The 131763-nt window shown below is 33.2% G+C and overlaps 4 protein-coding genes and 1 long non-coding RNA gene across 6 annotated transcripts; 3 read left to right on the top strand and 2 right to left on the bottom strand.

The window, feature by feature from the left end:
• Window positions 1–15076: 15076 nt before the first annotated feature.
• LOC132755414 (sulfotransferase 1E1-like) lies at window positions 15077–24872 on the bottom strand. The gene is made up of 8 exons (XM_060746281.1): window positions 24808–24872; window positions 20804–20921; window positions 20340–20386; window positions 19741–19937; window positions 18335–18655; window positions 17455–17555; window positions 16807–16972; window positions 15077–15753 (listed from the first exon to the last, which is right to left on the bottom strand). The coding sequence occupies exons 4-8, from the start codon at window positions 19925–19927 to the stop codon at window positions 15620–15622; spliced, it is 909 nt and encodes a 302-aa protein (XP_060602264.1). The 5' UTR covers window positions 19928–19937; window positions 20340–20386; window positions 20804–20921; window positions 24808–24872; the 3' UTR covers window positions 15077–15619.
• Window positions 24873–33234: 8362 nt separating this feature from the next.
• Window positions 33235–34426, top strand: LOC132755413 (uncharacterized). Its single transcript, XR_009629206.1, has 3 exons — window positions 33235–33322; window positions 33452–33490; window positions 34290–34426. It is a non-coding gene; the product is annotated as an uncharacterized LOC132755413 (long non-coding RNA).
• A 21925-nt stretch (window positions 34427–56351) lies between these two features.
• Window positions 56352–64468, top strand: LOC132755415 (transcription intermediary factor 1-beta-like). Its single transcript, XM_060746282.1, has 2 exons — window positions 56352–56488; window positions 63799–64468. Exon 2 carries the CDS (start codon window positions 63806–63808, stop codon window positions 64466–64468), a length of 663 nt encoding a protein of 220 aa, XP_060602265.1. The 5' UTR covers window positions 56352–56488; window positions 63799–63805.
• Window positions 64469–67054: 2586 nt separating this feature from the next.
• On the bottom strand, window positions 67055–111948 carry LOC132755412 (uncharacterized). Of its 2 annotated transcripts, none has more exons than XM_060746280.1 (5): window positions 111782–111948; window positions 98934–99184; window positions 86492–86628; window positions 77447–77541; window positions 67055–75864 (listed from the first exon to the last, which is right to left on the bottom strand). In XM_060746280.1, exons 2-5 carry the CDS (start codon window positions 99115–99117, stop codon window positions 75537–75539), a joined length of 744 nt encoding a protein of 247 aa, XP_060602263.1. In that variant the 5' UTR covers window positions 99118–99184; window positions 111782–111948; the 3' UTR covers window positions 67055–75536. The 2 variants fall into 2 exon arrangements, with proteins under 2 accessions (XP_060602263.1, XP_060602262.1); XM_060746279.1 differs by having other exon boundaries at window positions 67057–75864; window positions 77435–77541; window positions 111782–111940.
• A 117-nt stretch (window positions 111949–112065) lies between these two features.
• LOC132755411 (mitochondrial import inner membrane translocase subunit TIM50-C-like) lies at window positions 112066–127551 on the top strand. The gene is made up of 10 exons (XM_060746278.1): window positions 112066–112470; window positions 115473–115504; window positions 116451–116472; window positions 117442–117500; window positions 118653–118772; window positions 119479–119586; window positions 120898–120996; window positions 121903–122059; window positions 123138–123241; window positions 126507–127551. Exons 1-10 carry the CDS (start codon window positions 112098–112100, stop codon window positions 126588–126590), a joined length of 1158 nt encoding a protein of 385 aa, XP_060602261.1. The 5' UTR covers window positions 112066–112097; the 3' UTR covers window positions 126591–127551.
• The last annotated feature ends 4212 nt before the right edge of the window (window positions 127552–131763 follow it).

Raw genomic sequence — 131763 nt, 5'->3', positions numbered from 1 at the left:
GTAAAAAAATTATATCCCTTATGGCCAAGAAAAGAGTACATAATTTTTACCGGCAAATAAATCTTTACAAAACATTTTCAGAAATGAAGCTTTAAACAAACTTTCATTATGATACTATATTCAATATATATAATAAATTCTATTTTGTAAAATAATAATAATTTGTAACTACTCATTGTGTCTTTTCTCAAATATTTTCGAATTAAACAAATCTTCCACAGCAGCAAAAAGACCTCTCGCATGCTTCTTTTTAAAGAAGCAAACTTGTTTGTATTTTTGGGTCCTTTCTGACTATTTTTATTTGACTGATATTGATTTTTAGCAGAGTCAAATTGAGCACAAGATAGAAGTTGGGACTGAAAGTGATATTACTTATAGTTGCACAGTGACAGTTAAAATAAAAAAAAAACATACATTTACGTTCTTTTAAAAATCTGTCTAAATTGTAAGATGGCAGGTTTTCACAAACACTATCAACAGTTATGTCTCATTCGTTATTGGCGTTAACTTAACTATGCAATCTAGTAAGCTATAATGATGGATATTGAGGGAACTTTTCACAAAATACAGATTTACTCATTGACAACTTTGAATATTTTATTTTAGACTAAAATCTAACTACCATTGGATACCTTTAATTTTATGCCGGTAGCTCAACATAGAAAACATCTCCTCATCAATCAATTTTATCTAACACTTAATTATTACTTCCTTATCCACAAAACAATTTTTATAATCATCTGTCATAATTATAATGAGAAAATTGTGGGTTTCCATTAACATTTTTAGAATGTGTATGTTGTTATAATTCGGGTGGGTAAAATTATGTTCCTTAAATATCTAATGCAAAAAGTCATGAAATTGACAATAGATATTAGTTGATAAATTCGATTGTCAAGACGGATAAATATGATCATAAGGGGGGAATATTCCAGTACACGTTGAGCTAAACTTTGAATATTAAGTTCAAATTGAAAGATTGCATTTTAAAGCACAATTTCATGAGTTTTGTCTTGCAAATATGAATTTTTACAAGCATAATAATGTACACGTTCAGATATCAGATTTATTTAGACCCCATAATAAATTTGGGCAGATTCTTTTATCATTTTATTTTTAAAAAGATGGTTCAACAATGAATCTAAAATGTGATGGGATAAGCTGAATAACAAATTCACAAAATACGCTATCCAAAAAAAACCACCTTGCAATCAAATATTTTTCAACATTATAAATAGTAAACTGAATTCATGAAATTCACAACACATATCGAATCAAATCAAATGTCCTTTGAGAAAATAATATTCCTACCAATATGGAACAGAATTAATGCATTTATTCCATCTTGCTTTATGATATCGGAACTTACATTATGATTGCTTCTATACTTCTTTATGACAATGAAAACCTGCGTTTTGCTGAATTCAATCATGCCTTATGATTACTGAATGCACTTTCATGTAATTTCAACCTTGTGTGTTCCCTACTAAACCATCAAACTCACATATTTTAATATGCTATATGTTTAATTGCATCTTTTTTTAAGGACAACGTATTATGTTTGGTGTTTAAGATAACATTCTTTATAACTATATGTAACATGGTAGTTGTATCTTTAATTCGCTATAAATCTGCCACTTATATTGTCGACATTATGTCAAAATAAACTATTCATTTTGATCAATCATTGGCGAATTTGATGTGTCTTAGCATTCATATGCTTCAATATATTCACTGATTACAAATATAATGCAATACATGATCACTGCGCATCGACAACAAAGATGACAACGATAGCGATATTATAGTCGCATGTGACAGTACGCACTAAGCAGTTGGCAGTAAGCATAATCAGTGTGGCAATACCACGTGACATTGACGTCATTTTCGGTATCATTTCCAAGACAAATGTTGCTCGATTCGGAAAAGAAAATAGCTGTAAATATTTTATTTCTGTACCAATTTCTTTGGGATATGCACCAGTCTACGGGGAAAAATATAAGCTTTCCATAGAATATTGGATCTTCGTCAGTTTATAAGCCGTTTTATCAAACACTTTGCATAACCTTGGAAGTTGCTTGTATTAGAGCTGGCTTCAGTTGCAAGCTATTTCGTTTTCTGGCGTTATCTGGTCTACGCCATGATTAAAAAGTCAGGTTTACATCAACCGGGAGTACGGAAGGCAAAACTCTACCTAAATATTTTCATATTTTTATTATGAATGACGTAAATCTTACATTTTTCTTCAATTCTGTCAATTCTGGCACCAGTTCCAAGTCGAAAAAAAGGACTACAGTTTAAAGCAGATTTTAGAATCCGTTGCAAATGCAAAGCAACATGCCTACCGTTCTCTTTCTACAATTGAGTTTTTCATTGTTGATCTTCCACAGAGAGATTGTGAAAAAAACTGATTGTTCCTTAAAGCAACAACACTTACTTGTATCGCAAAAGTGCGCGTCAAATCATGTAGATTTAGTCCTGTCGGAAAATAATATTTTGGCTTCGTTTTGAAGATGTTTAAAGTATTGCTCATCTTATCCTATGTAGTAAAATGTGTTTTATTCTATTTCACAATGGCGAAATTGATAAGAAATATATGTGCTCTCAGTGAGAGAAAGAGTTAAAATAAAAAAAAAACACTTTTGTATGCTATGGAAAGGGTTACACTTTAACGCGAGTGTTGTAAAGCTAAAGGTATTTTTTCAGTTTTTTTTTAAAGAGTAACTGACAAACACTGACACTCGTGAATGTGACGAATAGGTTCTTCTGTCCTCAAAAGAGAGACTTTTAAAAGGTATATATTTTTCTGGAATTGTTGTATAATAAAGTTCTATAGAGTTTGATAAACTAAATCACAATTTGAACTTGGAACCTTGCCGTGTAAATCTGATAGTATTGTTACTTAGTTGCATTACTTATGATTCTCTATTTATCAAAAATACCCAAAATAGCCATGAATAAGAACGAGAATGGACGCCATGTGGAGTAAACAAAGTAGAAATTAGTAAACAGATAAATGATTTTACAATCCAACAGCCATCGATCACAGTCAAATTTCTTGAAACAAAACATTCAAAAAGAAGGAAATGATAATGATTATCAATAATTATATAAATATTTACATTAACATCTGTAATAGCAACATCGGCAAGATCTATGACTGGGGTCCATATGCCACTGATGCGTCCATTGAATAATTGATAGCTATCATAAGCTTAGTAAAATTACGATTACATTTGAAGAGTATATTGAATTTTAATTTATCCTTCAAAAGTGAAATGACTTACTTCTTTATTTACATATCAGATAATTCACTTATTTAGTATATGCGTCATGTTTATCATGTTTTAGATTTTAATGTGTGGTCCTTTTTAAATCTTAAAATGCTACAAAAATCCTGTTGAGGACATCTACAGGTCATACCGCGTGCAATAATCCATGCATTTACAGCCAATGACCACATGGATAAGAAATAGTCCCAAATAGCCCTATCGTTTTTATTCGGTTGAAAGAGACATTATTGTTAAAAAGTTCTACTCGATTTAAATGTTTTCAAACCATAAATATTCCGTTCCCTTCCTATCTTTACAATGTATATTGGTGAGCTCTCTGATAAAGCTGAGTTGACTCATATAATTAACTAAGATATGCAGTTTATCAACAGAAATAAATGCAATTATAAAATAGATAGTGTTTCATAGTGTTCGTAAGTTAACGAAGTTATATCCAGTTCACGAAAAACGTTTACCTCGGGTATGAAAACAGGATGTAAAAATATTTTTTATCAACGAGTGCCACTGTGTTAAAAAGCTTAATCTATCATACTAAAAGATTGCTATAGTTATACATATACATAGCTTTTTACAAAAAAATAACCTTTGACTTTAAAATTGCCGCGTTGAGTCGTATCCCTTTTCACAGCATACAAATCTGTGCACGTTCATTGGACAGGCTAGCTAAGTAAATCAGAGCCTGAAACATTTTCAATTTTGCCGTTTTTGGCGATATTTAGGGTTTCTGTTTTCTATTCCACGTTTAGTATTGCTACATGACACAAATAGATTTTTCAAAATCATTACCGTGAAAGAACAATGATTAAAAAGCAAGTGAAAGAACAATGATTAAAGAGCAAATCAATTTCTTTACAAATACAGACAACAATTTTACGACTTTAAAATCACTTATAGCGCAGCTAGTAAAAATCATTTAAATATTCATTTGTGTTTATGTAAAGCGTATAGTAAATAAAATGCTTAACATAATTATAGAAAGAGAACGGTAGGCATGTTGCTTTGCATTTGCAATGGATTCTAAAATCTGCTTTAAACTGTAGTCCTTTTTTTCGACTTGGAACTGGTGCCAGAATTGACAATTGAAGAAAAATGTAAAATTTACGTCATTCATAATAAAATATGAAAATATTTAGGTAGAGTTTTGCCTTCCGTACTCCCGGTTGATGTAAACCTGATTTTTTAATCATTGCGTAGACAAGATAACGCCAGAAAACGAAATAGCTTGCAACTGAAGCCAGCTCTAATACAAGCAACTTCCAAGGTTATGCAAAGTGTTTGATAAAACGGCTTATAAACTGACAAAGATCCAATATTCTATGGAAAGCTTATATTATTCCCCGTAGAATGGTGCATATCCCAAAGAAATTGGTACAGAAATAAAATATTTACGGCTATTTTCTTTTCCGAACCGAGCAACATTTGTCTTGGAAATGATGCCGAAAATGACGCCAATGTCACGTGGTATTGCCACACTGATAATGCGAGTTGCAATAATTTGTGTTCATATTATGACAGCAGGTGTCGCTTTGTCGGTACATCCCGTTATTTTCCGGATGATCCCGTATTTTGGCACGTGGAGTAAACAAAGTTACGTCCACTTTATATAGGGGCGTATACAGAACAGTGTTAGTTGGGGACTGACATGTAAATTTACTGAAAAACAAGAGAACACGATGCGACAGACGAAAAGTGCGTGTTTGAAGATTCCGCCAGCATGTGGAAAAAAAGTTATATATGTCTCTAATAACTCATCCTACAAGTGGCAACTCACCTCTTATACAATTGTTTACACTTCTTTTTGAGCGTGTGTGAAAAGTGAAATTGAATTTTATCAAACTTAAGGTGGCACAAAGGTGACATGTGTGTGTTTTTATTTATCTCGTGCGCACGAGATACTGTGTCGTGGCCACGGGTTACTAAGTCGTGGCCACGAGATAGTTAAGTCGTGGGAACGAGATACTATATGTTGTGGCCACGAGTTACTAAGTCGTGGCCACGAGATAATTAAGTCGTGGGAACGAGATAGCTAAGTCGTGGCCACGAGTTACTAAGTCGTGGCCACGAGATAAATAAGTCGTTGGAACAAGTTACTATGTCGTGGCCACGAGAAAGTTTAGTCGTGGCCACGAGAAAGTTAATTCGTTCGAACGAGATAAATAACCAATCAAATTACACTATTTATATGAATTTTCCTAACAAGGATGCCCCTACTTCACTTGCCCGTAAAATTGCCATTTATACAAGTTATTGATTGGTTAAAGATTTAGCGTCATTGTGACCCTGATTTCTGACCAAATTGCCTAAACATTATTAGGTGAGATGACTGATCTTTTTAGGTTATATAAACTACGGCTTATTCTTTCTAAATCATTCATCAGACAAGGATTTTACATGAAGTGTCATGTTTATCTGACCTGTGACCTCAAACATACTTATAGGATATCTACTGTCCCTTCCCAATAAAATAAACCAGGACCAGACCTGGGGTAATCATCAATTGTAATCATTGATTTTGTAATTGATTACATGATTACACTGTAATCATCATGTAATTGATTACCTTGTCCAAAATTGATTAATTTAATTGTAATTAATCAATTACAGCTTAAATTCAGACAGTAATTATGATTACATTTTGATTGACATTGATTACTTTCAGATTTAACAGAAAACTATTTAAATTTAAAGGATGTCTTTATTTTACATGATACAGTTTAATTTTTGTTTTACATTTATACTGTAAAAATCCTCAATTAAGACCACCATTCAGACTGAATCAAAGTGAATATTCTAAACATTGCTTACATACTTTAAGACCATGGTCTACTTTAGTCATTTTGTATGAATGAACAATATGTATATTTACATGTACCTACAAATACATTATAAAAGACTCTATCAAAAAATGCTTTGATATTTAATCTGATAAAAAGAAAACATATTTCTGAAGAAATTTAACTTTAATTTTACAGTATCACTTATTATATGATGTACATAAATCAAATGAAAATTTAATTTTTCAAAAAATAAATGTGCTGAAAGCAACAATGTACCACTCTAAAATTGACCTTCTCACCTAATTTCATACAATAACAGTTTTTCACACCTTTTGAAATCAGAGCTTTCAAGCAGATCATAGCAACAAATTTAAGATCTTGATAGGTGTTGACTTTAACATAAGTGGTCTCATTAGTCACATTAAAATAAAAACAAAAATTTGGACTGAATATGGTGGTCTTAGAAGTGAATAAGCAGGTGGTTAAATCTGGATCATGAAACCATTGGCATAAAGAACCTTTTTAAAAATGGTCCTAAATGCGGGGTGATCTTAATTATGGGGTGGTCTAATGTACATTCAATGTAATCAATTATCAATCAATTACTCTCTTAAAGTAATTGTAATTCAATTGATTACAGAGGCAAGTGTGAGTAATCAATCTTAATCAATTACTATAAAATCTGAAAGTAATTGTAATTTAATCAATTACTGATCAACGTAATCATCCCCAGGTCTGACCAGGACTAAGTCCCTCTCAAGTTATGGTATGAACAATGTTAACAGGCCTTTGTACGTACAAAATGACCAATTCTATCATAGAATTGTCCCAACAAAGGGCTATAACTTAGTCAAAATTAATGTCTGATTTATGGGCCTTATGATCCTAAAGACATGTATTAAGTTCAAAGTGAACACTTCAGTATTTTCAAAGATTAATGTTGCACGTAAATCTTTAAACAGAAATTTTCTAAGTTTAAAAAATCATGGTGTAATCTTATTTAATTATCTCGTCTGCACGACTTAGTTATCTCGTTCCCACGACTTAAACGACTTAGTAACTCGTGGCCGTTACATACACATGTAGTATTTCGTGGCTACGATATAGTATCTCGTTCCCACGACTTAACTATCTCGTGGCCACGACTTAGTAACTCGTGGCCACGACACAGTATCTCGTGCGCACGAGATAAATAAAAACACACACATGTCACTTAGTAACTCGTGGCCACGACTTAGTACAGTACAAACTTGATTTTTTTTGTAAAATAAAATAAATATAATTTGGCTTCACACAAACATTGTGCTTTAAATCCTTTACACTGTAAGTGGGCAGTATAATATTCATGTATAGTGTTATTACAAAAATATATATGGAAGTTTACTTTACTTTACTTGACCCGTAATAAGGAAAGCAGATTCCTATACATTATGTGTATGTGCTTTTATTTAAATAAAACATATTTAGTAAGAATTTTATAGACTTCAATAAATTTCTGTGATAAAAATATATTACTGAAAGATGTGCATAGTACATTTGTATATCTTTTAGCACAAATGTATGTGAATGTGGTGGTGTGTGCGGGATGTCTGATCTATAATATAACATTTATAATTGACTATGAACATGTCACAAAAATAAACAACGTCCTTCTTTCCTTATTATACATGTATATTTTAATGTGTTACATACCTATTCGCCACTATTAGTGACTCTGAGACATTTATTAAGTTAAAATGCCAATTTATAACTTTTGCTTTTAATGTCCAAGTCATTAGATAAAGACCTTCGCAATCGCAATATCTTAGCAGGTGCTTAACAACTGGATGACAGCATTATATGTTTTGATAAGGGAATACACTATGACCACTATTGCATGAAACTTACACGTATATATTCCATCCAAGCTCATCAACGTATCTTTGGGGGTAGGTGCAGCCCTTAAGCCAAGGCCTGAATCCGCCACTGTACGTATAACTGCCCCATTGAATAACTGTTTACGAGCATATTTTTTCTATTAGACTGTATACATATACATGTATAAAATTATATTTCATAATCCTTACTACTTGTTTTTATATTCTTTCCACTGCAATTTATATATTAAGCGCTTGGTACGTATTTATAGCATTGTCGCCCTCTGTATTTTAACGTATAACCACGATGACCCTAACGGTATTCCGTAATATATATATGTACGGAAATTTCCGATGATAGGCGAATCATGGATCCGTTGATATCGATAACAGAGTTCTCGCCCCTTAACAGTTCACAAATCGCTAGACATTGTTTAAATTGTTTATCATAATGTAAGATGATCAAACATAATCCACAAAGCCTCAGACACCGAGCTTTATTAAGCATAAACACTGAATAATGGATATAAGCGAAAGCTAATAGTAATCACGCCATGCGAGCTGTAAATCAAATAAGTCACATTTTAACAAAATCCATCAGGGAACAAAAAATAGTCAATTTTAAATGACTTCTACATAAAAGTAATACAAGAAAAACTAAACCGTAAATAGTTTGAAGAAAGGTAGCTTATACATAACGGTATATGACGTTAACATTTTAGTATTCCAAATGGCTCGTTCCAGTTTTAATAGTTATCACTCAATGAAAGCATTGGTCACTACGAAATGTTTGAATGAAATAATGAAAAATGGAATCCAGAATAATGCAACGTTTAAATATCATAAAGCAAGATGGAATCAATCATAATGCAAGTTCTAATGTCGTGTAGCAAGATGGAATTAAGCATAATGCAAGTTCCAATGTCATCAAGCAAGATGGAATCAAGCATAATGCAAGTTCCAATGTCATCAAGCAAGATGGAATTTAGCATAATGCAAGTTCCAATGTCATCAAGCAAGATAGAATAAATGCATTAATTCTGTTCCATATACCAAAAAGATGATTTTTTTTCAAACATGGGTTAAAAGTAGGTAAAAATAAATGAGTGAAACACAATAAATATATTTTAGTCTCATTTCTATACCAATTTATTTAGAATAATAATACTGACTTAAATAAAACAACAACATTTTGGTATATAAAGTCCATTTTTAGTGTTAAAGAAATTCTTTTTTCAAATAAAGTACATGAGTAAATTCATTTGAATCTATTGTAGCAGGTGTAGCATTATGCTACTCACTATCTGGCTTTGTATGTTTTCTTCCCTACTTGTATACCACTTTTACATATACACAAACCTGGCTTTGACTCAGTTTTTTCTTCTGTCTCTATTTGTTTTACCATGTAAAATCAACATAAACAATACGGCAAGATTATTTTCAATTCATTCAATTGAATAAAATATATATATTCATTGTAGACAATTTACGCTTGTGATAAATCAGAGCTGAAAGACAACTTCTGCATATGAATTAAATATGCACACATTGCATCATGAATAGCAGAGAAATATCTGTTTTCTTATTTCCTCATTATATATACGAAACTTAAGTATATGGTAACACAAAAACATGTACCACTAAAGTTTGGTAAAAAATACTAGCAAACGAAAACGTGGAACGTGGAATACAGTCGATCGAACGCAGGAATTTTATTTCAGTTTCATTCACCAGTCTAACAACAAGTTCTTTTATATTCAAACCACTTTAATTTATAAAAGTCTTATTTTGTTGAAATATATCTCTTTTGTTTCTGATATGTTACATAGTTGAACCATATTTATCATAGATATTGTCATCCTCCTCTTCTTAAAGTTCTTTTTTCCTTAACGATTTTGGTATGAATGTCATTTTAGCGGGTGTGTATTTGAGTTTGTTGTCCATATGGGCGAATGGGCGAGCATTAGTCATTTTAGATTTTGGGGGATAGTGCTAGATACGGATATAGAAAGATGCCCGAGTTCCTGAAGATTCTCCAGGTATTTGGAGCACCCATACAGGGAACCACGATTTAAAGTCTCATCCGAAATACTGAATAGTCATTTTAGTTGGCCAGCCCAGAAAAGTTGAGATTACAGGTCTCGCGCTCTAACCGAGTGAGCTATGCGAGCTTAAAAACTTTAAATAGTTGGTTGGCCGGCTGGTTTGTTGATTGGTTGGCTTATTTATACGTGTGTACACGTGTCATTTTAGTACTTTTTTTTACAGAAACTTATAAGGCATTCTTTTCACAATTGCTTTCACTTAATCAATGCCGTTCATGGATAATCGCTATTGTGTCTTATACGTTTGACTTATACGTTTACATTTCTTTCAAACGTCTACAGTTATAATCACGTTTAATTAATATTTACTTTAGACACGTTACACTTTACGTCTAACACGTATAAGTATATGTAGAATATCAGCGTGTGTATATAAAAGTGTATATATGCTAAATTATCAGAAACAAAGTTATAATGTGACATCAAAAGAATTAGGTATAATAAATTTGGATAATGCCATGAAAACTTTCGCCTCTTTTTAATAATAACATCGACAGCCATTCATCGGCAAGAATGAATAACGCTGAAAGCTGTTCAACGAATTTATTTTCAGCGCTTTTGTGCTACAGTAACTAGGAAAGAGTTAAACTTTTTTGTTCATTTAAAATATTACTTTATTCCTGTTACTTTCTAATAGAAGTCATGCTTACGAAACCCATCTACTCTTTAAAAATTTCTAAATTTTCCACCATAATAAATGATTTATTTTACAGGAGGTAAATTAATTCAAAGTATGAGTATTAGTAAGTTAGTTAGTTAGTTAGTTAGTTAGTTACTTAGTTAGTTAGTTAGTTAGTAAGTTAGTAAGTTAGTTAGTTAGTTAGTTAGTTAGTTAGTTAGTAAGTTAGTTAGTTAGTTAGTTAGTTAGTTAGTTAGTTAGTTAGTTAGTTAGTTAGTTAGTTAGTTAGTTAGTTAGTTAGTTAGTAAGTTAGTTAGTTAGTTAGTTAGTTAGTTAGTTAGTTAGTTAGTTAGTTAGTTAGTTAGTTAGTTAGTTAGTTAGTTAGTTAGTTAGTTAGTTAGTTAGTTAGTGTGTGTGTGTGTTCCTGAGTTCTGTTGACGGGCTATTATTTGTTGTATCTTAGCTGAGAGACCTTTATGTCCATTTACCGCACTGTATTTCAATATAAAAAAGGTAGCAAGATCTATAAATATGTTTCTGAAATGTTTAATTCAAATTAGGTAAAGGCAAATTTAACGCTTAATACGAATATTCAGTCTTATAAATGAAGGCATCCATCAAGTGTTATTATAAATAATGGCATATGGTGGACATGTCCAATGCAGTGAATGGCTGTGTAATCCGAGAAATGAAAGTGCATGGATAAATAATGCGGAGCCATGTTTGCATTCTCGCAGAGTGGTTACATGCATACATACATACATACATACATACATACAATACATACATACATACATACATACATACATACATACATACATACATACATACATACATACATACATACATACATACATACATACATACATATATACATACATACATACTTACATACATAGATACATAGATACATAGATACATACATACATACATACATACATACATACATACATACATACATACATACATACATACATACATACATACATACATACATACATACATACATACATACATACATACATACATACATACATTGAATACGGAAAAATATCTCGTTTATAGTGTGACCTTGACCTTTGAGGTAGAGACGTAATTCTTGGACGCGACACATCGTCTTTATGTGGTAGACATGTATGCCTAATTATTTTAAAATCATTCAATGCATGACAAAGTTACAGTCCGGACACGAATGTGTGTACCTATTTACTCTTATTGCGAAATGATAGTGTGACCGTGACCTTTGAGGTAGAGACGTAATTCTTGGACGCGACACATTGTCTTAATGTGGTAGACAGTTATGCCTAGTTATTTTAAAATCATTCGATGCATGACAAAGTAACAGTCCGGACACGAATGTGTGTACCTATTTACTCTAATTGCGATAATGTGAAACTTCAAAATGATAGTGTGACCTTGGCCTTTGAGGTAGGGACGTGGTTCTTGGACGCGACACATCGTCTTGATGTGGTAGACATATGTGCCAAGTTATTTCAAAATCCCTCAATGTATGACAAAGTTACAGTCCGGACACGAATTAAGTGGGGACGCACAGACGGACAGACGAACGGACAGACGGTGCGATTATATTATGCCTCCCTTCAAAGGCATAAAAATAGTTGAATGACTTCTACAAAAGGAGTAATACAAAAAGGAACTAAACTGTAAATAGTTTGTATAGAGCATGAAGAAAGGAAGCTTATACATAGGGGTATATGACGTTAACTTTTAAATATTACAAAACAGTACGATAAGTTGTTTGTTCAAGTTCAATAGCTATCACTCAATGAAGAATTGGTCACTACGCAAGTTTGAATAAAATAATGCAAAATGGACTCGAGCATAATGCACAGTTTAATTATCATAAAGCAAGATGGAAGCAAGCATAATGCAAATTCCAATATCATCAATCAAGATAGAATAAATGCATTAGTTATGTTTCATAGATCTCGATAGCTTTAAATTCGAAGGGCACGCATGGTTTCTAAACAAACTGTGCACGTCTCCCAAAAGATTAGAGGAAAGCATTGATGCAAAGCGCATCCAATGCGACGTTCAAATATATTTGATCAAGACTTGCACCTTAATAACTAACTAAGTAACTAACTTACTAACTAACAAACTTACTCATACTTTAAATTAATTTACATCCTATTAAATAAGTCATTTATTATGGTGGAAAATTTAGAAATTATTGAAGAGTAGATGGATTTCGTAAGCATGACTTCTATAAGAAAGTATCATGAATAAAGTAATATTTTTAATTAACCAATTTTTTTTACTCTTTCCTAGTTACTGTAGCACAAAAGCGCTGAAAATTGTTTCCTTGAACAGCTTTCAGCGTTATTCATTCTTGACGATGAATGGCTGTCGATGTTATTATTAAAAAGAGGTGAACAGCTGATGACGTTACTAAAATTTTGATAACACTCAAACTTAAATACCATATAACTTTAAAAGAAAAGCACTTTTGAAGGTATGGTTTGGAATATTTAAGACGGAATGTTGACGTTTACGATTTGTATAATCAAAGGATTTATTATCATGAGAAAATATGTTTTTGTGACTTAAAATTGAAAATGCCGCATCTCATCGGATAGTGTGGTTATTTCAGTCAAAATTCACATGAAGCAAAGCTTGCACAGGACCAGAAATTTGTTAGTTTGCTTCTTTGGATGTTGAATACGAATCCATAACATTGTTTACTTGAACACAGTTGGGATATGTTAAAATCGATGAATACTTACCGTCCGTCAATTGTGTTTCCTGCGCCGACATCTATATACTGGTACAGCTGTCGACGTTTGAACTGCTGTCTGCCCATTTGATTGTACGGTGTGTAGTTATAGTATATCGTTATCAAGCTGTTTTGTTTGGTTTTACGGCGCACCAATACAATTTAGGTCATAGGGCGCCGAAAAAGGAAAGATGATTTTGGCTAAACTCGGGTGTACAAACCACTAGGGGTCAAAACCACATTCCTGTCGGATCAAAGAGGTGCATAGTCTTCAATCATTCGAACCAATTAAATCGCCTCTAACGATCACGCAGGGATCAACGGTGGCTTCAATTCTGATGCCTCAACCCTAAAAGGCAACCCATTAGACACAAGGGGTGGGGGTAGACAATACAGCCACATCATTGTTATGATGTTTCAAATCGTGTCCAATGTGCAGCAGAGAAGTTGCATCTTCTACCCATTTTTGCGTACATACGGCACCAATACCCTTCAGTGTGCACAATGCAAAGAACATAAATAATGATAAAAAATATATATAAATATTTCACATGGCAAGTCAACCACAAACAACAGAAGGGGCATTTATAACAAGAAATAATTTGCCTGCATGGTGACTAGAAAATACTTCTAAAACAATTTTAATGTTTGCAAAATTACTCTGTTAATGTCATACCAAATGCAAATAGATACTTATGCATGTGTTCGTGTTTTTGTTATTATGTTATTTCTAGACCAAATGGGTGTAGACGAATAAAATAATTATGTCCTACGACATAATGTTTTACATAATATATGTAATCAAAAGCATGCTATTATATTGAGCCAATTAATGCTCATCGTATAAGGATTGAGGAAAAGAAAAAATAAGAATCATGCTCTATATACATTTATCTTGATAGTTTCCGTCAAGTGTTATTGGAAGGACTGATTTATTTTACTAAACATATGAAAACTGTAACCTGAATTCTAAAGAAAAATTTAAACTCTGGTAAAGTGGCTGCGAATATTGCTATTGTGTTGACCTTTATCATTTCGGCTTTGACATTATCTTGATATACAATGGGATTTTGTGACAATTACAATAAAGAACGTCAAATTTTATTCATCGATATATGTTATTTTTGTTTTTGTTCTATTATTATTATTATTATTATTATTATTATTATTATTATTTTTTGTTGGTCATTATTGTAGAGTGACGTTAATTTGCATTGGAAGTTACATAATAACAATATCAATGGTTAATATATAACGTTATTTTAAGTGTGTAATTTAGTTAGCTCTAGTGAACAGCTTAAATAAAAAAATATACCCAATTCATGGCCAAACTTTGAAAATTTCATTTGAGACTCAAATCTCACATTAGTTGGATTCCTTTAATGCTAAGCGGTTAACTCTATAAAACGTGAAAAATGAAAATATCCCCTCACAACTTAAATTTTATCTTTATATACTTTCTTCCTTGTCCTCAAATTAAAATGATAAATTGAAAGTTTCTATTGACATTCTTAGATTGTGTATTTGTTGTTACGGGTAAAATAACATGAAAATAAAAATTGAAAAGAAAGAACATGACAATTTGGTAACCTCGGGCTGTCCAAGTAAAACGCCGGGACTGGTTAATATGTCTATAACGGAAGATAATACGAGTGCTTGTGAACATAAAATTCGAATATAAATTATCAGCCAATCACACCAATGCATATATTTCATTCTGAAAGCAAAGCTTGTATATCTGAAATTTAACTAAAAAACACCATTTAAGGTCCATTTTCTTCAAGTAAATGACTGTTTTTAATATATGCGCATGCGCAGTAAATAAGCCTTTCGTTCCTTATGTTCTTACACTAAATTTACACCATATATGTGCACAAGAATCTTCCGACTGAACTGCTCGTTCTCACCGTGACACAGGGAATAGTGGGTAAAGGCTACGGTGACCTGATCATGGCTTAAACATATAAAACACCGTCATTTGTATTGGACCTTTAAGCAGAGAAAGAAATGAAGCCCGTCATTTCTATTCAATGCTAGGTAAATTACTGACAAACAGTATCACAAACAAAATCATGTGTTCTTGTGTGTAGTGGCTGGTAAAACATCTTGAAGTCGTTTGTTGCGCCCACATTGTTCTTGAATAATTACAAATTACAAATGTTTTCATCAAATCGAAATATCTGTAACAAAGCTTTGTCTTCTTTTGTCGATACCTTTAGTTAGCACAAGAAACTATTTCTTATCCTCAATATTAGAAGGTTCAAATCTAAATTTGAGTGAAGATGTTTTCATTTTCTCTTTATATATTCTGTCAAAATTTTCACTTTCAGCTACTGTAAAATGATTCTTCCAGTCCCCGATGATACCTGAAAGAAAATATACGAGATATTTTAGAAACTTGTGTCATCAATTATATATAATATATATTGAACTACATATCAAGGAGATAGTTTCGGTATTACACATACTAGTATATGGTCATGAGCACGAATTTAATACTTTCTTTAAGATTTATTCATAAAACGTTCAGTAGACAATATTTCAATTACTTTTGATTTTGGTCTTTTGATTTGTAAATTACAAGTTATTATTTACCCATTGAATACTAATAGATTTGTATGTGTTATTTGTTTAGAGTGGATTGATCTAGAATAGAAGGTCTGTATTACAATAAATTATTACGTTGATGGTAATTAGTGTCATACATAAACACAAACCACGAAAATATTATACTAGTACATGGATGCTGTTGGGCAAGTGTGGGATACATGATCTGTTATTACATTACGTTATTCATATAGCTGATAATAAATTCATCTTGAACAAAATATTGTTATTCATCATAAAACTGAAAATAATGAAACAACTTTATTAACATTTTTTTTTCTTTTAAGCAATATTTTATAAGAATATCAAAATGTGATATTTCTATAGTTTTTATCAATATTTGAAACATTTATGGATATTAATATCAGTTTATAATCTACAAAAGCAGCATGACTTTGCAGAGGGTGACTACTGCAGGTTCGGTTTATGTTCATGAGAGGCAATTCAATATTCAACCTATGTCATATCCTCTAACACCGACTGATGCAGTATTCAATTTTTAGCTCACTTATGTATTAGTCTGAGAAGTGACAGGAAAATGTAACAACATTCGGTTGAAGCACGGAGAAAACTTTTTACATGTGCTACCACAGCACTTGATACCTGCAGATATGAAAATAAAAATCTGGAAACGGAGATTCCTCGTGAACATTTCAGCAGGTGAAAAATGCAGACTCGATTTGATTGAGTCTGTTCAAGGGAGATAATTTTCAGGTGCAACATCTCTCAAGCCCCCAAGCACCGGCTTTAACTGTAGTACAATGTTGACACAGAACATTAAAGATAACAAATACACATTAATGTAAACTTACCTTTACGGAAAAATGAGAAGTTATTTTTTACTCTGTCTCTAGGCATATCTGCCTTCTCTGCTGCCAGGGATTTAAAAGAGCATTTCTCATTTATTGCACTAAGAAGTTCGTCGTCAGCATCAACTCCCAAGAAAGTCGCCAACCTTTTTAATTCTGCAACACCATTCTTTTTAACGAAAGGAGAAAAAGCAAATTAGATAATTGCTTATAATGGTCATTGACAGATTTTTTAAAATAACAGGAGTTTTTGAATTCTGTATTTCAAGCAGTGATAAATAAAAGAAGCGATTTTAATTTTTGGTTTCTGGGTTTGATCTAAAATTATATGCAGTGATAGGAGTAAGTACTCCGAAAGAACATTTTTGAAAATATAATAAGCGATTGTTTCCGAAATAACTTTTTTGTCCAACCCTTTGCATACAAATCAGCTGATGTACATTGTAATTATGTTTCAGCTAATGATGTTAAATTGAGTTATATAGCATGTACAATCATACAATTATATGTTATTAAAATAAAATAGGCAATATAAAGTGAAAGGGGTAAAAATATAATTGAGTTTTATGATATAATCTGAATAAAACGTATGGGAAAATGTATACATTCATTGAACATATTTGTTGAATCAAGAGACAAAATGTTTTGTACCTCTTTTATATCCTCAAAGTACACTAAATGAATTTTGTCTGGTTCTGCTAACATTGCCTTTTCAAGATCTAGTGTATACTCAAACCAACTTTGATAAGGTACTGCAAAAAACAAAGACAACAAATGAACCGCGCCATGACAAAACCAACATAATGGGTTTGCGACCAGCATGGATCCAGACCAGCCTGCGCTTCCGCGCAGTCTGATCAGGACCCATGCTGTTCGCTTACAAACCCTATTACAAGTAGGGAAACTGATAGCGAACAGCATGGATCCTGATTAGACTGCGCGGATGCGCAGGCTGGTCTGGATCCATGCTGGTCGCAAACCCACTATGTTGGTTTTGTCATGTCGCAGCTCAAATAATGTTTAAAACGATATCATAAATCTGTTGAATCGAGAATTTCAGAAATGTATTCCTGATTTTTAACATGTATTTTCTTACACTTAAAACGGGTATGTGTTTTTACATTATCCTTGTGTTTCTCCTTCGGTGTTTTTGAAACATGAATGTCATAAGACGCCTAAACGTGTAAAACTGGTGTCTTACTTTTCAATTTGACCCCAATAAACCTAAATACAACATCTTTTTAATTTGTGACGACACACTGAAAATTGCGCTGCAATAAATTTGAAAGCAACCTTTTGTCATCAAATTATTGCAATTTATAGAATTTAATTGATTTAAAGTGTAATATTTCCCATTTTATCGAATTTTATCCGCTCCTTATAGCGCCACACTCCTTAATAATAATATACATTTTATATGCTACAATTTAACATGGAAAACATAAGAAAATCTAAACTTTCGTCAGATTTTTTTTTCTTTTTTGTTTCTTTTTTACATCGTCAAAATCACAATATTTTCCAATATACTTACATTTATTTTCCAGAAAGAGCGTAAGAAAGTCAGCAAATTTGCCATTGTACTGAAACATTTTCATTCCTGCAATGTGATAATAGAGTGAGACTATCGCATCTTTCGGATTTCTAGCGATCCATATAATCTTTGTGTTCTTCTCTTTCATCTGTCTCGGTAGCATCGCAATTGGTAGATGACTGTTTAAAACTCTTGGAGATGGTTGCTCGTCCAGCTCGGCTTCAGTTCTGGCTTCTAACATGAGGCAAACTTTCATATTTGGACTTATCTCAGCTTTTCTATTCAGTAGCATTGAAAGTATTTCATAACCCCAATTAGTTCCTGAAAGATTTTTATATACGTCTATTAGTATTCGATACTGTATCAAAATACGGTATAAGTCTATAAGCTTCAAATGACCCTATAAGTGACATTGTATATCAATAGAAAAAATAGCATGAGCCGTATGTCAGACAAATGTACTGTGATTTATTGTAAAAAAATTGTTTTGCAAAATTAAGAAAAACACTTTACAACCGTCTGAAGATTAGTCAAAATCTCATGCATAAAATAAGATAGTTGTAAGATTTGAGTTTATTTTTATTTATTTTTTGTCAATACATGACAGGCGAATAAAATAATCTAAATAGATTAGACTTTAACTTAAAAAATACATTCTAAAGTAACTTTATACAGAGCTTCCTTGTACAAAGAGAAAAAATAACACAAAATAAATTAATTACCATAGTTTAATGAAATCACAAATGCCCTTGAGGATGAAAATAACGAAATAGGCCTAAAGATACCAAACAATGACGGAATTTTTGAAAAATAAACTAGTTTATAGTTGAATTAGCAAATTAGCAACGTATCGATTTTAACCACTTTTTCCTTTGTTTTACGTCATACCAACACAGTATAGGTCAGATGGCGGATTTTCAGTTTTTACTGGTGAAGGATGACCACAGATGCACGTGCATTATTTCAGGTACGAAAAGACAATTGAGTAGAATCACCGATGTTCCGTAAGCTAGCTGGATAGCTTCCTCACATGAACCAACAGCTATAAGGGACAAGTGGTTTGAAGTCAACGACCTTAACCACTCGGTCAAGGACGCCCCTTTAAACACATTGGTTCAAACTTTAAAGTGCTGGCAGACAATGGGTTTATTGTCTATGCTTTCTCACAGTTGATAAACCAGTCTATTCGCGAGAAAAGTACAAGTTTAAACATATAGGCATACTAGAAAGGAAGTAGCACGTTCTTGTAACCGGAAGACACATTTAATTTTATAGGCACGCAATACATGGTGCATTAATTACGCTTATATCCACTGTGTTTCTGTTAACAACCATTTACATTTGAAATTGTCTGGTACAAAAGATAACAAAACGTGCCTCTGCCTATGATTTGAGTAAAGTTGTACCTGATTTTGGAAATGTAGCCAACATGACGTCATCGTCACGTACTTTGATATTCGGAACATTTCTGACAATGGCGGCGGCTTCATCCGGAGGTTTCATGAACGTTGGCATTTGAAGGTCATCAACCATATACTGTTCACACATAGTACAGCCAGAGGCATCTACTACAGCAAATGTTTTGGTCGCCATCTCTCTTCACCTATTTTTAATAAGATAACCATGCTTGTTCAAGATTGTCAACAGAGGTTGAGATGTCATAAGTATATGTGATGGACATTTTCAGAGTATGAAATTGCCAAAATGATGAAAAGTAAATTCAAGTTATTTTTACCTGATGTTTGTTTACACCTAATGATGCGCAAATTGCAAATCTTTTTCAACTGTAACTATCTAAGTCTTCAGTGGAAATGATTACTAGTTTAACAGTGCTTATAGTCAATATAGGTCCCAGATCAAATACAGTACAATGTATTTTAAAAACTTTTGAGTAAAAATAAAATCGGAAAATGGGCATAACTTCGCCAAAATTAATTTTATGAGTCTGCCTTTTAAAAAATGTAAATATATCAGCGATATTTGACATATGAAAAAAAATACTGACCTATAGATCTGCATTAACAATTTTTTTAACTGTGAACGATCCTTCCTCTGAAAGGAAATTATACACAGATATAAATTGAGTTTCAACACTGCAGTATATTATAATATTATGCACGTACATGTGTGTAACAATCCTGTGTTGAATAACTAAATATTCATATCAGTATCACCCGTTATTAATGTCAGGTTTAATTGTTTAAACTTCACGTTAAATAGAGCGTTACATTGAATCCGTTTGCTGTAAAGTCCGATTGTTATATAATACAATGTATATTGAACTGTAAATTACACAGTCAAACCTGTAAGCATAGCCAACCTGAGCATGGTCTGTATATCTTTATTTAGGGGTTATTTTATTCCATTTTATAAATAAAACATTATGAAAGGTTATCAAAAAAGTGGATTTTATTTGCAAGGTTATCTTTATTTAGAACTGGTCTTAAAGCCAGGTTTGACTGTACATACCTCCTCTTCAGTAAGTTAGTCGGGTGCTTATCCTTTTCTTTGTAACAGAAATCCAGTTAGGAGATTAGATACAGGTCTAATCACATAAAATGACCCACAGGACTGCGTGTTGACCAGCCTGCATGAAGATAACAATTAAATGTGAAAAGTAGTAGAAATGTAACGGATTTTTCTCATAAAGACAAACCTCTTATTATAACTGAGTGAAAACAGGGGCGGGGTCCCAAGAGCAATAAAAGCTGAACATCGCATACTCGGTTTTATTGAGCAATGTGGCCATACCACGTGACTTTTCGGGTACGGAACACGCCGATTTTTCACCCGATTCAGGTATGTTTTTTATTCATAACTTATTTATTACTCAACCGATTTTGATCAGACAAGGCGCAGAGTACCCGTAATTATATCAGTTTTCCACGGTATATCAAAATTCTGTAAACCTCTGAATGGTTTTTGAGAACATTCGAGTACAGTTTTCTTCTCATAGCCGGGGCCGAGGGGAACGGTACACACTCATTTGTCATAACAAGCGATTTCTTGCAAGTCATATGTTTTTTGTCACTATTTTATAGAAAAATACATGTTAAATCTGATATATTTAATATGCCCAATGTATCGAGTGAATGTAGTGATGTTTAAGCATATTTTCATAAAGTTATGTTGAAATGGTACGGAACACACTGTTATTTGAAAAGATACGGTACACACACAATTTCTGTCTTTGAAATAATTCTAAAATAAAGTATATGAAAATTTACTTTGAATTTACTTTGTGAGTGATTTGTTTTCATAGTTATACATTTTATTTAATTTAAACGAGAATACTGGGATCTGTTTTGCAATGTATCATTATGCTTACAGTTTGATGTAAACAGGATTACTTAAAAAAAAATAAAAGAACATTTTGAGAGTACGTAGCGCAAAATTCGATTTTAAATGTTAAACAATTAATATTTGGCTAAAAAAAATGGTAATTATTTTAGGGAGGGATACGGAATACATTCAAAATTGTGTTTGTTTTGTTTTTCATTTGAAATAATTATGTTTTTTTTCTGATTATAAAACAACTTATGAAATTCATGGACATCTGTTATGTGCGATTATTCTTCCATTTAATTTTTTGTTCGAATATATAAATGACTGTCTTAACCGAGTATGAAAATAAAAAAGCAAACAAGCAACTAAATGTTGATCAAATCTGGAGAATTTGGAGAAAAAAACGCTGGTTTTGATGAAAGTGGATTTTTTAAATCACGAAAAAGTTTAAAGTATTTTTCTGCAACATGATATTTGGTATTATTCATCTGCCAGGGTCCCAAACTAACTGCATGTATTTAATTATCAAATTATCTACATATGGACAAAGATATTCCGCAGTTTTACGTGCAATCAAAATAAAAAGCCAGATAAATTGAAGAACCCATATGGAACAAGGTCTGTTATATAACGTAACGTAGTTTACACAAGGTTACCTCGTTACATATGCATGTAAGAAATTTTGGTGAAATTATGCCTATCTTGGACTTTCATTTAAAGATGCTTTAAAAACATGATTTCATGGATATGTGTGCGTGCGTGTTTGTGTTAAAAATAAAATGATTAAACAATGTCTTACGAGGATAGTGCACTCCATGTACACTTTTGATATTTTTAATAATACCCATTTTGTAAATTAAATGCTATGGAGGCTGCGTTCTATTTTATATACTACATGAAGTAGGTACGAGACCACATATGACTTCGATGTTTCGATTTTTTATGTGAGAAAGTTTTCTAACTAAAAGAACGTCGGTCATTCTACTCAGGTGCCTGTTCGTACCTTTATATATACCTAAAGGGGCACTTGTAAAACTGGAAAGTCGCCACATGATCATGTCAGTTTTGGTGAGCCGTGAAACCAAACCAAAAATAACGTATATTACCTGAATTAAAAGTTATTCTTAAAGCTTCATGCCTTTAAACATAAAAAAATTAAGCCATGACAACTACATTTTTATTTGTTTGGGTCGTCAGACCAAACAAATAATTGTAGCGAAATTTCAGACTCTGATATGCTTATTTGCAACATCAGAAAGTAGTCCGAACTCCTGGAAGCGGTTACTTATCTTTATAAGTACTCTAACACCGAAAAAATAAGGGGAGATCACTGCGTAAAGATAGTCAAATGACAGGCGCATTAATTTTCAAGCATTCTCAGGGGAAGAAAAGTACTTCCCGATTGGTCAAAAATTTCAAATATTGTGTCATTCTTTACGGATATAAATGCAATATTAAGCTCCATGATTATTTACACCAGTGTTAAACGAAATGAATAAGGGTTACAAACCCTAATTTAGAATGATATGGTTTCTTCAGGCTGTTATCGTGTAACCTCCCCGTGGCCGAGGGGATAATTACACGCTCGTTTAGAAAGAGAGAGAGAGAGATGTCCTGAGCTCAAATCCCATTTAAGGCAACTCATGTTTTTATTTATTTTTGTTTTTTTTGTTTTGTTTTTTTCAAGCCAAATAAACATTGAAATGAATATCAGTGTTGCAATAAGCATTATAGCCAATTTACTACAGTTATAACACTGGAAACAGCATTGGTGGCACTATACAAAAACAAATTGGTTTGTAATCTCATAACCTTCACCTTTCTGACATTCTGAGACCCAAATAAATTCAGCGCCTTCTGTGTTTTGATTTAATTCAACATGACCATGATACTGCAAAACTGTACCTAGTGACTTATTATTAACAAAATATAAATACATATAATGTTATCAAGTAATGATATTTTTCCGCGATTTAGGTCATGACATTGTTTTATTTTTTCAGGAGGAAGCAAATAGACATATCTTAGACTTACACTTCACTAAAACTAAAAGAAATGAAAACAACAACAATAAACACAGCATTAAAACAACATTTCTTTCTCTAGAACAATCATGAAACGCAACTACATGATTCCTTGAAGATCGAAGTGTTTAACATACCATAGGTGATTTTAAGTACTAGTAGGACAATTACTACTGAAATATAATGCACAAATACATATTAACATTTGAAGTAAGCATAATGGTACATTGCAAAACAGGTTCCAGGTTCTTGTTTAAATTAATAAAATGTATAACTATGAAAAAAATCACTCATATTATAATTTAAATTAAATTTCATATATTTTATTTTAGAATTATATTAAAGACAGAAATTGTGTGTGTACCGTATCTTTTCAGATAACAGTGTGTTCCGTACCATTTCAACATAACTTTATGAAAATATGCTAAAACAATCACTACATTCACTCGATACATTGGACATATTAAATATATCAGATTTAACATGTATTTTTCTATGAAATAGTGACAAAAAACATATGACTTGCAAGAAATCGCTTGTTATGACAAATGAGTGTGTACCGTTCCCCTCGGCCCCGGCTATGAGAAGAAAACTGTACTCGAATGTTCTCAAAAACCATACAGGGGTTTTCAGAATTTTAATATACCGTGGAAAGCTGATATAATTACGGGTACTCTGCGCCTTATCTGATCAAAATCGGTTGAGTAATAAATAAGTTATGAATAAAAAACATACCTGAATCGGGTGAAAAATCGGCGTGTTCTGTACCCGAAAAGTCACGTGGTATGGCCACATTGACTGAATGTGTTTTAAAGTCGGCCTTAAAAAACAACCAAACTCTTACCGGAACCCTTAAAGACGTATAAGGAAAAGGCCCTTAAAGTTACGAATGTCAGCTTCAGCCCACGGATCGACTATGCAATCTTTTTCAGACCACACAGACCACAAGCAAACTATACTTACCGGTTTAAATGTCATTCATATTGTCAAAGAAATTCCGCCATGTTGTATACTACTGAAATATCTTGTAATTAATACCTTTCTACATGTATATGGAATCCAATATTTGATATTTAACAATTTAACATCCGTAAAAAACTTTAAACATTGTAAACTTACAAAAGATAGAATATACGAGTAAATATCATGCATACACATGCATACCTAAACGTTTAACTTTCTTTTATCAATATGTACGAATACTCTCCGTATTTTTTTATTGTACCCAGCGTTACATAATGCCTACCTAAACACTTTACAGCATTTAAAAACTATCGTATGGAACGCAAACTTTACATAATTTCAAACATTTAAAGGTACATGTATCGAACTAAAACTGGTTTATTTGCATATCGTATATTAGAAAACATGGAAAAAGAATCATAAAAATAATGTTGTTGAACCCTGTATTGAATTTTACGTTTATTTTTTTGAAATATTAAAATCATGTGCATATTTTTGCAACTACAAAGTATTTTAATAGAAACAAAATCTTAAGTCTGAAGTAAATCCTTTAAAAGTAAAGAAGAAGTAAATAAGAACGACAAACAAAATTTATTTCCTACTCAATTTTTCTCGTCTCAGTTCATTTCAACCGTTCTGTAATTCTTTTATTTCTATTATTGTGAATGTCGTTTTAGCTCAAAGAAAAACATTTAAGTTATTGAAGTTTGTTCCAATCGAAATTTTAATAAAAAGTTAATAAATGACAACGTTTTGTTGATACGAAATACCCGATTCAGCAGATTTGCAATACCTTTGGAAATACGAAAGAAACATAAAATCCGAAAAAAAGAACCGGAATAGAGCCTTCTTATCTAAAATATTTTTGCAAACATTTATTATAAACAAACCATTCAATCATTAGCGGTTATATAACTTCTTCATAAATACGGCACCTGAGGTCTTCCTCCTCCGGTAAAGCTGACCTATACTTTGTCGGTGTGACGTAACCTCCCTACCACCCCCCCCCCCCCAAAAAAAAAAAAAAAAAAAAAACACACACACACACACACACAAAAAACAACAAAGAATTTGTAGAAATATTATAAAATCAAAGCACTGAAAGCACTGAGGTATACACTGCTTGAAAATACGATGCATTTTTGTCAAGGCCATGTTGATTTTAATCTACTGTCCGCAATATCAATAGGGGTCATTTTCTGCCCAAGGTCCCTAACAAGTGACTCAAATTCTTTCAAAGCTTTTAATGAGGCAAGGAAGAGGTGATGTTCCAACAGACTAGGGCAGTGAATTGCCAGACAAGTTGCTAGATGAAAAATAAAGAAATTCATTTGTGAAATACCCGTTTATTGACTGCAGTATAGAATATTGAAACAGTTATAGCGAGCTCGAAGAGCTGGCCGGATGGGCCTGCGCGCAAAGCGAGCCTTACGGTAACGCGAGTACCTGCTAGATAGTGATGGTTTTATAAACTTTCGTCCTAAGCACTGAATTGACACATCGTAACTTTTCGAATTACAAGATAACAATAAAAGCCGAGGTATTCTGATTGAAAACGGAAGCGTAGATTGGTGCCCTGCGCACTTATATGGGAACCAAAATAGGGCATGGAACCAGTGTATAAAATACCAAATCCAAATGACAATTTTAAAACGGAAAATGTAAAATAAAAATGAACGATTGTTCTATACTTTCACCGTAAAAGTAAATCGAGTTTGTTTGAGGCTTTGCCTTTTTCATACTATTGAGTCTTCAGTGTTGTTATCTAATGAAAGAACTCTATAGAAAGTCAATTAATTGAATCATCCTTCAAGACTTAATTACCAAATTTAAGTACATCCTTTTGTATAGCTTTCCGTGTTACAAATATATGTACTGTACTTTAATCTTATAATATGTATATTCTGGTGTGTTGTATTCATCATAATCAAATGAATTACGTATAGATTACAAAAATTCTAATATAACATTTAACCATAGTATATCTTTTAACTTGAAAGTCAAAGAACTTATATCTTTCGTTTCCAGACTCCTTAAGATTAATCAAAAATTAGATGCGTGGACCATATCAAAAAAATCTTTTGTGTAATTTTACTAATTTTGCAATGGCCAAGGGTTTAAATGGAGGTTACTGTTGCGCTTAAAATATAGTCAGTTAGAGTGACTTCCCCTGAAAACAAGAAAGTGACTGTGGCGCTACAAAATGAATCGGTTAGAGTGACCTCTTCTGATAACACTGCAAATGGCTTAAGGGTTCAAATGGAAGGTGACTGTTGCGCTCATAAAAAAGTCGATCAGAATGATCTCCCCTGATGACATTGCAAATGGCGTAAGGGTTCACAAAGGGTGGTAACTGTTGCGGTAAAAAAAAAGAGTCGATCAGAGTGACCTCCCCTGATAACATTGCAAATGGCGTAAGGGTTCAAAGGGTGGTAACTGTTGCTGTCAAAAAAAAGAATCGATCAGAGTGACCTCCCCTGATGACATTGCAAATGGCGTAAGGGTTCAAAGGGAGGTAAATGTTGCGCACATAAAAAGAGTCGATCAGAGTGACCTCCCCTGATGACATTGCAAATGGCGTTAGGGTTCAAAGGGAGGTAACTGTTGCTGTAAAAAAAAAGAGTCGATCAGAGTGACTTCCCCTGATGACATTGCAAATGGCGTAAGGGTTCAAAGGGAGATAACTGTTACGCACATAAAAAGAGTCGATCAGAGTGACCTCCCCTGATGACATTGCAAATGGGGTAAGGGTTCAAAGGGAGGTAATTGTTGCGCACAAAAAGAGTCGATATCAGAGTGATCTCCCTTGATGACATTGCAAATGGCGGAATGGTTCAAAGGGAGATAACTGTTGCGCACATAAAAAGAGTCGATCAGAGTGACCTCCCCTGATGACATTGCAAATGGGGTAAGGGTTCAAAGGGAGGTAACTGTTGCGCACAAAAAGAGTCGATATCAGAGTGATCTCCCTTGATGACATTGCAAATGGCGGAAGGGTTCAAAGGGAAATAACTGTTGCACACATAAAAAGAGTCGATATCAGAGTGATCTCCCTTGATGACATTGCAAATGGCGTAAGGGTTCAAAGGGAGGTAACTGTTGCGCACATAAAGAGTCGATATCAGAGTGATCTCCCTTGATGACATTGCAAATGGCGGAAGGGTTCAAAGGGAGATAACTGTTGCATTCATAAAAAGAGTCGATATCAGGGTGATCTCCCTTGATGACATTGCAGATGGCGGAAGGGTTCAAAGGGAGATAACTGTTGCGCACATAAAAAGAGTCGATCAGAGTGACCTCCCCTGGTGACATTGCAAATGGCGTAAGGGTTTAAAGAGAGGTAACTGTTGCGCTCATAAAAAGAGTCGATCAGAGTGACCTCCCCTGGTTACATTGCAAATGGCGTAAGGGTTCAAAAGAGAGGTAACTGTTGCGCTTCATAAAAAGAGTCAATCAGAGTGATTTCCCTTGATGACATTGCAAATGGCGTAAGGGTTTAAAGGGAGGTAACTGTTGCGCACATAAAGAGTCGATATCAGAGTGATCTCCCTTGATGATATTGCAAATGGCGGAAGGGTTCAAAGGGGGATAACTGTTGCATTTCATAAAAAGAGTCGATATCAGAGTGACCTCCCGTGATGACATTGCAAATGGCGGAAGTGTTCAAAGGGAGGTAAACGTTGCAGTCAAAAAAAAGAATCGTTTCAGAGTGACCTCTCCTGATGACATTGCAAATGGCGTAAGGGTTCAAAGGGAGGTAACTTTTGCGCTCATAAAAATAGTCGATTAGAGTGACCTCCCCCTGATGACATTGCAAATGACGTAAAGGCTCAAGGGGAGGGTACTTTAACATTTAAAATAGAGTCAGTAATACTAACGGCGTAAGGGTTCAAAACAACTTTGCCTAATTTGCATATAAGAAGTTCTAAAAAAGTTATTCTGAATTAAGTCTTTTGAAGCACCTCCTATATAAGATTTTATTTGTCATAATTAGGATTTTAAAATCGGAAAAAAACCCTATGTTAATGTTAAAAGTTTATGAGTTTTCGACCAGGGCCAACCCATACAGTCCGGGAACCTTTTTTGAAAAAAAGGGGCCCCGTGCGACACATACACGATCACAGATCCCCCTTCCCAGAAGGGGCAAAGAGGGGCCCCCCAAAAGGGGATTTTAAAAAAGCCCCCCCTTTAATATTGAAAAGGAGGTAAAATCTTTTTAAAATTTTTTAAACAAAAAAGACCAAACAACGGTTTATCATTAAGGGTTTTTAAGCCAATTTAAAAAAGGAAATTTTTATTTTTAAATTTTTGAGTTTAAAAGTTTTTTTTTTACTTTTCTTTTTTGGGATTAAAAATATTTAAATTTTCCAAAAAAGAATTTCAAAAACTTTTTATATGCATTAATATTGGGAGATATTTTTCAACGTTGTTTTTTCAAATATTTAACCTGGGGCATTTTTGCCGGAGTACTGTCCCAGGACGATAACTTAAGCCTATGTTTACATAAAAATTAATACCAATGCAAAACCTTAAAGTAAACGTCATATTTTCATGTGCCTTGATAGTGCAGTAGGCAGAGCCAGCGTCCGTGTCAGTGTTTTCAAGCATTAAGATGTTCCTATCATAGTTACCATTTCATTTGAGTGTTTTATCATGTATCTTTTTCTTATTTGGCCAGTTTTGTTTCCAATAGTTAGATAGAATATTTTTGTACAAAGGTTGATATGCAGTTGTGTTAAGTTTTGGGAAAACGTCAAACATCAGGAAAAAGCATTATCAGAAATGTAAGAAATATAATGAAATGTGTTATATTCAAATTATATTTCGTAATCGTAGTGTGTTTAAAATTGTTTGATTTTTAAAATGTTAAATAAAATTTTAAAAAATCACTAGAAATGTAGTTAGTTTCTTTATAAAGAGTGGAACAAAAACGAAATAAAAAAGAAACATAAAATAGAAGTAGAAATTTATAAGAACCAAATACATGTATATTCAAATGATCATACAAAAGACAGACAAAGTGAAAAAGGGAGAAAAACAGCAACAACAACAACAACACCATAGTAACATGGGAGAGCGAAGAGTTCAAACATAAACGTGCAAATAATTCAAGTTACTGTGAACTGAGCTTTTAAACGATGGTACATATTTTTTTAGAATTAAACTATATATACAAAATGTAGTTGTTGACACTTTCAATCTCAAATAATATGCATACTTACCCTTTACTGAACTTTCCCCAAGTACCGTTAAGACCAAATTATCATGATAATACACATTCAATTTTTATACTTAAATAGAAAAGGTAATGTGATGGGTTGCAAGAGATAAACTTGAGCAGCACGCAAATGTGACACTGGTAAGACTACATACATCCTCACAGTGATTACCTCCCTTGGCAGATTGTTCTGATCAAGGGGGTCACTGCGTAGGATTTTTTTTGTAGAGAATTACAATAAATTCCTCTTTGGTTAAAACTTACTTTATTTAACAATGCTTACAATTTACATACTAGGAAATGAAACAAAATTACCATAAGCTTAAGATTCTACTGGAAAACCTATTTATCTTATAATATCAGAATCTATTCAGTTGTGGTATTTATTAATTTTATTAATTAATAATAAGATAATTGCACATTTTAGATGTGACCTCAGGGGAAATTATCTATCGCTGATTTCTGTTGTAAGACCCCTACAACTTGACCGGCAGGCGGCCCGTAATGCAATTTAGGCATAAAAGGCCTAGATCATGTCGTTGAACTAGATCTAGAAAGTCTTGTATCACTGTATTAAATCAACTGTTAGTCTTTGAATATTCTACTTGCACGGAACATTGCAATGTTTAAGGAATTCATATGTAACTTTATAAGGTTTGTTAACGGTCTTTTATCAGTTGGAATCGAAAAACAAATTTCACATGCAGTGAAGTAGTAGTAAACACTAGGATAAAATTGCCAAAAAAGTCATTGATATCTTTATTTTTTTCAGGTATTTCATGACCATATTATAGAAAAAAATCATTACGCAATAATTTAGTGGTTTTAGTAAAATGATTTGTCCGGTAATGAATTTGTAGGACGTAAGCCTACAATCAGCCTTTTGCCTTGTTTTTCCTTAATATGAATCAACCTGGTGCCCTAAAAAATTTCGAGGTTGTCATAAAAATACGTACTACTTATTCACTACTGGACAAAACATTTTACTGGACTAAAATATTTTGACAAACATTTATTATAAACAAACAATTTCATCGTTAGCGATTATATAGATACTTCATAAATATTAAAAATATATGAAAATTATAAACTTTGTATATAACTGATAATAACAGATAAGTTCGTTTTCTTGTTAAAAAAAACTTTGCTTTTCGCTATTTTCATGCACATGAGTAAGCGGAAAAGTGGACGTACAGATGTGGTTCCGTTTATGTTTGACAAAATGTATATCTCTTTAAAACGTCGTAAAATAATCTGCAGGATGCATGGCAATATAAAACTTAGAATTTAAACAGAACTTAAGTATCTAGAATTTAACTTGATAGTATAAGAACTTATGAAAGAAGATAATTCGTTTCCAAACTCCTTAGATCAATTAAAAATTGGACGCGTATACCATGTCAGAAAAAATCCTTTATGTCATTTTACTAATTTGACAATGGCCAATCAGATTCCGAGATTTCAGATTGTTATTTTAAAATGACTAATGAAATTTTTACATAAACTCAGTTGTTCCCTGGAAATATAACAGGGAGTCAAACTGAAAAGAGATCGGCCTACGGCCGGAATAATTCGAAATAATTTTAGTAAGAACTAATTCGATAGCAGAAACTAAACTTGGCTAGTATTTAATTATTTTCAAAGCAGAACATTGAATTTTAAGAGATGAAACTGATTCAAACAAATGCATGCTATACATATAGCCACAGATCAATTTAACCGAAGTACATTTTAGCAGTTAACTAAAACTATGGTGGCTGATTTGTGCCATGCGTGTTTTCGCCCCGCGACATCGCCATTTTAACTTGTTAATTTTCGACTTTTCGCTTGGCGGGGCCGCTGGGCGAAAACACACTAATTAGCGGCAGCGCGGGGGGTTTATTTATTAAACTTATCCTCGCGCACCCTCTAATTAGCGTCCCTCTTATAAGCGTGTTTTCGCTACCCGCCCCAGCCATTTTATTTCTTAAATCTCGCTCCGCGCCCCTATGGGGCGACGTTTTATTTGTTAAACTTCGCCCCCCCCCCCCGATCGCTAATGAGCGGGATTTCGCTCCGCGTCCCCGCTATTTTAAATGGTTAAATCTCGACTTTTCGTTTGGGGTTCGCGGGACGAAAACACGCTATTAAGCGGGGGCGCGGGGCGAAATTTTATTTATTAAACTTCGTCCCGCACCTCTGCTAATTAGCGTGTTTTCGCTCCGCACCCCGTCGTTTTATTTCTTAAATCTCGGTCCGCGCCCCCGCGGGGTAAAGTTTTATTTCCTTGAACTTCGCTCTGCGCCCCCGCTAATTAGCGACTTTTCGCTCTGTGGCCCGTCATTTTAACTTGTTCATTCTCGACTTTTTTGCTTGGCGGGATCGCGGAGCGAAAAACACGAATGACACAAATCAGCCACCGTATAAAACTGCTCAATAGTGAATTTATCTACAAAAAATGAATTCAGATACATTTGTAACTGTTGAGCACTTCAAACTTAATAATTGAGTTTATTTCAATTTGGCGTTCCATACTGACGCTTATTCTTGATGGACCTCGAAATGGAATTTATATGAATTATTTCCTTATTGAAACTATCACATCACTATTGGATATCTTTAATAGTTTCCAGTTCAAATTAGACAACTTCCATTAGAATTTCATAATTTTCAATAAATTTCTATGATAAAAAGATGAGCATAGTATATCTTTAAGACGGCATTGCTAATCGTGCATCGATTAGGTGAAAGACCACATGTTAACATGGAAAAAACTAGATTGTGGGTAATTCCAAAGTTTATTTTTATCATTTTATGTTAAAGTTTATATCAAAATGTTACACTCTAATCGTCATACATTTTTTTAATTGATAACAAACTGCGAATTGTTTGGAGAAAAGTACAGTAGGTTCCATTGTCATCTTTCAGTTCAAAACAAGAATGACATTATTAACTAAAGAAATAAAAATGTTACAAAACAACGATTTTTCACCAAAATTAGGTGACAGACCACATGTTAACATGGAAAAACTAGATTCTGGGTAATTCCAAAGTTTTTTTTATCATTTTTTGTTAAAGTTTATATCAAAATGTTACACTCTATAGGTTCTTAAAATGTCTTTCTTTTAACTCCATGTGCGGGTCGTTTTGGAAGATAACCTCTCATGGTGGTTGAAATATCCGACTGATGAAAAGGAGAATAAAAAATATTTTCTAGAGGCTCATCATACCAAGAAACAAAATGTGACCATTTCAAATTGTCTACTAAAAATTGAAGACAAACTCAACGTGCATACTGTAGGTCTGCTTAATGAGAATGCTAAAATATCTAAAACAACAATAAATGCATTGAAAATTAGATTAAACAAGTTATTATGGATTGGTTTTTAGAAAAATTTGAATTCGGTACGGGCATTTTATGTACAGATAATGTACGGTTATACGGGGTTTATACAACTTTGGATAATATCCGAGTTCACCGAATAATATTATTTTCGTTAGCAACGACTCGTCAAAATGGTAAGTCTTTTTTTTTTTGCTCTTTTTTACATTAACTAATTATATATTTGCAATAATGAAATATATTTTCAATTCCTCTAAGACATAGTTCAGTTGAAAAATATATACTTACCGCCTTTTTCATTTCAGTCGAAGGGAACAACTATAAAAGATGCTATCGCCAAGTTCGTAAGTAAAATACTGAAATAGATCATTTTACATGTTTTTATAATAAAATGGAAGTCTTCAAAGCACTTAGTAAATCGTGAATTGTACTGTCATAATAATTAATTCACAAACTTGTTCACCATTGTTTCACTAAAATAGGTCAGTTTTGGGCAATGAACATAAACACATTATCCTATAGAGCATCTGCATTATAATTTGTATCTATTTGGGAACCATAAATTAAACCTACATAAAGTCGTCTTTCAAGATCCTTTGTATTTTTTTGTAGAATGCACATTCTACATTGTAGTTTGAAGCACAAACCCATGACATGTTAATATAGAATGAGTAGAATGCACTTTACCATGTTTACTGCTACCCCATCATAGGCGCCATGTCAAAAATTGAAATATTGCGGCCATTTTTATCTGAGACTTAATGAAATGTGCCGTGGGGAGGCAGGACACTCATGTTTGTATATTGGTTAGGTGACAGCACAGCCATTATCAAGGCTTTGAACAAAAACAAAACCAGTTAAGCAGTGGCATGATAATTAAGCAATAGATTCCGTTAGATTAATCATACTAGTTACAGAAACTTCAAGTCTATTTATATATACTAGTAAACGTGCATTTTCCTATTTCTTTAGTATTAATTGCACCAATGTGGATTTACGAGGGTGAAAGAGGACCTCTGCCTACAGTTAAGTTTGATGGGCAAACCTATTATTCCATATTTGGACTCCAGTGCTCCAACTTTTTACTTGTGTCACCTACTTTCAAATAACTCTTACAATATTGTAATTACAAAATTTTGATAGGAGGAAAAGGAAGGCTGCAAAGCAAGTGAAGCTGCACATGTGGTCATGTATGCACAAATTCCACCCAGTAGAAAAGATGGATGCATCACTGTCAACATTGGCAAAATGCGAGTAAGTGTTCTTTCTCTTTAGGTGACAAAATCTTTATTGTATACAATTTTTTTAATGTTATTTCTCCTATTTAATAATTTTCAAACAGTTATTCTCTGTATCTGAAAAGTCTTGTACAGCCGTTGACATTATTATGAAATTAGCTGTTATTTGTAGAGAAAACAGGATATAACTGAAGAAATACAGACAAGTATATAATGCTGAAGCCCAACAGTTTAAGGTGGTAATATAGGCTTTGCCGCAAAACATTTACCAAATATTTTGGTTTGTGATGGCTGCTGGTGTTTGATTCTTTCAGAAAAGAACTTCTGAAAACTTACATCTTCATTGATTCATTTATTTTTCTATTTTTCTCTTATATTTAAGTATGTATATGAAAATTTTATTTGAATATTTAGCTGAATTGCAGTTCTTTTTGCAAAGAAAATCTATGGTAAAAAAACTTCCTGGGGATTTGATATTTTAATGACAAATAACACATTATAAAATTTTTGAAAAATAATACAGTATCATTCAACAAGTGATTAATTTGTACATTATTAAGGTTATGTCCATGTGTTAAAGGTATGTATCTTGAATTGAATATAAGGGACTTGTTGTATGATTCACAATTTATTATGTAACAGTGGGCTTAAAATACATGTCACAAATAAATCACAATTCCTGTTATTAAAAGAAATATTTCTTTAAAAAAAGATGTTACTACTAAATTAATGACTGTCACTTCTGACTGTCAACTTTTATTCAGAATGATGCTTTAATACTATTTCTTTAAATGTGATAGTATTTTATGCTATTATCAATTTTAGAAAATGAAATTTGGTTGAATTGTTTATTTCTTAAAGATGGTGCACATATTTTATAGAGTTAAATTTACAGAACTAAGCTCAAATTCTATCTTGAAAAGCAAATCAAAATAGCTCTATATAAGATTCTTATATATTATTTTACAGGAAATAATTATTTTTTTACAGAATATGTGAATCATGACATTTATGTTAGGAGACTTGTCTTAAATAGAAAAGGAACACAAAAAATATTGTTTAAAACAGGGTCTTTTTTAACCAGGTTTTTCCGAAGTAAAAAAACTGGTTATTAGATTGAGGTATGTCGGCAGGCGGACGGGCGGGCGTAAACACTTTCTTCTGTGCGCAACTCCTCCTACATTTCTCAAACAGATTTTGACCAAACTCACACAGAAGCTTTGTCATCAAGTGCCCTGGCGCATATTGTCGGGTTTTGTGATTGGATAATATTTGACCTAATTATGGCCCTTTGTTTTTTTTCCTTATATAGAATATATAGTGAACAATTTCTTCTATGCGCAACTCCTCCTACATTTCTCAACAGATTTTGACCAAACTTTAAAACAGAAGCTTTGTCATCAAGTGCACTGGGTGTATATTGTTGGTAGTTTTTTGATTGATGGATAATATTTGACCTAATTATGACCCTTTGTTTTTTTTTCCTTATATAGAATATATAGTGAACAATTTCTTCTGTGGGCAACTCCTACATTTCTCTACGGATTTGACCAAACTTTCACAGAAGCTTTGTCATCAAGTGCCCTGGCGCATATTGTCGGGATTTTGTGATTGGATAATATTTGACCTAATTATGGCCCATTGTTTTTTCCTATCTAGTATATAATAGTGAACAATTTCTTCTGTGTGCAACTCCCTCATTTCTCAACGGATTTTGACCAAACTTTCACAGAAGCTTTGTCATCAAGTGCCCTGGCGCATATTGTCAGGGTTTTGTGATTGAATAATATTTGACCTAATTATGGCCCTTTGTTTTTTTTCCTTATACAGAATATATAGTGAGCAAAGTTCTTCTCTATGCAATTCCTCCTACATTATTCATGATTTACATTGCACATAGTTTGATTTGTTTGTTTTGCTTGTATTTGTATTTCACTACAACATATTTATCTACAATGGTGATAATGAAAACCTGGTTTCGTGGCATTGCCATGTTTCTTGTATGTATGGATAATTTAACAAATAAGTAACTGTAAGGAAGTAACTGGCTATGCTATTTTTCTAAGGGAAGTAACTGGCTAATTTAATTTGCTAAGGGAAATAACCAGCTTGGCCAATTTTCACTAAAAGTGAAGATCGAATTAACTGGCTATGACTATGTTATACACATGTACCTCCGTCAACTTAGCCGATGAATTACTTTAGCACTGCATTGTAACAGTGTGTTCCTTCTTTTTTTATTTACATCAAGAGACAATTAGCTTGGGTAATTGATAAGCCCAAAACTTATGTTTCTATGTGACTGGTTTTGTAAGAATGTATAATATTCTATTGTGTGGTTTTATGTTCAGAATGGCTTGTTTATATCTAGCATGTTTACATTAACAAAAGTTAAGATTTTCTTTGCCAACATAAAATGCTTTATATTGGTTAAGGTTTTTTGTTGATGCTTTAAGTTAACTTTATGATTACTAGAAAGTGTCGCAGTGCATGTTTTTTGTGTTATTTATGAACTTGTAGAGTGAAATCTAACATTGAAGACTGTATGAATTAGAATAAGGCAATTAATGTTAATAAAATGTTGTAGCAGTTTTGAAATACATTGTACTCTGAATGTATTTGTAATTATTAAGTATCAATAAGTTTTTTTTTTAAATTTGTAAAACAGATTGATTTGGCATTAAATATGGCTTCTTCTGGTTTCATGCATTACAGCAAAAGAAAAAGTTTGTTGAAATGAATTATTTTTAAGACTAAATCCTTTTTACAGGGAAGTTTGATTATTCATTGATATATCAAGCATAGTGTATAACTTATAACAATAGAGACCACCTAGCTTGAAGCAGTAAGCCTGAACAATGAGTAAGTATGGTATCTTTGGTTAAAGAGAATGAGCAGATTTTTAAAACATATTTTTATTTATTTATATTTATTTCTATGCAATCATCCCGATCCTCTCCTGGGTATTTTTTCGTAAACAGGATATTTTGATTTTATACACTTAATTAGCATGAAGTATTATCAATTTTCTCTGTGTTGTATTTACAGGGCATCTGGCACTTTCCACAAATTGTATTGAAAAAATTGCAAACCTGAACGGTCTCAGTAACGGTCTTTATTTTTACTCTAATTTTTATAAAATAAAAGAATTCTGTAAAGTGTTTGCTGAAAAATATCAATTGATTTTAAGCTGATAGTCATGTGACTTTATAATTTTTTTCTTAAAATAGTCTTAAGGGCCTTGCAAGAAAATAGTTAGTTAAATCGCATTATAGTCGTAATGTTTTTGAAAAAATGATTATATAGGAAAAAATCGTTGGCAAGGGAGCTTTAAAAAGATGTTTGATGATTGAAGGTTAGATTATGAATAGGCAAATATTTGTTGCCCAGATTAAAGGCTTTGGAGCTTGTTTATTATGTGATAATAATTGAACATTAGCCTAAATATTTTTCTCATTCTCCTTACAGAAAACTTGAAGAATTTTGTCTTTGGGAAGGAAATAATAAAATCTCTAACTGGATTGGTAAGTTGTATTTTTAGTGTGTTGTGTATACGCTAAGAATAGTTAAAAGATAATTCAATGATGACAATTTCAAATGCAGCATTTTGGAATGTTTTGTTGTGCGTTGGTTGTTGGTTTCTTAATATGTAACTGTTCAGTATATTTATTTGAGACATTTAGCTAAGGTGTATCAGAACATTGGAGCCAGGATTCAAGTAGAATATCTGGCGATACTGCTTAATTGCAATGTAATGGTAAACAATGTATTTTTTACATTTAATATTTATAATATATGGATCATCATGTACATTTGGTATATTAATACAGGAAGCCTGTAGGTGACACTTTGGAAGCAACTCTGGATTTCTACAACAGAATAGAAAAGTTAAAAGGTTGTAAATGTTCTTAAAAAGCTCAAGGTGAGTAAGATATATTATAGTCTTAAAAAAAATTGCACATCTTCATGGTTTCCCCACATACTTAACAGGCCAGGTGATTTCAATTTGTTTTATCTGTTTGGGCTTTCATGTTTCTGGAGTGATTAAAGTGGCTGTACTTCAAATCATGTGCCACTCACTGTAAGGGTTGGAATCTTTTCACAAGGGACTTTGGGTCTTTTCTGTCTAAAACATCCAGCTTGGGTTATGGAGAGGTAGATAAGCTTATGTGCTACTTCATGCCAGAAATAAAGAAAATTGGGAAGGGGGCATCAGTGCCAAGTGCTTATGGTATAGGTTTACTTCAACCACTTGCTCACGCGCTTTAGGGTTGGAATCCCGCTGGGGATTGTTAACTTTCTTCTTCAATGTGATGCCGAAGAGGGCATTCGCAGCTAGAACATGAGGTGGTTCTACTCAGGTAGGCTAATTGTGTCTGAAAAAAAATACAACACAGGAAGGGACGCGAACAAAGTTCTGGTCCTCCAATATGTAAAGTGATGTGATATTTTAGTTGGTCACTACAATCTTTACTACAATAGAAGGCAAAATTTAATACACTTTTGGTTCCGTGCCAGTTAATGTAAAAACTCCAGAGCCTAAGCAGTGATACATGGAATAAGAAGGAATATTAACTTTATTAAGTTTTTTCATTTTGCTCAGGTTTTGATACATGTCAAACCCAATATGAGGTCTAAAGGACATGAATGAGCTCGTGAAAAACTTGTAAGTATAAAATTTAAATTTGTTTTCATATTTTTTTCTTCTAAAGGAAAAATTAATGTGGCAGAATAATGAGATGGGTGTGTTTGAAATACCATATCTTTGACTTCTTGAAATGGCATTTGATTGTTAATGAGTTTCTTGTGACCAGATATGGTTCTGTAAGATAGACAAGTTCTGATTAATGATATATTATTCATTTGAATAACAATTGAAAGACAAGACTGTAGAATGAGAGGAGGGCATCATTGCAAACTGATATATGGATCAAATGGGATTTCAACATAGATGCCTTGCTTGTGCTAGATATAATGCTTAAAAATAATGGTCTGAATCGTGTTTGTTAATCTTCATGTCCATAAGCTCAGAACTTTAGCAGTTGCAGGCGCGGGCAAATCTGATTTTGACTTACTTTGTCGTAATGTGAAGCAACTTTTAACTTGTCCGTATGATATTTACATTAAGTTAGCATTCTTGAAACATATTACATCTTGTTCATTATAAGGCTGGACTGGGACAGAACATGAGGGTATCAGAACTGGAGATTTTGCCAGGCGCCTAGAAGTTCTATATACTTCAGGGAGCCAATTAGATGTAAAGTTAAATATATTAAAGTATTACTGGCATAAACTATAAACCAATAGTTTATTTTTCTTTCGCAGATATAGATAGATTCTGACTGAGATGCTTGGTGGAGGCATGTTGTCATTAGCTGGTATTAACGTTTACAGGAAGTGATTATTTGAGTGAGAATCTAGCAGTGTCCGGGATGCACTCGGCGAAGATTTCACAGATGGTAGAATAGGAAGAAAAGTCGGTTACGAGATTGTCTGGAAGAGAATATTAGATAGAAGAGTCGTAGGGGTGTGACACAGGTTACTAGGGACGCGAGTCGCTGATACGGGATTGAGGGAGGAGCGCGTGCGAGGGTATGAAAAAGTTGGATGGTAATTTTAAATTTCTAAAGTTTCGCATAGGAACATGCTTGTGTATTGAGTGTTTGATATTAATTGTAAAGTATCTATGCTCATGGCTTTTTGGGTAGAATACTATTTTATCTTAGAATTGCATTGGAAATCCATGAAATTTTAAGATAGGAATTTGTTTCATACATTGATAACTATGTATGGGAAGGCTGCTCACTATTAATATGGTAGGCGTGCAGTAAAATATAAGAGGTAATTGTGTGTGTGAGAGGGACTTGTTCTCTCTTTCATTGAAGGAGACTTAATACTATACTCGAGTGACCCCGGATTAGATGATGTGGATAGAGTTAAAACTATCATATCTATCACCTAGTTGAATTGAGTATGTGTACTCTCTCATTTCTACAAGAGAATACGTGGATTGCAATTAGATAATATTTTATAAATAAAGATTGAAATTGCTGAGCATCGAAGTAATTTCTGTGAAGCGTTGTTTGCTGCGTGAATACAAGAGGAGGATACTATCTAGTGTACTTATTAACACAGCTCGACGCTGGACGTTCTACGTACCGGTACGAGCGGTCTAAGGAAAGCCGTACCGTCGTCGTCTGTTTAGCAATTTGGTTTTCGGAGCATAATTTAAGTTCCATTGTGAACCCACGAATGGTTCAAATTCATAGGAGATTGTCCATATTGGTAGAAGATCCTATTGATTTTTGGGGTCAAAAGGTAAAGGGTCAAGGTCATTTTACCTTGATACTGAAACAGATTCCGTCGTCTGAGCAATTAAATTTGTCCGTTAGCAATTTTGGTTTCACGGAGCATAACTTAAGTTCCATTTGGCCCACAATGTTCAAAACTTCATAGGATGTATTGTCCATATTGGGTAGAAGACCCTATTGATTTTGGGGTCAAAAGGTTAAAGGTCAAGGTCACTATTACTTAAAACTGAAAAACAGTTTCCGGAGCATAACTTAAGTTCGAATTGACGCACAGTGATCAAACTTCATAGGATTATCATTGTCCATATTGGGAAGAAGACCCCTATTTGATTTTGGGGTCACAAGGTTCAAAGGTCAAGGTCACTAATTACATTGATACTGGAAAAAGTTTTCCAGAGCATAACTTAAGTTGCCATTTGGCCCACAGTGTTCAAACTTCATAGGAATGATTGTCCATATTAGGTAGAAGACGCCTATTGATTTTGGGGTCAAAAGGTCAAGGGTCAAGGTCACTATATCCTATAAACTCTGAAAACAGTTTCTGGAGCAGATAACTTAAGTTTGACATTTGTGCCCACAATATTCAAACTTCAATAGATGATTGTCATATTGGGTAGAAGACCCCTACTGAACAGGGATTGTTTTGGGTCACTAGGTCAAAGTCAAGGTCACATTACCTTAAAACCAAAAACAGTTTCCGGGGCATAACGTAAGTTTCCATTTGGCCACAATATTCAAAAACTTCGTAGGATGATTTTGTCCATATTGGGTAGAAGACCCCTATTGATTTTGGGGGTCACAAGGTCAAGGTCAATGTCACTTTTACCTTAATACTGAAAACAGTTTCTAGAGCATAATTAACGTTCCAATTGGCCAACAATATTCAAACTTCTTAGGATGATTGTCCATATAAGGTAGAAGACCCCTATTGATTTTGGGGTCAAAAGGTCAAAGGTTAAGGTCATTATTAATAACTTGAGTATTAATCAACCTACAGCTGTAAAATTTTATAGGATGAACAGCTAATTCCCATGTCTTATAAATGCTTCATCCTTATTAAAAAAAAACACTTTCGGGCATATAATGCTCCGCCTAGCGGTGCTCTTGTTATATATTTCTTATTGTTCAGAATGATATAAATATGTTTTTTGTGTGTGTTATTCCAAACATGATACAACTATTGAAACTTGATTATTTTCACTGCCATACGATATGCTAATACTCTTGAAAAAACAAAACAAAAAACAAGCTTTAATATAATCTGAGGTTTTTGATACAAGAGGTGCATTTATAGAATAAAAAAAAACTCAAGGAAGGAGCAGCATTGATAACAGCACAGATGCTTTGTTAAAGATGCTATTTATAATCCTGACAAGCATGTTAGAAATCTTTTTAAACAGTACAATATTACCAAGATAATCAAGTAATAAACATTGTTAAAATGCCTAGAAAGTGTGGTTTTTTTTATCAAGTCTACAGCATTTTAGTCTGGAATCATGCTTATCATTCAATTACATGATAATTACAATTTTCTTCTAAACACACAGATTGATATAAATGCAGGTGCTATACTAATGACATGAATGATTTACTTACAGATTTTAAGCTTTAGCTACTTTTTAACTATATCCTATAAACTGAAAACAGTTTCCGGAGCATAACTTAAGTTCCATTTGACCCACAATGTTCAAACTTCATAGGATGATTGTCCATATTGGGTAGAAGACCCCTATTGATTTTGGGGCCAAAAGGTCAAGGGTCAAGGTCACTATTACCTTAAAACTGAAAACAGTTTCCGTCCGTTAGCAATTTGTCTGTTAGCAATTTGGTTTCCGGAGCATAACTTAAGTTTCATTTGGTCCACAATGTTCAAACTTCATAGGATGATTGTCCATATTGGGTAGAAGATCCCTATTGATTTTGGGGTCAAAAAGTCAAAGGTCAAGGTCACTATTACCTTAAAACTGAAAACAGTTTCCGGAGCATAACTTAAGTTCCATTTGACCCACAATGTTCAAACTTCATAGGATGATTGTCCATATTTGGTAGAAGACCCCTATTGATTTTGGGGTCAAAAGGTCAAAGTCACTATTACCTTGATACTGAAAACAGTTTCCGTCTGTTAGCAATTTGTCCGTTAGCAATTTGGTTTCCGGAGTATAACTTAAGTTCCATTTGACCCACAATGTTCAAACTTCATAGGATGATTGTCCATATTGGGAAGAAGACCCCTATTGATTTTGGGGTCAAGGGTCAAGGTCACTATTACCTTAAAACTGAAAACAGTTTCCGTCCGTTAGCAATTTGTCTGTTAGCAATTTGGTTTCCGGAGCATAACTTAAGTTCCATTTGGCCCACAATGTTCAAACTTCATAGGATGATTGTCCATATTGGGTAGAAGATCCCTATTGATTTTGGGGTCAAAAAGTCAAAGGTCAAGGTTCACTATTACCTTAAAACTGAAAACAGTTTCCGGAGCATAACTTAAGTTCCATTTGACCCACAATGTTCAAACTTCATAGGATGATTGTCCATATTGGGTAGAAGACCCCTATTGTTTTTGGGGTCAAAAGGTCAAAGTCACTATTACCTTGATACTGAAAACAGTTTCCGTCCGTTGGCAATTTGTCCGTTAGCAATTTGGTTTCCGGAGCATAACTTAAGTTCCATTTGACCCACAATGTTCAAACTTCATAGGATGATTGTCCATATTGGGTAGAAGACCCCTATTGATTTTGGGGTCAAAATGTCAAAGGTCAAGGTCACTATTACCTTGATACTGAAAACAGTTTCCGTAGCATAACTTAAGTTCCATTTGACCCACAATGTTCAAACTTCATAGGATGATTGTCCATATTGGGTAGAAGACCCCTATTGATTTTGGGGTCAAAATGTTAAAGGTCAAGGTCACTTTTACCTTGATACTGAAAACAGTTTCTGTAGCATAACTTAAGTTCCATTTGACCCACAATATTCAAACTTCATAGGATGATTGTTTATATTAGGTTGAAGACCCCTATTGATTTTGGGGTCACAAGGTCAAAGGTCAAGGTCACTATTACCTTGATACTGAAAACAGCTTCCGGAGCATAACTTAAGTTCCATTTGGCCCACAATATTCAAACTTCAAAGGATGATTGTCCATATTGGGTAGAAGACCCCTATTGATTTTGGGGTCAAAGGTCAAGGTCACTATCACCTTAAAATCGAAAACAGTTTCCGGAGCATAACTAAAGTTCCATTTGGCCCACAATATTCAAACTCCTTAGGATGATTGTCCATATAAGGTAGAAGACCCCTATTGATTTTAGGGTCACAAGGTCAAAGGTTAAGGTCATTATTAAGTATTAATCAACCTACATCTGTAAAATTTTATAGGATGAACAGCTAATTCCCATTTCTTACAAATGCTTCATCCTTACTAAAAAAAAACACTTTCGGGCATATAATGCTCCGCCTAGCGGTGCTCTTGTTTTTTATGAAGCCAGACTCTGCCTCTACTAGGGTTATATTTGAAAACATGGACTAATTTTTACAGTCCCAGTGTTAAAATACTGATACTAAGTCGACAAAGGCTTAACTTGGACTCAACCCATTACGGTACAAATTAACCAATTTGGACATGACTCAGCCCATTGTGGCACATTTCAATGCATTAAGGCATGATACGACCAATTGAAGCAATGGCTAAGTTACTTTATATAATATACACAAAAAATGTAGTTGGAGAAAGTATTGACCTTTAAAAACTCCAAGTATGCCTAGATTTTACAAAACTTCTGGCATATGAGGGAAAATCATCATTTTCTCTATCAAACTATCACTCCTTTATTGAGGGCCCCTTTATTGCTAGACGACAATATATATTTTTATGCCACCGCAGCATCTGCGATGCGGTGGCATATAGCGATTCACCTGTGTGTGTGTTTGTTTGTGTGTGTGTGTGTTATATAGATTATATAGTGAACTTAAAAAATCTTTTTGTGAAAAACCACTTGTCCAATTTCAACCAAACTTGGCAGGATTGATCCTTGGTGAAGGGCTTCCAATGTTGTTCAAAGAATTTCATTCCATGCAGAAATCTGGTTTCCATGGCAACCAAAAGGAATTATAAGAATAAATTTTAAAAAATCTTCTTGTAAAGACCCAAAAGGCCTAGAGCTATATTTTGCATAAGGCATTGTCCGGTAGACCTTTACCAAACTTTTCAAATTATAGCCCTGGGGTCAAAATTGGTCCCGCCCCGGGGGTCATTGATTTTCACTATATGTACATATAGTAAAAACATAAAATACCTTCTTGTAAAGACCCAAAAGGCCTAGAGCTTAGATATTTGGCATAAGGCATTGTCTGGTAGACCTCCACCCAGATTGTTCAAATTATAGCCCTGGGGTCAAAATCGGCCCGCCCTGTAGGTCATTGTTTTTTTTCCTTATATGTATATAGTAAAAACTTTAAAAAAATTTCTTCTAGCAATTGACAAAATGCTAGAGGTTAGATATTTTAAATGAAACTTTGTGAAGTGAACTTCTAGCAAGATTGTTCAAATTATAGCCCTGGGGTCAAAATTGTTCCCGCCCCGGGGGTCATTGATTTTCAATATATACATATAGTAAAAAATCTTATTGTCTGAAGGTACAAGGCTTAGAGCTTTAATATTTGTTAAATGATATCATCTATAGGTACTCTACCAAAGTTGTTCAAATTTTGCCTCTAGTGTCAAAATTAGCCCCGCCCCGGGGGCCATAGGTTTTCCTTACATGTATATAGTAATAACTTAAAAAATCATCTTCTCTAAATTTACAAAGGCTAGAGTTAAGATATTTTGCATGAAACATTATGTAGTGAACCTCTAGCAAGATTGTACAAATTATAGCCCTGGAGTCAAAATTGGCCCCACCCCCAGGGGTCATTGATTTTCACTATGTACATATAGTAAAAAATTAAAAAATCTTCTTGGTAGTAGGTACAAAGCTTAGAGCTTTAATATTTTGTATATAATATCATCAATGGGTCCTCTACTAAAGTTGTTTTAATTATGCCCCTAGTGTTAAAATTGCCCTGCCCCAGAGGCGATAGTTTTCCTTATATGTATAAAGTAAAAACTTGAAAAATTTTCTTCTCTGAATTGAAAAATCTTCTTCTCTGAATTGACAAAGGCTAGAGGTTAAATATATGGCATGAGACTTTGCAAAGTGAACCTTTACCAAGATTGTTCAAATTATAGCCCTGAGGTCAAAGTTGGTTCCGCCCCGGGGGTCATTGATTTTCATTATGTACATATAGTAAAAAAATAAAAAATATTTTTGTCTGAAGGTACAAGGCATAGAGCTTTGTTGTTTGCTATATAATATCATCTATAGGTCCTCTACCAAAGTTGTTAAAATTTTTCCCCTGTTGTCAAAATTGGCCCTGCCCGGGGGCAGTGATTCTCATTATGTACACATAGTAAAAACAGAAAATAAAACAAATGTTTTCTGAACGGGAGAAAGCTACAGCTTAGATATTTGACTTTAAATGTTGTTTGGTGGACCTGTATCAAGATTGTTTTGAATTAAACCCTTGGGTCCAAAATTTTGCCTTGCCCAAGGGGACAGTGACCTACTTTTCTTGTCCTTTGATGTACAGCAATGAAATTTTGATCATGTGCACAGTTTAAGTTGTAAAATTGAACTTTGATATCAGGTGACCTAGATTTTGATGATGTGACCTACTTTCTCGTCCTCTGATGTACAGCTATGAAATTTGAACCATGTGCACAGATTAAGATGTAAAGTGAACTTTGATTTCAGCTGACCTAGATTTTGACAAAGTGTCTTACTGTGTTGTCCTTTAATTTAGGCTGTGTGAAATATGACCTTCACCACCAAATTCACTAGACTCGAGTGCATTGATATATTCCTACTCTGATCTTTTATTGAGTTAACAACAGATTTAACCACTAATCTGATAATAAGAATTAGATAGGTCAGGGATCTATGCATTATGACAATCTTCAAAATTGTATAGAAACAAAAAAAATCTGTTCCTACACTACTGTTTAGTGTTGTATTAATGCGGTGGCATAGCATTTTTCTCAAATGCAATCTTGTTTTCAGTTTAATTCATCATGTGTTTTGTAGGTAAAACCAACAACTTGTAGTTCATAATGCCTGTTTTGTTGGTAAACCGCTTAAAGGTTACAGTTGTGTTGTTTTTTGTAAACCTGTGCGTCCTGTTGTAGTTTATCATATTTTGCTTTGGTTAACTATTTATACATGTAAGTTTATCGTGTATTTTACAGGTGTTCCAGTTATCAGAGAAAATGATGATGATGAACAATAGTGATGTCCAAATAATATTTAAAAAAAACATTTTGTTTTCATGTCATTCCAACGGAAATTTATTTCATTTGTGAAACAGTTAAAAAATGAGATGCTGTTCTTATATGTTGTATTGAAATGCTGAGCAGCAAACATTAAATGATGACATCATGTACATTTATATCTATCTTGTCATTAAAAAACCAACATCATTTGACAAAACAAATCAGTATTTCAATTTGTTCAGTTTCTATAATCTGGATTAAGTGATATCAATTTAAAAATGTTGTGATCATCAAAAGTGTTAATATTAGAAATTTTCTGGTTTAAAGAGAAAAATGTTATTGTTTTAATGTTTAAATTTTACTAATAACCTTACTGGAGACCTGAGACCTGCATTGATTTTCACCAAAAATATTGATACCAAAAATATTTCACTGGTAAAAAGTGAAACAGAATGATGCTAATCGTACTCAAAAGTAAGGTTGATTTCTAGGTAATTATTACCTTAATGTTGATAAATAAACAGTAGTTCACTGATGTTAAAACTGTGATTGATAAATTCTTACTTATGAATTCTTATTTATGTACTTATTTGTATATGGAATAAAGTTGAGATATTGTCTGATAGTTTACATTTAAGATTACAGTCACTGCAAGATTGTTAAATTTTACAGATGTGCTACGTTAATGTGGGATTTTTTTTGTTATCTGTACTAGTTCTTATAAATGTATATATTAAGTTACAGCGTTTTTAGAAAACAAAATAATACAGAAATTCAATAAGTTACGGCTGAGTAAACAAACAAGAACAAAAAAAAAAAAGAAGAAAAATACCCTAAACATGCTGACTTAGTGAAGTGGATCTGTTCTTTGAGGTTGAAACAGTCAATATATGTATGTAGTTTCAGGAAATTTTATATCAAGATATTAAAAACTGAGCATCTAACAGTGAGTCTGGTCAGACTGTATGGTTGTGCTAATCGACCTGCCTATATCGTGGTCACTATAACACAGAGGTTCAGCGTATGTCTAAATTTTATAGATAAGTTTTCTCCATTTAAGTCTTGATGACATTGATTTATTTTAAATCATTTAAGTTATTCATGTAAAGAATGGATATTTTTTATCTTAACAATGCATATTTTGTTGTTAATATTATATAATATATCATTTTGTTTCCCTGTGCTTGCTTTTATTGCATTGTTTAAGCATTTCAAGAGTTGCATGGGTCTATTGTGAAAATAAAAAACATTAATAAAATATTTTTACAAATTCCATTTTCTTTCATTCTTTTTCATTCTTGAGGTTCTTATACCAGAGAAAATTAAAAGAAACCTGTTGATTGACAAAAACCCCTCCCATAATTCAGCCTATACATATACATGTAAACCAAGCTACACCGCTTTGGTCCGTATATAGTTCAAAGTTTAACCTATTTCGCGATATACACGCCTTTAAACGCCTTTTTCACCGCCCCCTTTTTTGTTGTCTCAAATGGTGAAAAAATGCCTTATTTAGGCCCCAACACTTGTTTTTGTTTGAGATAAGATGTTTAAAAAATTACCACTTTATCGCCAAGAAAATTTTGGACTTGTGAGAGGCTAAAAATGACCCCAGATCGATCATAAGGTAAACGTGTAACCAACACTGAAAAGCATTTGACTCTATCTCTATCCATTGAGACGTTCCAGCATTTTGATATCAATTTTGATGGAAAAAATCAACGCAAATAGTGATTTTTGGCAATTTTGAGATGTCCCTTCGTTGCCATGGTAACAGGAAATTTAAGCCTGAGCATATTGTTGCAATAATGGCTATTTTTGCATACATGTATTTTGACCACTTTCTGTTAATTTACGTTGATTTGTAAATTACTGTCTTTGTTCGCTTCACAATATTTTCCTGAAATACATTTTCAATATCATGAAAATTAGCATGAATCTGGAGGCATGCTGCTTTAAGGTTAAAACACACAATCCAGTTAACAGGAGACCCCTTGGTCCCTACTCGAAATGACTCGTTGTGATTGATCTACAGTCCTTTGCCCTATATAGGAGTTATCAGTTCCTTGCGAAAATGAAGGCAACTAGGTGACAGCTTACACGGCGACTGAACTGTGCTCTGATAAATTCAATGTGGCTCCCTGTTCAATATTTCAGACATAATATTTTGATGCATACGTCAGTGACACGTGGTGTTGTAATACATAATTTGTTGTTTTTCCGTAACAACTATTCTTTCACCGTTTACCCTAATGGCCTTAATCTCTTGGCACTAGCTGTTTAGCCTGACAGGCTTCAAGAATGTGATCTTGACATTGAAATCATACATAATGTTCTTTACGTTATCATTTGGATTATATATTCTTACTTACCATTTTTCCTTTATTTTTGATTGTTTATTGTTTGAGTTTCCTTTTCTTTTTCACAAATTTCGTAAAATTATTTTACAACTAAATTACATCCTATCACGTAAATGGCATTTTTGCATATGAACATTACAATCTGGCATATTAAGTCTACTTACAATTTCACTTACTTGTATATTCGTATCAAAAACATAACATTGTTATTCTACATGATGTAATTATACAGATATTACCAGACATTGTTTATTGATTAACAATATTTTTTTTATTCTTCGAATGAACAAAGGTTGTGTTCAAATATACGAAAGGGAGACAAGAGTGTTTGCCTTGTTTGATATTGTTTCGAATTTGTCTACCCTTTAAGGCACGCGTAGAAGTCGGATTCCAATCTAAAAGAATGGTAAATTCAACACACACTTTTGCAATATACCATGCAAGTCTTAATGCTGAGCACCAGGAAAACAGGGACAAACAGCAAACAGTTACAACACGGCACAACAAGATGATTAGCCAATCAGTTTTCTTGCATTGCCTGATAGGGGCAAATTATTTTTCAAGTTAAGTGATTGTTTCTCCAAAGTTCACAACACATTGAGAAGCATTATATACGTATCACAACCAAATCAAAATAAAATAGAGTAAAGTAATACATAAGAAAACAAAAACGTGTTTTTCTTCCGTTGCTTCAATTACGAACTAATAAGACATCAAGATCAATATACTATTAACATTTGCTTAATAGAAATATATTAAATCTGCCAAATTTCCTTTGAATAAGTCTATCTGTTAATTAATATTTATGTAAACATTGTAACTTCCTCTTACAATGTCTCTCAAAAATCAACTACTGGTAGTAATTTATGTCAGCTGTTTTCATTCTCTTTCCAAAACATTCATCTACAAATCTTAGTTATATTGTTTATATATTTGATGATAATTTAGATGCCCACAATCTTCCATTATCACATGTCCACATCATTGGCAATTAACTTCGGTGACGCTATCATATTCTTAGGCTGGTACATTTTATCATTTTTGGTACTGATAAATAAATGTTGGTCAAATAGAAATGTGAAACATCACATATCCATTTAGTTAATGTAGCAGTATATACATATATCTTCTTGAAAGAATGATAAACATGTTCTGTATTAAAATGTTTTGTTTCCATGTTTTGTTTCAGGGTTTGCATGTATAAGCGCGCGTGCGTGTATTTTTAATCTTGTCACAGACGTGGTTGACTAAAAAAGTAGTGTTCTCCTCTACTCAATCATACAATAAATAAAGAGTTTATATAGAGAAATAATATATTGTCATTCTACAATTATAATTTTTATTAAGTAAGTTAAAACATGCAATCAATTGTTCATTGTTAACAGTTATAATTACATTATATTATAGGTACAAAATGTTGACAGATCACAGAGTATTTGCCTATTATCATAATACAAATGTAGCATCAATATCATCAGCAATTAATTTATATTCGAAATGATTAGAATAAAAAAAATATTATCATTATATCTTTGTAAATTGCTTTAATTGTTGTATATCCAATATACTTAAGAATCTACATTTTACCGTACAATCTATACTAAAGGCACCTCGTGTAAGTCACTTTCCAATTTACTGAATGAATGTTTATAAGAAAAATAATGTACATCTTCCATGAAATAATCTTTACATAACTACTATTAAAAACTCTTTGAAGGGCTTTGGCAAAAATATTTAAATATTTCAAATTTTCGAAATGGCCGACTCCATTGACACCAGCCCTTAGCTCTTTATTGTTCCTGGTTTTGCCCGGGTTAATTAACCGCCAGTTTTACATGAAGGTGGACAGTTGCTTGATCCTGAACCAGATCTAGCCTGTTATTGGTAGAGTGACTATGACCTGAAAAGTCTGATAAAAAATAGGGTAGGTGGGACAGTCATTGCAACAAGCAATGTTATATACCAAAATGTTCGTTAAAGTTTGTAGTTTATGAAACCACCGGCATAAATTGGCATAAATGATGGCATTCAGAGAAATCCAAGATGGCCGCCAAGATGGCCGCTTTTGATACTGAACTTCACTCCTAACTTTACATGGCTAAAATTTTGCATATAATCGGATACATTTTTAATATTTATCACATATTCAAGTCACTGTAAGGACTGTACAAAGATAAACATATCATTTAAAACAAATTTGCATGCATGATTTGTATTTTCTTATAAAAAATTGTCGATAAAAAAGAAGTTTCGCAAGAAAGTTTGCTTTAAGCAGTGGGTTAACAATAAAATTTCTGCAGGAATTTCATGTTATCCTACCAATTGAAGATTTTTGGATATGAATTGAAGCTCACCTTTGATATTCATTGTTATAATCGACTTTTAACGTTGTTTTTTCTTTCGTGGAACATGATAGAATATAAAAAAAAACGCACGTTGGTATTTTCATGGCAAATATTTTTTTCCAGTTAAATAAAGAAAAGTTTATTTAATTTTCAAAGATATGAATTCTTTTGGATCATTTTAGAATGCATAATTTATGAAAAGAAATGTTAAGTTTATCAACTCTTTTCTATCTTGACCTCTTTTCTATATTTTAGCAGTTTTATTGCATGTGTACCCGTGCCCCCAATAAAATGGAGCTAAGGCTAATCACGGGTACACTTAACGTATGATATAGTCTTTTATATGTTAAAAAGAACCTATCATTACATTATGGGTAACCAAGTAATTATTATTGGCAAATTTGGGAAATAATATTTTTTATCATGTTCTGAATAAATTGTTTATGTAAGGAATAGTTTAATCACTGTCTAAAATTACTTGTCAGAGGTTTTCTTACCAATTTAACATGCATGGGTTATGGCAAGGAAATCAGTATGCAACATCAATACTTTAGCCCTTCTTGTTTTCTTCCGTTAGTACAATATATTCAAGATTCAGACCTATTTGCTGTTAGAGAATTACAGATTTACAGTTAAGTTAAAAAGGCAAGTTTGTTGCTAAACTAAGCACTGGGTGTTTTTATTCTGTATAGTTTGACTATATCCTTGAAGTCACGGAAAATAAAGCAATGGAATCCTCTGGCCATTATAGGTCTAACCCATAATGACTGTGCTCTCTCTTACTGGTTTCTTGCAAGGCCATTAATTGCCAAGTATGCCATGGCTTACACATCTGACAATAATTCTTGCTCAAACAAACATCACACAGATACACCTTTCCATACAAAGAAGATGTTGTGTGTATTCAAAAGTGACTCCTTTATCGATCCATTTTCTTTATCTGTATCCACCTTTTCAACTTTTAAACATTGCAAAGGTGTTGAACATCAATAAGATGTTGATTGGAACCTACTAAATTGTCTTAATATTTAAACAGGCCAACGAAATATTGTTAGTTTTTGTGTGAGACAGTTTTATTGCACAGAAACTTTGAGTGTTGAGCCAAAAATGCGTTAAAATTGAAACAAATTGTATAGTTGTCAATCCCAGCGCATATTCTTGTCGTGTGTATCCTTGAAAATCTTAAAAACCTAAAAACATTTAACAATGATAAGTTTAATGCACATGCTTCGAGTATAGCTGACTATTTTATTTTTGATGCTACTGCATTATGGCCGTTGTTCAGCTGCTGCAGCCTCAGTCTAGGATAAAGACAACATACCAGATGTAGGCTTTATCGTTCTGGCAAATTGTAGACATTTTGTCACATAGTCAAAGTGCACTGCACATAACTGAGTTATTGACAGGTATTTTTAGATAGCCTTAAAACCAAACACCCATAAATCGAGGTGAAAATATTTCGTTTCCAGCCAGTTGTAATTCAGCCAAATATCCAGTACAAAAAGTAACAAGAATTTGTAACAGAGTTACCAACGTTCCCCGCCTCAGGAAGCATAAAATTGTGCTATTTCAAAAAATTGAGGTATAGAAAATTGAGGTATGTATCTCAGGACTTTCAGTCCAAAATTATGATCAATACCAGATCTGCAAATGCAACAATAATTTTTTAAAGAAATAAAATTAAACAAAGAATTTAAAAATCTATCATGTTAAGCTTTGACCTCTAAGTGTGACCTCGACCTTGGAGGTAGGGATGCAGGTGTTGTACATGACATATCATTTTATTATTGTAACTATTTGTGCCAAGTATTTTCAAAATCCCTTGAACTATGAAGAAGTTATAGATCGGACACAAAATGTACCCTATCACAGACTATGTTAATCTTTGACCTTTAAGTGTGACCTGAGAGGTAGGGACCCATGTTTTGCGCCTGACACAGGTGTTACGCATGACATATTATCTTATCATTGTGACTATTAGTGCCAAGTATTTTTAAAATCCGTTGATCTATGAAGAAGTTATGAACGGGACACAAAATATACCATATAACAGACTCCGTTAATTTTTTACCTCTAAGTGTGACCGTAACCTTGGAGGTAGGTGACTGGTTTTTGCGCATAACACATCGTCTCATTATTGTGAACAATTGTGGCAAGTATTGACAAAATCCCTTCAAAGATAAGAAAGTTATGGACCGGACACGACATATACCTTCAAATAGACAATGTTGACCTTGAATGAGCAAGTGCGACCTTGACCCTGGAGGTAGGGGTCTGGTTGTTGCGCATGACACATCGTCTTATTATAAAAATCATTTGTGCCAAGCTATTTCAAATTCCTTTGATAAATGACAAAGTTATGGATCGGACACGAAAGTGTGACGGACGGACAGACGGACGGAGCCTATTTCTATATCCCCCTTTTTTGTTCGAAAAGGCGGGGGACAAAAATCCACCTACAAAATTCTTTACTAGATATCTCACTGAAAACTGTCATGAGTAACTTGTCCTGATGAGAGAACCACTAATTATACAGCAGGAGGATTAGATGAACAGTTTTAAAAATCACTCCTTCATGTGTGGAGTATGTTCCAATATGAGATTCAAATCATGAAGAAGCTGATAGCAGGATAATTCTGCATGTTGCTTTTGCTTCCTCATTAGGTATACAGCAAGCCTGTTGTTTTTAGTCCTTATACTGATTTATTTGTACTTCTTATAAATCATTTCTCAGAGCTTAATATGGAAAGTATTTCTTAACTGGTAGTAGAGGTATGCACAGAGACCTGACAAGATATATTCCGGTACATACAGTAAAAATTTCAGTGTTCTGCCTCCACAACAGAGAAGTATCATACTTTCTGTATATTATCTTAAAGGTTGTGATACCTGTTCATAATTCCGTAGCATAGGAAAGAGGAAGGCTTTTCAGGTAATGTGTAAGGCTGTTAATGATCTTAAAAATCTTACTGACCTAGGGAAAGATCTGGTACTTCCAATTCATGCTAACACTGCTGCATTTAAGTTTGTTGGTCTCTTGTATAGTATATCATCCCGGGTTCTTTGCAAAAAGGGGGTCATATCAAGGAAATGACCTTCAACAAATGATAGCTTTATTCTTCATTTACTGCGATGTATACTTCAGTTATTCGTATGGCGTTCATCTTAGAAAACAATAATTCCTCCACTTCATCAACTTTGGATATAGTTAGGAATGTACAATCCACAGCTTATGACACAACCTTCAGCCGTATCTGAACTTTTGAGTGACCATGTATATACTTGTTCTAACCTTTGCAGTGATGATCGTGTTTGTTTGGGCAATGAACAGCTGTGTACCATAACAGCCTGGTCTTGCAAAGGGGTTTACAAGGGCAAATCCATTTACCATGTTGGCAAATGTTGAGACAAATGATAATCGTGATGATGGTTGTCCATAGTGAAATTGAAAAGAAAAATACACTAAGTGTTACATTGACTGTGGTTTGACATAAATAACAATATCTTTTTTAAATCACTGTGTCATATACGTATAGAAAGTTACTGTAGAAAATAACATTGAAAACCCTTTAAATTTTATCAAATTGAACCACTGATTTTTGTTTTGGTTTTGCTGAATTTTTACATTTATATAATCAAATGTATCAATGTTTATGTACACCATACAACATAAAAGAATTTAGTTAACAAATAATGTTACTACTTGTTTCTACACTTTTATATGCATGTACATGTTTGAACATTCATAATGTTTTTCATAGGTTTTGAAATAAGATAAATATTTATTCAAAAAGAGTGTAAAAAAATCATAGTAAAGCATCTCTTTTAATTAAAATAATAAATAAAATTGGTGTCAACTTTTACATTTTTTGAACTGTATCTTTTATGACTTTTTCACTTTATCCTTAAATTTGACGCTGCCTTGATTCAGAAAACTAGTAAAATAAGTTTAAAATTATGCAAGCTCCTTTAAAATAATGTTAAAGGGCTGATACAATTTGGTAAAATTCAAAATTTGCAAAAAAGTATAGCTTAAGGAATATTTCTTGAAAATTTTTTATGATGGCGGCCATCTTGGCGGCCATCTTGGATTTCTTTGATCGCCATCATTTTTCCCAATTTATGCCGGTGGTTTCATATACTACAGACATTAATGAACATTTTGGTATATAACATTCATTGTTGCAATGACTGTCCAGGTTCATCATTTTCTAGGCCCTGATTGTCACCCTACCATATTACTGAAAAAGACCGCCAGCGTCTTGGCGTAAAATCTCTTCAGACATGTTGTCGTTGAAAAACATGTGCCGTAGCTGAGGCTCAGACTCGCTTATATATGTTCCATACATTTTACTGCAAAACAGACCATAATCTCACAATATTTCAATAATGAAATTCAAGAAATATAGACAGATTTTACCGATTATATTGTAAAAATTAAAGCCCACTGGTCATATTTCTTGGAGAAGAAACAGAAAAAACAATTGTACAAGCACTACAAATAATAAATAACTGAATAAAGAGTAAAATAAATATATTTTGCAATATAAAACTGTTTTATACTATTATAAAGGACTAGGGGTGTCCTCATTAGAAAATTTCCAAATTTGTTCTAAGATTTAAAACATCGTATTTTAAAGATATTTATCATGTGCAGACATATATTGAGCCAAATATTAAAAACATAGTTTTACAGTTTAATTACATGTTGAAACAAAATATGCAGTTGGAAACGTTCTTACCTATTATATAAAGAAAAGATACAGAAAAGTTATTCCAAGGTATGGCTTTCTAATTTTCTACACTTTATGCTTAAGGTATTAGCACCCTAATGCATTACCTCCGCGTTGAAGAGTATTCAAATAGGCTAGAATTACTGTTAACTACATTGAAAATGAGGGCCATGGGTTCAATCCCCAGAAGGGTCAACTTTTTTTTTCTTTCTTTTTTTCTTTTAACATTATTTATGTATCTCTCATGTCCCATATGGAAAGAAAAAAGTGTTTAATTTTGAATTTCTAATTTATATAGGTATTTATTGGCTAAATTATGCTAAATCTAGTAATAAATATGGTACCTGATATTTTCAAAGTGTAATATGATCAAAACTAGACGGTAAAAGTATTTCATATTTTACAAGATCAACCAATATACTTTTTAAAAAAATTAGGGAAACTTTGAAAACAGGCACTCATTTGGGTAAATTTTAAGAATTTTTTGAATTAGGCTCCCTTAGTAGAAAAATGGTCAGACATGTGGTAAAAATGGGTGGGGTAGGGTAACATTTTTATACAGATTTCATAAATTTTAAGTAGAAACCATAATTTTGCTTATGTGGATTGTTAGCTGAATGGTACTTTTCGTTTCTTACCAAAAATTCATGGGAAAACATTTTTCATTAGAATGTTATTGCAGATTATTTAAAGGTTCCTCATTTCTAAAAAAGGGCCCTCATAACATCCTAGCTTGAGTTCAGAAAAGTGACCATAACTTGATTTCCGTACGGTAAACTTTGTTTAAATTTTGCATACAGGCGTACTTTAAGGTATACATCTGACCTATGATGTCATTTCTTTAGTTCCTGATAGTGCCCATTAGGGTCCTAATACCTTAAATGTCGCTTGTTCTTTTTTTATATATAATTTTTTCCAGTTTTTACTACTTAGGCATAACCAAACAAACATGTTGAAACATAAAACGTTTTGATTATGTTAAAGGCATATTATGCCCCACAGATGCTATCATTTTCTTCTTTTTTCTTTTCTTTTCATTTTGGTTATTTTGTTACAGTTTCCAAAAATTACTCAGCTGCCATAGTGATGAACTATCTTTTGCTCTGCTGGCAATTAAAATACATTTATGTAATTATAGTGAATATTTTGTATGGAAGTCGAAGTGCTACTTTGTTAACATTGCTAGCTTGAGGACACATAGCTGCACGTTCAGTGCTACTTTCTTCAGATTTTAAACATCTTCCATGCCCTTATTTTTATATTAATCCATTACTGAAAAACTTTTAACGCATTTTTAACATTTCTAAAGAATTGAAATTAAAATTAATTTCTGAGGCATAATGTGCTTGTAGGAATTAAATTCTGCGATGTATGTATGATCAATTTCAATCAACCATGCATGTATTGACATGATTTGAGAGAAAAGATTCAGTCTGAAGAACCAGTAATCAGAAAATAATTGAAATATGTGTAGTAAACAAAACAAAGTAAAATTAAATAGTGCTGCAAATTCATAAGGTAAAATGACATCGAAGTGGTCTATGTCAGCCAACAGCAAGTTTTATATACCAAATTGTTCGTCTTGGTCTGTAGTTTCCGGAATGGATATTCATTTGGTTCAAGTCCGATGCGTAGCTTAATAATCCAAGATGGCGTCAAAGATGGCCGCCAAATCCCTAAATTTTCTAGAATATTAATATTTGCTCATATTTTTTTTCCGCTTTTGTATTTCAGGTGATAGAATGATAGAAATGTTAAAATTTGAAAATATTAAGAGTTTGTTTTATTCATTTTACGTTCACTTGGATATATTTAAGATTTTACTTGATCAAATTTGAGTATTCATGTTAAGGATATCATCTAGGTAGCGACAAATGCTATTTAATGCAACGTATAGCTTCCGGTTGTGAAATAGTAGAGAGACTTAACAGTAACTAACATGTCATTGGCATTATCATTGTAAAAAATCAGGAATCAGGGATGTGCCCCCTTCTGTTTGGGGGGTTTAAGGGGGGCGGAGTCCCCCTCATCGCCAAGAAAATTTTGGACTTGTGAGAGGCTATAAATGACCTCAGATTGATCATAAGGTAACGTGTAACCAACGCTGAAAAGCATTTGACTCTATCTCAATCCATTGAGAAGTTGCAGCACTTTGAAATCAATTATGATAGAAAAAATCAACGCAAAATAGTGATTTTTGGCTATTTTGAGATGTCCCCTCGTTGCCATGGTAACAGAAAATTTAAGCCTGAGCATGTTGTTGCAAGGGCAATGGTCCAGTCAACATTTGTGCCAAGTTTGATTAGTGTTGAAGCAGTTTTTATAGTATTATAGCAATTTGAACTTGTAACGGGAGACTTTTCAATGAAAACAGCCATTTTTCACAAAATGCTCATGAAGTAATGGGTTAATGAAAAAAATAAAAAAATCTACAAAACAACAATTTTTCTTCAAATTTATATGACAGGCCATGTTTAAACATGAAAAAAACGCGATTTAGGGTAATTTCAAGTATTTTCATCATTTTCTGTTAACCCATTACTTCATATACACGCCTTTTAACGCCTTTTTCACCCCCCCCCCTTTTGTGTGTCTCAAATGGTGAAAAAATGCCTTATTTAGGCCCCAAACACTTGTTTTTGTTCGAGAAATGTTGTTAAAAAAAGCGACCACTTTTTCGGCGCGGCCCCCCAACCAAAAGATACATCAGGGGGTTGCAAGAAGGGGGATGTGCCCCTTCTGTTTGGGGGGTTTGAAGGGGGCGGAGTCCCCTCATCGCCAAGAAAATTTTGGACTTGTGAGAGGCTATAAATGACCTCAGATTGATCATAAGGTAACGTGTAACCAACGCTGAAAAGCATTTGACTCTATCTCAATCCATTGAGAAGTTGCAGCACTTTGAAATCAATTATGATAGAAAAAAATCAACGCAAAATAGTGATTTTTGGCTATTTTGAGATGTCCCCCTCGTTGCCATGGTAACAGAAAAATTTAAGCCTGAGCATGTTGTTGCAAGGGCAATGGTCCAGTCAACATTTGTGCCAAGTTTGATTAGTGTTGAAGCAGTTTTTTATAGTATTATAGCAATTTGAACTTGTAACGGGAGACTTTTCAATGAAAACAGCCATTTTTTCACAAAAATGCTCATGAAGTAATGGGTTAATGAAAAAAATAAAAAAATCTACAAAACAACAATTTTTCTTCAAATTTATATGACAGGCCATGTTTTAAACATGAAAAACGCGATTTAGGGTAATTTCAAGTATTTTTCATCATTTTCTGTTAACCCATTACTTCATATACACGCCTTTTTAACGCCTTTTTCACCCCCCCTTTTTTGTTGTCTCAAATGGTGAAAAAATGCCTTATTTAGGCCCCAACACTTGTTTTTGTTTCGAGAAATGTTGTTAAAAAAAGCGACCACTTTTTCGGCGCGGCCCCCAACCAAAGATACATCAGGGGGTTGCAAAGAAGGGGGATGTGCCCCCTTCTGTTTGGGGGTTTGAAGGGGGCGGAGTCCCCCTCATCGCCAAGAAAATTTTGGACTTGTGAGAGGCTATAAATGACCTCAGATTGATCATAAGGTAACGTGTAACCAACGCTGAAAAGCATTTGACTCTATCTCAATCCATTGAGAAGTTGCAGCACTTTGAAATCAATTATGATGGAAAAAATCAACGCAAAATAGTGATTTTTTGGCTATTTTGAGATGTCCCCTCGTTGCCATGGTAACAGAAAATTTAAGCCTGAGCATGTTGTTGCAAGGGCAATGGTCCAGTCAACATTTGTGCCAAGTTTGATTAGTGTTGAAGCAGTTTTTTATAGTATTATAGCAATTTGAACTTGTAACGGGAGACTTTTCAATGAAAACAGCCATTTTTCACAAAAATGCTGCATGAAGTAATGGGTTAATAATGAAAAAAATCAAAAAATCTACAAAACAACAATTTTTCTTCAAATTTATATGACAGGCCATGTTTTAAACATGAAAAAACGCGATTTAGGGTAATTTCAAGTATTTTCATGCATTTTCTGTTAACCCATTACTTCATATACACGCCTTTTAACGCCTTTTTCACCCCCCCCTTTTTTTTGTTGTCTCAAATGGTGAAAAAATGCCTTATTTAGGCCCCAACACTTGTTTTTTGTTCGAGAAATGTTGTTAAAAAAAGCGACCACTTTTTTGGCGCGGCCCCCCAACCAAAGATACATCAGGGGGTTGCAAGAAGGGGATGTGCCCCCTTCTGTTTGGGGGGTTTTAAGGGGGCGGAGTCCCCCTCATCGCCAAGAAAATTTTGGACTTGTGAGAGGCTATAAATGACCTCAGATTGATCATAAGGTAACGTGTAACCAACGCTGAAAAAGCATTTGACTCTATCTCAAATCCATTGAGAAGTTGCTAGCACTTTGAAATCAATATTATGATGGAAAAAATCAACGCAAAATAGTGATTTTTGGCTATTTTGAGATGTTCCCCTCGTTTGCCATGGTAACAAGAAAAATTTTTTAAGCCTGAGGCATGTTTTGCAAGGGGAATGAGTCCAAGTCAACATTGTGTGCCCAAGTTTTGATTAGTGTTTGAAGGCAAAGTTTTTTATAGTATTATAGAATTTGAACTTGTTAACGGGAGACTTTTTAATTGAAAAAACGCCATTTTTCACAAAAATGGCTTCATGAAATGGGTTTTTAAACATGGCAAAGTTGATAATTCAAAACTCAGTTTTGATGGGGGGTTTCATGAGGAGACCATATTCCACGTTTCTTAGTACCAAAACAAGTAAGTATCCGATCCTTTAAACTATAAAATTTTTTTTTCAATTAATTTTGATCCCGAAGGACCAAGTCGTCGGTTAGCTAATAGGTAAGGGCGTTGGACTAAATGAATCGGGCAACCGCGTGTTTGATTCCCGGACCGGGGCGGTCACTTTCGTTATTGACTCCCGATGAAATAGTTTCTATGGTTATTCCACTTGTACCACTGCCTCTGCTTATGTAAAAAAGTTTCAGTTTCCTTGCGAAAGTTAGGGCAACTAGTACTGGTTAAACTGTTTTTTGACAGCCTGTCCAGGAACGATTTCGGTGGCTGAAAACTGTGCTCTGGTAAATTCAATTTATGGTTACGCCGTGATTCCGGAAATTGGGAAAAACTACCGACCCCCCACCATCCCGAAAGACCTATTAATGTAAACACTGTTTAACCTGCCTGTTCGCAGATGCCGGTTTGCTGAGCCTGTTAATGGGACTTGTACACTGGAAACGTTCATGCGTTACTCTACGGGCCCCCCCCCCCCCCCGTGCACAATAGTATTACTTTTAAGTACCCGCCAGGGAAAAGATAAGCTTATTTTCGTTCCAATTGAAAGGCTTTCTCAATTCCTCCCATGAAGTTTAACAACAAACTTGAAACAAAATGCTTCAAAATCATACAACAGGAGCTGTCAGTAGGACAGCGTGCTCATCCTTATTCTCAGTGCTTGATAGTAAAAAAAATGTGACATAATATTGTAAAAAAAGCTTGATACAGTGACCTCCTCTGTACACAGGTTGAGATTTGATGGTGAGCAAGTGTGCAAGGTCTCAAAGCGATATGTTCGATGGGATTTTGAAATTTTGGTAATGTTAATTCAAAGTTGAAAATAGGGGCATAATTCTGAAAAAAATTGCTTGATAGAAACACGTTCCTTTTTCCAGTGTTTAAGGGTGGAGGGCATGATCATGGTAAACAAGTGTGTAAGTTTCAAAGCCATATGTCAATGGAGCTTTAAGATGGTTTACGGCCGACGGCGCTGGCGACTAGGATATTCATAATTTTCAGGATACAGTCTAGGGCAGAAAAGTATCTTACCTGTTTAACTGAATAACCTATCCCATTTTTTAAATGTTCTAGGCCAAATTACATTATACATTTTAATGTATAATATTTAATCCGTCATCAACATAATGACAAAACTCCAAATATGGTTCAATTTTGTAGATTATATAATGTTAAGCCAAATGGCCTTAAAACAAGAGCGCATGTCTGACAGCACGCTCGAATATTTAAAATCAACAGCCTGCATAATAAAATCTTCCTGTTTAAATTCTCTTATTCATAAGTAGTATAAACTCTTTTGGAATAAAAAAAAAAAGTTAGAGGGAAGTAAACCTACAATTTAATTGATCTCAAAGATTGTTTTTAGGCCTTTCAAGGCTTACCTCAATGGTTGTGAATATTATTTAAATATATATTCTTATTTCCTAATAAATGCTTAGCTTATTGACCTACAAAGAATTTAATCAAAAACACATTTGAAGACAACAATGTGTTTTTGGGCTAAGGGAAACAAACTTTCAAACAAATCCCTTAACAAAAAGGCTAGCAGCCCAAAGTCAACGCAAAATACCGATTTGCAGGTCAGTAAAAATTTTCGTTCTTTTTTGTGTGTATTTAAAAAATAAAAAGAATTTCGCAACATTTAGACAACACATGCAGGGCATTTTCTATGAAAGGTAAGATGTTCTCCATATTACCAATTTTAAATTAAAAAATTGTTAATCGCTTTTTAAATCAACTATTATAATATAAAAAAAAAATATTTATAATTTAACCAGTTGACTCCGTTCGTAATACCCCCACCACTTTGTAATATGAATTTAGATTTTCAATAAACACATTTATGGCATAGTTTTTGCTTTTATTCTAACTTATTCTAAATATGTGTAGATATAGTTTTAAAGGCTGTATTAAACGAAATCATGAATGTTTTTCAGTTTAAAACAAGAATAAAACTAATAAGTTACACATATTCAGAAAAGGACACCAGTTGGCAACATATTTTTTCTTCTTTTCGTTAAAATTAGGCGATGAAAGCTAGAAAAAAATCAATAAAGTCAAAAATTTATAGCATAAGTAAGTTGAAAATAAGAAATTTTATGCAAAATTTCAATTGATTTACCAAAAACTGAAAAAGGAAATAAAAGCCGTAAGTAAATATACTAGAATATTTAGGTATTTGGCGGCCATCTTTGACGCCATTCTTGGATATCTTAGCTTTCGCATCGGGGTTGGGCAAAATGAATATCCATTCCAGAAACTACAGATCCAGACGAACATTTTGGTATATAAAACTTGCTGTTGGCTGACATAGACCACTTACCCCTCTAAATAGGCTACTAAAATGGGCTGATTTGCAGCACTAAAAAAGAAGTCAATGCATGGTGTTACATTTATATAAATTTATCACAGCCAATTTTATCTTGTTTATATGCAATTCGATTTGACAATTTCCATATTTAAAATAAACTCTACCAGACGTAAACAATGTGATTGCTGCTGGGTTGTGACCGATAATAATCGTTAGTATTTCCCTACCTTTTAGATTAATCATGGACGTGTCAGGATGGAGAGCATCAAATCAACCTCGATCATCGTCAATCGACATGTGGTCTGAAGAAGATAGTCAAGTTTATTGCCAGTCTTGTGATCAAGAAGGTCCTAGACTCCCTGCCCATGGTTACTGCACTGTCTGTAAAGAGCATCTATGCGAAAAGTGTTATACAGTCCATAAAACCGAACATCATATTCTCCTTGATGCAGGAAGTATGCCTAAATCTTTATATCAACGCCGAATAACTTCCAAAACTAGCCAGCGCGAAGAATTGACCACGTTCTGTCTTAAACACTCAAAAGAAAAAATAAAACTTTTCTGCAGCAACCATAAAAAATTACTTTGCCGTGATTGTGTTTGTGATGAACATATAACTAGTCCTTGTATCGTTAAACATGTATCGGACTTGTCTGGTGACATTATTGACTGCAGAGAATATCAAGATATTCTAAAAGCACTGGAAAACATTTCTGATAAATATTCTACAATTGTTGAAGATGTCAAGAGAATAACTTTAAAATCCAACAGCTTAGTCAAAGATGCTTTGGCAGACATCAAAAATTTCCGCCAACAAATCAATGCGATACTAGATGAACAGGAGAGACTGGCTGAGGATGTAGCAAACGGCATTGTAGAGGACAATAACAAATATTTAAAATAGTAGAAAAGAATCTCATGACAGATAAACCAAATTCTGGAACGACCAGTGTCCAGACAAAAATTCAAACAGCTGAAACACAGAAAAACAGGCTGCCAAACTGTTTGTTGGAAATTAAAACTTGCAGAGAAAAGCATAGAAGTTATGGAAGCAAATACCATTTTACACGATAACATCACAAAAGGTCAAGAAATCAATTTCAACCAAAATGGATACAAATAAATTAACGATGCTCAAAAACAGGAACCAGTCTTCTGGGTAGCTTGACAGAGACACTACAAAATTCTGAATTAATTGCACTATTCAGTCTGAACATATTCAATCAACACAAACTAAATCTAACAGGGAAGCTATGTGGGTGAAGACATCACACAATATGTATATATGCTGGATAACAGGTATGGCTCTTCCTTCTCGAGATGTTCTTATAATCACTGACTTTGAAAATAAGGATATAAAGATGGTGGATACCCGCAGTAAATCTGTTATTGATCGGCTACAGCTTGACGGTTGTCCTTGTGATGTCACTACAGTAGCAAGTACAGAAGTTGCTGTCACACTATTTCGTGAACCAAAAATTCAGTTTATATCAACCTCCTCAAAAAGACTTACAAAGAAGCAATCTATTGTGGCTGATGGTGAATGCTATGGCATAAGTTGCAATCAGGAGAAACTTATCTTGACATTCTGTAATCCTGCAAAACTCCAGATCGTTGACATGAATGGCACTGTACTGACAACTGTTAAAGACCGAGACATTTTCAGACACCCATGGTAATGGTCACCCCGTAGACAAAAATTCTATTTGCTATGTATCCGACTAGCGGACATGAAAACAGTAACAGCAATTAAAGCTGCGAAAGGAGAAGTTAATTGGTTGGTATTGTGTTCCAGCTGTACCGTAATGGGATAGGCAATCGTCCGATGATGATACTGTTTCGTGTGTGCCATGGATGGGCAACTACATAGAAAGAGATGTCAGGAAGATTGCAGTGGAGGAAGGTAGTGTTGAACGAAATCTGAATGAGTCCCTTTTGCTGGTAATGTTGGTGTGGCGAAACATAGGAAGCTGTACCACAGCAGTTATTCAAAACGATGGAAAAAGACAAAAACTTAATTTATGGTCAACAAACTGTCGGAGGATTTGAACAAAGTTTTATATTAACTTTGTGTCTAAAGAATAGAACAAAATTTTATAATAACTTTTGATTATTCCTTCAAGACCACTACTCTGATTAACGCATAGACATCGCTGGAAAAAAATTAATATGCTAACTTTTCATGCCAAGAGAATTTTTGAAACATTTAATGTAAATAATTTGATACTTATGTACAAATTATATATATATATGTGTGTATATTGTGTATTTGAATGACAAGGATTTAACAAACTTAACTTGAAATTTGAGAATCATAAACCATTAAAACTGTTATTCTATTTCTTGTACCACAATGTATATATAATACACTTGCCTTGCCTTGAATTTGAAACTGATCACTGTCATTTTAAAGGGTTTCTTTCACACCCTTTCCCCTAAAAACTGAGCACCCAAAAGGACAGAATCCGGTCAGACTGCATGGATGAGCAAGGTAGCCAAGCAACATACTGAGTATGTTGCCTGGCTATCCTGCTCATCCATGCAGACTAACATTACTGGTGACATAGGCCCCACATTAAAGACTGGTAGTGGCATTTAAAGGGTTAATAATGTCAATTATGGGGTTAACAGTGGTTTGGTTGAAGGACATTTGTTTCAAGATCAGAATGTTCATGAGTTTGAGTCCCATCAAGTGCACAACATAGCAAGAAATGTTCACTACATTGATTTACTATGCTTGATTTTATATGCAATATATCCCAATGCTGCTGTAATGTGGAGCGAAAGACTCCAGGGATATTGATATATAGATACTAAAAGAGGTGACTTTAAAGTCAGTGAACATTCTTAAGGTGTGTAACATACATCATTAAATGCATATCTAAGCTTTTCTCTCCAGAAAAGCTATCTGCTACCTAATTGTGCCCGGTTTCTTTTTGCTTACAATATGAATGTACATTTATCAATGTAATACTAAATTTTAATAATTTTGTTAATATGAAACTGTGTGAATAAAATTTGTTTTGTTCAAACCTGCAAGTGTGGGTATACAAAAAAGGTAAAACACGTGATTTCATTACAAATTAAATGCAATGCAATGCAGTACAGGCTGAAAATTTACAATATATAAGAGAGAAGCTGACCAGTGCTGAAGAGCATTTCGTTCATGAAATGGGATATACTTATAGTTACAATTAAGTTGATTATGACATATCGAATGATTCATGAGGAGATGCATTCATTTTATTATGAGTTTTTTTATTTCAAGGACTGGCTGAGGGATGTTATGCTTCAGAAAGGAATACAAACATTGTTCTTCTTAAGAAAAGTAAAAAGTGTTTTAAAATTTTGTTAGGAAATCCTATGCTGGACTCCTGGATAGATTGAATGAGAATTAGTTTGTAAAAGTTAATACTGTATACAATATAATAAAAACACATACAAAGTTCTACTATAAACTTTATTTTCAAAGACAGCACCTTCATAATTGAGCCGCGTAACAACAAAACAAACATAGTGCGCTTGCGACCAGTATGGATCCAGACCAGCCTGCGCAGTCTGATCAGGATCCATGCTGTTCGCTATCATATTCTCTACTTGTAATAGGGTTGGTAAGCGAACAGCATGGATCCTAATCAGACTGCGTGGATGCCAAGGCTGGTCTGGATCCATGCTGGTCGCAAACGCACTATGTTGGTTCTGTCGTGACGCGGCTCATATGTTCTACCAGACAATATAAATTATACATATCAAAACAAAATATCCATATTTTCCTCTTGCAACAATAATTAAGACAGGTTTACTTAATAATAAATGGAACAATAACTTTCATTTTTGAGGTCCTAATGCATGAGTGTTGTAATATTTTTCTTAAAGATCATTGAGTTAGGACAGTGTTACATTGAATATTATATTGCTTTTATATTATATATCTATGTTATCTCTTAAGTAAAACATAACCTAGCATGATATAACCCTCAAGAGTGCTAGCAGTCAGAATGACTCACCTTTGCTACCACATATCTTTTGCTCTTAACTTTTCATCAACATGTCTTTTGGAGAATTATTTCAGGCATGAGAAAACCTGGATAAAATCCAAATAACCTTGCTCACATGTAAGTGTCCACTCCAAACTCACAGGTGTGAGGTGGTTCATGATTTAAAGTCAGATACCTTAACCGACCAGTTAATGTTTCACCACAACATTTCACCACAACACTGTCATATCTTAATGAGCATCAAGAATCAATCACATCAGTAATGTAGCACAGGAAACCTCAATATAATTTATCAAATAACAAAACTTCCCTCACCCTTACCCTGCTGGAACCGAAATATGATTAGCCCTAGCAACCAGTATAGAGCCAGGCCAACATGCACATCTATGCAGTTTGACCAGGCTCTGGACTGTTAGCTGACTAACTTTAATATTTACCTTTGATATCCCCAAAATTGAAAATGGCCAGATTCAAACTGGAAGTTCCTCTTTATATCCTTATTATTCTCTAATTCTATCTTAATAAAATATGACCAGAATCCTCCTAATTAAAGGCTTTAAGTGAATAAATACTTCATCACTTTCGTGCAGAATTGGGATAACTCCTATTAAATTATATAAGGAGTTAAGTCATAACTGCACTAAGTTGACGTCTTATCAAAACAAGGTCTGATAGTCCAAAAAATTTACCAAAATAATTCGCAAAACTTGAAATTTGTTTTTTTTCTTCTTTTTTTTAGTATATGTTAGTTTTTGTTAATCAGCATTAAAGAAATTACAAAATGTATAAATCTTCACTTTGGTGCAGTAACTGCTTAACTCCTATTAAACTTCAATGGGAGTTAACCTGTTACTGCACTAAGGTGATGATATATCTGGTGTGACACAATCACTGAAATTAATGCTGACCTTTCATTAACATTAACCTATATAGTGGTTGTAATTATTTGAATCTTGTACACAGCAAAGCTGCTGATTTAATGGGATACTATTAAATGACAAGTTGGTGCCAATTAAATGATAATTAAACATATCAACATAGTGGAAAAATGGAACAATTTCATTGGAGAAAATATAATTTCAACCACTTAATTGTCTAATTAGCAGCCTCTGAAAATGGACCAGCAACCTGTCTTAAAAAGTATTTAAACTATGTATTTTTAATAGAATATATAAACCATAATTATATTATTTCATATAAATCATAATTATATTATTTCATATAAATCATAATTATACAATTTCAGTAAGTCTACTCTCACATGGAAAACTGACAAATCATATTTCATACTAATCAAATCATATAAGATTCCTATACAATATAACTATGCATGTATATAGCATGCTAATAAAAATACTTGGCACAAAGATTTTTTATAAATTCATTGTATTTTCTGTACTGTCAAGAAACATTGTCTATGTTATTCATTTAATATATTATGTTTTTAAGTAAGTGTTTATTATTAAGTACCAAATGAAATGGCATATTTTATACAGTTGCCAAATACTATGGAATGTTTCTGCAAAATTCTACCATAAATACAGAAGATATTGAATGAGTGAAGGTTCAATACTGAATTTATTGAACGAGTTGAATAAACTTATATTATGCAATCCTCTGGTAAACATCATGTAATATCTTTTAACAAGTTAAAATAAATTTAGTAATATGCTATTTATCACATACCCAAAATAAGAAATGTTAACAGGTAAAAAGAACACTTTCTCATTTAAATTTTGAAAAATAATACTTCTTAAATACCTGTATGAATCAACTGAATATCTTTGAAAACCAATCTGTTCTCATAGTAAAAATTTTAATTTCAACAGAAATATATACCTGAACAGATTATAATATTAAGTCAACAACAAAAATATAATTCATAAGAATTATTAAACAAAAAATAAATATGTATAGTATTCAACACAGTAGACTTGTAGTAATTTCAACATAACAAACATAAAACAACATGTAACATAAGTAAATAATGTATAATTACAAAATGTATAAGAAAATGTTCACAGTGGAAATAAATAATTAAGTAACAAAAAATAAAGAGAATGAAAGAACAAAAACTGGTGGAGATCTGAAGACAGAAAAATATTGCACCTTGTCGTCTGCACTGCAGAAAATATAAATACAAGAGCTGCCAGTTGGGCAGTTTGCTCGACTATTCTATCTCTCTCTTTTTGGTTTGGTTTTAACTTGCATATGACTTGGTCATATGGTGACTTTCCAGCTTAATTGGTGGAGGAAAACCTCACACACCCCTCAGTGCATTATTCCAGACATGAACAGGCACCTGAGTAGAACCATCTTTGTTTTGATAGCAATCTGGATAGCTTCCTCACATGAAAGATGCCAAAATCCCTTGGGGAATTCGACCCAAGGTGATGAGGGGTAAGTTGGTTTGAGGCAAAAACCTACACCACTTTGTCATGGACTCCTCTACTTGACTATTCTTAATGCCTGATAGTAAAATATATTCATTGAGAGAATTTTAAAAGTTCATTAAGGTAAATCATTTCACAGAAGATTTATAGGACTAAGTCAGTGATGACCTACAAGACACTTAGTAAATTTTCAGTGATATCTTTTGATGGCCGCAAATAAAGAACTTGCAAGTAAAACCTTAACCAAGAATAAACTTAAGTATACAAATATGCAAATATACAAATATGCATAATTAAGTAAATATCAATGCTACAGTCACTGATCTCAGACATTGACCTAAAATTATGATCTTGGACACATTTGTGTGATGTTTAAAGTGAATAGTTTCAGTGCTGAATGAGTCATGAAGTTATATACATTACTTTAATAATAAGTGATACATTAGCATCAACCCCAGGATGATCAGGAAAGCCCCAATAATGTTTTGAAGTGATTTCAAATTTAAAAAAAACGATTGTTTCTTAATTTACTGAGAATAACTATGATCACAACTTTCTTTTGACTTATCAACAGGTCAATTTAATTTATAAATCATCACACTCAAATATAACTCCTGACTTATAACAGAGGCAGACATATGGCCAAATACATTGTATACATAAATAATACACTGATATTACTTCTCACACCAAATTTTTTTTACATTTGACATCCTAAAAGAAAAAATATGTACTAAAAATACACACATATAAATTTATAAAAAATTCTAACAATGTTTGTTTTTTTTCAAAATTACACACTATTCTTAAAGCTTATAAAATACACTTTAATAAATCTTTAACGAAAATTTTACATTATTTATTATTTTTATTATTTATTTAAAATTAATCACTTTTATATGAAAATAGATAAAGAAATCTGCAAAATAGCTCCCTGTATTTCTTCAAAAAATTACATGATTTTATTAATGAGATATAATTCATATCGTTTACTGCATGTCGCTATCTATATTTCCTATATTTTCATTGATAAACATTAAATAATGGAAAACCTATTTTATTTTTTTGTAAATACATGTATTGAAAATTTTTCTTTTGTCACATTAATCATTTTAAACCCAAATTTAGATTAGATTATTACTGCCAATGGAGTATTATCAAGGGTAAAACACAACACTGTTACTGTTTAAAAGTTAAAAATGAGCCGCGTCACGACAAAACCAACATAATGCGTTTGCGACCAGCATGGATCCAGACCAGCCTGTGCATCCGCGCAGTCTGATCAGGATCCATGCTGTTCGCTATCAGTTTCTCTACTTAAAATAGAGTTGGTAAGCGAACAGCATGGATCCTGATCAGACTGCGCGGATGTGCAGGCTGGTCTGGATCCATGCTGGTCGCAAATGCATTATGTTGGTTTTGTCATGACACGGCTCAAATTTAACAGTGTGAGGATCAAAGGTAAAAAGTTTATTTGGCAATATAAGGGTTATAGGTCAAGTTACATTGAAATGAGAGGATTATTAAGGTCAAGTTATTTAGCAGCCTGAGAATTAAAGGCCGAGTTATTTCACAGTATGAGGCACAAAAGTTTAGTGATTTAGCAGTTTGAGGGTTAAAGGTCAAGTTATTTAGCAGCATGAGTGCTGAAGGTTAAGTTATTTAGTGGTATGAGGTAAAAAGCTATTTATTAGTGTGATGGCTAAAGGTTAATTAACTTAGCTGTGGAAAGGTTAAAGGTAAATTCATTTGGCAGTGTGAGGGTTGAAGGTCAAGTAATTTAGCTGTGGAAAGGTTAAAGGTAAATTCATTTGGCAGTATGAGGGTTAAAGGTCAAGTTATTTAGCTGTGCAAAGATAAAGTTGTTTGGCAGTGTGAGGGTTGAAGGTCAAGTAATTTAGCCGTGGAAAGGTTAAAGGTAAATTCATTTGGCAGTATGAGGGTTAAAGGTCAAGTTATTTAGCTGTGCAAAGATAAAGTTGTTTGGCAGTGTGAGGGTTGAAGGTCAAGTAATTTAGCCGTGGAAAGGTTAAAGGTAAAGTTATTTGGCAGTATGAGGGTTAAAGGTCAAGTTATTTAGCTGTGCAAAGATAAAGTTGTTTGGCAGTGTGAGGGTTGAAGGTCAAGTAATTTAGCTGCAGAAAGGTTAAAGGTAAGTTGTATGGCAGTATGAAAGTTGAAGGTCAAGTAATTTAGCGGCAGAAAGGTTAAAGGTAAAGTTATTTGGCAGTGTGAGAGTTAAAGGTCAAGTAATTTAGCTGCAGAAAGGTTAATGGTAAAGTTGTTTGGCAGTGTGATAGTTAAAGGTCAAGTAATTTAGCTGCAGAAAGGTTAATGGTAAAGTTGTTTGGCAGTGTGAGAGTTGAAGGTCAAGTAATTTAGCTGTGTAAAGGACTAAAGATAAAAGGTAAATTTATTTTGCAGTGCAAGAGTGGAAGATCAAGTAAATTTGCTGTGTTTCAGGAAAGTAACATGCCAGTGAGAGGGTTAGAAGTCAAGTTAGCAGTGAGTTATAGTTAAGTTATTTAGCAGTTTTAGGGTTGAAGGCAAAGTTCCTTCAACAGTATTATGCATACCTAATATATGAACAAGTGAGTGCTTTATGCCTATATGAAAGGGCTGTTACTGTAGAAAAGTATGAAAACAAAATACAAATAGGTTTTGTCCCAGGGAATGCATACAAATCTGTATTGGAAAGCTTCAAATTAACCTTACTTTTTATAGGGATTGAATTTTAAACTTAAATTTGTTGTCATAGCGATTTGCTGGCATAATTTATTTTTTTAGGGTCCTAAAGAGTATCTTTTGTGCAAGCTATACATGTACCTCAAATTGAATATACTCTTAATATAGATTTCATAAAATTTCTAAGTACAAATACATTAATGTTTTCATGTTTTTCCTATCTAACTTAAGAAGAGGTTCATGATGGTGAATGATTGCTCACGTGAGATACATTGCAAGAAACGGTCACAATTTTTATTTTTCAATGTTAAATTCAGTATTAAGGTCACATTTGATTTTGTCAATTTTTGACAAACTTGGTCAGGTTGCATAGTTTTTAATGTATTTGTTGATGTCTGCTACCATAGTTGAAGGGCAAATATCTAAAGATCTTGGCATTAAAGATTCACAAAAGACTACTTTAACGTATTTTCCAATACACATCTATATGCATGTAAACAAAGTGATAACCATTTATATAACTTTTGTGGAGGACCACTTAAGGAACACACCTGTGACGTTAGGTCAAAATCCATCAAGAGGTTTAATGGGCGATGTTTAAAGAAATTGTGGATAAAGACAGAAGACAAACAACAGATACACTGCCATTGTAAAATCTCACCTCTGAGCACTTTCTGCTCAGGTGAGCTATAAATGGGAGTTATGAAATGATCTTACTAGAAATAAATAAATGAAATAGGAGGAAGCAAAGGTGTAGAATAAACAAGTGTAAAGTAGTTTGATGTTATTGATAATTAATGATATAACAAAAACAACTATGACACAACACAGAATTGCGAGCCTGAGAAACTTGACATTTAATTAACTTGAACTTGTTTTTTTTCTTCCCTAATTTTATTTTGGAGAGCATGGGGAGTGGACAGGAGGGGGCTGGGGGGGGGAGTGGAGAGGGTCAACAATTCTTCATATCAAAGAATATTATGGTTATATTAGCATTAAACAGTTAATTTTTGTCACTTTTACATACAAGCTTGTAAATTGCTTCTTTACATAAATCAAATAATATGGATATTTATATAAATATAACATGTTTAAAGATTTACCTTACATGCACTATATTTTACACTGTGACTAGAATTAGTATTAGTTGTGTTGAATTTTTATTTTGCATAAAAACTACCTCTGCAAAGCAATATTCATATACAATTGCAGTAAATGTTTAAATAATATTTTGCTTGTTCATTTAAGCTTTATAATATGTCAAGAATTGTCTATTCAGACATATTTTTGGCTTTGATAAAAAAAAGCCATTCACAAAATCAAGAAATGCGAACTCTAACCCTGGATTCATAAAAAAAAGCCATTCAAAAATCAAATCAAATTATGGTCCCGTAAACATTAGTCATATTTGCTCCTGAACAATCAAAATACACAAAACATACAAAAATATACCTTATACATGTATATAGTATTAGCTTTCTGTCATTAAAGATGTTTTCAACAATATCTGTATTTACTATAATGTGATTTAAATATGCCATATTAACCTATTATTAAAACAACTCATTACATGAGCATTTTGTTCTTAATTGCCTATATCTACATAAATGTATCTCTGACCACATATCAAAGCGATTTGTAACATTGTACATAAAGTATTTTATAATACTGCTTGTATGTAACGTCACTTTTCATTGGATAATCCTGACCTTTATATAATCTTTATACACGGTTGTTGTCAATTTTTATCAGTTTTTTCCTCAAATAAAGTAATTCTGCTGATTTATATATTAATCATAAAGATATCTGACATGTCATAAGAGTGAGACTAAAAAGTGTTGGAGCACAACATTAAATACTGTATTCCGGTAAGTACTGGACAGGGCGCTTGAATGATTAAATCCTAAATTCTCGCCTTTACATCTATCAAAATGCACTTTAAAACATTGAATCTTTTCAAACTAGTTTATGTATGATAATGAATGAAAAATGTACGAATCGGCAAGAGAAAAAACAATATTTTTATACTTTGTGATCATGATTTCTGCAAGCGTCTAAAGGTACTGCTTCAACACTGTAGTGAGTTTAATCCATGTTATATGGCCAAGTTTAATGGTTATTTACAATATAACCTTATTATCTTACAACCATTTATAAAGAGCCATATAACTTAATAACCTGTCAGACATCTTTATAACTAATAACATAAAGTACTTATACTTAAAAGAAAATGTTACAAATCCTAGTCTTATTTGGGAGAGAGTAACCAAATTTCTGGAAATCTAGAAGTAAAAAATTACATATTAAAGTAACATTCATTAATATTTAACAACTCATTTTTCATAAAAAATTTATACCCTAAAATATATCAATATTATAGTTATTTTAAGTAACTGTGAGATCTTTACATTATTAACCTGTACAATAAAATTTTCAAATTTCTGAAGGAGAGAAAAACAATGATAAATTTCTTTAATGATTGAAAATACTGACATCAAATGAATTATTTACAAGTATTCCTTTAACACAACTAACAAAAAAGCTCTTTCCCATTCTAAATACTGTCAATCCCTGCCCAAAAGCAGACATGTATTTCTTAATAGAAACTGCTTAATTTTAACAGTCTCATTTTATATAGAACTGTAGGTTAATGAGCAACCTGTCTCACTCTTTACGTAAAGGCCATCTGGCAATAACAATACTTATAGCATGCACTTTATATATAAACTGGTCTGACAGTAATTTTGGTTTTTTTTATACTTCCTAAAAAGGACAAAATATAAATTTTCTATTTCACGGATCTAAATATAAACAAGGCGTATAATTATGATCACATCATACATAAGTATATTCCTTTGGTTTAAAATATTGCTCTATATGTATATCCCAACACTTTTCAAATAGTCACTGAAGGCATGTCCTGGTACCCATGTGAAATATATTGATCTCGTTCCCAGTCTGGTTCTGTCACTGTCTCTGGTACCTGGCTACTAGTCTGGCCTGGGTTAATATTTTCCTGCTCTGATTTATTGTCATTGTCATCCTCTATTTCAGATATACTCATTTCAGACTCTTTCTCGGCCATGGCTTGATCATAAGTAGGTGGACCATATGGAGGAGGCGGGTCACTATTCACAGTGTCTATAACAATTTCACTGGTAGATTCAGGATAGTAGTCACTGGTTGCCTCAGCATAATCAGGAGGCCTGCTACCATCATCTGACCTGTTCAAATATTTTAAAGGCTCTGTTAACTTTGATTGGTTGTAAAACTCAACAGTATTTCTAAATCTAGACACAGCCAGACATTATTCATAATTTTTGGTTCTATATATAATACTGGCATTTATCAAATATTCTTTATATTTTTTTAAGTATGGTAAAGTAAGAATAAATTTGAAGCACCCCAAGGCACTAGTCAGCTGCTAATTTACAGAAATAAAAAAAAAGTGAGCTACAAAAAAACAGAATTTGATGACATCAGCTATATAAGATAGTAAAATGACCTGTGCTATTTCGAATTTATATATTTTTGAAGCTTTATCAACAATTCTTACATCCCTTTGAGCAATAAAAGCTTTAACCTTTAGTCTGCTGGCTGTAACAGATTCTATGCATGCAAACAGTGCAGACCATGGTCCGCCAGCACATCTGTTCCGTCTGATAGTGGTCTAAACTGTTTACTATTTACAAAGTACATATTTTTTCAATATTTCCCTAAAAGTGATGAATCAGATTTTGTCCAGACTGTAGGATGGACTATTCCATTTATGATATTTAGTGTGGTACGGGTTAATCATAAAGCTATATAGCTGTCTGCTAGCAAGCATGCTTGCACTTCTAATCACTCAGACTGGACTCTTTACTGTTGACTGCATTTATATAGTATTTTGATTCTTTCACACTAGAATACACTCAATTCAAAGCATGGCATATCTATTTCTTTGATTCAGCAGGGAAATGACCTTAAAGTACTTTAAGATGATATACAGAAAACATATATCATATATTATATAACCATCAACTGTCTCCTTGTGGAATATTAATACCATTCTTATAACTAGACTTCTCTCTTCTTTGAACCAAATATTATAAATTATGCCTAAGAACATACAAGATTGATAGCAGATTTAATTGTTTATATGCTGATACTATGGTTTCCATGAATTTCTATATGCAATTTACACAGTTACATTTATAAAACAGCATTTAAAAGCTTACTGTCAGCTTTAAATTAGGCCTATTTAATGTCTGAATAGTAATATTCATAAAATAGCATAAGTGCCTTTTGTCTTTTCATTAACTAAGGAATGTGTGTTGGCTTGATATGTAAAACAATGCAACGTTAAGTGTTAAACAATGTAATTTTATAATAAAAACAAAATCAAAACAATTTTACTGTTTAAACAGTACAGTTTTAGAGTAAAAAGTACAATTTGAGAATAAAGCGGTACACTTTTAGAGGGGTCAGTGGCTGAGTGGTTAAGGTCGTTGACTTAAAACCACTTGCCCCCACTTTGTGAGTTTGAATCACATCAAAGACTTAGATTCTTTCAGCTATCCAGCTAGCTTATGGAATATTGGTCGTTCTACTCAGGTGCCTGTTTATGTCTAAAATAATGCACAGAGGGGCATCTCACTTTTAGAGTACAATTTCAGAGTGAGACAATACATTTTTAGATATTTCAACTTTTGTATATTAACAAGAGCATTTGAAAAAAAAAACAAAGAAAAAAAATGTCCACGTAAATAAACCTAAAATGAGAATTTCATGTAAATTTTAAAAGTATCAAACCTTCTACGACACCTTGCTTCTATATTTACTGTATCCATGACGACAGTCAGTGTTCCTCGTTCATCTTCCCTCTCTATCACCATGGATGCAACTGTACCCCTTGATATCTAAAATGAACCAAACAAATGTTTATGCATACTTATGAAAAGACAAAGTTAAACAAAAGTTCTGACAACAGAGATCCCTCAAGAGCAATTGCAACAAAAGCAAAAAGGTGAAAATTGCTGAGTCTGTTCATGACAGATAATGGAAAGAGCAACATCTCTCATGGAAAGAGAAACATCTCTCATAAAAAGGGCAACATCTCTCATGGAAAAGGCAACATCTCTCATGGAAAGAGAAACATCTCTTATGGAAAGAGAAACATCTCTTTAGGAAAGAGAAACATTGAGCAACATCTCTTATGGAAAGAGCAACATCTCTCATGGGTTTAAGCAATTTCTCTCATGGAAAAAGCAACAACTCTAATGGAAAGAGCAACATCCCTCATGGAAAGAGAAACATTTCTCATGTAAAAAGCAACATCTCTCATACCCCACTAACATTGGCTTAAGTGATATTCAATTTTCAACATGTTAAGTATTAGAATCAATGACCCTGTAGGTTTTGATAGTGCAATAACACAAGACAATCTCATGCTACTATTTTTACATTTGGTAAAGATATACTGACAAATTTATAAATTTACACTGAGAAAATGAGGAGAGATTGTTGTAAAATTTATTCTGTTTTGCAGCTGTGGTTAAGAAATCAGTTGAATAATCATGATAATAAATCATAAAAGTATGCTACCAGAAGACTAAGTCTAGAAGTCTAGAAATCTATGTCCATACAGTATAACCTCCGCAGAGCAACACCCTTATGGGGGAGACATAGATTCTTATTAGTTGACTAGACATGTTGCTATGGAGAGGTTTAAGTTATTGTTAAGTCTGTCTTCAAGAAGGAACTGAAATTGTTCTTGTATAGAAGATATTGCTCTACATTAAGGGCTGCTCTACGGAGGCAGTAAGTTTCCAGCTTATATAACAGACTCCGATAAAAGGCCTCTTCACAATTGAAATTTTCTTTAAAATCATGCAGTTTTCCCAAAAAATCTGAACTTAAACCTGCTTTTTTTATTCTCAAATAAACAATTTTAGTGATAATTTTTCCCAAAATCAAGAGTCTATTAGGCCTCTTCCCAATTAAGTGAAAAGAATAACTGGGAGATTACTGATTCAAGAGAAGATGATGTTTTAAAGTTCCTTACATTTCATTACATTGTGAGGGAGGAATGGGGGGGAGGAATCCTATAAAATAATGCTGCACTACAAGTCTGATGAGTCTAGACTATTGGTCCATTAGACAAGGCATTCAAAGGTTAGATCTATTTTTAGCTCTAGTGGGCTGCATCAACTGAGTTTCAATATTCCTACTATCTTTAAATTGGGCATATATTATCTGGCAACAAGTCAGTATTCCTAATGTAATGAATAATAATGCATTTATAAATATGCCAGCAAACAAAGACAAAAGTACTTAGTCAGCAAAACATTTTCGTCTTCAAATATGTGTACTTTTAATAATGAAAATAAATCAAATTTTGGTATAAACAAAAGCATCTGCTTCCAGTCATCTAGAAATTAATGGTGACACCTCATTTCTAATATAACACCCTAGGGATATCAGTAAGTGAGATAGGAAGTAATAAGTTTTCTAAAATTGTGTAACCAGAATTGATTAATGTAAATACTCTATAGAAACATATGAATCTCTTATTAAAACTACCAATATCAGTTTCAATGTAAACATGTGGTTGATCCTTTATTATTATTATTGTTTTCCACTGTTCCAACCAAAACAGCTTTATCTCAGGTCGGATTACTCTATATAAAATCTGGGTTGATTATGACCACTTTTCAGCTAAAATGGTGAGGACAATGTTAGAGAAGTAGTTGAGGTACAGCCACCGACCTTCTGTTAGAAATGCTGACAAATGGTCATAATATTGCACACAAAAAGTGATCATTCATACAACACCTACATGTACAATATATGCCAGACTGTGTAACTCAGATAAATATAGTTTTGTAAAACATTAATTATAATTTCATATACAGGAAAGCTGAGAAGTTGCAAGTAAAAATGTATTCCATATTGTAAATGTGAAAAAAAAAAAAATACCAAACACCAGTAGCCATAATTCTGCAAAAATTAAAATTATCAAATGAAACTAGAACTGCCACTGTCATGGCGTGAATACCTCCGTATACCACTTTGTCAGAATCAACAGTGGCCAGTCAGAACTCAAGGACAACCTCCCTGCCAAATCTGAGGTTACTAAGGCAGTGCATTGCTAAGCTATGTATTCTACATGCTTCAAATGTGAAAATGTCAAAATCAATACACTGCGGACAGGCATTCTGAAGCAATTGAGGGGAAAAGCTTTATTTTGACAAGGTCCCTGTGACCTTGACCTTTGACCCAGTGACTTCAAAATCAATACGGATCATCTACTAATCATGACTAACCTCCATGCAATATATGAAGACGGCGAGTGTGGGTCAAAGGAAGCTTAAGTTATTGGGCGGACAAACTTTTTGAAGTCAAGGCCCCTATGACCTTTGACCTGGTGACCTCAAAATCAACAGCGGACATCTACTAATCATGACTAACCTCCATGCCAAATATGAAGACTGTGGGTCAAAGGAATCTTAAGTTATTAGGCGGACAAACTTTTTGAAGTCAAGGCCCCTGTGACCTTGACCTTTGACCTGGTGACCTCAAAATCAATAGGGGTCATCTACTTATCATGACTAACCTCCATGCCAAATATGAAGACTGTGGGTCAAAGGAATCTTAAGTTATTGGGCGGACAATCTTTTTGATGTCAAGGTCCCTGTGACCTTGACCTTTGACCTCAAAATCAATAGGGGTCATCTGCTAATCATGACTAACCTCCATGCCAAATATGAAGACTGTGGGTCATAGGAATCTTAAGTTATTGGGCTTACAAGCTTTTTGAAGTCAAGGCCCCTGTGACCTTGACCTTTCACCTGATGACCTCAAAATCAATTGGGGTCATCTACTAATCATGACTAACCTCCATGCCAAATATGAAGACTGTGGGTCAAAGGAATCTTAAGTTATTGGGCGGACAAACTTTTTGAAGTCAAGGCCCCTGTGACCTTGACCTTTGACCTCAAAATCAATAGGGGACATCTACTAATCATGACTAACCTCCATGCCAAATATGAAGACTGTGGGTCAAAGGAACTTAAGTTATTGGGCGGACAAGCTTTTTGAAGTCAAGGCCCCTGTGACCTTGACCTTTGACCTGGTGACCTCAAAATCAATAGGGGTCATCTGCTAATCATGACTAACCTCCATGCCAAATATGAAGACTGTGGGTCATAGGAATCTTAAGTTATTGGGCAGACAAGCTTTTTGAAGTCAAGGCCCCTGTGACCTTGACCTTTCACCTGATGACCTCAAAATCAATAGGGGTCATCTACTCATCATAACCAACCTCCATGCCAAATATGAAGACTGTGGGTCAAAGGAATTTTAAGTTATTGGGCGGACAAGCTTTTTAATGTCAAGGTCCCTGTGACCTTGACCTTTGACCTCAAAATCAATAGGGGTCATCTACTAATCATGACTAACCTCCATGCCAAATATGAAGACTGTGGGTCACAGGAATCTTAAGTTATTGGGCGGACAAGAAAAAACCGACGGACAGCCGGACGGACGGACAGCCGGTCGGACGTACCAACTTTTGACATGAGGCAAATCAGCTCATAAACAACACCTGGACCAACGTCCATAAGCAAAATTAACTCATAAAAACAAAAAAATAGCTCTTAATTTGAATTTTATGAGTTTTTGTTCTTTTTTTAACTACGGAATGAAGCTCATAAATATCAAATGTTTGCTCGGACAAGCTGATTCCAGTATACCCCCATTTCAACTTTGTTGTGCGGGGGTAAAATAACAAAACCAAACAATAGGGGCTTCAAAGGAATAGATTGGTTAAAATTCTTTGCGAAATGTAGAGGTATTACAAACAGAATGAACTGTTTAAACCCATCAAACTGCCCGTCTGTGTCCACCAAAATTGCAAATTTAAAACCTATTTGACAACCTTTTATTGTTTGTTTTCATTATAATCTATCATTTCATTTTATTCAAATTTTTGAAAAAAAACCATAAGCTATATAAGCTAAAAAAAAAGATCAAGGTCATAAAATGGCATTGACCTAATTACGGTAGGTGTTGTTAACAAACAACATTCTATTGCTGGTGTAGTTGAAATAATTTGTAGTATCATCAATTTGAGAAACTATGTCTCAACAATCAAATAAAATCCTGATTGATTTTTCGGTACATTAGTGAAATCTACATTACTCTATATTAATGACCAATAAAACAAGATTTTGTTTTTAATCAATCTTTAATTTTGTTCAATATTTAATCCCCACAATAATTACTTGGTGTAATTAATTTGCCTTTATAGCTCTAACTTTTAACAAGAATTTAACATTAATATTTTTATTTTTTTGTTTTAATAATTTGTTACCCTTACCACCTTCAATATCTTAAATGGACTTATCCATCTTTCAATCTGGACAGATCCATTCATTATTTTGAGGGAAATTTCAAAATATGAACTGACCTTACAAGGAATAGTGCAGACAATAATCAGATGGCACAGATCTTGGTCTGCACTGATCCCATGGATATTATTAGATATGGGTTTATAACAGCTAAATTTGAGCAAATAAAAGTATTATAGTTTGGTCAAACTATATGGCTTATCTAACTGGCCTCAAGCTTATTTAACAAATAAGCAAGCCTGAAATACTTTTTCCTTCACAAAATTAATGAGGTTCATAAAACTGGGTAATATTCTTATGTTTACACACTTAGCTAAGAATTGTTTTATTTTTTAAATTAACAATGTATTTCTTATTATTCTCTCATGGTACAATAACAATAATGGCTCATCTATGTTCCTTTCATAAAGGCGCTTAAACAACATGGCTAGTAAAAACAAGTAACAAGTAAAAACGAAAATCTATTTTTAGCCCTTAATGACCTTAACACTCTGCAAAAGGTAAAGGTCAATAAACTAAAGTGTCACTTATAATAAAAGAAGTACCTATAAAAAATCTTAAGTATGTGAGGTGTGGATGAACTTAAGGGGGGGGGGGGTGCACACAAATTGTTTTGTCTAAGCAGTCCATTGCAAAATATTAATAGAAAATAAAAAAGTAAACATATAAACCAACAAAATTGTGTATATTTCCTGACAATTTCACCTCAAAGTAAGTCAGTTTCATTTTCAATCACACACACAATTTCCAAGAGCCACACAATAAGTTAACTAAAATTGTTTTTCAATGATTAATAATGAGAGCTTTGGCTTAATTCAATCATAATGTGTTATCAATGAGGTAATGTTATACTATCGGGAACAAAGTACTCTTTGATGATTTAATTAGCATTTTAACTTAATGAAAATCTGCTACCACTGAACTGAACCAGTCTCAAATCAATAAACTTCCTCAATATATTTGTACTATTTTTTTGTACTGAAACAATTGCAGTTTGAATGTATAGACCATGGTGTATACAAAACACAGAAAATAGTCACTTCAATATAAGTATGAAAATAATGCAATATTTGTTCGTTCCATTAATCATTTTCTAATTATTTGTTTTTAAATGCTTTTCTGTGATTAAACTAGTTTTCAGATTTAAAAACATATCTGCCTGAGGACAGTTGGAATAAATAACGTGTAATTTACAAATATTTTAGTACATGAAAGTCATAATAATGTATATCAGCTTGTAAAATATGGTTATGTGGTAGTGGATGATTATATGTTAGTTTTCTGAACACTTCAGCAATAATATAATGACTTGCCAATGTCAATGACATAATTTTTGTGCCAAGCATTTAAGACTGTATACCTGAGTAGAAAATGTCATTTATAAGTATAGTGCCAAGCCAGATTGCAAACCTGTGTAGAAATATGAACAGTAGATTAAGTAATTGCATTTTATAGTCTAAGTTTCATGCTTACGCACGTTCACCGACTTTACAGCTATTACCCTTGGTCATCAGGCTTCTGGTATCTATCTATCAATCTCCCTGGGGAGTCTTTTAACTCTGCTTAGTGCAGCCGACACTTTGGGTGCACAACGGAATTATACCACCCTGGCAGGTACCCATTTACACCTGGGTGAAGTGAAGCAATCACAGGTAAATTTCTTGCTCAAGGAAATTAGCATTGCCCCTGGTGGGGTTTGAACCCGGGACCTCTCGATCCCTAAGCGCGTGTCCTACCACTGGACTACTGCTCCTGAATGTAAGACCCATCTGAACAACATGTGTTGAAATTCAGTATTACATAATTATTTAAATGTATCTATCACAACCCTCTCTCTAACCTACTACTCTCAAATAAATCAGATATTCTACAACCCTCTGGTAGGCAAAATAATAAACATTATACAATCTTCTGATAAACCACATAACCTAAAACCCTCTGATAAACCAGATATCCTATAAACCTCTGATAAACCAGATAACCTACAACCTTCTTATAAACCAAATATCCTACAACCTTCTGGTAAACCAGATAACAAACAACCCTCTGATAAATCAGATATCCTTCAACTCTTTGATAAACCAGATATTTTACAAGCCAAAGATAAACCAAATAGCCTCAAACCCTCTGATAAATCAGATAACATACAATCTCTGATAAACCAGATATTCTACAAGCCTAAGATAAACCAGATAACCTACAATCCTCTGATGAACCAGATAACTTTCAACCCTCTAATAAACCAGATTACCAGTATAACCCTATTGTTAATTCAGATAACCTACAACCTTCTGATAAACCAGATATTCTACAACACTCTGATAAACTTTATAACCTACAGCCCAATGATTAACCATCTAACCTACAACCCTTTGATAAACAAGATAATCTATAACTCTCTGACAATTCTGAAAATATATTATTGCTGTTGATTAACCACATAATATATGTACAACCCTTTGATAAACAAGATACTCTACAATCCTTTCATAAACCAGATAATCTTCAACCCTTTGACAAACCAGATTATCTACAACCCTTTGATAAACCAGATTATCTACAACCCTTTGATAAACCAGATTATCTACAACCCTTTGATAAACCAGATTATCTACAACCCTTTGATAAACCAGATTATCTACAACTCTTTGACCAGAAATATGCAAAGTAAGCAGACGGTCGGCCAAATATGATCAATACAAAGATTATCACACTAGGTAAAGATGGAGGTGTTTTTTATTCACATAATCTCTAATTATATCACAGCATACACAAGGAGTGTTGGATCTTTTATTATCTCCTATTTACTGCTAAATCAAAGTATAGCTGAACCTGACACTTTAACAGATCCCTCCAGTAAAGTACAAGAGTGTTGTAAATGACAATGATACAAAACAAGCAGATACAAGATTCTTGCTCTGTGGTAAACAATGCTACAAATGATCACCAAATAACATACAAAGCTTAGAAAAAATGTGAATGAACTTTCAAAGAAAATACCGAGTGTCCTTTTTAAACCAAAACATTATGACAAAGGTTGGTGACATGTTCATCCTTAAACAGAAATATTTCTGTATTATGGAAATATAATGGTTTGTCTTGACTAAAAAATGAGCATTTCAGTATATTTGTTAATATTTTGCTTTTTGCATCACACGCACAGGCAATATGGTTGTGTTGCAATTTTATAGTGAATTTGTGTCATTTATATGTATTTGGGTAATTTGTGAAAGAAAGTGTGTAAACTCAGTATTCAGTAGCAGTTATATTTAAAATCTATATTTAGATTATTGAAAATTTCACCACAGCCAATTTCTCTGTAATCATACAAGATTTTTCTCAATATAAACATTCCGAGATAATATTGAAGTATTTTTTTCCGAACATGTTTGAATTACGTTTAAGTGGAGATACAGACTGTGAGACAAAAAATACACTGTTTTCAGTGGAACTTCTTTAGTTTATTACGCCATTAAGAAATGTCTGCGAGTGTGTGAAATTTTGGGGAGAAAATATTTTTACATATATTTGACTAAATATTTACGATCCTATTTGGGAATTCCGATTAGACAACCATTCTGTCTCTCAGATATAACCTGACATACATGTACATCACTTTTCCATTTTGCTGATTGCAGAAAGAATTGAAGTAAAGTGCTTGCTGGCTGTATTCTATTAAAACTAGACACAAATCAAAATTACGACATGAAAAAAACCCAGAAAAAATCTGCTTGTCTTCTTTTATAACAAGAAAATCACTGTAATTATTGTAACATAATGATATAGCATACAGATATTGTTTGCCACTTAATACATCTAATTCACCCATTACATTAAACATGATAAGTAAGGATGGGCAAAAAAAATTACAAATGTTGATAAACAAAGCAAATGTCTTTGTTTGTTTTTTAAAGTTTTAAAACAACAAGACCATGATGGCCTCTAGAATGCTCAAATGAAATCAATTGCAGGCTATATAAGTGTATTCCCAAGGGCAGAGCTAATTCTAACCTAAATGCCAAATATCTAATCCCCAAGCAATGTAAATTCACACGGCTTTCAAAAAGATTTGATGCTTTAATCTTTAATTATTGTCCAAAATATCATACAAAAAACTTTGTTTGTGGGGTGGGGGGGGGGGGGGTAAAATTAGTTTCTTGACAAGTATAAACATCAGAACAGTATCAGCTTGTTCGAAATAATGTTATACATGTATATTTATATAAAAAACGTCTTTGCAATGCTGAAAATCAAAAATATATAACAAGCTCAGATGCTGTTTTTGATCTTAATACTTGCCAAGAAATACCATCCCATTAAGGTGGCTACATCATGTTAAACAATATTTAAAAAGTTAAATCATGTAAAACAATAAAATACTTTGAGAACACCTCAAAATTTGTATTATAAACATTATAAAAGAAATATGTATAAAAACAGTAAAAAAAACAACACTAACCTGTAATGTTCTTTCTGACTTCCTAAGTTTGGCTGACAGGAGAAACATACGTAAAGCACCAAGAAACAAGAGGACTGAAACTGCTATCATCAACATACCCATCATAGTATAGCCAGTGTCAAACACATCCATAAAACCTGAAATAACAATAACATCATAGTATAACCAGTGTCAATCACATCCATAAAACCTGAAATAACAACATACCCATCATAGTATAGCCAGTGTCAAACACATCCATAAAACATGAAATAACAACATACCCATCATAGTATAGCCAGTGTCAAACACATCCATAAAACCTGAAATAACAACATACCCATCATAGTATAACCAGTGTCAAACACATCCATAAAACCTGAAATAACAACATACCCATCATAGTATAGCCAGTGTCAAACACATCCATAAAACCTGAAATAACAATAACATCATTGTATAACCAGTGTCAAACACATCCATAAAACCTGAAATAACAATAACATCATTGTATAACCAGTGTCAAACACATCCATAAAACCTGAAATAACAACATACCCATCATAGTATAGCCAGTGTCAAACACATCCATAAAACCTGAAATAACAATAACATCATAGTATAACCAGTGTCAATCACATCCATAAAACCTGAAATAACAATAACATCATTGAATAACCAGTGTCCATAAAACCTGAAATAACAATAACATTAACATTATAGTATAACCAGTGTCAAACACATCCATAAAACCTGAAATAACAATAACATCATTGAATAACCAGAATCAAACACATCCATAAAACCTGAAATAACAAGAACATTATAGTATAACCAGTGTCAAACACATCCATAAAACCTGAAATAACAATAACATCATTGTATAACCAGTGTCAAACACATCCATAAAACCTGAAATAACAATAACATCATTGTATAACCAGTGTCAAACACATCCATAAAACCTGAAATAACAATAACATCATTGTATAACCAGTGTCAAACACATCCATAAAACCTGAAATAACAATAACATCATTGTATAGTCAGTATTAAAGAAATCAATAAAACCTGAAATAACAATAACATCATTGTATAGTCAGTATTAAAGAAATCAATAAAACCTGAAATAACAATAACAGCATTGTATAGTCAGTATTAAAGAAATCAATAAAACCTGAAATAACAATAACATCATTGTATAACCAGTGTCAAACACATCCATAAAACCTGAAATAACAATAACATTATTGTATAACCAGTGTCAAACACATCCATAAAACCTGAAATAACAATAACATCATTGTATAACCAGTGTCAAACACATCCATAAAACCTGAAATAACAATAACATCATTGTATAGTCAGTATTAAAGAAATCAATAAAACCTGAAATAACAATAACAGCATTGTATAGTCAGTATTAAAGAAATCAATAAAACCTGAAATAACAATAACATCATTGTATAACCAGTGTCAAACACATCCATAAAACCTGAAATAACAAAACATTATTGTGTGAAATAATAAAATTTCATTGTAAAGCCAGTATTAAAGAAATCAATAACAAAACATCATAATGTGTAGCCAGTATTAAAGAAATCAATGAAACCTGAAATTTGATCCCTCGGATAGGGTGACAAGCCCGTAAATCTGTGGATTTTGTCCCCTGCCGGGGAAATGGCATGTATGGTCTGGGCATGTGTGGGACAGTCATTTTTAACTAAGGGGGATGTAAAATTCAATGCAGGATTAAGCTGATTACCCATACATACCGCATACAGCAGTTATCATACAGCATTGTCAATGTTAATAATGTCATTATGTGGGGAAATTTGATTTGAATTCTAGGACAACTTTTCCTACTTCCGTCATTAATCACTAACTCTTATTTATAGTCACAGAATCTCTTAAACATGCAATTCAACAGAATAAAAAATACATGTAACCGACTTCATAGAGAAGCTGAATGAATCAATTACTGAAGATACTTGACCAGTGTACGGTCCATTTACAAAGAAGATATTGACTTAAGACCAGCAAATATTTACACAGATATTGTCACATCAATTTTGTCCATTTTTGTGTTCCTTTAGGCATCTCGTTTCTGATAATTATCTTCCATTTTTACATTCAATTGTTCTTTAATTAGTTAAACCTTTGCTGTAGATCACCTGTTAACAAAGACCTTTAACAGAAATCCTGTTTTCTGAAATCCTTTGAGGCTAATTAGGCCATACTTTTATCCATTGGAATAATGATGGTGTAGAATAACATGTTTTGAGAGGCGGCTTTGTGTCAATAAAAATATATTTTATATTTCTAAGGTGCAGAAAACATTGTATTTCATTCCTAAGTCTAGTGGCAACAGATTCTATCCATGCAACCAGGCAGTGCAGACCAAGATCAGACGGTTATATTTTATTATGGTCTTCACTGTTCCCTATCCAGTCAGTATGTATTTTGAATTTTTCCCTAAAAATGGTGAATGGTTTAGTCCCTATTGAAAGATGAGAAAGTCCAGTTAAGATATTTAATGGGGTAGGGGTTTATACAAAACAGTATTGTTTTATAGTATTTCCTTTCCATGTCAGGTCCGTCATAATGAATTTTTATGCCACAGTTCCAATTCCCCAAAATAATGTCCTAAATGATGCCATTTTGCAAAAAGAACCACTACCCTGCAATTCCTAGGTAACTTGACACTTCAATGTCTATTAAACAGGGATGCTCTCACATTCCGCTGTACCAATCCCTATATTGTCACAAAAAATCCTGGCCGTGCAATATAGCAGTTACACTGTTGAAGTTACACATGACAAAAGTTCAAACATTAATTTTGCTTTGTTAGGGGCCATAACTCTACTAATCTAAATGTTACCAAGACCCTTAAGTTAACATGCTGACTGCAGTTACATGTTTGAATTCAAATGAAACAAAAGGCTTAATATGCTATATTTTGCTTAAATAAGGGGCATAAGTCTGTGGATCTCTGAGACAAATGTCTCAAAATAAACTTGTGCAAAATTTAGAGACAGATTCTGTTGTAAACAAAAATTTGACAGTAATGTTGTGAGTAAGTAAGGCAAAACAACATTTTAGTCTTAGCTATTTGTAACTGTTTCTAAATTATCATTTTTAAGATTTTGTTCCTCTTTCCTCCATTAATGGATTACTAATTCAATTTACGAGTTACATTAATTCAAAAGTACTTTTCTAACCATAAATAAATGTGCTAGCTCTATTCAGACATCAAATTTAAAAGTGCTTTTTATTGTTTCAGAAGAATTTTAATCTTTATAATATTGCCAAGGCAGCTTTTGTAAGAAACAATACAACTGGTCATGTTGCATCTATGTTTGTATTTTTTAATTCCTTAAACTATAAACTATGAATGAACTATGATGGTGTTGGTAGTTTTCCGAATCACGTCAGTAACCCACAATGAATTTTTACCAGTCTGAGCACAACTCAGCCACCACATTGTTCCTGGGCAGTCAGTCTGTCAAGTTAACCAGTACTAGTTGCTAATGACTTTAGTCTTGGAAGGAACTGATAACTTCTGTATATGCCAGAGCCGAGGAACAAAGCAAATGACTGTAGAAAGGATTTCATGATCAATCACAACAGTCAAACGAGGAATAATGCAAATGACTGTAGAAAGGATTTTATGATCAAGCACAACAGTCCAACGCTCTACCTATTGAGCTAACCGGATGGTCAATCAATCATTAACATTCAGGTTAACCCTTTACCTGCTAAAACCAAAAGTGTTTAGCCTTTGCTACAAGTATAGAGCCAGGACAGCCTACACATCTGAGCTGTCTGATAAGGCTCTTAACTATTGTCAAAATCCATCAAAATTTGAATGGACTTTTAATGAATCCATTAAAAACATTGATAAGGAAGCTAAAGGTTAAAATCAAAACAAAGGTAACCAATCAAAATCACCTTGATCAAGAGGACCTCAATATCAGCCGACTAAAGAGAATAAGGGGCATAAATACTTTGAAAAAAGTCTGCGTGGGTGTGTGTGTGTTTTTTTTCCCTATCTCGCCAGTTATGCATTGATTTTCAAAAAGTCCAATGTAAATAAACTTCTACTATTTTGTAACACATTAATGACTGTTTAAATGTCTAGCCCTGACTGGCATGTACCTTCAAATAAACCAGAAACTCTAGAAAATCAATAGTTTCTATTTTATCTATTGACAGTGAAGCACAACAAGCCAAGAAATATGTGTCATAGGGATCTGAGTCTCATGACTTCAAATGCCACCTTTCAAGTGTATGGCCATTTTTCATATGACAATAAAGGAACATCAAGTAGACATGCTTTCAAATTTGTACATCATTCAGATATAATTATGTACGAGGGATGATCAAAAATTAACCGGACTTTGTAAATAATTCTTTACCCGTTTAATGAATTTACATAAAAATACACGGAACATAAATCGGAATATATCCCCTAAATGATACAAAAAATACCAACAAGAAAAATAAACAAATGAAATAGTTATGCTGTTATTGGCATGTACATGTAAAGCAATGCGGCGCACGGTATAACTTTGAAATTGACGTTAACGACGTCACAAGCGTGTTTTTCTTAACGGAGCACTTTTTACTCATTCACGGAGTAGGCCAATAAGTGGTACAGTCATGTTGTTGATGCGGCGGATCCACTGCCTATATATATTTCTGTACAAGTGGGTATCATATTGTATCGTAAAAGAATGAATGATGATAAAGAGCTCCTGTAATGACGCAAATTTCTGTTCTTTCCTCTTGTAACTTTATTGTTCGAAAAATTGCACATGCAATAAACAATATTATGTATAACAAATAATGTTAAATAATGTTGCTGAACGATAATGTATCATACATAAGGAAAAATAAAAGAATAATTCAACTGTGAACAAAATTGTCATTATTTCAAAATAAATAAAATGCATAGCCGATTTTGAACAGTGACTGTCTAATTGTTGACACAATTTCTCTAAAAAAAACTACTGCGTAAAATAAGAAAATAATTGATGGAATTGCAAACCAAAAATACAATATGTTTAATTAATGCATTAACTATTATCATTTTAAAATCCTTAGAGTTGACTGCACCGTCCCGTAGCTACTGTCGAACATCGTTGACAATGTCCGCAGTCAATCGACTGTCATTTTTTCAACGTCTTGGCGATTGACGTCACCAACGTCCTTGAACATTTCTTTTTTCTGTCTCTCCCTTACTTGTTTTCTATTTCTCTATTACCCTTTCTTAATCTTGTATGCTAAACAGAAATATGCTGTGGCTTTCTGGAACTTTTCCTTTGACAACCACAATTCTTTTTCTAGGTTTTAAACAGTTCATGTCTTACTTTTGACAAATTTTTCTTATTGATCGATTTTCGAGACATTCCGACGACATAGTTTTAACGGGAGTATTTCATTAACATGTGACGTTTGAATTGTGATTGCAAATATAAATATGGTTTAAATGAAGTCATTTTTACTGACAACGTCAAAGATATGGTTCATGACGTTTTGGCGTATTTTGAAATCTAAATGTGCCATATTGTAAAATATACGCAGCTTAAAGCGCCTGATGTCAAGGCGAATTTACGCACTGCGCCGGGTGTGCGTTACCATGGTTTTTGAATTCGCTGTTACGGACAAGCTTTTTGCGTTATCAGATTAGATAAAGCATCAGTTTACAGGTATTGTTTTCCGATTAAGTGTGATATATAACAATAAGTGATAGGTTGAAAATTCTTCAATTGACAGTCACAGTCCGGTTTATTTTTGATCATCCCTCGTACACATGAATAGATACAGAAGCCAAAATCACTCAAACAAGAACTGCAGTTGATAGCATAGTGGAACATGGCTGGCTAAAAAAAACAACAAGATTTCTGGGTTATGTTTAAGTTTGTGTAGATTGTTAGGGGAAATAACTTTAAGCCCAAGACAAGGTGTGGTCAGTTTAAAGATGGAAACAAAATCTAAAGCTTGTCAATATTTGGCATAAATTGAAATAAAATCTCAACATTAAACCATTACCATGAGGCAATGGCAAATTTTACATGTTCCACTCCTCTTTTCAGGAGCCATAACTCTGTAACACATAACAGGAAAGAGGGAGAGACATACCAGAAGTTTCGTGCAAGTTTGATTTAAAATCAAAATGAAAGTTTTATCATGTAGGCAAGGGAAAATTTGCTTTTTTTTTTTTTTTTTCAGGAGCCATAACTCTGTAAGTAATATGACAGAATTGAATTGTTTCATTATAGATCTACTAGTAATATAACTTTTTAAGTAACATGTTCAAAACATATCAAAAATGTAATTCTTATCGGTCAGACAAACATTTTTTCACACACCCAAAAATGCAAGGTAAAAGGACAACATATGGTCACTAAAAAGATTGCCATTAACACAAAGTGGTCACACGAGGTGAACCAAAACTTCTTACAATGACCAGAATAAATTATTATTAAAAGTACAGTTATCATTTATCATCATAAGAAATCTCAAATTACTGTAAATTACTGTTTGTCTCATGCAGCGTGCAAAGATATGACCAGATTTGCTTCTAAAAAACACAACTAAATTATGGCTGTATTATTCTTGTCTATGAGATAATGAGGAAACTATTGATTCATTCTGGAAAAAAAAAAAGATAAACTGATCCCTTGTGTTTGCATTTTCTTATCTGAAGAAAAATAAGCAAACATGTTTTATAAACAGCTTGTAATTAAACACCATAAGATATTGTCTCTTCACATGCAAAGTTAAATTTGCTGGAACAATATTATTGTAACATAGCAATGCAAAAATTCTGCCATCGCCAACCGGAAGAAATGGCCTGAAAACAATTCCATTACAATAAATCTAATATCATAGATTTCCCCATTGGACAGTGAGGATTCATTATGAGAAAATGATAGAATGTGCCTTAACCTCTCCCCACAATTAAATGACCGGCAAAATATCCTGCGGCTAGAGAATCTGTTTTTTTTACGAGACCAACGATTGTCAACATGAATATTCTTTATATCATTATTTAACAAATTCCCAAACAATTGAGTGTAAATGAACCCTATTTTGAATATATTGTAGATTGTTACTATAATGAACAGGAGTTATGGCAAAACTACCAGTACCTAAATTTTTGAAACTGGAATTTCTCCAGACTGGCCTGGTTCTGTAGGTGGCATTACCTTGTTACATGTCATTTTCCCCATTTGGGATAAAATTCTCTATTTCATTTTTTTCCCCATTTGGGATTAATTGCTCAGTGTCATTTTCCCTACTTTGGATTAATTGCTCAGTGTCATTTTCCCTACTTTGGATTAACTGCTCAGTGTCATTTTCCCAGTTTGGGAATAACTGTTCAGTGTCATTTTCCCAGTTTGGGAATAACTGCTCTGTGTCATTTTCCCCATTCAGTAGAACTGCATTTTCCTCATTTGGGAATAACTGCTCAGTGTCATTTTCCCCATTCAGTATGAACTGCATTTTCCTCATTTGGGAATAACTACTCAGTGTCATTTTCCCCATTCAGTATTTAACTACTCAGTGTCATTTTTCCCATTTGGGATAACTTACTCAGTGTCATTTTCCCCATTTGGGATTAAATGCTCTATTTCATTTTTTCATTCATGTTTAAATGCTCAGTCATTTTCCCATTTGGGATTAAAATGCTCTATTTTATTTTTTCATTTATGTTTAGATGGTCAGTCATTTTCCCCATTTGGAATTTAACTGCTCAGTGTCATTTTCTCCCATTTGGGATTAACTGGTAAAAAAAACATCATACAAACTGGCAATAACTTGAAAATTAACAAGTTCTTTCTGATGTTTTTTTTTTCAAACACTTTATGTTGACTGGAAGTAGAATGTCTAGCTTTAATTATTTCCCATTTCCTTACATTTATTTCTGATGCTTCAATACTAGTTCTTACATTTGAAAGGCTTCTATGAACCCAGGTGCTGATGGAATATCTGATTCTATTACTTAGTGCGACATATTTCAGGAACTTGTCTAAGAAAATAAAGGTCGGTGACATGTTAAAGTTAAGAATTGAGGACAAGATGTGTGTTATTTCATACACAATACTGGTTTCTATATATCAAATTAAATTTTTTTAACAATTTTTAACTTTCAAAAAACTGGAAAAGAATGAAAACTTTTTAATTTAAGTCACCAAACTTGTTTCTGCTTTCTAAAGAATGAGAATGTGTTGAAACTTCAAACACATTAATATGAGAGCATAATAGGAGGTCACTGTCCAAGGCACATTACTCTTACATGGATTTTGACAGAATTATAGTCCTTTTTGAACTTAGAAAAAATTTACATTGTCCAGGCTCAAGCAATGAGAAAAGTCGGGCACCCTGACTTCTGACAGCTCTTGTGGTGTTTTATTTCCTTACAGTAAAAGAAGAAGTTGGATCAAGTATTATTGTCAGGACTGCTAGAAAACTGTACGTAAGAACACGAGAATAATGTCTTAATCTAAAAACATCACAAATTCATTAATATTAATTATAACCCTTAGTTGGCAATGGCAACTGAATCTACTCATGAGACTATGTTCAGCCGGAGCATCCCAGCCATCTGATCAGAGCTCACTGTTTGTTATTCAGCCAGTACATATTTTGAAATTTTCCCTAAAAATGATTAATAGATTTGTCGAAATTTAAAGACGGACATAAGTAATATTATGATATTTTATAATTTAGTGAGGTTAGGCCTAACATACCTTTTTCAATATTCATGAAACTTTATTGTATTAAAAGTCACAAATTATTACCTGAGTTGCCTTTGCCATACATAAAATTTGACCAGATTTATCTGCTTATACATGTATAATTTTAGTACTTTTGTTTCTAAAATTTCTAAATTTTTCAAGTTACAGATCTGAACTCAAAGCAGGGCAACATATGGTAACATGGTAAAAGTTTACTTATATTCAAGCAACCCTTTAAAATGACATGCCCTGTTTTGTAGAAATCTGAGTAAACACATCTCATATGTTTATATTTGAATGATAATATCTGTACCGATTAACAGGTATCAATTACAATAGGCCAAGTGTTGCTTAAATATTCTAAACAAGTATTTTTCTCATTTATTGCCTTATTTCCCTACATAGGAGGTCAATTCAGACTGGCTGTAACTGGCTAATACCAGTAATATTTTACAAGCATTACCACACAAAACAAAGACAAAAAAATAAATCAGAATTCTGTCTCCAGTCTGTACATGAGAATAGGAAAACAAAAGTTTATAAAACCACATAATAACAATAAGTTTACTGAAAATTTTGTCCTGGATTATGCAACTTCAGAAATATATGGCTATCATAAACAACAAATAATTGGTACTTACACTTCCTAACAACAGTAATTTATAGTTACACCAGTCATGTATTCATAACCCATCTAATATCTTTAGATTCCTAACATAACAAGAAATTATCCCCAAGATACAAATAGAACCTTAATTTCTAATTTAGATTTATTTTTGAAAATAATTATGCAACATTGTATGTAATTAATTCTTCAACTTCAACATTCTTTTGCAAACTTTAACAAAGATGCTTACAGGTCTTAGAAATACACTTTCAGTATGAGGTGTGACATTTGAAGTTTGTCAACCCTTTCCAAGATGTATATATCTAAAAATACAGAGTGTAATATATATTTTACAATTTTTTTTTCATAAAAACAATAGAACTTATCATAATCATTTGTGAAACAAGTTTACGGTGTCCTGTGAGAGTTTGGGCTAGCTAAAATGAACATGATGTTGACATGCAAGATTTTGAATAAATCTTGCGTCGTCACACATATTTTATGCATCCGAGACACAAGATTTGGTGGTGGAGGTTTTGGTAGTTTTCATTACAGATACATTGAATTCACTAGAGCACAGTTCAGCCACTGCATTGTTCCTGGGCAAGATGTCAGGCAGTTTACCAGTACTAGTTGTCTTCACATTCACAAGGAACTGATTACTTCTGTACATGACAGAGCAGAGGTACAGTGGGAATAACCGTAGAAAGGATTTCATGATCAATTACAACGAAAGTGACCTTCGCCGTCTGGGAATTGAACCCGGGTCATCCAATTTACAGTCCAACTACTAACCTATTGAGCTAACTGGACTATTGCAAACTTTGGTCAAAGGACTGCAACTTTTTGAACAGAAGTGCATCCCAAGGACAAAAAAAAACAACTCGATGTTTTACAATTTCCATTTATTCATGGTAAATTGGTAACTTTAGTAAAAATAAGAATTTATTTTCTGTATAATTAAGGCAAGTTACATAGATAACAAGCTCTAGTTTATCTCTATGATGGAGTGGAGTTCCTTTAATTTAGATGATTACATGTCTCTTTTAGAGAACTACGCTCTATTTCAGTACTAGTGATCATAAGCAAAGTTCTCAGACAGTGACATATTAAAGATGAAAATTTAACTGGTCCAAACAGGACACCATGAATTCTGCATGTACACATGCTTAAAGTAACTTAATAAGCCTTGTCATAAAAGTGAAATATATAAAGATTGTGAGCTTACATGACTTCTGCTAAAATAAATTCTATTTCCAGTCAATTCATTGATAATAATAGCTCGATAAAATTCTAGAGAAGCAAGGAAATATATTTTACTGCCTGTGTGTTTCCCCTGGGATAAAACGTATCATTGCTTTGTATGGTAATCAACAGTGGGAAATCAACAAGTTTTAATGACATTCTATTAACATCCAATATTAATTTAACAAGTGCTGTGGTGAGGCAACATATAATTCCTTATGGCATCATGGGAATGTACTTTAAAGCTAGATTGATTTATAATATCCCCAGTCAAAAAGAAGAACAATTCCTTTGGGAAACTGATGCTGTTTTCTTAGTTTTAGAGTGAAGAGATCACATTTAAAATTGTAATTTTGTTTTAAAAGTGTTTCTGGGGACCGGAGTTTCTGCAGATACATCTGTGAATTGGGTGACCCGGGTTCAATTCCCGGATGGCACAGGTCACTTTCGTTAATTGATCATGAAATCCTTTCTACGGTCAGATGCGAACACATCTGCGGATGTTTCAAAATTCAAAATTGTACCAGTTCATGTTAAATCTTGAATTCTGCTTAAGCCGGTGCTAGGGGGTGTGGACGGTAGTTTGCACTTGACAGTTGACAGTACCGTCCATGACAGGATTCAAACAGAAATCTGTCCACTAACTTTAAGCACTTTTCAAGGACTTTTTCAAGGCAAATTTTGCATTTTTAAGGACAGTCTGACACATCCAAAACTATGCAATGGGCATTTCAAACATTGCTTTATATAACTGATGGATAATCTTGAAGCAACTTGAGCAAGAATTTACATTTTTTCCATTCTTAGACTTTTTTATCCATAATTTTCAAAGTTTACTATTTGTTTATACGTGTAAAAACCGGTAATGCAAACAGTGATGATATTGTACACATGTATACTTTTACCGATAACATAGAACACATTTGTTATTCGTACTCATAAACATCCGTAACATAAATAAGTATGGGTAAAAAAAGAATTTTCGTTAAAGTTTTCCTTTCCATTTTGAACAAAAATGGTTTAAATTTCCTTGTTAATTGATGATCACTTTCATTTTTACAAGAATCAGAGATTTTCAAGGATTTTTTTTTCAAAATCAAGCCCTTTTTAAGCACTTTTTCAAGGACACCCTCAATTCAAGCACTTTAACAAGACAGAGAACATTTTCAAGCACTTTTCAAGACCTGTGCTAACCCTGCATGAACAGGCTCAATCAAACCGAGCCTGCAACATTTTCAATTTTGCCTTGTGCTTTCTTTAGGGATTCATATTTTCTCTATTTTCTGTTATTTAAGTATAAGTTTTGATCAAGTTTCCATGTTTAATAATTTTCTCAAAAGAAATATTTTTTTTTTCATAGAATTTAAATTTTTATTTCTAATGAAATCAAGTGTGTTTAAAAACATTTAAAACTACAGAAAGTCTCCCTGAGAACTTTTTTGAGGTAAAAAACAATATTATAATATCTTGTCCCTTTTTCTTTTTTCTGGCCTTTACGAAACAGGTTCAAATCTACCTATTTACAGCATTGGCTCCCATATACAATATATGCCGGTAATCTCTAATAAATTTAATACAGTAAAATTTTAAAATCATTTCTTTTCTAAACATCCAAAAAGTTCTTTTCTAAACATTCAAAAAGAAGTGTTACATAATTATGTTGAGGGAACACATATATTATATCATGCTGCTTTGCATAATTTAAAATAATAATCATATACAATTTGTGCATTAATCTTCCTTAGTTTCAAAAAATCTTAGGGATAAAAGTTAATTATCATAAATATTAATTAGTATATAGATGGTAAAAGTGTAAACTACCGCAACAAACAATACGAAAAACAAACTGAGTCATTTAACTTACCTAGTACGGTAATCATTATTCCTACAATCAAAACCAGTCCCGACACGGTTGTGACCACAACGCCTTTTCTGAATGGTCTCTGACTAGATGTGCCCATAGATGAGCTAAAATGATGCAGCCCAACATGCCGTGCCTCCCCATAGCGTAATCCACGGGAAACATGTATCCCAGCAGACGCAAACATTACAAAATGCTCCTTAAATCGCCCTCAGGTGGCTGTCAGGTGTTCTAATGGCAACAAAGTCAACATCCTGAAAAGAAAATACAAATAAATGTATATATATAAAAAAAAATCACAAATATTTAGATAATTAATCTTTTAGCAAGCTTATGAGATAAACATGTACGGTAATATACAAAATGGACTTTTTTCGCATGACAGCATTCAACGTCATTTCTGGGATTTGAACCAAAAGCAACGAGGGTCAATACATGTAGGTTTGTCATCAGCAGACCTTGATGATTCAGCTACAGATAAGAGAAAATTAATCCTAATCCATTAATACTATCACAATATTAATATTAATAAATTGGAACAAACATTTAACACAGGTTATGTTTTAAGGTTTGTTTATTGACATTTACCGATGTTTCAACTCTGATGAGGCCATTAATCCATTAATATTATAAACACATAAATAGTATCTTTCTGTTACCAAATTATACAAATAATATGTTAACTATAAAATAAAACTTCCTTGAATTAATATTTTAATTATTTCTGTATCAATCAGCCTTTTTTTCACCTTTCAAGCATTAAATTATTTTAACATAACTTCCCTTTTAAGTTTTTATACATAAACTAAATTTTTGATGCTGTAATGTTAAGGATTACGAATCCTTATGAATCGTTTAACATCGGCTAATGTAGGATAGTATCGTGATAATCCAAAACCACTCTCGTGTTCTTTCGGCAGTTTTAGAATACCTATTGTTAGTGGTTTTTTTTGTTATGTAAGAGGCTGTTTTCCACTATGATGTCACTTTTCGATAAAATTTTCAATATGTCCTCTTCCATGGATATTCATTAGGGTCTGTAATCCTTAATAAAAATCAAATGATAAATTTCATATTGAGAAATAGTCAATATTGTATTTCTTACCATGCTTTCAAGCATAAATTCAAGCAATAGGAAAAGAGTCTGATAAATTACTTCAGAATACAACAGATGATTGACAAAATACACTGAACTGGTAATATAATCACTGTAACAGGATAACTTGTTACCCTGAAGCTAGTTGGAAAAATATTGACGCTGGAAATCAATAAGTTGATTTATTTTTACATTATTTTCTAAGCATATTCATGCAAAACAAACTTGAGACAAGTGTCACCATATAGAATTGTTTACCAAGTGGGGTGAAAATGTGTAATGTGGCTGGGTAGTTCTGACAGTCTATTCTTATTAGGGCTGAGGAACATTGTTCCAAAGATCTCCGTTTCGGGTCCAAGTCAGTCTTCGCATTTTTCTCTCTCGATTTATTTACTTTAGTTCTCAACATGGGAACATAATGAAACAGTTTTTACTAAGTCAAGGGCAATAACTCTACAAATACTGGATAAATACACAAGAGAAATCCAAGTTGCAAATATACGTTGCAAATTTTCACTTAGTCAAGGGCAATAATTCTGACAAAACATATTGATTCACAAGCAAAACCCCAGATGCAAAACTTCACATGCTGATCAACATTCCTGTAAAGTTTGATGACCCTATGTCAAATACTTTTGACCTACATGTGACACAAGTTCAAAGCAAAGACAAGCAAAGACAGTAACTCTACAAATACTAAATAAATCCAAATGAAAATACACAAGTGCACAACTACACATGCTGATCAACATTCCTATTAAGTTTCATGACTCTAGGTCAAAAACTTTTTGAGTTACAGTCAACTATCGTTATCTCGACATGGCTTTTCTTGATATTTCGTAATATCGATGAAATTTTGAAAGTCCCGATTTTCTTCCTTCTTTATCTATATTGGAAATATTTGTTTATCTCGATAATTTTATTTCGCTATTTTCAGTATCTCGATGTAAAATTTCAGCCCCAACAGTTATTTTCACACTATTATCCTTTGCTTATCTTGACTAATAATTTTCTTTCGTCTGTTCCTTCAGACGTGTGAAAAACACAAACTAGACAATAATTGCTCAATAGCCCGTGTCATAATGATGATTATGTTTGTAACAAGTTAAGCTGTTTTTTATAAAAAAATAATCTATTTAGTGTGATGATTGACCTATGTGTAAAATGAGTGAATTTTACGTTCTTTATAAATATTCGAACACTGTATTAATTCATTATGACTTTAAATGTAAATGAAATAGTGAAACATTAATAGAAATGCTATCGTTGCAATAATATTTCACAACATCACCACCAAATCCATCAGCAGTCGAACAATCTCGAGAAAGACCCGATAAATAACCCGGGAGGATATCCAGATCAACCACCCTGAAAACAATGTTTTCACTATATTAGTGTATTACTGAGTAAACCTCACTACGTGTTTTTATCACAGACGCCCTTATTTCCGCTGGTAAACATCCGCTTATGTTACTTTTTTTAATATTGACTAGGCTTATGAAAACAAGACATGGGGATATCATAGTTTATTTGACATAAGGTATGCACATGTCTTTTGTAAAAATTAGTTTCTGCCTTATTCAAACCCAATATGTTTATCTCGACATTTCGTTATCTCGATTTATTTTGGACGGTCCCGATGACTTCGAGATAACGAGAGTCAACTGTATGTGCAAAACAAAATGAGAACAGACAGACAGACGGAAGGATGGATGGATGGACAAGGGTAAATTTAAATGCCCCCCCCCCCCCAAAGTGGGGGCACAAAAATATACTCAGAATTAAATTACAAATTATACACCTTTTGCACAACTGAATACTTTGCCTGATTAAGTTAAAAGCCTTTAATGCTGTTCATTTTTTACGGCATTTTGCACAATTAAAATCATTACTTATTTCTAGATAAACAGAATGAACAAATGATTTGAAATTTTGCACAAAAGTGACTTGTGTAGACCTGTACATCAAAAGGAATACAAATCTCAAAAAAAAAAATTCCAGTCCTTTCATGTCAAAATACCTTTGAGGAGTCCCTGAAGTAATCAGAAAATTTTACATGATTAATGATAAGTATTTATCAGTTATCAAATTATAAAAATTAATGTTCCACAGCCCTATATGATTAATCCTGTCTATATGTAGGTTAAATCATTTCATTAATACAGTTAGTTATACAATTCGACATTGAATGTCAAGATCCTTTGAACACCTAAATATAACTTATAACTTGTAAGTGTAAAGTTAAGGGGTTACTTATTCAGGGCTGGCAAAATCTGATTTTGACTTACTTGTCCGTTTTTATCTGAAGCATTTCATATATGATATTTATATAGTAAATTATTGAAAATTTCTACTTGTCCATGCAGGCTGTGGGACAACCTTGTAATTTAATCAGGACAACTGATTTTGCCATCTGTGCAACATGCTGAAAAAATATTGAAAAAACTTTAAAAATGCATAAAGGGGAGATAACTAAGGAAAATTGATGCCACAGTGGCATGTTTATGTAACTTGCAAGACCCATGAGCTTTGTATTGGTAGCCTCTACTCTAGGCAAGTATTTACATTGTAGTATGTTACGTAGCCAACGATATGCTGTAAAAACTTATGTTATATCCAACTTGCCTAAATTTGGCTAACCATATTAACCTATTTTACAAAAATGACAAGGGGAAAAAATTGAACTTTGGTCAGAATCAAATGTTTTGTCTTAATAAAAAAATTTAGGTGAATAGTTTGAAACCAATAAAACAAGCAGAACTTTAAAATTTAGAAAAATTATCCAACTTGTCAAAATGGCTTTACTTTACTGTATGGTTTGACATATTATGAATCTTTAGATTTTTGTATTTTCTGATCGCAGATCAGATAATACATAGCTAACATCCACGGTCTAACACAAAATTTCCTAACAGACCTAACAACGCAAATTAGTTCTCACTCAAAACTGCTTAAAAACCAGCAATTTAAAAGAAAGAACAATTTTTTGTTACAAGTGTCCAACAAATTACTACACATTCAAACTTTAAAAGTAGCGTTGGCTTATAGAATTGTCAATAAATGCACACGCACAAATTACGCGGATGAATATGATGTTAATCAATGAAAATGCTATTTTTAGCAATGTCGATTACCGAATACAACACAAATAAATCTGACTGCTGAGTAGTTAAATATATAGTTTCTACATGTTGGACTGTTTGGGCGAGAAGATTTTTGCTAAATTATTTACTTCAATTTTAAACAACAGGTTTACCCTGAACAAAATACCTCGAAATTACCCTAACCGGAAGTGCAATGGAAATTCTAAATAAAGAATGACTTGATTTTATTCATCCTGTGCTGCTTTAAAAACCCGAAATGCAATGGAAATTCTAAATTTACAATGACTTGATTTCATTCAGCCTTTTTCTTAGAACTTCTCCGTGGTGCAGGGGTAACGCGCTCGCTTGGTGTGTGAGAGGTCCAGAGTTCAAATCCCAGTCGAGTCAACATTTTTTTAATTCTCTTTTTTAGTGTCTTTGTTAAGGAAATAGCCACGATATGCAAGGATAAAGTGTGGCTATCATAAAAAATGAACATGAATTATTTTTGATGCAACTCTAGTTATGCAAAATTATCAAACTCTGGTGCCCTGCAAGAGGACTTATAGTACATAAAAATAAACTTATACAGGAAAACACATACAGATATACAGTACTATTTAGATTGCAAAGATCAGAAAATACCACAGAGCTTACAGCACTTTGATTCAATATGCTAGGCTAGGGCATTAAAATCCCTACAATTTTACTACATTACCTTTATTACATACAGATATAGTAAAATCTTTCAAAGTATTAAGTTATTAACCTTTGACTACACATAACTGAAACAAGAAGTATCTTTTAAAACAATACTCGGCCGAAGTAAATCTGTTTGATAGAGGTGTAACGATTCATCGATGCATCAATACATCGCGATCTGCCCTGTCCTCGATGTATGCATCGTAATGAATTAATAAATTCCAATATATCAGGATGCAATACATATTTCACCATCTGATGCATCGATATAGCGGGAAAGTATCGCAATACACTGATAGTTTATATGGTATAATGAAAAATACCTTTAATCCTTCAGTAAAAAGTAAAAATCCTTTAAGTAGTAAGTAATGTAAATTGTTGAAAGATCAAAACTTGAAAATAAGTTATAATAACAAGTTGAAGAGTTTATTGTTTTGTTATTGTAATAGTTTTATATTACATTCGTAATTATGCTGTGAACAAATGACCAAGTTTTTTATATAGATAAAGTCTGTATTGTGATACACATTGCATCGAAACATAAGAATCGCAATATGCATCGCATTTTATCAAAGTATGCAATACATATCGTGAATCGCATCGTTTGGAAATGCAAGTATCATGATATTTAGGCCAACATTTTTTTATAAAATGTTTTACGGGACCGCCGACCGTATTTTTAGAGAAAATCAAATAAAAATAAAAGTTCATTTAAGAACTTTTATTTTCATTTTGTCCGCCGACCTCTCTTACTCACTTCTGTCAAAATTAAAAGTTACTCGGTACTTAACTGTAGAATCTTGGTAAAGCAAAGGAACTTGCTTAAAACAAATGACAAGTTAATCCCTTTGATGTTTACAAGAATGTTACAAAAGGCGTAACAAAAGGGAAGGGCAATAACTTAACAAGCTTGTAATAAATTAACCCGTGTGAATATCACGCGACACCGGGTCATGAAAGGTCGCGGGGTCATAAAAGTTCGCTTTCAATACAACTCTGGCAATTTGAGGAATAAATATTAGAGCATTTTATCACACATGATAGCCTGCAAAGGTGTTAGAAAGCACGACTGGGAAGTAAACATCCATTGCATAAGTTGATTTGAATCATCTACACTTTCAGAACAGTTGTAAAAAAATTAAATGGCACGGGATCAAAGTCGTTGATCGACTAAGTGTGTCAGAATGAAATATTTACTCGATTTACCACGGAACATGAGAAAACTTGAAACATTAAAATTAGACTCATGTATAGGTTTTTTATAAAAAATATAAGGGGAAAATCCTGGGACTTGCATTTTACTTTGACATATCGAGAAAATTGAGTAATCGAAATTCAACGCGTACGAGTTCTACTTACATTGTAGAATCTAACATTTATTGTTAGTAAATTAATAATAAAAAATCTTTATTATGAATCTTTGAAAACAATTGATAAATTTATAATACCAAAATAATAAATTCCACGTTTGCGTGAAATATGGAATATATTTTCACGAAACATGATAAAATGCCACATATTTTCACGAGCCGGTACGGCGAGTGAAAATATGTGGGATTCTATCATGTTGAGTGAAAATATATACCATATTTCACAAAAAACGAAAAAATAACCTTTTTAGTTAATTTCATTATCAAAGAAAATGGTAACGAATCCCCTTGCTTGCTACCAACTTCAATTGTACAGCGCGCAGTAATTTATGCGTAAGCACGCGCTGTTTGGCGCTACATTGTGACGTCATGTAAACAACTCTTTAAACGTCTGTACAGCGTTAATTACTAAATTAAAGATATTGGTGTTCGGATTAATTTTCTTAGTTAGCCCATTTTCTATCATGCTAGATAGTTTTCAAAAAACAAAATTCAAGAAAAAAGTTGTTTTGTATTTATCAGATTTTTTAAACAAAACGGCGAAAAGAAGTCCCTTATAATAAATATGAGTTTTGACTCCGCCCACTTTCATATTTATATTTCATATTTATTTTCAAAAAAATATGAAATATATTTGACTGATATAGCACCATATTTCATGGGTAAAATTAAATAATAAAGTTTATATTATATCATGACCAGTAGACTAAAGGCAGTAGTTATGTGTTTTTACTAGATCAATATTGAGAAATTGGCCTTTTTTCAATGTAAGATTATGAGCATAAGTCCTCATTTCTGTAAAAATTGCCTGTAATAAATTCTCTACAGAAAACCCTGATTTTGTAACAATGTATGCCATTTTGATTTCTATTTACTGTCAATGACTTTCATTTTACTAATCATTTGAACTATGAATAATTTTCAGAAATTGCAAACTTTTTGCACATACATAACTTACTCTCTTAAAGATAATTTAAAGTTGTTGATTTAATTTACTTTGTGAAACTGACATTGTACAATATTATGTTTGTACCTCTGTGAATGGTTAAGGTTTCTGACCTCAAATCACTCTCCCTGTGTGATGTTGTTGATAAGAATCCTGTCAGGAACTTAATTTGGATTACCATGACATGTATGAGGAAACTATCAGTAAGCTTATAATAGGTTGGTTGTTCTATCACTATAATCTGGTTGCAAGCTTGCTTCAGTATTGTAAAGCTTGAGAGTGGCAATACAACCTTGTTTGGATACTCTTGAAATGAAGGGACTAAACAATGAATTTGGAGTTGTGTGGCATGTTTGCCCTAAATGCGAAAAGACAAACTAACACAAATTCTAGATCAGCATTAAATATTTACATAAAACAAAAGCAAAAGTGACTTAAAACATTTTTTTTCAATTATTTTGTTAAAAATCATGTCAAAAATATTTCAAAACTATAAAATCATTTATTTTATGGATTAAAAATCTGTTTTTGGAGTGTTAAGAAAAATGTTCGAAAATAAAAAATTTTCACCTCATTTGTCATTTTATTTTTATTTTGTGGTCGACTGATCAAAAAATTGAATTTTATTTTTATTTTTATTTATCCCCCCCGACCCAATTTTTTTAAAAAATGTCCCGTAAAACATTTAATAAAAAAATGTTGGCCTTATCGTGACAGAAAAAAATGGCAATGCACAGCCCTACTGTTTGACATGGAAAATTTTGTAATAAATTCTAAGTTTTCAATACAAAAAGAAATTTTAGCAATGCTTGCATAACAAGCATAACAAGCAAATTTGTTGAATTTATATCCCCCGCCGAGTACTGGTTATTATTAACACAACAACTGAAGACATAAGGCTTTATTTATATATTAATCATGGCATAAACAGTAATATTCTTTGAACTTGATAAATATTCAGGGCAATAACAGAGCCATAACTTTGTGTTAAATAGTAAAATCTGGAAATGCCAATGAGATGTATGCATACTACATAACTAATCAAGGGCCATAAATCTGAGTTATAAGAATCTGACTGGAACAAGGCGACTATATGCACATCTCCTCTTAGTATCCCATAAATATGGATACTGCATAACTAATCAAGGGCCATAACTCTGAGTTAAAGTGTCTGACCGGAACAAGCTGACGATATGCACATCTCCTCTTGGTATTGAAGGTTCCCATAAAGTTTCGTTGAATTCCAGCCAGTAGTTGCAGAGAACTACTCCGGAAACGATTTTTACTCTATATGCATACTACATAACTTATCAAGGGCCATAACTCTGAGTTAAAGTGTCTGACCGGAACAAGCCGACGATATGCGCATCTCCTCTTGATATTGATGATTCCCATAAAGTTTCGTTGAATTCCAGCCAGTAGTTGCAGAGAACTACTCCGGACGCGATTTTTACTCCATATGCATATTGCATAACTAATCAAGGGCCATAACTCTGAGTTAAAGTGTCTAACCGGAACAAACCGACGATATGCGCATCTCCTCTTGGTATTGAAGGTTCCCATAAAGTTTCGTTGAATTCCAGCCAGTAGTTGCAGAGAAGTAGCGCGGAAACGATTTTTACTCCATATGCATACTGCATAACTAATCAATGGGCCATAACTCTGAGTTAAAGTGTCTGACAGGAACAAGCCGACGATATGCGCATCTCCTCTTGGTATTGATGATTCCCATAAAGTTTCGTTGAATTCCAGCCAGTAGTTGCAGAGAACTACTCCGGAAACGATTTTTACTCTATATGCATACTACATAACTTATCAAGGGCCATAACTCTGAGTTAAAGTGTCTGACCGGAACAAGCCGACGTAATGCGCATCTCCTCTTGATATTGATGATTCCCATAAAGTTTTGTTGAATTCCAGCCAGTAGTTGCAGAGAACTACTCCGGAAACGAAATTCGGACGGACGGATGGACAGACGGACGGACGGACAACGCCAAAACTATATCCCCCTCCCGATTCCATCGGCGGGGGATAACAATAACATGATAATTATGTCTTGTAGCTATCAGGGTCTTGTAGCTATTAAGAAAATACATGTACCCACTTTGTAAACATTGAAATTTTATTATAGCATATTCGTTATATTGATGATTTAAAGACAAACAACTTCTATTTAAGGTGTCCCTTTTAGCAGTTTTACCTTTGACTTTATAACTTTTGTTATCATTTACAAATTTACCAGGGTCCAGGACTTCAAATAGAATGGTCTGGAAACGCGCTATATAAACCTTTCGTGCTACAATTAAACATGTCTCGGTATAACTACAATTAATGATAAATAACCCTAATAACTTGACTATGCCGAGACATCTTTTTTCGTAAAATTGGTCTGACTCCGGACCATTCTATGAGGGTTGTCCCAAAATATCGTAGACAAAGTCTGTTACTCAATCAATTATAATACAATAGAGTCCTCCAGCTAGGAAAAAGTCAATACACCTTTTATGTGTGTCTATGAGAAATAAAATCAAAATACCTCCAAAATTGACCAAATTATCAACATTTAAAGAATGCTACCTTTACATACCCGGCACACGCCGTCATAAACGTCATGACGTTATAAGATTTTTTAAAATGTTTTTCAAAGTATTCACCGTGTTTCGCGATGCACTGTCAGTGTATCATAAACGTTTTCAAAACAGTCCTGCTTCAATGTACTCAACACTCGCAGAATTGAGTTTCCTAGGGGAGTTTGTTGAAGTTTTTGAACCTTTGACCTCGTAATTGTGATTTCAAATAAGGAAACACTGCAAGTCTTAGAACGTATGGAAGTCTCTGAAAACCTATCACATCAAGTTCAATCTGTGTCTCCTGAGATCTATCGCAAGGTGCATTATCTTGATAAAATATAATGTTCTCCATGTTGTCAATTAACGCTGGATGCTTCTTCAACTTAACACAGTATTATTGCGTTGCACCGCATTTTCATCTGACGTGGCCATTTTGGGCATTTTCAAAATAGCACTGCTGTTATGTATTATGCAACAGACTTTTTTTCAAATTAACGTTACATAAACGTCTGTTGGTGATATGACGTAAAAATGAATGACGTAATTCCACATGAATGTTTTTCCCATAATTATTATTATGCTAGAAGTTAAAGGCATTATTTTAAGAAGCATGCTCTCAATACTGACTAATATTTTATCGTGCTCCGGGTATGTTGTACTGTTAAATATAAAACCCTGATAAAAAGCGTTACCTAATATATTGGCTATGGATTTAAAGTAGATAAATTAACAAATGATCAAGGGAGATATCTGGTAAATTTTATTAAGTTATGAAGTCAGGTTGAAAAGAAAATAATGTAGTCTACAACATTTTGGGACAACCCTCGTATTTGAAAGACCCTGAAATTAACCTAAAAATTAAAAAACTTTCCTCATTCCTGTACATTTTATAATAGAAATATCCTACATACATTTTATTTTACAGTGGCGATACTATCCCTTACATTTTATTATAGAGCTATCCTTAAAATTTTATTTTAGAATGATCAATGAGATTCACTTATTACAGTTTGTAGTTTTAAAATGACCGATGAAAAGTCTTCTTCCCTGTTAATTTTACAGGAAGTCAAACTGATAACAGACTTGACTTTGTGCGAAAAATACCATGTAAGTCTGCTTGAGTAAGGCTAAGAATAAGAGTCACTGATTTCCCTTTGAACATTTGAGTTGGGCGATCATCTGTAAAAGTCAATCAGTTTACAGATCAATTAATCAATAAAAGACAATAGGTTCAATTTCATTAAGATTGCTTGATTGAAGAGTATCATATAATGATATATTGATAAGCATTAGTCAGCCATTAAACCTAAATAATCAAATAAATCAAATTTACAAAAAGGTCAGTCTGAAAATGAATTATAGTTACTTATCATTGATAAAGCACATAAAACTCAATAATGAACTTTGGACTTCTGGAGATATCACAAAAGAAATTTTCTACTAAGGGTTTTTTATTTGTTTGGGTCGTCAGACCGGACCAAACAAATAATGGTAGCGAAATTTCAGACCCTGAATGGCCTGATATGCTTATTTGCAGAATCAGAAAGTAGTCTGAACTCCTCAAAGCAGTTACTTCCCTTTATTAGTACATTAACACCGAAAAATTTAGGGGAGATCACTGCGTAAAGGTTGTCAAATGACAGGCGCATTAATTTTCAAGCCTTCTTGGGGAAGACAAAATAGTTCCGGATTGGTTGAAGATTTCTAGTATTTAGGAAATAGATATCAATTCTGAGTGCATTGTTGTAGAATAATGCATGGTTTGAGTTCAAATGCATAGTAATATAATCACGAAGGCCGATTAATTAATTACAAAGCATTTGAACGAAAACCGTGCATTATTATACAATAATCATGATAATGCACGAAGAATTAATATCTATTTCCATTCTTACACGTCAAGAAAAATATAATTATTATTATAAAGTTGGACTTTATGTTAAGTGGTTAAATTTGTTTTCGCCTCAGAGTTTCCAATAGAAACGTTCTTTAAGGGTTGGAAAAAAACTGTCGTTAAATCTACCGTGTGTAGAAACATTTTGAGAATAACGAATTTTGAAAACATTGATAAAACTTTGTATGTTTATTTTATTTCACTCTATAATATTTCAAGCGGAAAACAAATTATTAAAAGCGAAATAATGTAAAACTTAACTCGTTTGCGACATTAAAATAGCGTACTTGATTTGATTGTTTTGCACGTGCTGTTTGGCGTTACATTGTGACGTCACGTAACAACATTTTAAACGTCTGTACAGGGTTAACGACTGAATTAAAAATATTGGTGTTCAACTTAATTTTCTTAGTTACACCATTTACTTTTATTCTAGATAGTTTTCACAACATATTCGACAAAAAATTGTTTTTATTTATGTCATTTTTCAAACAAAATGGCGCCCACAATGTGAAAATACACAGGGAGATAATAAGAACGGCGAGTGCATTGTTGTAGAATAATGCACGCTTCGGGCCTTCTTTGTTTATATAGAAAAATTTCCGATAGTGTTAGAATGTGTAATTCTTTACAGATAAACATGCTTATATAAGCTCCATGATTATTTACATGAGTGTTTAACAACAGATTTACCGTAAACAAAATATCTCGAAATTAATAAGGGTTACAAAGTGACTTAACCCTAATTTACATTGTAGAACCTAATTTAGAACAATGTGGTTTTCTTCAGACAGTTATCTTAAAACTTCCCCGTGACCAAGGGGTTACACGCTTGTTAAGGAAGCGAGAGGTCTGGAGTTCAAATCCCAGTTACGGCAACTCATGTCTTTTTGCTTTTGTTGTTATTTTTTTAAATTGTTTAAGTCAAATAAACATTGAATTGAATATCAGTGTTGCAATTAGTCTTATAGCCAATTTACTATAGTTATAACACTGGGAACAGCATTGGTGGCACTATACAAAAACAAATTGGTTTATAATCTCACAACCTTCACCTTTCAGACATCTGAGACCCAAACAAATTCAGCGCCTTCTGTGCTTTGATTTTAACAATCAAAACATGGATAATTAATCAGTTAATGACACTAGAAATATTAACCTGTAAACATTTGTTAGAAAATTCAAAATACCTTTTGACAAATGGAAACTTTAACAAGACTGTTAGTCCATTATTACTCCTCAGTGTACATGATAGAATAACCAAAATAATAGAGCCCAGCCTTCTCTGGCTTCAGCTGCTGAGACTGACACGTGATGTGCATAATTATGCCAATAAAACGTTAAATTACTTTTACCTCCACTCATTTGAAAATCATAATTCCATTACAGTTCTTAAATTGATATCAACTTTTTAAATGTATATATCTACATCAATCTTATAGATCTAAAAAAAATATTTACAAAAATAATGTGCATTGAAAATTAATAGCCGAGGATATCCGCAAGATGGCCGCGCTCATGACTCGCCGTGGTCTGATTAGACATTTGGGTGATTTGAACAAAGTTCTCTCTTGTCAGGTCAAAGATTTATCATATTGTAGAAGAAAATATACTTTGTCTGTTATTGACAGGCATTTCAATTCAAAACTTCTTTTTAATACCTGTATAATACCATCAACAAGACATTTTTGCGACCGAGTAGGTCAGGAACACAAGAGGTCAACTGGATCTGATGAAACTAACACCGATGGCAAAGAAAAGACTGATGAGAAAGCTGACAAAGAAAAAGCTGCCAAAGCAAAATTTTGGAAGAAACTTATGATTGGTGGTGTTGTTGTATGGATTTCTTGTGCATCTTCCTTGGCAGTATTGGAGTTAGGTATACAGTACCTAGTCATTATCATGAAACATAAATGCTCTGTCAAATACAAGAAAAGTTTTGCCAAATGCAAAGTTTTTGGATATCAGTGGAAGTCATGTGTGTCACTTCCATCTTTTTTAAGTTTTACACAACAATACGTGAAACCACTATTATAAGGGATAATTAAATAGTTTTAATCAATTGATTTATTTAGCTGTTTAGTTACAATGTATTTAATATGAATTTAGGCAAAGCCTTTATACGCAGAAGTTGGTTAAGAAATTGTTCATTTGTCTGTTTTTAAGGTGTCATTATGAATTTTATGCACTGCTTCCGGATCTGATTTCACTTGGAATACACGATGATTATTATTAATCCCAGAGTTGCGATTGTTGGTAATCGGAATACCCCGCCTAATATGAAATTAATTAGGCAAAGCCTATCAATGGGAAAGTGGGTTAAAAAAATAATTCCTTTGATATTTTATGCACCGCTTCCATTTTCACTTGGAATACTAGACGATTATTATCAATCGCAACTTTTCGTCCCTTTCCTGACCAATCCGCCGGCTTGTTTTAAACTCGAAACATGGATAGAATTAATCATTCAATGACATAGAATATACGGTAACATTTGTTAGAATTCAAAATCCTTTACAAATGACTTTACAAGACTTTATCCATTATTACCTCAGTGTACATGAGAAAACCAAAATAATAGGCCAGCTTCTGGCTTCAGCTGCTTGAGACTGACACGTTGATTGATAATTATGCCAATAAAACGTAAATTACTTTACCTCCATATTTGAAAATATTCATTACAGTTCTTAAAATTGATATCAACTTTTTAAATGTATATATCTACATCATTTATAGATCTAAAAATCATTTACAAAAATGTGCACTGAAATTAATAGCCGAGGATATCCACAAATAGGCCCGCCGTACTTCGCCGCTGTCTATTAGACATTTAGTATAAAAAATTTCCTTTGTCAGGTCAAGATTTATTCTATTGTAGAAAAATAACTTTGTCTGTTATTGACAGCATTCAATCAAACTCTCTTTTAATCCTGTATAACCATCAACAACATTTTTGCGACGAGTAGTCAGGACACAGAGTCAACTGGATTCTGATGAAACTAACACCGTGGCAAATAAAACTGATGAGAAGCTGACAAAGAAACTGCAAAGCAAAATTTGCCAGAAACTATATTGGCTGGTGTTGTTCGTATGGATTCAAATGTGCATCTCCTTGGCATATTGGAGTTAGGTATACATACCTATCATTATTCATGAAACATAATGCTCTGTTAAACAGAAAGTTTTGCCAAATGCAAAGTTTTTGCACCAGCTTCCATTTTTTAATTTACACTGTGAAACGACTGGGATAATTAGAATAGTTAATCATGATACTAGACGATTATTATGCACTCAATCACTTGACGATTATTATATCAATCGCTAATAGAATTAATAGCAGCCTATCAATGAGGGCGTTAAATAAATATTCTTTGATATTTTATGCACCGTTCCATTTTCACTTGAATTACTAGACGATTATTATCAATCGCAATTTGTCCTTTCCGTCCATCTGCGGATGAAGACCTCGAACACAATAGAATGAATACACAGAGCGGGAATGGTATTTCGTTCTAACCTACGCTTACAAATTAAACATGTAAAGAAAAAGTAAATAATTGCTGGGAGTTGTTGACAAGTTTATTTCCAATATATCAAGTAAATGTCTGTTGACATTAAAATGGTTTTGTTTAAAATTATACATATACATTTTGTAACCTCTTTTTTAGTACTTCAGTAATCATTTTTCTTTGAAATATCTTTCTTGTATATATCCTGATGAAGGTCTTGAAAGACCGAAACCAGTAGAATAAACCAGTTACAAACCATCCTGATGTTTAATGTGTGTTCTCTCCTTCTCTTGATTTACTTGGTAATGTAAAATTATACATGAAAGGGCATTTTTTAATTAAACAATGTTGTCATATATAGTTTTAATCATAATTGTGTCGCAACATACTTTTTTTCCTTTGGCTTTTAAATATATATACATTCGTTTTACTTCTGTTTAAATTCTGAAACCACGTGGTAGAACTACTTTCAATCTGTAATGTTTCCGAGGTTATTATAGATAATAGCCGAGGACGTTCTGATTGGATTATTATTAATCCAAAAAGTCCCGATTGTTCGTTATCAGAATAGCCCATCTTTTATCATTGAGTCAGTGACATTGGAAAATGGGGGCGCCCGACTAGAACTGACACTGAAAATTTCATTGATAGGTATAGAATTCTATTGATTCTTCAATTGTTTTTTATTTGACTTTCTTTTAAATATACACTTGTAGTCTATAGCTGGGCAAGCCAAAGCCGGTGCCTGCTTCATGGTCTTGGCTTTGACTTTATCGTATTATTAGTTAATGTGAAAGTAGGCAAAGCCTGTAATCTAATCATAGCTCAGATATTGACTAGTCTAAAATTTTCAAAATGGTGGCACCCTGCTAACTAAGGATTTCTCTCAAACCTGTAAGACTGAGATATATTTCTATGGGGAAGTCATAGGGCATGGCTATAGACTACATACGTATTTAAGAAAATAAAATAAAAAACAATCGATGAACCTATCAATGAAATTTCGGTTCTAGTCAGGTGCCGCCGTTATAAGCGGGGTATAACAAACAACTTTTTGGATTAATAAATTAATAATCGTCGAGTAATCCAAGAAAAACGGAAGCAGTGCATAAAATGCCGAATGACACCTTTGCCCACTTAAACTTAAAGATAATCCTGAAAACCTGTATTATGTATTTTTTTATGAAGTTGATAGTATGGAAAAGAAAAGAGAAATTTAATGAAATTATTATTTCTACCAATTATAGTGATTGTCAGTTTGTCCTTCCATTAAAATGAAATATTTTTTGTTTATAATAATTTTATGCTAAAAATGACAGTAATTGTTCTGTTTATCAATGCAAAACATAGTCGTATCATCTTTTTTTTCCAGGAAAACCTATAGAAGATGCTGATGGTCACCCAGTAAGTAATTTTTTGTGTCAGTTGTTAAATTGCAATGATACCAGTTATATGTTCAAACACTGCTACCTAAGCCCCTGTAAATAGCAGGGATTTACTCTTTTGAAATATCAACCTTGCAGGAACAGACTGATGGTAAAATTCCATTGAAAGTTCCTGCTCTGCAAGTTGGACATATCGGATTATTCAGGCTGTTTTAATGCTAGAACAAAGCGTTAGCCACTTCATTGATTTGACTTTGGGGTGATAGACATAAGTTGAAAACTTGGCCTCAGTTCCTATTAAGGCCCCCACGATTACACGTTTAAACGGATTCGTTTCGATTTTCATTCGTAAACGTTTACGATATTTTCTACCGTTTAATCGAAATGACCATATTGTCTTACAAACTTTCTTAATCATTGCCTATTATCATTGATTTTATCAATTCTAGTGGTTTATTCCAAAGTAAAAAAACAAAAAATGGATGTGTACAACCCTCCACACAGCATTTCCGTGCAAAACTTGCTCGTGACATAATACATTTTTGGTAAAAAATGAAGATACAATACAGAAAATATGTGCTGACTCAATCGTGATGAGCCCTGGACATTCTTTATTTGTACATGTATTAAAAATAGAAAGTAAGTCATCATTTGGCGACATATATATATTGTGTATATAGTACATAGAGGTACCACCGTTTAAACGGTATCGTTTCGGTTCTTAGCAATTGTGTAAACGTTTACAAAAAATTGTAAACATGGGAGCCTTAGTTGCTATGCACTTGCCCAGGTGGGTGGTGGTGTTGATTGCAATTACCTAATGCATAAAATCAAGTTGCATATGCATGTTTTCAAGTCAATAGATACATTTTTATGATTTTAAATTTTTATACTAAATATATTTCCCATGTAATTTATTTTTGTTAATATTTCTTTGCAATAATTCTATAAATTTATTATTTCAGATTGAAGATGCTTACTCCAAATGTAAGTATAATGCAAATATTGAATCAGAAAGAGATATATTATATCAGGGCTCTCATTTCACGAAATTTAGTGCTGAAATTTAGTACCATTCCCTTCCCAAAACAGTATATACTTTTCCCTTATTTTTTTTAAAAGAAAATCCACTCTAAAAAAAAGTGAAAAAAAATTAGGGATTTTTTCCAGGATTTTGGGAACATGACCCATACCCATGGGATTGGGAATCTCAGCGATGTTTTGTGAAAAATTGGGAAAAAATATATGACTGAAATATTGCAGTGATTAAATGAATGAAAACAATTACTGTCTATGATAGCATCTTCAAACATTAAAGCATTATTACAGTAAAGAAGCCCTTATTTTCAAAGATTTTAGAATTCTTTATTCAATATTTTTATTTTGTAACTTTCAATTGGGAATACTTTCCTGTGGATTGAGAAAATAATATACTATAATTTTCAATTGGGAATATGACCCAATAACGGCTATACAACAAGCCAAAAAAATCCCTGAAAATATTTTTTTTTTACCTGCCTATACCTGCCAAAAGCAGGAGACCCTTTACAATATCCTATTAATCTTTGCCTTTTTACAAAATAGAATATGTAATACTTAACATTTTGATTATTGTCACTATTGTACATGTAACAAAAATTGCCTGAATTTTCCTGAAAATAATGCGAAAAGTCCCTCCCGCTTTGGAGGCTGCTTGTCCTTCCATCAAAACGTCTCTTATGTAGATAATTTTTGCAGTGCCTTCAGTTTTTTTTATCATTTTATATATTTGATATAAAGGTACTTTACTTAAAGTTTTACTATCCTTAGATTGGGTTTGAGGTAAATGGCGTTATAAACAATATGTTTGAGCCACATTTAAGTCATAGTGGAATTAAGAGCATCAATTTGATTTGAAATTAACATGCATGTTCTTTTGTGTAATATGTTATTTATGTTATGAATTTTTTCTTGTAGATAATGTGTTATATGCATACTTGATGAGAACTTACAGAGAAATATTTTTTCAAGTAAAAGTAAGTACATGTTTGTAACATTTGTTTGTTTTGATTGTTTAAAGGATAGGAAAGCAGTGTTTCTTTCAGGTTTAAATTTATCATGTAAAACTATGTGAAAATATATAACCACAAATAACATCAATAACTATATCAAGGTTTATTCTCTATTAGATTGAAGCAGTGCCCCAGGGAGGGTGCCTCTGCCTTGTGAAGAGGTTTAAAAAAGTTTTGTGACTACACTGCAGTACAGGAACAAGAATAATTATTTCTTCCAAGTGAGCAAGCTATCAAGCAAGCTTATCCTTTACTACATTACTACCTATATTAAATGGACTTCAAGTTGCTAATCTTTCAATCTAGACAAAACCATTTAACAGTTTTAGAGAAACTTTTATATGTGCTGAATGAAAAGTGAATAGTGCAGACTATGATCAGATGTCACAGATATGCCAGCTGATCTTGGTCTGCACATGTCACATTGGTAGATTCAATTGTGGCTTGCAGGTTTGGGGTTATAGAAGTTCATTGGTTCTACTCAGTTGTCTGCCTGTGCTTGAAATAATGCTGGGATTTGTACCAAAAGTTTTCCTTCTCTTGTAATGTTGATAAGTTTTCATTTTTTTTCATCAGTGTGAGTACAAGTAAAGAATGAACAAAAAAGAAAAGAAATCGTTATATTTACTATAAAAAACATAAAATTGTCTAGGATTCAAGCACATGTACTAGGAAACAAAATATATTGAATTGTAAAAGATTATTATAGTTGACCTTGAATGCATTATACTCATAATATCAGGATTGTGAAATCTTGAAAAAAATTCTACTTCACAAAATGTGGTTATAGGATGTAGGTGGTTTTACTCAGCTGCCTGGTAATGCCTGAAATAATGCACAGAAGTCTTCCTCTACCAATTCAGCTTGATCATCAGTTTAGTTGTGTTGGTGTGACATTAAAACCTTACAAAAAAATTAAACAAATACTATCGAACATGTACCTGCTTAAGGTGCATCATCTTATAAGATGCAGCCTTTTAATGTAAACCCTCGTATTGGAAGAGTCATGTTTTTGCTGAAACACCTAAAATCTGCATTGGTTCTGCTGTGCAAAATCAGCCGGAAATTCATTATTCTTTTTATGATTTGTTCTCCTTTTCTTTCTTGTGAATGTAGATTACCCAGGAGCCATCCAGACAGAAGTTGTTACCTGATCCACTAACATACCCTTATATTCAGCCACCATATACTCTAGTGATAGAACTTACTGATGTTCTTGTTCATCCTGAATGGACTGTAAGTATGGAAATAATGAGGGAATCTAAGTGAGCTATAAACAGAAGTTCAGATAATGCACTGAAATCACATTACGAAGGACATTTGTTAAAGAGAATATTTTATAAAAAATTAAAAAAAACAACAACAAAAAACAAGATAAAAAAATATGAAAAAAGCTAGATTAAATAAATGTTAATGTGTTAACGCTGTCAATTTCTATTCAAACATGCATTTAGAAAGAAGAGAATGAATGCAAATAACATGAATTCATTCAGATTTGATTTAAAGTACTGGTACTTCACTTCACTTGGTCTTTCAACAAATTTAAAACAAAGTATTAAATAGCTCCAATTCTGCAATATCACTGAATTAAGATATGTTGCTGTAAACAAAACTTTAGGAAAAATTATTGTATGAATTGCATTCTAACAAGGACAACTGTCTCACTTTGTAAAACAAAGATGATGTTCTGAATTTAATTATCTTGTTAAACATACAAAAAAAAATTGACTTGTCATATTTTGTTTGATTATACATGTTGAAAGACAGAGGGGAATCTGAAGTCTTCTTCCACCTGCCATATGACCATTACAGTTTTGGTGAAACCTAAAACCCAACAACAACAATAACAATTGTCTAAAGATAAGAATTTTCAAGTAAATCGTATATAAGTATTATAAATTTCAGTATAAAACTATATTTTATTTAAAATTATAACTTTCAGTATAAAACAGGCTGGAGATTTAAGAAACGTCCAGGGATTGACTATTTCCTTCGAGCTGTTGGCCCTCCTACTTTTGAAGTGGTTATTTTTACAAAAGAGTCTGGAATGGTAAGTAGTTAACAAGTCTTACAGCAAACTTTAGAATTGTATGCCAAGGGCAACTAATTTTGCCGATTTCACCTCTGTTGGAACTCTCATATACAGGTTTAAATTCTGCAACATTGAATTTCTTGTGTTAATTTTAGTCGTTGAGGTGCTCAGGTTAGCTGTTTGTGCCTGAAATAATAGGAGAGACTTTCAAGGTGTCAGTCCACCAATAAAGTTTGAAAGTCACCATATAATATACAAAATGTTGCCCAGAATGGGATCCAGCTTAATTGGAAATGTTATGCCATCCTGTAAAATGATACAGTTTGGTTTTGCACTTGAAATATCAAGCACTGAGAATAGTCGAGTATGCTGTCCTACCTACAGCTCTTGTTCAGCTGAATAGTTGCTGAATGTGATCGACTTGTTCCCTGATTCCTTAAAGGTGTGATTTCTTTCATTACGTTAAAGTTCTGGTAGTATAAAATACCATGCCAGTTGTAAGGATCTTCTACTGAACTACAGGTGATTCACAAAGGGTACTGCTCCAGTTAGCCAGCTGGAATATTATTATCTAACCAGTATTCTTGCATAAAATCTGTGCATGTAGGTATACATTAATGGAGAAGAAAACACGCATTAACTAATGAAATTATGCAAGCATGCGCTGTTATTGCATGTTTCTTTAATTGTGTGACTCTGAGCCCAATGTTAAAAAAGCCTACTGCAATGACAGCCCTGGAGTTTCATTATCAAAAAATAACTGTTAATTACATTGCACTGGCATGTGGAAAGCATGATAAGTGTGGGAAGGGGTTATACAAGAAATATTTATCGGAAAGTGGAATTATCTTATTAGAAATACACTTTTGTGCAAGAATAGCCCTAATTCATATTTTTACAAGCATTGACATTTGTAGAAGCAAGTGGGTGCACTTAAAGCCTAAGTCCTCGGACTTACTAAATCCCTCGCCCTGAGGGTTTGTGCATTAAATGCATCATCTTGCTTCTACAGATTATAATACATGAAAAAAGATGCATTAACCCTCTATTGTAATGATATGGATGATATGCTTTAGAACAATGCAAGACTTTAGGTAAATTATGAAACATGCAGACTTGGAAATGGTTGCATTGCACTTATGCAAAAAATGTAAAATTACACAATTAGACTACCTGCCGCACTGAAGTGATATAACAGGATACAGTTTCAGTTACCTAGAACACATGGCTAAATTAGCCGGCTAAATTAGCCATGTTGTCATGGCTTCAACTTTATTATAAATATAAATATGGTAAACCTGGTCACTTAGTGTTAATTATTTATTTCAGACAGCTGATCCAATTATAACAAAGATTGATCACGAAAACTTTATCATGTACAGATTATATAGAGATGCTACACGGTACCAAGATGGAGAACATATAAAGGTATACACTTGGTTTCCCTTACTTCAAATATGCATTGTATCATAATATATAACCATTTCCCACATGGATACATGGTTTAACGCATAGCGACGGATGCACAACCAGATCAGCCTGCACCTCCATGCAGTCTGATCAGTATCTCCACTGTTCACTTTTCAGAGTCAGAAATTCTTTATAAATTTAAAAGTGAACAGTGGAAATACTGATCAGACTGCATGGATGTGCAGGCTGATCTTGTCGCACATGTGTTGAAACACATGTCCATGACTGTGAGAAAGGGATAATGTCATTGAACTGTAGAATTTTGGTTTCTGCATTGCACTTTGGAAGGTAAAGCGAAATAGAATAAACAAGAAATAATGATGTCCATTATGTATTATTAGTAATGTATATGAAGCCATGTTTGTTCATGTGGGCGGATAAAATAAAAAAAACCCAAATGTTTAGGTGCATTGTCATTTTATATTACATTGAATGAATACAAGAGATTGAATTTGCATTCAAGTTTTTATAGAATTAAAGAATTAACATATCTTAGTTTTTTGGTACATCATCATTTTCTTCTCTATTCAATAAGCAACTGAGGTAAATATTTGATATATTAACCTCAGTTAGAACAGAAAATGTTATAAATTAACTTCTTGTGGACAGACATCTCTCTTGTACATATTGTATTTTTCAAAAGCAAATTAAAAAAAGGTTATTGTTAAAGGTATCCAGATACAGGCAGGTGAAAGTAAAAATGGGAATGGTGCGGAAATTCGGCACTAAAATTTGTAAAATTGAGAGCTCTGCCTCTGGAAGTAAAGACTGTAAAGACGCACCATAAATAATGACCTTACCCATGTATTTGAGGTAACAATTTTTGTCGTTTCTTATTTCATCATAAAAACTTTATCTTGTCAGGATCTGAATTGTTTAAATCGTGATTTGTCCCGAGTAATAATGATAGATTGGAACAAAGACGCCTACAAACTCAACAAGGACAATGGGTTTCATATGGAGAAATGGTCAGGAGATATGAATGATACAGCTCTTGGTGAACTTGCAGAATTCCTCAGAGGTAAAAATTCACTAATTCTTTTTGAGAATTTCTCTACTGCCTTGTGAGAATGCTGAATTCTTTCCTTTGAAAATGTATACATTCATGAACATGTATATATAAATACCAGTGGAAAGTTGACAGTTCTACTTAAGTATTTGCTTGAACTTAATCAGAGCTTTGCAGCGCAAACGTCTTCAGATTCTTTCATGTGAGCTTTCTATCCAGCTAGCTTACGTGACATCAGTGGTTCTATTCAGGTGCTCGTTTGTGCCTGAAATAATGCACAGAGGGATCCATGAGGTCTTCCTCCAACAGTAAAGCTGGAAAGTGGCCATATGATCTATACTGTGTTAGTGCAACGTAAAACCCAATCCAAAAGAAAAATAAGCGTTTGGGAAATTAGCTTTCATGCTTCCAAAGTGCGCAGAGCAGACCAAGATTAGCCCCAACATGTTATCCAAGGTCTGATTCTGGTCTGCACTGTTTGCCTCTCAGTCAGTGCATATTTCAAAATATTTCCTAAAAAGATCAACGAGTTTGTCCAGATTGTAAGGTGTTTAGTGGGGTTAGGATTAAACCAACATGATGAGTATTATGTACATCTATATTGGTCTTCATAAACATCAAATACTGAACGCTTCACACTTACCTCAATAGGAAAAGCATCGGGATTTGTAATCTACTCGTCGCTGGTTCAATCCTTTGGCGCGGCATAATTAGCTTAAAAAAGAATGTACAGAAAGATTTGGTTTTAAAATGTTAGGGAAGGTCAAAACAGTTAACCTTAAACGGGGAAGGGACTGCATTTAGGGCGAAGTCAGGCGAAAAATTCACCCTATTTGATTGGAAAAGCAAAACTTTAGTTGCCCAAATATCTTTATGAAAGAGTGATTTCTCAGTCCAAGGTTACCCTTCAGTCCAAGGTAGTCCCTGATTACTTTTGAAAATTATTCTAAAAAAGAATTGAAAAATTTGTGCCTACTAGCACAATGTTGAAATTTAACTTCCTCATTAACTTGTTAACGATTACTGTCACCTTAGTGTTTTTGTTGTACATGTATATTTCTTCAACATTTTTGATTATTTTTACTTACAGCAATAGCTGTTAGTAAAGTAGATGATGTGAGACCAGTTCTCCAGTATTACAGCCAGTTTGATAATCCATTAGAAAAGTTCCATGAAAATCAGGCTAAACTCAAGGTAAGTGGTGCTATGGATTTCTTACAAGATTACTGAACTAAACAAATAGTGATGTCCAGTTTGTGAACAGATGTGTGTGTTATATAAACAGAATGCCAGTTATATGAACAGTGATGTTTGTTATGGGAAAAGAAATGTATCTTAAGGGGTGCTCCCATGGGAGTGATGTCTGTTATAGGAATAAATAGGCCGGTTATAGAAACAGAAATGTCTGTTATAGGAATAGTGATGCCTCTTACAGCCTTAAGTAATGTCTCTACAGGAAAATATAAACATTGAAGTCTTTTATTTCAACATGGAATTATTATATGAACCGTATCTGTTATATGAAAAGTGAGGTCTGTAGTATGAACAGACATGCCAATTTTAGAACCATTGGTATCGATTATATGAACAATGATATTCATTGAGAACTGGGATGTACCCCACCCCACTCTTGCTTAAGGTATTAGGACCCTAATGGGCAGTATCAGGAACTAAAAAATTGACATCATAAGTCAGATGTATACCTAAAAGTACACCTGTATGCAAAATTTAAACAAAGTTTACCGTACGGAAATCAAGTTATGGCCACTTTTCTGAACTCAAGCTAGGATGTTATGAGGGCCCTTTTTTAGAAAGTAGGAACCTTTAAATAATCTGCAATAACATTCTAATGAAAAATGTTTTCCCATTAATTTTGGTAAGAAACAAATAGTACCATTCAGCTAACAATCCAAATAAGCAAAATTATGGTTTCTACTTAAAGTTTATGAAATCTTTATAAAAATGTTACCCCACCCCACCCATTTTTACCACATGTCTGACCATTTTTTAGCTCACCTGTCACAAAGTGACAGGGTGAGCTTTTGTGATCGCTTTTCGTCCGGCGTCCGTCTGTCCGTAAACTTTTGCTTTAAATGACATCTCCTCATAAACCACTAAGCCAATTTCATCCAAACTTCACAGGAATGTTCCTTTGGTGGTCACCTTTAAAAATTGCTCAAAGAATTTAATTCCATGCAGAACTCTGGTTGCCATGGCAACCGAAAGAAAAAACTTTAAATATCTTCTTTTAAAAAACCTTAAGAGCTAGAGCTTAGATATTTGGCATGAAACATCTTCTAGTGAGTGTCTACCAAGTTTGTTCAAATAAAAGCCCTGGGGTCAAAATTGGCCCCGCCCCAGGGGGTCATTGATTTTCCCTATATGCATATAGTAAAAACTTAAAAAATCTTCTTTTAAAGAACCCAAAGAGCTAGAGCTAAGATATTTAGCATGAAACATGTTCTAATGGGTGTCTACCAAGTTTGTTCAAATAAAAGCCCTGGGGTCAAAATTGGCCCCGCCCCAGGGGGGGTCATTGATTTTCCCTATATGCATATAGTAAAAACTTAAAAAATCTTCTTTTAAAGAACTCAAAGAGCTATGGCTAAGATATTTAGCATCAAACATGTTCTAATAGGTGTCTACCAAGTTTGTTCAAATAAAAGCCCTGGGGTCAAAATTGGCCCCGCCCAAGGGGGTCATTGATTTTCCCTATATGCATATAGTAACTTCTTTTAAAGAACCCAAAGAGTTAGAGCTAAGATATTTAGCATGAAACATGTTCTAATAAGTGTCTACCAAGTTTGTTCAAATAAAAGCCCTGGGGTCAAAATTGGCCCGCCCCGGGGGGTCATTGATTTTCCCTATATGCATATAGTAAAAACTTAAAAAATCTTCTTTTAAAGAACTCAAAGAGCTATGGCTAAGATATTTAGCATCAAACATGTTCTAATAGGTGTCTACCAAGTTTGTTCAAATAAAAGCCCTGGGGTCAAAATTGGCACCGCCCCGGGGGTCATTGATTTTCCTTATATGTGTATAGCCAAAACTTAAAAAATCTTCTTTGAAAAAACCCAAATAGCTAGAGTTAAGATATTAAGCATGAAACATCTTTTAGTGAGTGTCTACAAAGTTTGTTCAAATAAAAGACCTGGGGTCAAAATTGGCCCCGCCCCGGGGGTCATTGATTTTCCTTATATGTGTATAGCAAAAACTTAAAATCTTCTTTGAAAAAACCCAAGTAGCTAGAGTTTAGATATTAAGCATGAAACATCTTCTAGTAAGTGTCTACAAAGTTTGTTCAAATAAAAGCCCTTGGGTCAAAACTGGCCCGGCCCCAGGGGTGTCATTGTTTTTAACTATATGTGTATAGTAAAAACTTAAAAAAAATCTTCTTTTAAAAAGCCCAATGAGCTAGAGCTTAGATGTTTAGCATGAAACATCTTCTTATGGGTGTCTACCAAGTTTGTGCAAATAAAAGCCCTTGGGTTAAAATTGGCCCTGCAACGTTGGGGGGGGGGGGCTATATACAGGTGAGCGACCTCAGGGCCATCATGTCTACTTAGAGAGCCTAATTTAAAAAATTCTTAAAATTTACCCAAATGAGTGCCTGTTTTCAAAGTTTCCCTAAATTTTTAAAAAAGTATATTGGTTGATCTTGTAAAATATGAAATACTTTTACCGTCTAGTTTTGATTATACTACATTTTGAAAATATCAGGTACCATATTTATTACTAGATTTAGTATAATTTAGCCAATAAATACCTATATAAATTAAAAAATCAAAATTAAACACTTTTTTTCTTTCCAAATGGGACATGAGAGATACATAAATAATGTTAAAAGAAAAAAAGAAAGAAAAAAAAAGTTGACCCTTCTGGGGATTGAACCCATGGCCCTCATTTTCAATGTAGTTAACAGTAGTTCTAGCCTATTTGAATACTCTTCATAGCGGAGGTAATGCATTAGGGTGCTAATACCTTAATCCCCCAATCAGTATAGTTAGTTGTACAATGTAGTTTTGTTAATGCATCCACAATTGCTGTGTCTAATTGCACTACTATAGAAGATGCAATACTTGTCCATTATCTGCTGGGTTCAAATAGTATTAGTGATGCTAAAATCTCTCTTTTGGACAAGAAGACATCCCTTTGGGTTACTAGAGGTATAGTTATCTTCTGAATTGAAAGAGGACACAGTGGACTTTTTCCTCCATGACAGCACAACAAAGGCCATATAATTGATGAAGTCTACATCATTTAGCTTAAGTAGAAAGGTAGCAAGCTGTATGAAGGAACTGGCTATACATTAATTATGAATTTAAAATGAATGTAAAGAGCAGCACCTATTACTCTTTTGTACCAGAAATATACCACGATTGTTGATTATTATTGTTTTCATGTGGCATAACTTTCATCATCATTATGAATTAAACTTGGAACTATTTTTTGTATTCAGGCAGAGCAAGAAAAACAAGCCCAATTACAACAGACACGTGATGCGAAAAGTGTGACCGGATTATGGAACAAGTTGAGGAGATGAAACATTTCACTAAATATGACAGACAATTTGAGTGTCGTAATAAAACATTTAAATGTTGTTATAAACATTATAAATGACAATTTGATTTTGTGATGCACTGGAAAACAGTCAACATAAAGAAGCTCTTGAGAAATAGAAAATATATTATTTCGTGCAGGCAGTGATTATTTACTAGATCTATTTATAGACATATACTGTATAAACTTGCCTAGAGGACAGTTTCTTTTTAAAAATAATAACGTTTTTTTTAATATAAAATTTAAATTTAACAATAAAATCAAATTTACCGTAATATAAGGTGAGGTATGATTAGCACTACATTTAGCAGTAAACTTAACACTTGAATCAGAAGTATATAATTCCTGTGATCTGCCAAGATGAGAAGTATATGGTATGTGTATATTTTTGACAGACAACAAGAAAATCATGGGTGTTTTACTTTCAATATAAAAGTGAAAAACGACACTGTCTGATAGCACTATGAATTATATGATAAAGTTTGACTGGTTGATAATATCAATCTAACTTTATAAGCTACCTGGGAAAAAAAATCAGGAGCAAATACGTTTTTGTTTTGTCTTCGTGTTCCATCCTGGTTTCCCTCAGTAACTTCATTTATAGACTGATATCTCCCATATTTGGTAGGTATATACTTGTATGGTCTTCTAACTTATGGTGAAGTGTGGATTACTAGTGTCAAGATCATTTGTGTTAAAAATAGATCCTTACACTTGCTATTACACCCATAATTTATTTAACAATGTCTTATATTTCATAAGAGCATACCTTGGTGGTTTCTGTATTTGATGCAAGTTTTTGGTCAAGGGCAAGGTCAGTGAAACTAAAAATAAAACTTTTCTAGAAGTAGAAGTACATATTCCTATGTACATGTATTTTGCATTGAAATAACAAAGATGCAAGTTTGGGGAGCATTCATCTTTTTTGCAATACATCTCGTTTTGTTTTAGAAAAAAAATACAGACAAAACAATGTGCCGACTTCTACTACATGAACTCATGACTTTGCTTTTTTTCGTAAACAATTTGTTTGAAATTAGATTCTTAAGTTATAGTTATGAGGCATGTGTAATAATTCAAAATTTTATCAAAACATGGGCAATTTATCTTAACTCTTGATCTGCTGAAAATAACATTTGTCAGCCTTTGTCACCTGTATCAGAGATGTTATTTATGTCTCTGCCTGTACATATTGCCTTTGCTAGGCAAGCAAGCTCTATTCTGCTCGTAACTTTTTTTGTATTTCTATATTGAAATCCCATAAAATTTGAAAACAATGTTCCAAATGCAAAGCTGGGCCTATCTATTACACTTAATCTGCAAGTTCAAGGTCATTGTTTTGTAACATGTTTGATGATATAGATGGAGGTGTTTGATGATGACACCGTAATTTGAAATATATTTCATGGTACTACATACTCAACATATTTTTCTTCCAGAAGTAACAATTTGCCTGGCTTGTAAATACAAACAATTACATTTTATTTTATGTTTTAATAAACAGTTTTAGACAGAAGTATTGGTTACAATAATGACATGTCTATAACCAGTATAGAGCCTGGTCTTGTAGTATATACATGCAAATAGACCAGGCTCTGCACGGAATCTACTAAGTATATGTTAGTGTTCTTAGGTGCTGTTCTACAGAAATGAGAAACTTCGATGGGGGCGATAGCAACAAGAGAATGTTTCTAATTTCTGTAGAACAGCTATGGATGAATACTTAAATACTTAATGTCAAGCTTCATTTGGTTTCGTTAATATTCACTTCATTACGTCACTACATGTCTACTTTTACGAACGCGGTTCTATGACGCACTATGAAAAATAGAAGGCTACTATGAACAGATTTTAATAATATAGTATCGGCTTTTGTTCTTCAATTAAAATTAACCCACAGAATTTTTAAGAAATGCAGCGTTTTCATTGGATGACAAAGCTGGACACTAATGGGATATTCATAGCCTAGTCAAAGCAATTACAGTCAGCAGAGTAAGGGGTTAAACTGGTTGCTGATGTTACCTGTTACAAGATTTTTTATGCCCCACAGAGTGGGAGCATATAGCGTTGCACTTGTCCGTCCGTATGTACGTCTGTCCGTCCCAAAATCTTGTGAACGAAACTCCTCTTAAACCGGATGGCAGACTTTGCTTAAACTTTCAGGGATGAACAACCTTAATGTGTAGATGGTAGTAAAGGAAGGAATTTTTGCTGCGACCAAATTTAACAGAATTATGGCCCTTTGTTGATTGTTTCACTATATACTATGTAGAAATCTTGTGAACGCAACTCCTCATAAACCGGATGGCAGATTTTGCTTAAACTTCAAGGGATGAACAACCTTAATGTGTAGATGGTAGTAAAGGAAGGAATTTTTGCTGCGACCAAATTTATCAGAATTATGGCCCTTTGTTGATTGTTTCACAATATACTATATAGAAATTTTGTGAAAGCAACTCCTCTTAAACCAGAAGGCAGATTTTGCTTAAACTTCAAGGGATGAACAACCTTAATGTGTAGATGGTAGTAAAGGAAGGAATTTTTGCTGCGACCAAATTTAACAGAATTATGGCCCTTTGTTGATTTTTTCACTATATACCATATAAATGTTGTCAGTGGGGGCATCCGTGTCCTTTGGACACAGATCTAGTTTATAAAATGGTTGTTGTTCAGAGTTTGTTGGTGTTCAGTGAATCAGTAGAACTATTTGCATGATAGGTTGGTTACAATGTAACATGAGGATAAATTGATGTTAAAGTATTGTTGTTGTGTATGATGTGTTGAATAATGATTGTATAACTTGCATTGTATTTTAATAAATCTGTTATGTATTTAGCATTTACAGAGATTTGCTTTTATTTGCACAGACTTATCATAAGCTTTATGAAAAGTATGCTTAACAGGTAGAAAAATTCTGTTAATAAAATGTATAAATTTAATATTTAGTTGAAAGATTGTTTTCATCATTTGTATGTATATATAATGTGAAATAAAGAACTCAACAAAATCAATTTCATACTTTTATGATGCTTTAGGAATTGTATTAAAAATATTACATTTTCAGTAGTTCCGCATTTTCCTTATAGCTCTGAACCATTTGAGCATTTTTATGTCCCCTCCCGAAGGGGGCAGCATATTAAAATCGCACTTCTGTCTACGAAGGGCGGCATACTAGTATTAAAATTGCATCATCTGTCCGTCTATGTGTCCTGACTTCATATGTGTCCGGACAGTAACTTTGTCATACAGTGAGAGAATTGAAATAGCTTGGCACAAATGTTTACTACATTAAGAGGATGTGTCGCGGCTAAGGCTCATGTCTGTCTGTGCATCCCCACTTACACAACATTCATGTCCAGACTGTAACTATGTTATGCATTGAGGGATTTTGAAATAACTTGGCACAAATATCTACCACATCACTAAGTTTTGTCGCATCCAAGAACCACGACTCTTCTTCAAAGGTCAAGGTCACACTTACATTTTGAAGGTTCATGCTATCACAATTAGAGTTTATAGGTACACATTGGTGTCCCGACTGTAACTTTGTCATGCATCAAAGGATTTTAAAATAACTGGGCATGACTGTCTACTACATCCAGACGATGTGTCGGGACCAAGACCCATGTCCCTACCTTCAAGGTCACACATTCCTGTCAGGACTGTATCTTTGTTGTTCATTGAAGGATTTTTAAATAACTTGGCAGAAGTGTCTACCACATCCAGACAATGTGTCGCAGCTAAGGTCCATATCACTACCTAAACGGTCAAGGTCACACTTAGTGGTTGAAGGTACACATTTGTGTCCAAACTTGCTTTGTCCGGCATGGAAGGATTTTAAAATTCCTTGGCACAAAAGTCAAACACATCATGGTGATGTGTTTCATTTAAGACCCATGTCCATTAGTCAAATGTCACGGTCACACAGTTTGAAGGTTTCACATTCTCACAAGTAGAGATACACACATTGTGTCTGGACTATAACTTTTTTATGCACCAAAGGATTTTTAAATAAAGTAGCATGTGAAAACGATGTGTGGCGTTCAAGACCCATGTCATTACCTCCAAGGTCACTCTTACAGTTAGAAGGTACTCATTTTCTAAAGAAGAGTTTGAAGATGCACATTTGTGTCTGGACTGTAACTCTGTCATGCATTTGAAAAGTTTTAAAATACCTTGGCACAAATGTCTACCATATCAAGATGACATGTTGTGTGTAAGACCCATGTTACTACCTTCAAGGTCATAGCCACTCTAATAGTATGAAGGTACTTATGCTCATAAGAACAGTTTGAAGGTGCACATTAGTTTCAAAAATGTAACATTGTCATGCATTGAAGGATTTTAAAGTAACTTTGCATAAATGTCTACCACATCAAGATGATGTGTCGCATCCAAGGCACATGGTGATAAAACTTAAAAAACTTTTTTTATGGGGGGGGGGGGGATTTGTCACTTTTCGTGTCAGCTCTTGTTTTATGCAAAACTATCCATAGATCATTCCAGAAGAGTATCATCAAAATTTACCAAATACCCGGTAATTAAGGAATGGGTCTTGTTTAAAGTTTCTTTTCTAATTTTAGCTCTGGTGGCCATCTTGTTCAGCAGACCAGAACAATTTGAGCAATTTCTATAAAAGCTCATTTAAGGATCATTCCAGTATGTACAAAAGTTTGAGTTCCTTGGGAAAGGGCAACTAGTACTGGAAAACTTCTTGACAGCCTGTCATGGAATGAGGCGGTGGTTGGACTGTGGTCTGGTAAATTCAATGTTGCTTACTGTTGTGATCCCGAGTAAAAACTGCCTCCACCATCATTCCAGTAAATTAATTCACCAAAATCTACAGACAGTTAAGAGATCTCATTTAAAGTTGCTGTTTTTATCATGCTCCCCGAAGGGAGAGCATATAGTCGCCTAAGTAACATTGTGATGGACGGAAGACAGACGCCGGGCGTCGAACACACGAGTGTCATTATAGCTCACAATGACTTGACAAAAAACATGTAATTCAGGATTATAGTAGGATGGTCATGTATGTTGTATCGATGTATACGATATCCACGGTAACCTTCATATAGTGGTCACTTGTTGAAATAACAACCATTTTAGTTTATCCAACTATAGACAAGTTAAATGACTGTGCCAACTTGGGGAAA

This window comes from Ruditapes philippinarum, unplaced genomic scaffold (genome assembly GCF_026571515.1).
Source record: "Ruditapes philippinarum isolate M1 unplaced genomic scaffold, ASM2657151v2 ctg4911_1_1_1_1, whole genome shotgun sequence".
Taxonomy (NCBI): domain Eukaryota; kingdom Metazoa; phylum Mollusca; class Bivalvia; order Venerida; family Veneridae; genus Ruditapes; species Ruditapes philippinarum.
The sequence above is the reverse complement of the archived record's forward strand: the minus strand, read 5'-3'. Positions and strand labels throughout refer to the sequence as shown.

Excerpts from the sequence above, each read along its gene's own strand:
- LOC132755415 (XM_060746282.1), top strand. The coding sequence starts at position 63,806 with ATGGACGTGTCAGGATGGAGAGCATCAAATCAACCTCGATCATCGTCA.
- LOC132755414 (XM_060746281.1), bottom strand. The coding sequence starts at position 19,927 with ATGGCGACCAAAACATTTGCTGTAGTAGATGCCTCTGGCTGTACTATG. Across the intron at positions 17,556-18,334 it reads GCTCTTTCTGGAAAATAAAT|TACCTTATCAAAGTTGGTTT; the intron begins GTAAGTATATTG and ends TGTTTTTTGCAG. Across the intron at positions 16,973-17,454 it reads ACTTTGAGGATATAAAAGAG|AATGGTGTTGCAGAATTAAA; the intron begins GTACAAAACATT and ends TTCGTTAAAAAG.
- LOC132755412 (XM_060746279.1), bottom strand. The coding sequence starts at position 99,117 with ATGTTTGCGTCTGCTGGGATACATGTTTCCCGTGGATTACGCTATGGG. Across the intron at positions 86,629-98,933 it reads AATAATGATTACCGTACTAG|GTTTTATGGATGTGTTTGAC; the intron begins GTAAGTTAAATG and ends TTGTTATTTCAG. Across the intron at positions 77,542-86,491 it reads AGTCAGAAAGAACATTACAG|ATATCAAGGGGTACAGTTGC; the intron begins GTTAGTGTTGTT and ends GGTTCATTTTAG.
- LOC132755411 (XM_060746278.1), top strand. The coding sequence starts at position 112,098 with ATGGCCGCGCTCATGACTCGCCGTGGTCTGATTAGACATTTGGGTGAT. Across the intron at positions 115,505-116,450 it reads AAGATGCTGATGGTCACCCA|ATTGAAGATGCTTACTCCAA; the intron begins GTAAGTAATTTT and ends TTATTATTTCAG. Across the intron at positions 116,473-117,441 it reads TGAAGATGCTTACTCCAAAT|ATAATGTGTTATATGCATAC; the intron begins GTAAGTATAATG and ends TTTTTCTTGTAG.